Source organism: Ixodes scapularis, unplaced genomic scaffold, assembly GCF_016920785.2.
Source record: "Ixodes scapularis isolate PalLabHiFi unplaced genomic scaffold, ASM1692078v2 PGA_scaffold2__306_contigs__length_199485367, whole genome shotgun sequence".
NCBI classification, from domain to species: Eukaryota; Metazoa; Arthropoda; class Arachnida; order Ixodida; family Ixodidae; genus Ixodes; species Ixodes scapularis.
In genome coordinates this window covers 178,492,586-178,636,764 of record NW_024609857.1, presented here as the reverse complement: position 1 = coordinate 178,636,764, position 144,179 = coordinate 178,492,586, and the positions used below count along the sequence as shown (strand labels likewise).

The following is a 144,179-nucleotide window of genomic DNA, read 5'->3' as shown; positions in this document are numbered from 1 at the left end:
CGAGGTACGCGAGACGCGTTACAACGACGGCGACCATGACAGAAAACAAAATGGCGAAGCGTTTGTTTGTTGTTTTGTTGTAGTATCCGAACGGAAGTTACGATTTTGTAAAACGTTTGTAAGCAATTGCGACAATCATTCGATGGATTGTTTCTTAAACCTAAAAATATGTAATTCAAAAGGCGATCTCAAGAGATCACGAAGATTTTATAACCAACATCTAAGCTGTCACTCATTCTATTGGCCAATGAGAAGCCGATTTGAATGACCATGGTTACCAATGAGAAGCCGAGCTGAATGACCTGGAATTTGCGCGCAAAATTTCAAATAAATCTCTCGCCTTCAATATTGCTCTAAAAAAATTTTTTTTTCGCGTAAAATTCATTTTTTGACACGCGTGTCCCAACCAGACTGTTTAAAAAAAAACTTTTTTTTTTTTTCAGGGGCCCTTTAACGGGCGACTTGTCTCCCAGCTGTAGATTAGAAATTTAGCCAATGAAGTACAACCGCTGGCCTGGGGTCTTTAACATGCACCACGCAGTAGTGATACACGACCGCACGCTGGCACGATGCTCACCCAGATCGAAACGGGCAGGGGTGGGGATTGACCCCAGGATCCCTTGGTTCAGCAGCGCGAGCTTTCTCTCCACGTGCTCCGAGCTGAGGTGCGCAACGTGCAGCCCTTGGGCAGATCATGGCGGCACAGCGCAGCACTGAGCTGGATTTCCGATGCCATGAATTTCCCAGAATTGGCGCGCGGCACGTTACTCGAGCATGTCTACAACAATGAATGGCGCCACTTTTCCCGGGATAGAGGGGCTTTAAGCTTAGAGTTCCTGTATAGGCTGCCTACGGGAACCAGCGTTGCGCGTCTGTTTTGCACGTGCCGCCCCGCCGCTATTCGCCAATATCCGATGACGTGAGGAGCCGGATCAAGTGCCGTGCAGGAAAGTAGACGTTGCACGCGCCCCGCCGTACGTACCCCTGCTTTTGAGCGCGCCGCGCGCCTTGAACGCGCGGCGCCGCTATTCGCCAAATTCAGCCACGTGACGAGCGGGATCAACATGCCGTGCAGGAAAGACAGCGCTACGAAGATGAACGCGCAACTCTGGCTCTCGTAGGGAGCCTATACAGGAACTCTAACCACCGAATTCAGAAACCTCACTCAAACTACACTCAAACTGAAGGGCCCCTCCACTTCCTCGAGGAAGTGGAGGGGCCCTTCAGTTTGAGTGTAGTTTGAGTGAGGTTTCTGAATACGGCGGTAAGCCTACTCGGCCGCTGATCCCCCTGTCGTAGCTTTAAGCACTGTCAGTTCACCTCAACACCACGCTACAGAAGACAATGTGAGATACTGCCGGTGCTTACTTAATTTTACAGTTGAAGTATAAATTGCATGAATGAAAGAACCGGACAGAAACGTTTCATACGGTCGCGTAAATCACGAATATAGCCGCGATCTCACTTTCATGGATTAGGGCTATCTGATTCGTCAGCGAATGAAAAACATTTTAATGAAATAAAGGGTAGAAAACAGTCCCCCTGTCAAGTTTTCTAATCAGAGTGACTGTTTGATGTCGTCCAGTAGTATTTCCTATCCCTTCGAAAGCGCTACCACTTTGTATAGTCACATTTCCAGTGACACCGCGCTGCACACGAACAAAGGTGAACAATCAAGATGGAGGAGTATTTACTGTGTGAGCCCTGCCGTCAGCGCGGTGTGAAAGGATGTTCCCCGACTGTCGGACAACATATTGGCGAACACGGTTGCGGAGCGACAAAAACATTTTCCCCTACATTTGCTGTTGCCTCAATGTGTCAGGGCCGACGAAAACATGCTTCACACGTTTCGTTGGACATAATTGTCCAACTATTTCTTTAATGTGACAGCGCTTTAAAGAAGCGATGAAACGATTTTTTGTTACTTTCGCTAAAATGTTACTTTAAATCATTCCCTATCGGCAATAGCTGAAAAAACTTGCCTTAGTTTATCTTCCTAGAATCTAGACCGTGGCAGTCGCCAAAACGATTTAAGAAATGTGAGCATCGTTCACCATCTCAACTCGGAGCTAGAACAAGCGACCACGTGGCCTGGTGCCTATCCTATTCTGCCAAAGTTACTCCTAGCCACACGCTGGGGTTGGCAAAGGGGAAAACGCGCTATTGTCATCACCGCCTTGTTTGGACACGATGGACTCCCCCAGTGGCCGACGAGGCACTGATTGTTACGAGCCAAAGTCGAATGCTCGCGCCGCTGTCGTGTCCAATACACGAGCCGCGCTCGACTGTCGTCTGTCGGGGGGTTTCGATCCCACAATTGCGTCATCAAGCTTCGCGAAGGTAAGACTGAAAGAAATAGTCCCATTTTATCCTCGCAATTTCACCGCGACAAAGAAGCTTCTGAATCAGTGGTGGTCTTTGCGCGTACGCTTGGGTCAGGCTAGGACCAGTACGCCCCTGCAAAAACATAAACATTTCTTCCCGATATTCCACCCAATTCCACCCAATAAGCGCCGCCACGGCACTTATTGGCCACGAACCAGAATCGAAATATTCTTCGACGGATCGTGCACCTACGTTCGGGTGCCGCAGCGCCCATGTCCAATGCGTGAACTGGGTTTGGCTGACGTGCCTAGGCACAGCGGATGCATCACAGTGAAAAGGTGGAGAGCTTTCAAGGGATAGGAAGTAATAAATAGTCCGCTATACTTTTAGAAATCGGTACCGAAAAGTTGGTATTTAGCTTTCTACCCTCGCTTAGTACTTTCATTTTAACCCACTAAACAGTACGCGATTAGTAAAATCCTGATCAGAAATAATGTATTGTATCCTAAAATTGATTTCATTGTCCCTTTAAAATGAGTCGAAGACTGCCAAAATGAAATGGGCAGCGTGATGTTGCTCCCACAAAATAGTTAAAAAATATGGAGAGCCCTTGATAGTAAAAGGAGGTTCACACTATCCAAACCTCTTTGCGGAGCAGCTTTAAAAGCGACCTCAGACATCGATATTGTGAGTGCTCAGCTTCGTTCTCGCATTGATGATTGACAAAAGAAATATCAAAGGGTGGTGTCTTTTATACCCCGCAGATGTAGGTGTTGCAAATCTGATCATCGGAAGAAGCATGGCACCAAAACGCTACGTATGTGCTAATCCATTCCGAAGATAAAAACTCTAAAATTGAGCAGAAAAACTGGTGATGTTTTCTTGAGACGGCATAAAACTACGCTTGTGTGGGAAAGCGGTGTGCTTTGTTTGCTACAGGGCTGGGCAGAGATACGCCAAAAAGTATTCGGGAATACGAACAGTGAGATACATGTGTTCCAAGGCCCAAAATACAGATACTGATATACATCTGTCTTTTATGCAACTGAGAAACTTCTGCAAAAACGGAAAAAAAAATATTCCGGAATGGTTATACAGATACTTACAGAAATACATTTTTTGTGCTCCTCTTTTTGTGCCATTTTATGCAGCACTCCTTACCTCAAACTCCTTGTTTAATAATATGGCCGCTAAGAAAACATGTCACCCCGTTAAACCACATAATTACAGAACGGTCAAGGCTGCGTACCGTGCTTGACAAAAGGCGTTTGCCCGAAATGTACCTTGTTTTGCTGTGAGGGCGCATTTCAAACTGACGTCTTACATGCTTTTGAGTCACCCGTAATGTGGGGAGATGGTACAACAGAGCTGTACTTTTTCTCCACTCAGCTCCTTTACAGCACTCGCTTTGCTAAATTGGGAAGAGTGCTGACCTTTGTAAGAGGAGCTGATGCTGTGATTCTTGAAATTTATCTTTTTTAAACCACGTTTTTTTTTTTTTTTAATGTTGGTGACTGAGATAGATCATGTTATAGGCTGGGTACATATTATAAACTCCGAATCAACTTGCAACAAACATATGTTTTCATATTTTATACGTATCTTAAAAAAGGCAACAAATGTAACGAGATACCTAACTCTGAGAAAGTATCGCGATACCAGCAATACATTGTAAATGTCTTTTACTACTGAGATACAAATTTATTTCTCAGATGTATCTCGATACAGAGATACGGATAGACGAAAGTATCTTTAAGATATTATCGCAATACATTTCTATCGCGATACTGCCCAGCCCTTGTTTTCTACAATCTACCGGGTCCGATCGATAAAAGAAATTTGGCGTTTCAGCCAGCATAAATAAGCTATACAATGCAGAAAGCCGAAATTCCGTGAGATCGCAGCGCTGGCGGTTGTCATCGGATGCGAAAATTTGGGATCATAAGTTACATGAACCAAAAGATTAGAAACAACAGATTTCTCTATGAGCCGGGAGCCATCTAATATTAACATTCGTCAAACTACACAGTGACGTTGTGAGTGCCTGTAGCATTAATTTCTGTAAAAACACTCGTCAGCTAGAAAGACGATTATCACGATTATCACAGAAAGACGATTATCAGTTGATTGAAAAGGTTTACTCCGACTTAACATAACAAATTAATAACAAAAGGTACAGACGTTTCGCCACCTATGCAGGTGGCATCTTCAGTATACACTGACACAAATGAGGTGAGGTCGACCAGTCTACTTATCACACACGTCCCCGTAAACGTCCGGCAGGGGGCCACGGTTGGTGTTGCACACCGATGAGTCACGGCGAATGCACCAGGACTCGACGAATTTTCTTTGCCCCCACCTTTGTTCTCGGGCCAGCGTCGTCGCATTGTTCAGGTCGAAAGTGTGTCCTGTCGTCCAGCAGTGTTCGACAAGTTCCGTCTTGGACCGCGTGGCATGGGTGGCCTTGGCAACGTCCCTTTTGTGTTCTTTCAATCTCGTTGCCCTCTTTCTGCCCGTTTCGCCGATGTAGGTCGCGTCACAATCCCCGCACTGCACTTTGTATACGACCCCCCTCTGACCGTCTGCAGAGGTGCGGTCCTTCGGTTTCGGGAACACATTCGCTAAGGTATAATGTGGTTTAAAAACAGTTTGTACGCCCAGCGGGCGCAAAGCTCTCCGAACAGCATCTGACACGCCCTGGACATAGGGAATAGATACAATAGACGTTGCCCGCACTCGTGACTCACTCCCCCTTCCCCTCTGCATTCGCCTCTGCGTATCGTTAATAAACGTCCTCGGATAATGGCGCCGCTCTAACGCACCAACCACATTTTCTACCTCTTGCAACCTTAGCTGCTTGTTAGAGCACACTGCATCACAACGTGATAAAAAGGTTCTTACAACGGACCGTTTGTGTTCGGTCGGGTGAACCGACCGAACACAAACGGTCCGTTGTTCACAACGTGATAAAAAGGTTCTTACAACGGACCGTTTGTGTTCGGTCGGGTGAACCGACCGAACACAAACGGTCCGTTGTAAGAACCTTTTTATCACGTTGTGATGCAGTGTGCTCTAACAAGCAGCTAAGGTTGCAAGAGGTAGAAAATGTGGTTGGTGCGTTAGAGCGGCGCCATTATCCGAGGACGTTTATTAACGATACGCAGAGGCGAATGCAGAGGGGAAGGGGGAGTGAGTCACGAGTGCGGGCAACGTCTATTGTATCTATTCCCTATGTCCAGGGCGTGTCAGATGCTGTTCGGAGAGCTTTGCGCCCGCTGGGCGTACAAACTGTTTTTAAACCACATTATACCTTAGCGAATGTGTTCCCGAAACCGAAGGACCGCACCTCTGCAGACGGTCAGAGGGGGGTCGTATACAAAGTGCAGTGCGGGGATTGTGACGCGACCTACATCGGCGAAACGGGCAGAAAGAGGGCAACGAGATTGAAAGAACACAAAAGGGACGTTGCCAAGGCCACCCATGCCACGCGGTCCAAGACGGAACTTGTCGAACACTGCTGGACGACAGGACACACTTTCGACCTGGACAATGCGACGACGCTGGCCCGAGAACAAAGGTGGGGGCAAAGAAAATTCGTCGAGTCCTGGTGCATTCGCCGTGACTCATCGGTGTGCAACACCAACCGTGGCCCCCTGCCGGACGTTTACGGGGACGTGTGTGATAAGTAGACTGGTCGACCTCACCTCATTTGTGTCAGTGTATACTGAAGATGCCACCTGCATAGGTGGCGAAACGTCTGTACCTTTTGTTATTAATTTGTTATGTTAAGTCGGAGTAAACCTTTTCAATCATGAATTCACCCGGCTTTTGGAACATTTTTGCGATTATCAGTTAGTTTACCCGATCAAAAAAAGCCTGGTATTATTTCTCGATCGGACTCGGGCATGAATAGCACACGAGAAGGAAAATGCAACACAAAAACTTACAAATGCAGTCACTGATAGTGAAGTGGACTTGGATGTTTTTGCGCTACAAAAGCTTTCGAAATTATTAAATACAGCGCATCTTGACATTAACTGCACGACGAAATAGAACAGCGTTGCGTTCGCACGCGCCAAAGTCACGGTCGGTTCGTCCACTTCGTCATCCTTTTTGCTCCCATGGTGTTTGGAAATGGCCACGGCACCCGAGATTGCCGAATTGTCCCCGTTAGTGATGGACTCTTGTGACTCACATTGATCTATACCCGTACTTGTACAACGTCCCCCTTTATACTCGAGCAGAGCCTACGCTACTATGAATACAGCAGCGCGAAAAGCGCTCGTCACGGCGCTTATCGTCTCTGTGCGTATGCTATGAACGACTAAACTAATCAAACACAGTTATTCCGCCGCGATACTGATTTTTTTTTCTTTTTCTGCCCATGATTTGTTTATTGGTTGAAAATAAACCCAAAAATGATGCACTTTTGGCGCTCGCTTGATAGGCGGCATCGATTCGTAGCGTCGGTTGCGGCTGAACTTCAAGGGATCAAACAGATTATATAGCAGCTAAAAAGTCGCGACAAGTGCACGCGTCATAAAAAGGGCAGTCGTAAAAGGTTTCAGTATTTGGTAAACGTGAGACTGGGGATAAATTTACATAGACGGAAACGCGGCTGGCACCGCCTGACTTGTGCGTATCAGTTGTGTTTCCCTCCATGTCCTTTCCCCGCCCACTCTCAGGTTTACCAAAATGCTCAATATTGACTGGCTCAACTACTTCAGGAGTGGAGGATCTGGCACATATGATTCGACCGGAAGTGGCACGGCCGCTGCACTGGCGCGCTCGATTCATTCCAGGTCTGAACGACTTGATACCCAGTTCCCGAAAAGCTTTCGCCGGCTCCGAAGTCAGTTCATCGTCCGTACAGAAGCAGACAACAAGAGCAGACGACACTCGCGGTGCAATTTCTTGGAGCTCTTGCTCAAATGTATGCCATCTTTAACAATAACGCTGAAACGAAGGCGACATTTCCTCTAATCCATAAAAATAATGTACTCCTGGCAGACGCGGAAGCGAGATGCTAACGGAGGGTAGGAGATCCCATCTCAAATATGATAGTTTAAAAGTGCCTTACGCGCGTGCTCCAGCAGGTATGGCTCCCTGTCGTAATTTTGATCGATTAACTCACATAAATTGTTTCTTTTAATGCTACGTAGTACTCTGTGGATATTCTTTTTAAACGTCTTGGGAAAAGTATTATACTATTGATAGCCCCCGTCTTCAGCGGCTCTTGGATGCAAACTAACGACTCTGATACATTGCAGGTGGTGGTGGTAATGGTTAGAAAGATATTTCCTCTAAAGTTTACGATACCCAGGAGTCTCGGTCAAAACCCTCAGTTCAGGGCTCAGTTGGCCTCTCCAATCCACCGAGCACTCCAAACCAGCTCGCGTTTGTCCACGAGCACTGTCCTGAACAGGGCCGCCTACCAGGAGGTTGGGGTAGGGGTGTGGGGGGGATACCTTTGCATGGAGGGCTGGGGCATTCTCATGCGAAGTGCTAAACTACGGGGCGGGGGCTCCCACCAACGTTGGCTCTTACAGCGGCAATACATCTCACCACGGGGAAACACAATTGCGTTGGGGTGAACAGGGTTCGCATAGTTCAAACAGCTGGGTCTACCGCAGCATTGAAGTCTTTCAATTTGAATTTGGAGTTGCGGTGAGCGCCTTCTATTGTCCTAGGCTTGCCGGCTCTACAGTCCGGCTAGACTCCGGCTCCAAGCATTTGTCTAGGCGTTCTCTGGTGTCCAGTGGAAGCGTCACGAATCGTTCCGTCTAGTGTCAGAGTACCGCATTCACATTCTTTATTGATCTGCCAACAACGGTCTCACTCAAGCCGAGAGTGTTTTGATGTTTCGCAGCATCATTGGGCAGCAGCAGTCAGGTGCGGCGTGTGCCGTCCATATCATCGTCACTGTTTAGAATCGCTGACCAACGCTCCCTGTACTAAGATGTCTGCCTGTCATAGAAGAGGCGCGCGTCCTGCCGGGCCCTCTCCCCATTTCCTCCTCCCGTTCACCGAAACGACCGCGAGGGGCGCTGCAAACTGACACTACTGCGGCAGCGACAGCGAGGGAGATTTGATGTCTGCTGTGATACAAGTAGGGGTGTGCGAATAGTGGTTCAAAACGAATAGCGCAGTGTCATCCCTAGCATCAACAGCGCAAAAAGAGCCGGTTGCATCGGCTTTCCTCTGCACCGCAAAGGCTATGAACGACGCTGTGCTATACAGAGGGAACAGCGCACCCGCAAAACGGTTATTAAAGTCCACGCACACAAAAGAAAGACACAATTACGCTGCGCTGACTGAAACTCTTTGGTATATTTACGCTTTCATCTTTCTTCTTTTGGTATCATGGACTAGGGCCACGGAAAATAATTTCGTCTTTTTCTTCGATAGGATGCTAAATCGTAAACCTAAAAAAAACTAAGATTAAAATGAGTTTTAAATTAAATAAAATTAGCGTTTATACTTCGTTTCAGCTTAGGTTCGAGCGCGGCCGATGTTATGAGCCGAAGGGCCAATCAAACAGCGAAAGAGGCACAACGTCATGGCGTGCTCTCTGTAGTTGATAGGACCAACCGGTATTCGCCGTCTCCCTGTGCGGGCTCCTCCGCCGGCTAGTCCTATCAAGCGCAGAGAGCACGCCGTGACGTTGCGCTTTTTGAGCCGTTTCATTGGCCCTTCGGCTCATAACATCGGCCGCGCTCGGACCTAAGCTGAAACCAAGTATAGTTGCGAGCGGCCGGCAACGCCAGCCGCGCCGTGAAGGCCGAGCGCGACGGGCGAGTTGTTGATGATGATGATGATAATGTTGTAGCTGCTCCCTTTGAATCGGGCAGTTCTGAGCTATGCTTGCATCTAGCCAAAAAATGTATGTATGTGTATGTATGTATTTATGCGGCGATTCCCTTTAAATCAGGCGTCTACGAAATAAACACGCGAAAAAAAATGTTAGAAAGCGGAGTTTATTCACTAGTTGAGCTTCAACAATGTACTGCCCACCAGGCCTCGAGTCTCCGCTTTGAGCAATGCACATACGTGTTATCCTCAGTAAACCTGAGGGGTTGCTCGATGCGAGCGCCGAGGTCTGCTGCCGGTGCAAGTGCCGGACACTCACGAACCAAGTGGTGTATAGTTTCTTCCACTTCCCCACAAGCACTGCATAGCGTGTCGGTCACGTTGCTGTCGTACTTTCGATGATACAGGCGGGTACGCAAGGCGCCACCTCGGGCCTCAGCGAGGAGCCTGCTGCCCACTGTATTACCCCACCAGAGGATTGGAGCAATGGTGGTCTTGAAAGACGCGCAAAGGTGCATGCTTGAGTGTACTTGCATGTCTGCTCTCCAAATAGTGTCGGAGGCAAGCGCCACCGCGTGGCGTTGGTCTACAGCGCTATGGCAGACCCGCCACAATAGGGTGCCTCCATTTGCCGGCCGCTACGCTGACAGTGTGGAGCCACCCGCCTTTCTGTGGCGAACTTTGCGATGCTCTCACCGGCGTCATATTGCGTCTATCTTTCCAGAACTTCCGCTAAACACAACTTTTTTGCACCACGACTTTGTCACACACACTCTACAGGACCATCGCCCAATGTGCAGCTATTACTGACTTCAGGCGCCATATTGTGGCGCTCCATCGGCTCACTGGTATCTCCACCCGGTCAGCGGAAGTGGCCGGCAGATGGAGGCACCATAGGCCACAATGGGAGAGCGAGCCACCTGACAGGCATCTTAGTACAGGAAACGTTGCGCTGACATGTGCCACTGGGGGATCGGGGGCCGGGTGGTCTAGCGCACACCAGCTTGGAGCACGTGGAGCGAAAGCTCGCGCTGCAGAACCCAGGGATCCTGGTTCGAGCCCCACCCCTGCCCGTTTCAATCTGGATGAGCATCGTACCGGCGTGCGGTCGTGTATCACTACTGCGTGATGCACGTTAAAGACCCCAGGCTAGCGGCTGTACCGCACTGGCTAAATTTCTCATCTACAGCTGGGAGACTCGTCGCCCCTGTGAGGCAGACCAAGTTCTAGGCTGTATAAACACACACAGAACCCAATTATTATTACATGTGCCACTATATTAGTGACCGGTCAGTTCCTGGTGGTTTCTGCTGCAACGCTCCGGGGCATTTCTCAGCCATGTTTTGCCTTGACGCACGCGTTTTCCGTGAATCGCATTCTAACGGTTCGTGTTTTTCGTCTCCTACTTGTCTGCTTGTTGTGCCTTCGAATGCAGAAGCAGGTTAGAGGACGGCAAACTACTCTTCCGCTTCCCGTCAGGTAAGAGCGCTACCGCAAAGGGTGTCAGACAACCAAACAGCCAGTCCGTAGTGACCAAGAATCCCCCGTATATTAGTGCAACCATGAATATACACAAGTGAAATGAGAAGTACAAGCTTTACGCCCAGCTTTACAGTGTGGACGGTGCGTCCATCGCGGTTCTCGACTCAGGAACAAGTGCCCGAGCTCTCGCTGGCACGCGATGATCACGAGGCTCGCGGTATCGACTGCTTAGTCCACCTGCCGGCTGCGCCGGCACATAATACTTCTTCCCCCTCAGATGTAGTTCCCATAGCGTTCTGGAGAATGCCTATTTCTTGGAGGTTGCTCCCTTCTTCCGCTTCCGGCGTCTGTCGTATGTTTCGGTGTCGTCTCGGGATTATCTTGGAATAATGATCTTTCGGTAGGGTGATCCTGTTGAGAGTCCGAAACAGGAGCAGAAACAGACTACTCAGCCGATGAAGTCGATGTCGTAAATCTACGCCTGATTTGATCCACGTGACGGCGGGTTGATCTAGTTATACCCCCGTTACACGGGCACACTTAACCGCGGTTAACTCAGCTTTAACTGCTGTTACGCGGCACCACGTTTACCACACTATACTCTCAGGCAGCTATTTCATAGGTTGTGAAGAGCGCGCGTGCACTGCTTTGATGGGTGCTCAAGAAGCTCAAGCGCACGTTCGCCCATAGCTTTGACTGCATAGCCGCAGAATGTTGTCCGCAAGTATTGTGCGCTAACTGTGACTTAGCGTAACTGCAGTTAAGTGTGCCTGCGTAACAAGGGTATTACTGTCTCCACCAACCAGGAACGACTTCCAAGTCTTTTGGTCAACTTTACTTTGATTCATTTTGGGGTTCCATTGAAGTTTAGGAATCCCTTGGAACACCCTGGACGGCGGTGTCTTTTCTGTAGCTCGCTCCTTGTGACTACTTTTTGGATGAGGGAGGAGTCTACTGATGTTAGTAGAAAGCTCCCTATTGAACATCAAGAATTCTGGCGTTTTTTCTGTCGAGCTGCAAACTGAGTTGTGTTGTTTGTACAGGAGTCTAGCGATTCTCAGTGGCAGCGACCCCGTTCTCTCTCTTATCAAACTTTGCTTTGGTTCGTACACTATGCGCTCAGCTCGGCCATTTGTCGCTGGATGGTATGGAGTGCTGGTCAAAAAGTTCACGCCATTCTTTTCATAAAAGTCCATTATTTCCTTGGATACGAAGACGATTTGGTTGTCAGAAACAATCCTGCAAGGTAGTCCGAAAGTTGCAAACATATCTCGGAGTTCTTTGATGACCACTGCAGATGTAGAATTAGTCATGCTTCGCACTTCCAGCCACTTAGTGTAGGCATCTACAAGAAGGTACAAGCCAGTACCGTAGAGACTAATACAGGAAAGTCCGGGGTAAAATGGCAGACGGAAGTAGAAAGCGATCCTGGCGGTAAGGGGTGGACAACTCGACACTTTCCCGGGGAAGGAATCAGGTGTGTGTGACTCATTAGAAAAATTGATAGTCTATGAAATATCCATTTTAGAGCGCAGCTCTTAGGCGCCCGTTTCCGGCTTGAGCGGCGTCGGCGTCGCCGTCGGCGTAGCCAAGGTCTCCCCAAGGTCACGTGACTCCCAAGGTCCCCCCAAGGTCACGTGACCCCCAGGTCACGTGACCGCTCCTAAGGTCACCTCAAGGGCACGTGACCCCCCAAGGTGACCCCCACGTGACCCCCAAGGTCACCCCAAGGTCACGTGACCCCCGAGGTCACGTGGCCCCCCTCCCTGAGGTCACCTGACCCCCTCCCCCCCAAAGTCACGTGACCCCCCCGCCCCCGAGGTCACGTGACCCCCCTCCCCCCGAGGTCAGGTGACCGCCCCGGAGCTTATTAAAGAATGAGGGGAGGAGGAGGAGAAGGAGGAGGAGGAGGAGGGTTCTACCATCCCCTCAGTACCCTTCCCTCCTCCTCCTCAAGAGCTGTGCTCCAATTCAGCGTTAAAGGGAGTAGTTCTTTGATTATTTATATGTTAGGGCTACTTCAAGTCGTTATTATTAGCTAAAACCGAACTATTTTTTGGATATTCATGTTCTCAAAGGGGAGATCGGCTTCAAGTGGCTTATATTGGCTTTTGGGGACTATTCTTGACCAGATCAGTTTCATTTGGTTATGAATAACTATTAGCAACTATAATTCACACTTCTGAAACATTGGTGTTTCAGGGGTAGGATTAACTTCAAGTGGATATTATTGTCTATTGGAATATGTTCTTGGTCAGATTGGCTTGAAATCGCTATACATTAATATCAGTCGCTCTTATTGACATTTTATGCAATTGGCGTGTTCATAGATTTGATTGGCTTGATTTAGCTATTATTGACTCTATGCATCTGTTACTGACCTGGTTTTCTCGAATTGCCAAAAAATGGCTATTAGTGCTTATTGGTCGCAATATTCTGCTATTTTGAACTTTGAAAATGACTAATAACCTGAAATAGGCATTTAGCTACACAGGGGCATTATGAAAACAAAGTTTACTGATTTGCATACGAACTTTCTGGAACACATCCATTAACACAAAAATGTCATAACCAAGTGTTTCTCAATTTTAATCGGTAGCTTTGTATTCGTTCAGCGATAGTGAAAGGGGGAAAACGGTGGAGCACACGACTGATATCAATTTAATTTTCGGCACCGAGTTGAGCACTCCATGGCGAGAAATGGCACCACTTCTGTGTCTCCCGCCAATCCTATGCATTTTGGGTTGAGTCTCCTGTATTGGTCTCAACGCCTATTTGGTACAGGTTTCCTTGCAGGGGGCCTGCAAAGTCCAAATGTAGCGTGTCCCAAGGAAGTGAGGCGTGACCCCACGTAGGAAGCGGTGCCTTACTTGATATTGTCACGGGTGGTGACCAAAATAAAAGGAAATAAACGAGAAGAAATAAACGTTTAATGTGGCGAACTTGTGCCAAAAAAATAAGTGAGAACAAAGATAATAACAGAGCGTCGCGGGCGTCGAAGTCGGCGTTAGCAGCACAGTCGAACGCTGGAGCGAAACTGACTCGACAAGGTCGCGGACGGCCTCTTATCTAGAGTTAGTCACTATCTCGAAGATTCGGCGGAGAAGGTTCGAGCGTAGCGCGCTCGGGGCGAGAATGAACAAGCACTTTCTAGAACAACAAAAACAAGGATGAACGATAGTTATGTCCGCAGCAAGAATGAACGAGAACGTTCTAGAAGTCCGTGACCCTGCGCGCGGCATTATCCCCCCCTTTAAAAAGGGCATCGTCCCGATGCAGCACAAAACGAAGAACAACAAACAGAAACAAATCCAAAACAAAAAGGCAGCAGAATCGCGAGTCGCGGTTCACAGTTCACAGTTCACCCGTCGACGAGAGTGGAAAGTTCTATCGTTCGTAATACGGCTTCAGCCGGACGACGTGCACCACCTCGGGTCGCGGCTGACGTCTTGCAGATGGGCGCGTTCCGTCGGGTAGAACTTCGTAGTTCAGATCGCCGAGGCGTCGGATGATCTTGTAGGGTCCGAAATAGCGTTTCAGGAGTTTTTCGCTGAGACCGCGACGACGTATTGGTGTCCAAACCCATACCCGGTCTCCGGGTTGAAAGTGGACGTCCCGGCGACGAAGGTTATACCGGCGTGCGTCGACTCGCTGTTGGTCTTGAATCTTGACTCTTGCCAGTTGACGAGCTTCCTCCGCGCGCTGGGAGATGAGTTGAGCGTCGTCGTTGACATCACCGGTTGGCACGTGAGGCAGCATGGCGTCGAGCGTCGTGGTAACCGTTCGGCCGTGTACCAGTTGGAACGGTGTCATTCCCGTGGTTTCTTGAACCGCTGTGTTGTACGCAAACGTGACGTACGGCAGCACCTCGTCCCATGTCTTGTGCTCTACGTCGACGTACATGGAAATCATGTCGGCGATGGTTTTGTTGAGTCTCTCCGTCAGCCCGTTGGTCTGCGGGTGGTACGCCGTGGTGCGACGATGGCTGGTGTGGCTGAGACGAAGGACCTCTTGCGTCAGCTGGGCCATGAAGGATGACCCGCGATCTGTAATCAGTACTTCAGGTGCGCCGTGTCGAAGGAGAATGGACTCGACGAAAAATTTGGCAACTTCCACGGCTGTTCCCGATGGCAGGGCTTTCGTCTCGGCTTATCGTGTAAGATAATCGGTCGCGACGATAATCCACCGATTTCCTTGCGTCGATGTTGGGAACGGCCCAAGCAAATCCATTCCGACTTGCTGGAAAGGCCTAGTCGGAGCAGGTATCGGCTGCAGGAGTCCTGCTGGCTTCGTCGGAGGCCTCTTACGTCGTTGGCACTCATGGCACGACCTTGTGTACAGATGGACTGTTTTCGGGAGTCTCGGCCAGTAGTACTTGTCACGAATCCGGGCGAGCGTCCGGCTGTAGCCAAGGTGTCCAGCCGTCGGGTCGTCGTGGCATGCTTGAAAGATTTCTTCTCGCAGGCTGGCCGGAACAACCAGCAGCCAAGCAGGGTTGCTCGTTCCGAAGTTCTTCTTGAAGAGCACACCTCGCCGCAGAACGAAGCTTGACAAGTCTCGGGCCAAGACTCGCGGAACTGAACTTCCTTGGCCTTCGAGGTGTTCGATCACGGCGCGAAGTTCCGGGTCGTCTCGTTGAAGTGCTCCCATGTCGGCATCTGTCACTGCACCGAGAAAACGGGCGTCGTCGTCGTCGTTAGTGCTTTCGGGAGGAGATTCGACTGGGGCCCTAGACAAACAGTCGGCGTCGTTATGCTTGCGGCCAGACTTATGCACAATGGCCACGTCGAATTCTTGCAGTCGCAGACTCCAGCGAGCGAGGCGTCCTGACGGGTCTTTGAGGTTGGCGAGCCAACAGAGAGCGTGGTGGTCCGTGACAACGCGAAACGGGATCCCGTACAGGTACGGGCGGAACTTGGTTAACGCCCAGATGACAGCGAGACATTCCTTGTCGGTCGTCGAGTAATTTTTCTCTGCCTTAGACAGTGCCCGGCTTGCGTAAGCGATCACCCTCTCTGCTCCGTCTTGTCTTTGGACGAGTACCGCGCCGAGTCCGGCGTTGCTGGCGTCCGTGTGAACCTCCGTTTCCGCTGATGGATCGAAGTGTCCGAGGATAGGGGGCGACTGGAGTCTTTCCCTCAGTTCGTTGAACGCTTGTTCTTGCTCCTCCCCCCACTGGAAGTTCACGTCGTCCTTGGTCAGATGCGTGAGCGGTGCAGAAATCTTGGCAAAATCGCGAACAAAACGCCTGTAGTAAGCGCACAGTCCAAGAAATCTTCTTACGGCTTTCTTGTCTGATGGCTTGGGGAATTCTGCAACAGCAGATGTCTTGGAAGGATCAGGGCTTACACCCTGAGCACTCACGACATGGCCGAGGAATTTGAGCTCGCCGTAAGCGAACCGACATTTTGACGGCTTTAGTGTCAGTCCAGCATTCTGGATAGCCTGTAGTACGGCTCGCAAACGTCTCAGGTGCTCGTCGAAGTCGCTTGCGAATACCACGACGTCGTCGAGATAGACGAGGCAGCTTTGCCATTTCAAGCCGGAAAGAACGGTGTCCATTACGCGCTGGAACGTCGCCGGTGCTGTGCACAGTCCGAACGGCATCACTTTAAATTCGTACAGTCCGTCCGGCGTGACGAAGGCAGTCTTCTCACGATCCCGTTCGTCGACCTCGATCTGCCAGTACCCACTCTTCAGGTCCATCGACGAAAAGTATCGGGCATGGCGCAGCCGGTCCAGAGTGTCGTCGATGCGTGGCAGCGGGTAGACGTCCTTTTTCGTTACGGCGTTTAGTCGGCGATAGTCCACGCAGAACCGAAGAGTCCCGTCTTTCTTTTTCACCAGGACTACCGGTGAAGCCCACGGGCTGCTTGAGGGCTGGACAATGTCGTCATCGAGCATTTCTTGGACCTGCTTCTGGATGACTTCTCTTTCTTTTACGGAAACACGGTACGGCGACCGATGCACAGGAAGCGCGTTGTCTTCAGTGACAATTCGATGTTTCGCAACGGTCGTTCGGCGCACCTTTGACGACGTGGAGAAGCACTCATTGAACTCGGCGAGAAGGTCACTGAGTTGTCGTCGTTGTGGGGTAGGCAGGGTTGGGTCGATGTCAAACTGCGAAGGCGGCGTTGTCTTAGGTGGCCACGAAGAGAGGTCTTCTGATATTCCGGCGATTGCGGCTGCGTCCGGGAGTTCCTCGGCGTGGCCCACGGCGGTGCCCCTCGTAAGGTGCTGGGCCTCCTGTCGGAAGTTCGTTACGAGTGCGACAGTAGTGCGTCCGTCTTGGAGCTCCGTGACGCCTCTTGCGATGCCGATCCCTCTTCCTAGAAGCAACTGGAGGCTTCCTTCGAGCAAAACGTCGCCACAGAGAGTCTCATCGACCCCGACGGGTACGAAAACACTTGACTGCGGCGGTAGGTTCACGTGGTTTGCGAGGACTCGTACCGCGGATGACGTCATTTTGGGGTCCTCCTGTGGTGGAGCAGGTTTTCGAAGCGTCAGCCGGTTTGCTCCGAGGTCGATGACGGCGCCATACTCGCAGAGAAAGTCCATTCCGAGGATAACGTCCCTCGAACAGTCTGGCAGAACGACGAACTTGACAGGGCACGTCTCACCGTGGATCTCGACGCGAGCAGTGCATCTCCCGACCGGTGTGATGAGGTGCCCTCCGGCGGTTCGTATCTGAGGTCCATCCCACGGCGTCGTGACTTTCCGAAGGCGGCGGGAGAGCCTCCCACTCAAGACTGAGTAGTCTGCCCCAGTGTCCACGAGCGCTGATGCGTCGTGGCCGTCGATGACGACGTTTAGGTTATTGGACACCGTTGCAGGGGCGTGGTTTCGATCTCTGGTAGCGTTCGAGTGGGGGCCCTCCGACGTTCGTGGAGGATCTTGGCGTCGGTTGTCCTCGGCAACTCCACCTCCAGGGGTTGCCGCGCCTAGTTTCCCCGGCGAGGAGCGAGGGGCGACAGGCTTTCACGTCGGGGTCGGTGCATCGGCGAAGCTGGACGTCGTGGCGACGGCGACCGGAACTCTCGGCGGGACTTAGGCTCAGGGGACTGAGGTCGTCGCAGGTACTCGTCGATCTCCCGAGGGCGTTCACCATAACGGGGTCGCGGGTCGTTCGGGTGGAACCCGCGAAGCCCGAGTCGTCGGTATGGGCATCGGCGGTAGGTGTGGTCCGCTTCCCCGCAATGGAAGCACAGAGGGCGTCGGTCGGGCGTTCGCCACACGTCGGTCTTGCGGGGTGCGCGAGGCTCCGGGCAGGCGTACTGGATCTGGTCGTCGTGGTGTCGGTCGTGCTGCGGCGCAGGAGACTGACGTCGGGGCGACGCGACATAGGTGCGACGAGGAGGAGGCGGTGGCCGTCGAGCCACTGCGGCGTAAGTCAACGTGGGCTCCTCGGGGGCTGCCACGACGACGGGAGCCTCTTCCTGGAAGGTTCTCTGAACTTCTTCCCGCACAACCTCGGCGATGGAGAGTGAGGCCGGGCGTACTGCAGCGGGCAGGAGCTTCTTGAGTTCCTCCTGGACGACTTCACGGATAATTTCACGGATGCCGGGGAGGGTGGTGCCAAGGTCGGATCCGGATGTCGCCAGAGTGGTTACGCCGGGATGTCGCTGGTAGTGTCTGGCGCGTGCTTGTAGGGCCCGTTCCATATTCGTCGCCTCTGCTACAAACGTTTCGACGGTGGTCGGCGGGTTGCGGACGAGGCCTCCGAAAATGTCATCTCGTACGCCTCGCATCAGGATCCGCAACTTCTTTTCGTCGGTGGCTTGAGGGTCGGCGCGAGTGACCAGGCGCAGGACATCCTCGACGAAACTGGTGATGGTCTCGTTTGCGCCCTGGCTTCTCATTCGAAGAAGGTCCTCGGCCCTCTCCCGTCGATACTCGTTTGTGAAAGTTCGCCTCAACTCATTCTTGCAGGCGGTCCACGAGATCAATGATGTCTCGCGATTCTCGAACCAGTGCCTGGCCGTTCCTTCGAGCGCGAAGTAAAGGTTCTGCAGGCGCTGGTCGTCCGTCCATCGGTTGTGCTGGGCCACCCGCTCGTACTGTTGAAGCCAGTCCTCGACGTCTTCGTGGGCGTCCCCGTGGAATGGCGTCGGAGTCCGGGGTGCGACTGGCAGGTAGACGAAGGCAGGAGCGGCAGGGGTCTGTGACTGCTGGCCGTCCATCGTCGGCTTCGTCGGCTGCTTGGTCCTGGGTGGCAGAAGTCCGTATTCCGGGTGCAGACCTTGGGTGCGGCGACTCGTCCGAGTTTCAGGTTCCGCGTCGAGTGGTGTTCTCACCGGGCTCGGAATCGGGCTTGCACTGCGGGCCCTGGGAGGGGAACGCTGCACGGGCATGCGCTACCCCGCACCTCCACCAAAATGTCACGGGTGGTGACCAAAATAAAAGGAAATAAACGAGAAGAAATAAACGTTTAATGTGGCGAACTTGTGCCAAAAAAATAAGGGAGAACAAAGATAATAACAGAGCGTCGCGGGCGTCGAAGTCGGCGTTAGCAGCACAGTCGAACGCTGGAGCGAAACTGACTCGACAAGGTCGCGGACGGCCTCTTATCTAGAGTTAGTCACTATCTCGAAGATTCGGCGGAGAAGGTTCGAGCGTAGCGCGCTCGGGGCGAGAATGAACAAGCACTTTCTAGAACAACAAAAACAAGGATGAACGATAGTTATGTCCGCAGCAAGAATGAACGAGAACGTTCTAGAAGTCCGTGACCCTGCGCGCGGCAATATCTTCCCGAACTTCCGGCTGATTAAGTCAAGGCAATCAGCTTTCCAAAGACGTTGCCATGCCGACAATTATCGCGTTCATTTAGGCTGAGAAATGGCCAGAATCGAAAGACTATCTAAAAATACGGCGAGGGGATTGCTCATGCTTTGCGATTTAAGTGAGGTAAGGCAAAGCGAAAGCTTCCGGCACCCAAGGGCGTACCAACAAAGGGGGCAAGGGGGGCGCTTGCCTTCTCCCCCCCCCCCCCCCCCCCCCCAGTTCTCAGACTGTGGGGCAAGGCATGTGTTCTGCCCACCCGAAAAAGCCACCACTGGGCACGGCAAACACTAGCCGGCGGTGCCACAGGAATACCAAGGGACCGCACCGTCCATTGGGGTGTGGGGGGAAGGGGGGGTTTTGGTCTGCCCCCCCCCCCCCCCCCCCCCACACACTCAAAAAGAAATTGGTACGCCACTGCCGGCACCATTCGTTGCTGACTAACGCGCCCGATATTGCAGCTACAACGACATATTACTTCCAAAGCGAGCGGCGACCACTCACCGGGGCGCCGCCATGTTTCCCCGGATCCCTTCCGAGCCCAGTCAGGTGATTTAAAAATCCCTCTCCTAGGTACTGCGGCTAACTTTAGCTGCGGTTAGCGCTTTTGAGCAAACGGGCCCTGGCAAATGGGGCAGCTGCCAACAGCTTTCTCTTTGTCGCAGTCAATGCCAGGCCACCGCACATAGCTGCGAGCAGATGACTTCATGGCCACAATTAACAGACCCATTCCGGAAACTCGAAAATTACAAAACACATCGAGGAATGCAACATTTGCACTGCGCACTGGTCAGAAACGGAAGTTCTATATAAAAAGCGCGATAATATAAAGAGGGTCGTTAAAGAAACGATAAGGATTAAATCAACGGGAAACTGCATAAGCCAAGCATCAATGCAACTTGGAAGCAACTCCAAAAAGTTTCTGAGACTATAAACGAACACATCGACTCGCGAGTAAAGGGAAGGGAAAAGAAAATGGGAAAAAGCGGGCTTCGGGGGACAATATGCAGTTAGGGTTCGTCACCGCGGTTTAGACGTCACCAAGATGTGTCTCCCCTAACTCCCCAAAATGGTTCTTCTCTCATTTTTTTTTAATGGCACGTGTGGTTTTGGTCCTACTGTTTAGGATAGTTCGGCACTTTTCAGTGAAGGGCACTGCGATGCCTTGTAGTGGCCTTGTTTTATGTGCGCTGTCGTCGACAATTTTATCGAGGTCACCCATGTCCCGAGGTGTCCCACATTTAAGGGGCTCTTTTGTCTGTGCGTGCGCTTGATCTCTTTGTGTGTCATGTATGTTCTCTCCATTTGGAACTGTTTTCGACAAAGGAGATTTCTGCGTAGAATGTGGTTGGGAAGGGCTTCGTGTGTATATATAGGATGGTCGAGAAACAAACCAGTTAGCTGAGTTCGAGACATCCCTTTCTGCGTCTGTTCCTTCTACTGAAAATTTTCCAATTTCTTCCACCACTGTCTCAGGTGTTATATGACAATATCAACAATTAGAAATATATCAGAATATGACATTCAGAAAATTAGTAAAAAAACATAATTCATAAGAAGGTGTTATTCAGTAGATTTCATTTCGAAATGCTTGAGTGGCTTGGAGCTTCAACTGCGTCAAGTTGACGCACCATGGACAACTTGCCAGTTTGCAGATATATTATTATTTCACGATGTCATTTGAAAACAAAGTGTGGTGCTTGTTTAAGGATGACCGATATTGTTACGCGCACAGCACCATTTAAATCAAGAGCTTTGGCACATAGGAACTGCAAGCAAATATGTACCGGGCGTCTCGGAGAAAAACTGTACTATTAGGCGTTGCTTTGGAAGTTATGCCTCAAGTGTGGCACTTCCTTCGCCACTCCTGTGGCGGACCAGAGAAAAGCCACGTCGTCCCTAGTATCGCCCAACAAGAGCTATAGTTAGGCAACGTACTTTGGCACTGATAAGCGCCATGGAGCAAAACCTAACTGGTCTCAAGTTAGGCCCTTACTTTTGCCACACTTTCGCCCATGTTGGGCGTTTCTCAGGTGGTCTACCTGGGTTTTTTTAGCACAAAAAAACAACAACAAAAGATGTGCGTCGTCAAGTGAAAAGTGTCCACATAAATGCAGCGCTATCGGTTTGAACCAGATGCCAAATTATCAGAGCTTGCCTTTATCTAGTCCAAAACCAAAACCATTCATCTCTTTGCATTTGTATGAAGAAACTGAATGAACCTTTATTGGAAACCTTCACATTTTCAGCATTTATTTGTGATACCCATTATTCACATATTTATTTAATGTGATCTTTTTGCAGGTAAAATCCACTATTGCGAGGAGGAGGTGACTCCACATTTTCATAAATTTGCAAGCGCTAGCGTTCGAAGAGGAGCTGGTTTGGCTGACTCCAAATATAGTAGCTGGGGTTTACGCCAAGATCCCGCCGCAAGGGCAATACAATCGTGCTTCATATACTTCGCGAGGAGACCAATTCAACCACTGGCTCGGAACATGGTATACGAAGCACGAATATCCCAGTAATTTGCGGTCCTCAATCGGCGTAGCTTAGTTTAACGTCACCGTTTTCCTCACATCGGAATATTTTAGGCAAAAACCGTAGACATACACATCAGCACAGCTTGGCCGTGTTCCAAAATTTACTCGATCTTACTCCAGGGTAAAAGTTTTGCACCTTGGCTTTCCAAAACCTACCCGCGTCCAGCGATTTTCAATATGTGTTGTCACGTGACACGACCCGCCGGAGTAACTTGGATCCATTTGGGTAAGATTTGGAACACAGTCCTTGATTACTCAAACGTGAACTAGTTTTTACAGACGCGAGGGGAAATCACTGACTTAAATATGGCGATTGAAAGCACCCAATTCACCAAGCGTAGTACACAGTATTTTAAGTTCCTAGTATTCGTGTGGCAGTTTCGATTCTCGCCCACACGCAAAAAAGAGAAGAAATGTGCATAGATCGGAAGTTCTTATTTTGTAAATATTAATATTTACAGGTTGTAAACTTGCTGGAAAAACATAAAGAAACACTCAAGAACAGATTCTGACTGGTAACCTCCGCAGGCCTGTCCGTTTGTTCGACCGCCATCACTTTTTGTTGATATCGATTGCAGTGGGGTGATGGGGTGTCTTCTCGCCGATTTACAAAATTCATAACCGAAGCTCTGAGAAACGTTAGCCACTTCTAATTGTGTGCATAATCATCCCCTTTTTCTAATGAAACTAGCCCCTCAACAACCCCTCCCCCCCCCCCCCCCCCATGCCCAACGTTCCCGAAAGCATGTCTTATACCCTAAGCCCACCATGACTCCAGTCTATTATTTCAGTAGAGTCTATCCGGGCAAACTTACAAAATCTGTTCTGTTTTCAATCGCAACCACCATCTTATGTTCTTATCTGTAAAAGGTGTAATATTTACCGAGCACATTTCTAAACCCGAAAAAAGATGTAACAAAACCTTTCTCAGACACTCCGCAGGTGTATAAAATCATTGGACCTTCTTTGCATATAAAAATAATTTAAGAGATGTATTTTGCAGGAAAGACCTGCCGAACACCATTATATCTGTTCTGAAGTCTACTGTGCAGTCTCGTATATCCCTTTCGTGGGGCTCATCGGGGAACTCTTTCTCGTTTTACTGTGTGGTAAGGAGCGTTGTCAATAACAATGACGCTGTTTGGGTCGAGACGTTTAAGAGCAGCCGCTCCGTGAGCCGCCTCTGTAATGTCGACCATTGATTTCTTGATGGCAGTTCCCAGTTTGCTTTCTTGCTCGGAAAGCTTTTTCAATACCTTCAACCAAATTTTTGCGTTGATGTAGTGTGTGATAATTAAACACTTACTTTTACACGTCGGATCATTTGGATCTGTAGAAAGGACTGGGCTTTCCGATGGGCTCGTGCTGGTGACCGTCGTATCCACCCATACCTTGAATTTCGCGCACCGGCGTGGAACCAGGTGTCGTAGGTGTAGTAGGCAGATCTTTTCTGTTGAAGGTACATTTTTGATTTCGCGAACATACCCGCGACGTCACTGAATGATTGTGGGCGCTCGATCAAATGGGAATTTCTTGACCGTTTGCTCTACCTTCAACCGAGTTTTTTTATTGTGCGATGCAGCGTGGCTATCGATACTCTGTGTGGTCCTTTTTTTCGGCGAGATTGTCACGAATGACAAACGATGAGGCGATGATAAATGAAGAAACTAAACGTTTAATTGGGCGAACTTGTGCCCAAAAATAAAAAAGGGAACAGAAGAAAACAGAGCGTCGCGGGCGTCGAAGTCGACGTGACAGCAGAGTCGAACGCTAGGGCGAAAACTGACTCCGGCACGCCACGCGGAGCCCCTTTGGTACACGCGAGGGCTTCTGGAACATTCGGCCTAGAACGTTCGGCTCGTAGAACATTCGTAACTGGATCGGACGAGAATGTTCTCGAACTTACGAGAACGCCATGTAGAAAGAATAAATAAAAGAAGATTCCGCTCCCTGGATTCGAACCCGGATCCTTCGCCACACACGCGCTTGCTCTGCTACACACTTGGCAATATACTTCTGCAGCTTCGCGATTGAAGGAATCGCCATTTTTCGTACAAGCTATGCACAATTCTTCTAAGAATGCCACAATTAAAGTATATATTTATAAGGGTTAGTCACCACTCTATCACGGACTTAAAAAGAAGTTAAAATTTGCTACTTTTGAGTGTGTAGGCTCTTAATAGAAATTAGTAATGTACTATATTTTAATTAAAATTGCTGAAGCATTGACGCCAATTTAGTGTTTCGTTCATCCAGATATGAACTTTTCTACATACTCTCTACTTTCTTTCACCTTAAGTGAAGACGCTGCCCAGGCTTCGAGTCGATGGAACCAAGCAGAGAGCTTCAAATGAGCAGCTCTTGAAGCTCTCTGATTTCCAAGTTTTTACATGTTCGATCATCGCTGAACCCCTCATAAACAAACAGGACCTAGTGACTTGCGCTTTTGAGGCTGCTTGATTGGTAGTATTACCACGTAGCTTTGGCTGCGTTTAGTGCTAAGTCGGAACGAAGTATAAACGAAGTGTGGCAAAATCTGAAAGAGTATTTCATTTTGATGGGTCAGGAAGCTTTTTCCCCAGAGATTTACTCTTTTTGGATGAACGTCATTTCTATTAATTATCCCAATAGGACACTGTTGAATATTTGATTGAATGTTTTATATCGAAAGCACTTTGGGGTAGTTGACTGTTAGCCGGAGAATAAAAGCAACATAGGGAACATAGCGTTGTCATCATCTTTATTCAAGTTTGTTTTAATAATCGTCCAGAAATTTAAAAAAAGACACCATTAGACAGGTTGATTATGAACCGACAAACAAAAACACAGTGTGCATGTGACCTTTATCATGAGCTGAGCAGGTCGGAGTGTATGTGAGTGCTGCCTTGTGGAGTGGGTGACAAGTACTAAATCCTCCCCAGTGGAAGGACGCAGATAATGAACGCTCTTTATGTCTTTAACAATTGGTTTATGTTTGCAATATTTACAAACTTAGAAGCTCTAACCTCAAATTTCCATAGAAAATTGGTCTACTTAATAAAAAATAAAACTTCTCCTGTCATTAAGGAATGGGCCATCACAAATATGCGCTTCTATAACAATATACAGTAAACAGGACATTAATAGCATATAATTTTCGAACTGTCATGTGCGGTGTTTATAACCTGACACTGAAGCAGCAGTTCACCAGAAGACGGCCGCTGGTACACCAGCACTGTTCTGTGTGGGCGGAGCTTGAGTTTTGTGGGAGAAGCCTGACCGGCTGATTCTATGATACAAAGAATGATGGCATCGCAAATATTATTGTGTTGTGTTTATGTGTCGCCAAGATGAATAATGGTTCTTTATATACACGATATTTGGGTTTTTCAAGATCCACATTGCTACGTTGCATGGTGAACTCACGTTTTGTCATGAACGATGACATCAAATTCACACTTCAGCTTAGAACACAGGCGGAAACACGCACACGCGCAATGAAAAATGTTACATGATTAGTGAATAGCGAAATTCAAAGCAAGATAAAACATTACGCGTCATGGGAACAAAACGATGTGCGATGAAATTTGAGTCATCGATTAGCTTTTCTACGACTCAGTGCTCACTTACCACAAAAAAAGCAGACAATTTACAGACTCGGGAGGATCTCATCGCCCTGAGAAACAACAGTCCCATCTATATAAATGCAAGGTTGACTAAATGCACCTCAAGTGCCACATCCCATCAAACGAAAATACAAATTCAAAATATACACTGCGTGGTGCGCATGTTAGAAATTGTACATGAGGGTAGGAACGGCTTACATTGAATAAAGTGAGTAGCCATCTCACTTGAGCTTGTCTCAGAGAAAGAATAGTTAGCATAGATAAATCTACCATTTAAGAACAAAATATTGCACGTAGAGACTCAAATCTCAATATATAAGTGCGTCTGCCCTAGCGCTGATTTTGTTGAGACTGGGTTGTTAAATTGAACAGTATTTTATTAGAGCAATATAACGCTAGTCCACATGGGATTTTATTGAAGAACAGGAAAGATCATTCTATTTTATCTACGCGAAATGCTTGTAAAGGAAACTCGTTTTGTGTGTGTAGCCCTTACTTCAAGGAACACACATGATTTGTAAATTTCTATGAGCACATTCCTTGTATGTTTCTTTTGTTTGAGACTAGGAAACCATTCGAGCAAGCACTCGCCTTGTTGAGATAAACTGCACTGTAAATTTAAGGCGAGTTTGACATAGCGAAATACCAGTTTTTTTAAAATTATTATTGCGTTGGGTTTGAGACGCAGCATTCAAACATGCAAGAGCTTAGAAAGCACTCCAAGCAATATCTTATACACGGAATATTTTTATAGAGTATAACGATAACACATAAGCAATGTTTATTAATCTCAGACATCAGGGAACGTATCTGCAATAAAGTGATGTTGAAATATTAAGGTGCCATTAATGGGTACAGTTGTCTTTAAAGAAACTAAGAATATACTTTTAAGCCTCCTCTGCATTCAATCTTTTTGAAAGAGCCGTTGTTTGTTTTTTTGTTGCAATCAAAAATTAGCTTTCACAAAAAAAAGAATGAAATGCGTCAACAAATCTAAATAGCTTTAAACTGGCCAGGAGAAATGATCTGCAAGTATATTTTTCAGGCAGTCCTGCAAGTTTCGCTGAATTTGCGCTTTTCGTCCAAACTCAACATAAATCGCATCTTTAAGGATTAGTTTGAATTGCAGCGGTCTTCACCAAAGGTTGCTTCTTTGTGTCAAAGGATTCAACAAAGATGAATGTCTGTTGTTAGGGCGATAACTGAAAGCATCCAGCAGCCGTACTGACTTCCGTGAAAATAACAACCATGAGCCGTTCCTTTCAGCTGCAGGGGGATCAGTCGATGATGCTCTTTACCCAGGTATGGAATTTGTTCACTTTCGTGTAGAAGCCGTAGCTGCCCTTGTTCCCGCACAGGACGCTGTCGCCCCAGCTCACGATGCCCAGGAGGTAGGAGCGGCCGTCCTTGACGCCCACCAGGGGTCCGCCGCTGTCGCCGTCGCACGCGTCGCGGGACACACCCCCCGTCGTGGCACCGGCGCAGAGCATGTTCTCGGTCACCTGGAAAGCCCCATAAGGCGGATGAAACAAAGTTTGGGAGAAGGTGGGACCTTGCCACCCTTGAGACAATGCCATGCTCTTTCCCCCCAAATAAAAATTAATTATTCCCGAGCAATAACCATTGCACAGATATGCTTGGAATTTTTTTTGTCTTAAGGAATTTACACGTCTTTAAAACGTGAAGTGGGACAAATATATCAATATGATTCAATTGTTTTATATTATGATATTGATTAAAGTCCGCTCTTTTAATTTTTTTTGTTCACAAGATGCAAAAGCCGTTTTAATTTTAAGAAGGTAAGTTCTCCTCTAGGTTATATTGTTTTACAAAATTGACTCAAATCAAAATTATTTATGTGCATTTATGCGTTTCAGAAACACGTCGAATTAATGAAACTAAGGTGTTTTGCTTGTTTACGTACTTCCTCGCAGGCATTTCTCGCTTTTCTAAATTCCTCTAGGCCACAAATATTTCAGTCTAAAAGTTTTTATTCTCTTAGACGTCACGAAATGGTCAATTTTGCTGTGGTTACAACAACAATCGGAGCAATATAATATAGTGTAGACAAAGTTACCTTGGACATGTGTACGCTCCTTATTGCTTGCATTAGTACGAATGCGCCAAGGTCTGTGAAATTCGTGTTCGTGCGATGTTAGGAGAGGACTGTAGCAATGAAAGGAACTTGGCCGGTTAACTGGCGACATTTATTTTACTGACTAATCTGTTAATCAACCTACTGTAGACGATGATTGAAACGCTGAAATCTTGAGAGTTTGAAAATAACACACAGGGTGATTAAGCTAACTTTTGTCGATAGTTAAAAATTCCGGTGCCCGCTAGAGTTGTCGAAGAAACAAAGTAGCTTTCACAGTGTTAAAGTTGCCCTGAGGAGGTTTCTGAGATCTCCTAAATATGGCGATAACTCATTCTGCGGGCTCAAGTATCCTAAAAATCTATTAACCCTAGCCACGCGCGGTCGATTTTTTTTCATTGGTTTCATTGGTCATAGCCAGGACGGGCTATGACCAATGAAAACGCGACATTTCGTTGAGGTTGCAAACAAGGTTAGTACACAATCTGTAGACATCTGTAAACGATAAAAGCAAATAAGAGTAGTCGAAAATGTAATTTTTTTTTCACAGAGAGAGAACACAATACTGCAATAATCGTCTGAAACACAATAAACAATGATTTTGTTTTTTCTTTCGCGGAAGTGATGTGGTTGGTCGTCAGCTCTTGAGCGCTCGAGCGAGTGCTCGCTGAGTTGAATCGTAGTCCGGGCTGTATGGGCAATGAGCCGCGCACATTCGAGATATCACTCCGCGGTTCCACCTGCCGGAGGCGCGAGGATCCTTCCCTTGCTCTCCCCCTTTTCCACAATGACGCAGCCATCTTGAATACCGTCACTTGTGGTATGCGGTAAAACATCGTTTCGAAATGTCCACGCCGCCGGAAGTTGTTTACAAAAAATGTGTGATTGTTACAGATTCTCCTCTTGCCTCACCTATATTTTCTCGCTGATTCCAGGTTAAAATGTTTCATTATTTTTTCGTCCAGAATACCAGACACGGAACCCACGCGCCTGAGACGAACAGGAAACAGAAAATCTCTATTGACTGACGGTACTCCTGGTTTCGGAACGCGCTCCTCCCATCGCCGGAAGGGAAATCGATGTGTTGCGATCAGTGGCGTCACAGCGGGGGGGGGGGGGGGGGGGGGGGGGATGTCCGACCGCCCCGGGTGCAGCGCTCAAGGGAATGTCACGGGGGGGCGGGGGGGGGGGGGGGAGGGGAAATTGCGGCGGGCCACGCGAGAGCGGGGGGGGGGGGGGGGGTCGCGTCGGGCTACCGCCCCGGGTTCCGCTACCCTCGCAACGCCACTGGTTGCGAGCTTTTTTTAATAGAGAAATCAGTCGCGCGTCGTAAAAATTCTAGGATGCTTATAGGCAGCAGAATGAGTTATCGGCCATAGTTAGGCGACATCAGAAACCTCCTTAAGGCACTTAAGGCATGAGAGATAAATGTATATATATATTTTGCGATGGGCTAAACAGGCAAGTTAACATAAACAAGTTAGTTAACTTTACAAATGATCATTGATTCGTGAACGTAAGCCAGTTCAGAAAGATCTCATCGCGCCTTTTCTCCGAAGGTAGCTCTCGTGTGTATAGTTTTTAGCATAGCAAACAGTGTGCGAGATTTAAAAAAAAAGTCCCAAGAGACTAGGGGCACTTACGTCAAAGTTCGGTAGAGTTTAGTCATGTAAAACGTTTTTTTTAAATCACGCGCATAATTTCATACCATTTTTGGAAGCAAGAAAAAAGGAATTAGACACACGAAGACTACTTATATGAAAACTACACGGTGAGCTGTTTCTAAGGAGGCTCTGCAAAATCGTAATGGAGTGTTAACGCACAAATTATCATTCGAAACGTCAGCAAATTAATCTAGCATAGTTAGCCAGTTTGGCCCATTGCAAAAGGTATCTTGGCTTGTTCAGCCGGAATGGGGCCATCTGAGATTTCCCTAGTAATCTCTGGTACCTGCAGAGTCTGTTTGTTCCGGTCCTGTTCCTACTCTTCATAAACGACACAACCAAAGACATATATTCTAACATTCAGCCATTCGAATACAACCGTGCAATTTCCATGAAAATAAACTGATTAGACGGTTATTTAGCTCCTAATAACTCGCGCCAAGTAATAAATGTGTGATGTACCCAGAGGGAGTTGAATCTGAATGATAAGGTATCGTTTTCTTAATGACAATGATAAAAATATTTCTGAATTTACCTACGGTTGTATTGCTACACCTTCACGTGCAAGTCAGTGTCTAGGTATGATAATAACCTCTGACATAAAGTAGAATCTTCATGTAAATTATGTAACATCGAAACCTCTCAGAAGATTAAGGTGCCTAAAACAAACGCAGAATCTAGTACTGGTTAGAGCAAAATAAGTAAGTGGTCTAGTTGGTTGAACAACATAAAAAATAATAGCGCAAAATTCAAAGAAGAATGGAGTGCAGGACAGGACAAGTGCTATCATAAAAAATGATAGCGCGAAACACGAAAAACAAGGGAGTACAGAACAAGACAAGCGCTTGTCCTGTCCTGTCCTCCTTTGTCCTTTGTCTTTCATGCTATTGCCGCGCAAAGTAGGCAGCACGGCCGTAGCTTAACGGTTATCGCGCTTGCCTCCCACGCGAAGGGCCAGGATTCGATTCCTGGCCGCGACTACGCATTTTTTTTTCGATTTCGAACACTTTAATTTGCGGCAATATTTAGAACTAGAAGCAACTGCTTCGAGACATTTTGGCAGGCAATGATTTTCGAGTCGGATTCGTATCTTTTTACAATAATCACAGCTGTAGAGCCCGCTGCAATGCTTGACGACGGTTTGCAGGTCTTGCTTGCTTACAACCTCTGCTACATTGTCAGTTCCATGATTGCATTTACGATGTCATTATTGTTGTTCTTCAATGCTCGTACCGCCTTCGCACGAGAAACGCTTGCTTGGGACATCACCACTTGAATATCTTTGCTTTCCACACCACCCTCGTCGACCTCCTCACGAAGGACAAGTGATGAGGCGGCGAATAACTGCAGGAACTAAACGTTTAATAGGGCGAACTTGTGCCCAAACATAAAAAGGAACCAAACGATAACAGCAGAGCGTCGCGGGCGTCGAAGTCGGCGAAAGAGCAGAGTCGAACGCTGGGGCGAAAACTGACTCCGGCTTGCCACGCGGAGCGGCTTTCGTACACGCGCTGGCTTCTGGAGCATTCGACGAAGAAGGTTCGACGCGTAGATCATTCTAACCTCGAATCAGCCCTAGGCGGTTCTCGAATTCACCAGAACATCACAATACAGTGTCAACAAAAATGCGTAGCCACGGCCAGGAATCGAACCCTGGCCCTTCGCGTGGGAGACAAGCGCGATAACCGTTAGGCTACGGCCGCGCTGTCTACTTGGCGCGCGGCACTATTATTTTTATGACAGCGCGTGTCCTGTCCTGCCCTTCGCTGTCCTTTCTCTTTCGCGCTATTATTTTTTATGGTTGCACACTGGTTGAAGCCACCACTGCTACAATGCTCCTAGCTTGCACCAGTCATGTTAGGCCGACACTTGAATATGCGAACAGCGTTTGGTTTCATGATACAAAGACTAACTTAAGCTTGAAAATAAACAGTCCAAAGCAATACGTTTTACCTTAAATATATAGAGTCGTATCAACTCTCCGTCAGAACTTTTAAATACAATTTCTTTTTTTAGCCCTAGCTACCAGAGCCAAATAATTAAGACTTAAGTTCGTTTATCTAATACAAAATGGTGCCGTTAAAATTTACAAGTATAGGTAAGTTTCTTTTTCTGATACTAGGCCGACTAGGCACAAGCACAGGAAAGTTTTATCTGAATACTCTTTTAGGAGCGAATGTTTACGTATTTCTTTCATGTAGCCATAAATAGTGAAATGAACTTGATTAATAACATTTTCATAAAATCTTATTTCGAACTAAGATGCCTTTTTGCAAACATATTTATAACTTGGGATCATTGGATTGCCATGTATCATTGTCTTTTTTCTCGAAGTTATGTATATATAATATGGGTAGATTGAAACCAAAAATGCGTTTATTTTTATTTTTTCATATACGTTGCACTGCTACTTGCGTTGATTTCATGCATTATTTGGTGATAAAAAAACTGCAATGTATTTGTTTTGTGCATCATAGTTCCCTATACTGTATATATTGCCTATGTATCTGATGTAGTGTTGGTAGCATTTTTTCGTGCATGTTGTAATGATGAGTCGTGTCTATTATGTATGTACTTAGTGCTCTTCCAATATTACCCTTCTACTGTATTGTCAGTATCTTCATATGTAAAAGAAAAAAAAAAGAATAAATGCGTTTAAAAACTTAGATAATTAATCTGTCTTAATTAGCCAGTTTGGCCCATCGCCAAAAGTATATAGGCGTCCTCAACAAGACTGAGAGCAATATTGAATTATTTCAATACGCGTAGCGTGCAGCACCAATATTAAGTCAAGGGACAAGTTAGCCGGGGAACGCTAGCGCTGCGATTCGCATATCCTTAACTATGCAGAAACAGCAGCCTTTAATAAAGCGATTTCGTTGATTGCATTTGTTTCGCACGATTTTAAATGGCATTTGGTAAGCAAAATTGAAACTAGTTAAACAACCTTTGGATGGCCTCTTTAAGTCATCGACCAATCTCGGATAATGTTATTTTTGTGTTTCAAATTTTGAACGTGCTTAATTACCTTAGAGGTTAACGTAAGGCCAATAAAAATAAGCTCCCGAAAGCCTTCACTTCCGCAATGAATGGCCTCACTCAATAAACAACTTTGTTATAATTAGAATTCGGTGTTTTAGAAGTTTATTGCTTGTAAACTTCGGAGGGCGTTTTTCGGAGTTTATTATTTGTAAAATTTGAAGTTTTCATTTTTTTTTTCGGAGTTTTGAAGTTTATTTTATGGTAAATATTCGGGGTCTATTGAAATTTATTTTTGTTAGATTCTAAATTTTCCGCAATTCGGAATTCAATTTTACTCTGTTCTGATCTTTTTAATGAAAGTAAGTAATGTCTGAATGAAAACCAACGCTAAATTTATAAAAAAAAATCACCAGTACCGAATTTCTGCAGACGTTTTGGGCATTGGCGCGCTTGCAACTGGCAGTACTAATTGTCCCACGACAAATCTTGAAAGCAATATTGCTTCAAGAAACGTCGGCATTCTAATATCGCCAAACTCCTGACCCAGAATACCTTCAGCTGCCCTTCCCATCTTAAGATATCTACAGATTCACATCTTTCCCTTCGGTGAGAACACAACCCCTCCTCACATGAAAACACAACCCCTTCTCGGTTTGAGGCACTAATGGTATGCTTCAAACTGGAGTCCGGAATTCCGGCCTTTGTCGTTCGACAGGGGTGCATTGCCACAGTTTGCTGAACAAATTTTTAAGAGGGAAACGTGAAACTCTCTCTTGTCAATAACTAAAAAAAAATCGGAATCGGATTTGTTGTTAAGGTTACTAGCCTTTTTCTCTCACGACAATTTTTCTTAACATACCATTGTTTGGGGGCTTATCGTGACCTCGAAATTCTGAATTTTGCGGATAAATCTAAGTTGTCGAAAATTTATCCGGTGAGTGTTTTTCGGAGTTTAGCGGATTTATCCGAAAACACGAAACCCTAGGTATAATATATGATAATCCTACGAATAAAGTCGGGAAATAGAATTTGTGCCGCGTGTGTTGAGTCGCTCTAAGTGTTCATTGCTGAGCTGTCTGAGCTCGGAAGGCGCTCTAAATGCCGCAAAATTTAGCGAAGTCATGTCCGGCAAAAGTTTGAAGTAACATTTAGCTTGCAAAATGTTTAAAAAAGAATCTGAATTGGCGCATGCAATTATACACCGGTTCAATTTCTCCAGTAGATTTTGAAGGAAAACTCTTGAGAAAATATAACGCGCTTCATTTTTGCATTGCCCTTTTTGTTTATATGTTTTCGGGAAATTTCTTTATGAAAGCCTTGATCTGAACAAACCTCCGTGAAAACAGTGCTATTAGCGGCGAGATGTTTCGGCAACGCTTTCATACGGTTCCTCCTCTGTGACGTCATTACCCTGTGAACAACAAGCTGCATGGTGTTTGAAATGAGCATGGTGGAAGCTTGAAATCATTGTGATCTGAAACTAACTCTGCGAACACCGTCAAAATTAAAGTTGTGGCATCACTCTTATTTCTGTCGATGAGAAGTCCTTTGCTTACGATACAGTCAGCATTCGGCCAATCGTGGAAAGTCGACCACAACGACGCTTTCCATCGCGCATGTTGCCAATAGTCACTGATAAAATGAGAGGCGCAAGGCGTGTCTGTCGAACGCCTGGCCTCCAGCACGCGCTCCGTGGCTTCAGCTGTGCATTGGCTGGGTACACGCGTTCGATGTGCACGAGCTGCCAAAGGCTTGACGAAGGTGGGAAACTTGCGCTGGAGGTGGAACGACTGATTGTCCTCCCTGCAGCTCTCTCAACTTCTGAGTGAATGTAGCGGCTATTTGGCCTGCTTGGCCCCCCTTCCTCTCACCGTGAAGTTTGTGGACCGCTGGCATGTGTCCGGGGCGTGGATGGGCACTTCTACTTCCTGGAGACGACTAGAAGCACTCCTCGAGCTCATGGTGCGTCCCCAGCCAGTGACGACGGCCTTCGTCTTGGGATGAGCAAAGAAGGTTCGCTCCACGTGTTCGGACTGTCCCAGACAAACTGGGGAAATCAGTTTGTTGAAGCTGATGTGATCCGCCAGCTCCACCTGAGGCACAGCGAGTAGAAGCATTACTTTTGGCAGCGATCAAAATACACGCTCACAAGGTCGCGGCGATATGGGCTAGGGATGTCGTGATCGAGCTAAATTTTGTGTGGTTACCATGTTAGAACGGACGATGATCTACGGATTCTACGCCATTCAAAAATTGACGTCTATGCTCCGAATCTGTATAGCTCGCCTCATCACGAGTCCTAAATAAATTATAGTTTTGGAAATACCTATTGTAATTATAGTGCAATATGTGTGCTATAGTTTGAAATTGGCTTTGTGAGAGGTTTCCGCCGAAGACGTGGCAAGATGACAAAGGTTAGGCCATAGTTCTAAGTAGTTTTTACTTTAAATTCATGTTTTCAATTTATTTCCTGACTACATATATTTCATATAATAGAAGTGTGCGGAATTCGCCTTTGGCGCATTGGAACGCAAGGAGGGGCAAGCCTATCAATGATAACATAGAGAAATGGCAGGATACGCGCGATGACAAAACAGCCAAGCGCGCTTCGTCACTGATTAACGTTGGGGGCAAACAAGAGCACATGGCCGCATCTGGAGCGGTAACAAACGCACGATGTGCGGAAGAAACAGACCAACTGCACGCCGTATCAGACAATGGTTGGGTATCGTTGGTTCATATCAGTTAAAAGGTTAAGAGCGCGAACTGAAAAACGGGCGAAAAAAGAAACACGAACGACAAGGAAGGCGCTACTTACAAGTGATATTTTTCAAGAAACATTCACTCAGTCGTACACCAACCGATAACAGGTCATACACCGATAACATATAGGCAGTCTTAAATAAAGCCATGTAAAAAAAAAAAAAACACACATTTCCGTCTTTAGCTGCTGAATAAGCTGCTGAATGAGGAAATGAAAGCTTTTCTAGTGAGAAGGACATTTCTTTTTTAGATCGCTTCTTACAAAACAACCGGTATGTTATCAGTTATCGGCTTGTTATCGGTATGGTGAACGACAGGCTGGCAGAGTGACTTTTTCTTCAATAAAACCAGTTATAAGTTGTGTATGTCGTAGTCGTACGTGTTTTTTTATTTAGCCCGTGTTTCAGTTCAAACTTTTAACCTTTTAAATTATAATTCGCATATTCTTAATAAAACGTCAGGATTGAGCTTTAAGTATATAAAACATAAATCGACAGATAGGGGGGTTTCATGACCATAGTTAATGTGAGTCAAGGAACGGGAAGCTGGTATAAACAAGAAAACTAACAAAAGCAAGACCTAGTCTTGTTTATTAGATGAAGTGAAAGGAAACAACTTAAAAAAAACGAACAAACTGTTTCGAACGAGGTAAGAATTTGAGCACAGACTGATCAGTATATCTACAAGATGATATAGATTAATCAATTACTTTTTTAGCGACATTAAACCCCTCCAACCACTTACTGCGTCCATTTATGTGTAGATTTCGTTTGAAGATGGTAAAAAAAAAAAAAAAAAACGCTTTTCCAGTTTAGTGGCAGGAAACGGTATTTAATCTCCAAGGACACACCATTGACTGTGTAATGGTATTATTGCTTCCCTACCGTGTACGCATGCCTATTCTGGCTTCTGTCCTTTAGCTCAACGTCAATGGTCAATTAGTTAAAGATGCTGGTGTCTCCTGAACTGCTTTACTTAGAATAATTTAGAATAACTCTAAACGTATTAAAAATAACTTGGAAGAAAGGAAAAGTTAACACAATTTTAGTTGCAAGTCAGTTAATTTAGACAGCACTGAATCCTGTGCTCACCCGTTTGCTTTCTGATTCGTACTGACTACATGGTTAGTATTTACATTGCATCAGCGGCAAGTAATTTGGTCTTGTTTCTGAGCTCGTACCTCTTTCGACATACATGTCGCACCGAAAAATATGTTTATCGTTTCCGGAACAAGCATATTTGATCAATGTGATAACGTCGGGTGAAAGCCTAGCATAAAAGATTTGTAGGTTTCTATCAATTTTTCTTGAAGCAACTAATAAAGAGAAAAACAAAGCACGTAATATGAAGTTCGGAATAGACATAAAATATGTGAACATTGGGGGCCTTTACGCAACTGAGCGCTGCGTCAGGACCATACGTGTGTTCATCAATTCTTTTGAAACCAGTATAACCGTCATCCGTCACCGTCACCACTATTAGCAGAGTGGGCGACTGAGCACGCCTACCGGTGCAAAGCTCACTTCACGCGGATGGTCACGGAGAATGTTAAAGGGAGACGGACACCCCCCAAAATGTTTCGATTCGCTATGGTGTCAGAAGAGTACCCTATCAATATTTAGCTTCAGCGTCACGTATATTTTGAATAAAGAAAAAAAAACAAAAAACGTAGCTGCTCGAAATCGAAACCGAAACTGGACTGCAACTGGACTGCAAAGGAAGAAGAAATAAAGAGGGGGAGAGAGTTGGTTGAAGTCACGTGGCTGTGCAACTTTTTTTCTTCAATCAACGTATTCGCGGATTTTAAGAAGCCACAAATGGGTATCATACTTCTTTTATGTTTTTAATATTGAGTGTGCGCCTTCCGTGACCCACGGCTTCGAATGTATTTGGTGGTTGTGTCTAAACCATAGAAAACGGTACGTGACCACGGAAAAGAGAGTGAGTGCAACTCAAACAGAACAGTTCTCGATCAACGGTTTTCGGGCGGATAGAAAACAAATTTCGAGCCGCGAATCGTGTTTTGGACAGCTGGGCTCTCATATTTGATGTACAGATAAAAACCTTGGCTGCCATAAATACTCTGTCTGTGTCCCTTTAAAGGGATACTACAACGAAAGTCGTGTTCAAGGCAGCAGTATCCCATCAGGCACACCAATCTTTTCTCGAGAAAGATATGAAAAGGAATTTTAAAACAAATTAAACGATTACCAAGGTGCCCTTGGTGGATGTCGCTAGTGTCTGGTCGTCAATGCTCGTCTAGGAACCTTGACAGGTAGTGACAATAACTGTCTCGCCTCCGGCCTTTACGAGAAAAGATGGAAAGGAAGAATTCCCATCTTCTCTCTTACAAAATTTATGAGAATGGGATTGTTATACTGCGTTCCACTGAAAGTCCGACCGCATCCGAAGCTAGGATCCGATGAAGCCAATTGAGTGGTGCCAAAAGTGCTTGGTCACGGCACTCATCGTCTTTGTGCGTTCGCTACCAGCGACCATCCCACACCGTGATTGCGCCGGGGCGCTTCCTCCTACGCCCGATTGCTTCAGCCAGTGATAGCAAATCGACCAAGAAAACAGACGAGGCACTTTTTGGCGATGCTTGGTTGGCTACCCTCGGATCCTGGCGAAGGCTGCTGTCGAACTTGGAGCGTAGTGTAGTCCGGTAAACGAGAACATCAGAGATCCCAGAAGACGGGCCCAAGTAACTAGCAGAGTCCTCTGCAAGCGTGACCGTCCATCTCGTTACGCACCAGCGCTATGTCGCTGTCCACGGTGACCAGCCTGTAGTTGGGGTGAATCCGAATGTCCCGCACGTCAGTGACGATCTCTTCGGGCTCTTCCTTGTCGATGAAAAGCTTCCCCAGTGCCACTTCAATGGCCGCTGTGCGCGTGCGGAGGTTCTCCACGCAGTGGGCCGCCGTCAGCACGTAGCGTTCGGACACCAGGCTACCGCTGCAGAAAGGGTCGCCGTTTCGGTAACGAAGCAAAGCCTGGGCGGAGAACGGAAAAAGGAAATGTAACGCGTGGCAATTTTGGCATAAACATGGCTGGCCAAGTGTACAAAACTCAGCGAGGTGCGCCGATTATTGTAGCGTTGATACATGTCGTGATTTTTGTATTTCGAATAAAAGTGGGAAACTTGTAGAGTCTACTGCCATCGAGAGATGCAGAAGCCACTCTAAAAAAATCATCCTCACCAGTTCCACCATGTTGGTGTTGATTTCAGTGCTCGCAATGCGAACAAACGCAACGATGTTTTTTCAGGGGGGGGGGGGGGGGGGGGGGGCGAGGGGGATTTTATTAGTAGTCCTTTTATTCCTACTGTGTGTTTGTGTGTGCTTTTGGGCGTGCGTGCGTGTGTTTGCGTGAGCGTGCGTGTGAGTGGTGCTTTATCGCGCTAAGGTTTATAAAAGGAAGTCTTTTCTTAATTTCTCCACAGTCAGCAGGAATAGTGCTGGGTGTGGAAAGGGTGTTTTTGTGCGATTGCTTCTAGTTGCCGAAAACCGTAGCTGTCCGTGTCCCTAAAAAGACGTTTTGGGGCCATCTCTTTAGAAGTATGTGCTGTATTCACTATTCACCTTGTGCCATACGGTTTTTGACGAAGGGAGTTAAGTAGCGTGAGAACCTCACTGGACGGTTTTAAATTTCAAACACATCGCCCCCTAAGGAAGTAGGGTCAATGGTTATTCACACAGATTTTATCAAGTGCCAATGTCAAGCTAGTGACACGGTGTCAACACGAAATAGGTATTGATAACAAGGAAAATCGCAAGGTGAATTAGGATGAAGGAAGGTTGGTCACTATTTATTGGGAAAATAAAGCAAGCCACATTGAAGGTTAGCTGTTCCCCATAAGGTCGGTCCCTCATAGCATGGCGACTCTCATTCACGTTGTAGATGGGAAATATAGTCAATGCACTACGACTGCCAATCGGAGGTCTTTAAGATGTATCACGTAGTAATGATACACATTTATACAGAACGAAGTTTCCTCTGTGAACTATGAAATCTCACCAGTTTTTTGTTCAGCAGCTAACCTTGGACACGGAGGGTGGATATCTAATGTTGCAACGGTGTTAATTTCTCATAGACCCTGGGTCGGCAGCAGAGGCAGTACTTATATGACCGCCATATCTGGATATAGGTCAAATCATCATTGTGTAACTATTCTCTACCCTCAAAGGTACACAAATTTGGTATGTTATCCCGCTACTAACTGTTTCAGAATGATTTGTAAAATCATATGTTATTACATACGGGTCTAGCTCCGTTATCTTTCGTCCACGCGGGACATACATCTTTTCGCACATTCTACATAATCGACACGCCAGCTTCACTCGATGGCCAAAACAAACATCTTGAAACCGATGCTACGCGCAGCTATTGCATAAGATAAAGCAGGCTTACCTGCCAGGGATGCGCCCCTTTCCTGGCATCCTGACCGCCGGAAATGCGCTCTGCCGGTTGTTCGCTGTTGCTCACCGAAGTGCGTCCACATACTGCAAAATGAGTGAATAAGAGGGAGTAAGGGCGAAGGAGTAAAATGGTAAGCTAATTATTTGTCGTGCAAAGCTGCGTGTGAGGCATACCGTTGGTATGTTTATTAATAACGCTGCATCTGGTTCTTCAGGGCATGCTTGGACAATCGCGTAAAGGTTTACCTGGAGTGCTCACTGGTTATCGCGTCATTCGTGCTCTTTTGGCGATCGGGTGCTTGCCACGTTCATCGCTGTACCTAAATGTGGTAGCCAAATCAAAACACTCGCTGGAGCCGTCAACACTGACTGAGGCTGTCCCTATACTAAATGCCGAATCGCCCAGCCAGTTCGATTTTAAGTCAGATTGAACCTCAGTAGCAAATGCGCTCTACTGTGTGTGTGTCTTCTTTTACTGGTCCACGTTTTTTATGGCTTTTAATCCTGATATAGAGTTTTGTCCCTCTTAGGGAACAGTCGACGAGCTCTTCTAGAAATGGCACAAATATCCATCTTGTAATATTTATGTCGTTTCTGGGAACCAAAGAAATGTGTTTTTCTATTAGAAAAAGTTGCCTCTTCATATCGCATAAACGGGTTATTGAAAGTTTACGCCAAGTTTTAAACCTATTATAGCTAACGTGCACCGGCGAATCTACGTTTGGTATGCCAACATAAGTTAGGCATATCTTGACCGCATTGAAATTGGTCAGACAAAGAGCTTTGAAATAACACTATTCGATAATCATTTAGGCACTATTGGTAAACTACTGTCTCCCCTTTTACGCAGTCTTGTTAAAAATCGGTACACCTGACAAATAGTGATCAACCCGATCGACTACAGGACCGTTTTCTATATATTTTAAGAACTTTGTTTCACAACATCGAAAAAAAAACAGCAAGATATTGTCATTAAATTAATTACATAAGCCAGCTTTGCTGCATAAACTGTCAGGCCATAGTGAGTTGTATTAGGCTAAAGACCAGATGCTACGATTTTTTAGCATCAGACTGACTCCAAAGTCGTCGACTCCGACGGCCTCCAGTCGAACAGAAGAACCCAGAGAGACTGGTTGGCTACTGCCTTTTTTTATTTTTGGCGAGCCAACTACAGTCTTTCACGGTGTCTCGATCGCGGAACGGGTCTAGGGGACTGTGGCTGTCGCGGGGGTTGAGCAGCAATGGGTTCCAGGCGCGTCAGGACCTGACCTTCTTGGACCTTGGACTTGGGCATGACCACGACGGCGGCGCTGAAGGAGCGCGAACAGTTCTTGGCCACGTCCGTGGTGACGCAGGCGTACACCCCACTGTCCTCGGGCCGCGAGTCGTTGATGGTGAGGAAGCCGATGGGCAGGATGGTGACCCTCGAAGCACCCGTGCGGAGCTGCAGCTGGTTGCGGGTCCAGTGAGTGGCCACGTGGGCGCCGTTGGCCTCGCACGGGAGGATGATGGTCTCACCCCGGGTGAAGCTCAGGTCGCCCGGGATCTTCCGAAGAACTGCGAAGCGAGGGACTGGCTGAGTGAAGTTCGATCGCAGACTCTAGCGGCAGAATATTCAGTGCATGACACGGCTGAACCTAATGTCTTTTATAGATGGTTTTATTGCTGTTTTCATTTAACAAATACTCGAGACGTTTATTCACCCCCCAGCAGGAGAGGCTTTCATCGCGTTTCAATGGGAAATTCAAAACAGTCAATACTTCGGACATGCTAAACAGTCGGAGGAAACGTAATGCATTCGTTGATCGTTCTCACAAAAAAAGGGAAATTAGAAGCTTCAATGTAGGAGCAGATTACTTGACTTTTTTTCTAGCTATTCTGTCTTGCTGAAGTCAATCTAGCGGGGAGGATAAATGTATAGTCATTTGTCTAAATCATTTCTAAATTGAAATGTTTATATAAGAAACTTAGCTCTTCACGAGATTCGAGAGCATGCTCATGAGCAGCATCAGTTGCTTAAGACACAAAAAAATGAAACGGGCAATTATTCGCGGGATCTCCTCAAATGTTTCAGTAATTTTGTGTACGCGCCCCACACGATTAAAATTCACTTGTTTTTTTTTTCATTTCTCGTATTTTATTACTTGGTGAATTAAACTTTTGTACTGTGAAAGATTCACCTGCCTGCCATATGCTTTCAAACTCCTTCTTTAAAAACACAAATTTGTGTAAGCCTTCGCAGATATATCGTCTAAGAAAATGTCCTAGGTAAACGTTGAATTATTAGCAGGACCTAGATATTTTGCGCCATTCACAGATTCCAGGAATTTGTCTCGCACCTGGTACGCAAAGCTAGGAGACGATGTTATATGTGTTATCGTGAGTGTAGAAGGCGTAGAGTAATTAACAGGTATTTGTCACCTTTGGCGTCATCAATCGATATTAAAAACTGTTGAGTCCGTCGAGTAGCTAATAGATTTGAAAATAGTGTATTGTTCAGCAAACGTCTTCAGAGTTACTCCTGCAAGGTTACCAGATATAATATTGACATAGACTAAAACACAAGAGCTCTTTCAAGGTCGGTCTCAGGGGAACGCCTGATCGCACATTCAAACGTAATAGAAAACCGTCAGTCATCCCAAACCGTAGAAACACGCTTTGACGTTTTGGTAGTCAGAAATGCGGTATTTAATAAAATGTCTTAAACAGGTCCAAAATTATTGCGTCAACTTGCTCCCTGTTTTTAGTCGCGAAGGCGAAGTCATGAATGGCTGAATTTAGTTGAATCATAGTAGACAGTTGCTTTTTATATTGAAGTTGTAAGCTGGCTACTATTTTATCTAATTCCAAAAACAAAGCTATGTGCCGTCTACTGACATATTAAAAAAATTAAAAACGCTTGTAATTTTCAGCAAGCAGTTTGTTTCCGTCTTTGAGCACCGGTATGACTTTCCCGTAGTGTGATGCCTTTATAGTTTATTTCATGCAAAGTGTCATTGCGGGTGCCATTAGTATTTATTTAACAAAAACAAAGTTTCATCAAGAAAGAGAACGACATTATCTTTTCGCTGCCTAGTGTTTTTCACGGATACAAATGCCGCATGCGTCCACAATGTTGATTCATGTGTTTATAATATTAGGCTTGCGTGGACGTAGGCTCATGGAGAAATTTGTACTCTCTCTTTTCTTTTTAGATATAGGTAGTGCATTGTTCTCAAACTTTCACGTGCAACCCCAACCACTAGCCGCACATTCTCAGGGAGGTTCAGCTCCCTGGGATGCGTGGTTTATTTACGTAGACTGGAAAACACGTTTCATTCCATATAAAACACCCGCTATCTTGCCCAGCTGAATGTTCAGAAAATTTCTAAGCTAATCCCATCTACACCAGCCGTTGGGCGATGCTTGACAAAACCAATCAAACAGAGGGCAAGCATTATGCATTTTGTGCGGTTCCGCAGACCCTGGGTCCCCTTCTTTTGGTCTGTCGAGTACAAGTTGGAAACTTGGAGTTCCTAGTAAACAGCAGGTCTTACCTATGTCGCATGCTGGCTTGACAATGGAGGGGCCTCCGTAAGTGATCTTGAAGTGAATGTCTCTTATCGATCGACCGGCAGAAAGCCGGCACGTGTAGTTTCCTCGTAGCGAGACGTCCATTTCCTTCACCCAAAGCGTGTTGTTGCCGGCCAGCAGCAGTCCCTCTAGATTTGGGTCCTGACTGAATATCCGGAGTTGCTCATCCTCCTTGAACCTACGTGATTAATTCATCCTATAGAATTTGAGGACAGCAACACCCTTAGCAACATACAGGACTACGCTCTATCCTATAGCGCGGAAGCAAAATGCATAAATATTTAATAAAAAATGAAAAAAATTGCAAGCCACTTTTGGTGTTTAATATCCGATGCATAATCCTTGCAGGTTTTTGTTGGCAATATTTGTTTATTTTTTACTTGCGTCTGATGCTTGCAGGTCTCTTTTCACGCCTCAGATTCAATCACTTTCTGTTTTTGTATAATTTTATTAGTCTGAGGTTCTGTATGATAATGAAGGGATTAGCAAATATCCATACGCCGTTATCTGACCGAAATTAAGAACACGAGGGAATGTCAACACCAAAAATTTTCACACAGCCCTCACCCCCTTCAAAAGAAAGCAAGGAAATAAATAATGTTTAACATATTTATACTCACTTACACTAATCTAGAAGGACTATTGACAACGTCCGCTGCTATGCCTACTTTCTTAGTGCTTCTAACGGCAGTTCTCCAACCCCGTCACTCAACTGCATGTGGCGCTAAGTGGGTGATAATGCATTTAGTCACATGCAGCCATCAAGCGTTTGACAGCGTGCACTTTTTCCTATTGCCAACCAATTTCTAGCTCTCCTCTTCTTTTTTTTTTTGATATGAAGCAGGTGGAATTCTGTGACGCAGGTCAAGTTTGTAACCTCGGCCAGTATTTCCCATCCTTTCAGGTAACACAATCTTTCTGTATAATTAATCGTATCTTGTGTCGTCGAAAAACGTGCTACAAAGGTTGACATCACACAAACAGCAATGCTAGATGCCCTGGAGGAGCATAAAGTGCGCGTATTATATTACCTCAGCAGTTGGAACCAAGGAGGAGATGGGTAGCGTGCCAGGCGTATATATTTCTTACAATGTGAAATGTTACAGGATGCACATATTTACAAGACGAAGTTAAAGATAAAGCGCATTACCCGGGACTTTTGAAACGAAAATCGCTCAAGGGCTTTTCTAATCTCACTCACTCTAAGCCCGAGCCCAGAGGATGCTACGTACTAAGTAGCCAATCACGAAGTGCCAAAATGCATTGTTACGGCGTTCGTCTTTGTGGGTTTTCGATCACCGGCTAAACCAAACTTGCACACATACAAAAAAAAAAAAAAAAGACTGGACCTCGCCGCATTTTTCTACTGGTTTAGCCAGTAATAGCGAACATGCAAACTCGACGAGCGCCGTTAAAATGCCCTTTCCGAGTCGCTCTGTTGTATCAATTGAATCATAGCGTTGGCTACGCTCGAACTTGCTTTCAAACATATAATAGGGGCTCCTAGCTGTGAGACCCTCCAAGCTGGACAGAGGGGCCCAACCTTCCCAGGGTGCTTGAGACCACGCTGTGTCCCATTTTTCTCCGACATGTTCTGCTCGACGTAAAGTGGTAGACCACCACAACTAAGCTCCGTACACGGGAATTGCAAATAACCTCTTTCTCTGTCTCTGTCTTGTACAGCTGCCACATTGCAGAGCAAACAGAAAAAATACTTCAAGCATTTCGGACTCCTAAGACTAATGTAACCCACACTTTTCAAATACTTTTTTTTTTAAATAAATTTGTTTGATACCTTTAATTGGGGCTTTCAACATTCAACTAAAAAACATTTTCAAGACATTTGCGATATCAGTGATTTCCCGTTGTCATAAGGTGGAAACGAAGAGTGCACAGCAGCAGGGGGTGGAAAATGTCAAAAACTATTCTGCTATATAATATAATTCTGATCTCTGAATTTCCATTGTTCTTTTTACATTTTAAAACAAATATAAAGGACCTTGAGAGCGTTGCTCCGCACAAGAGGATACCTGTTTACGGAGTGTGATTACATGCTCGACCGTAAGGTTCCTTCCGCCATCTCCTAATGTAAAGAAAGCAGACGAGAGTGGTTTTTATATTGATAACCCTCCCCTCCTCCGTGTAACGGTCGTCCTTTTTTTACTTCCTAGAAACTGCCGTTATCGAGATGCCGATATTCGAGTAAGTCCTTGCGTATCCATGGATACCTCTCAAAAAGGGAACCTCTCGCCCTTCCCTCTCGTCAGTAAACAGCGTCACATACTAGATTGCGACTGCCCGTGCCGAAGTTGGACTATTGTCAAACATTCCATGTTCGGCTCTCCTGTCTACGTTCTTAAAAAGGAGACGAAAAGGCGATAATCGGGAGAGGGGGGCTCATATCACAGACATAAGATATTGAGAAGATTATTGTGCAGGACTCTCAATGTAAAAGAGGCTATGCCTTAAAAACACTATTCAGCTCAAAAGACTAAGCGAAAATTGAGGATTGAATTGTGGGAAGGTTGGATAATCATGATGCACGTTTTGAGGAAACGTATACCGGCCTTTAAAATACATAGACACGCAGAAGGTGGGGTACTCACCACGTGACTGCGGCCTTGTCGCTGGCTGGCAGGCAGCGAAATATATGCGACTCCTTGTAGCGCAGAGAAACGTCTTTAGGGGATTCCCTGATGTCAAGGACCTCTTCGTCATCATCGAAACCCCTGCTCTTGCCTGTTTGGTCCTTGGGGCCTGGATAAAAAAATTAAAAATTATTCTATTACTTTTGTCACAGATCTCTGAAGATTAGAACTTTTTTGTCTGTCAGATCACTTAGCAGTGCAATCCAATAGAATTCAACTTAAAAGTGGCTCTTCCACACTTCATGTCAGTTCTGTGAAGTGATATTGGAGACCCCGACGCGAGCGCGTGATTTCAGATGTGACTTCTATATACTTAGAGCTTGTAAAATAAGGCTTCCGCAGCGCCAAGGTTTCGTTGTTGTTTATTTTATAATAAATAAATTAAAAATGAACGGAATGTGCAGGGCGAAATGTTACCCTCTCATATGGCGGCACCTGTTTTTTTTGTGCCAGATATAGCTGATATCGAATCTTTGATAGGACAGCACACAACTTGTGAGATGAAGTACAGAGAGCTTAGGATAGCCACGATGGACAAGTGAGATATTCTCGATATCAATATTCAGTTCAGTCAAAGTCGATATATTTCAGAATTAATGGAAACTCGGGATCATCCATACTCGCTTATTATGCATCGCGCCTTCTTTTGCTGGCAACAAGAGAGGCGCAGATTTCTAGCGCGAATATGGGGCAAATACACAGCGTCGCTCAAGGCAAAGAGGCCGCAACTTAACTTATTTGAAATGCAGTGGAAGAGGTTTTGTGCCGTACGACATTTGTCAAATCCTAAATACTACCTTTATTTTAATGAAAGAATATACACTACCAAGAATTTGCTGAAGGACCACGTTTCAGCTCTCCTATCCTAAATCTTGCTTACAACGCGTTCAGGTTTCTCACAGTATTGTGTTTTCTTCAGTTCACTACCGTGCTCTACATTGAACTGATAATTTGATGGTCATGGCTCTTTCGCAATATTGTGCATTTGGTTAGCGCTAAAAAATTGAAATAAGCGAATGCACTTTTACGAACAAGTCACACAAATGATTGCCTTGAGCACGCGCAGCAACTGACCCAAGTAGCTATAGCTCGTTTTCAAACAATACGCTTTTTTATGATAATATATATACCCAGGGATGAGCAGTATTTCAAATACAAGTATTTGAAATACGTATTTCAAATACTTTGTGTATTTTTCATTTGTATTTAATTACAAGTTGGGTAATGTATTTGACGTGCGTATTTAAATACTAAAACGTGGGTATTTCAAATACAATTATAATTAAATACAATTTTGTGGGCGAAAATACATCCCTCAAATTTATTGTCACTGTCCAGAGCAGGAAGAAAACTATGTTCCGCTCCGAATGCAGTGTCTCTCAATCAAGCACAAGCGTTTAGTGACTTTGTGACTGCGGTGCTAGTCCAGGGCAAGAATAGTGACGAAATCGACGTTCACAGGCAGACTGGCTATATAAGTGCCTGTGACAACTTGTGATGCTTTCCAGCCTGATTTCCATTCATATTTTTCCCTGGAACATTCTAAATGCGCGGGTCGTCCAGATTTTCGTAACTGGTGCGAGTTGCAACAATAAAAAATTCTCTAGCTAGTGCTGCGCGTCTTGGTCGTCTCGGTTCTTTGTTGGTCTATACCAAAATGTAATCGACAAAAAAAGCTGCTTGAAGCTCTGTACTTTTTTCATTTATTACGTCCAAGCTGATTACATTTTTTGTGATTATATTTCTATTACGTTACTAGAGCCTCGCACACTAACTCCCGAGTGTGCAATGCCAAATTAAGATGAGATACTTAGAAACCCGTTGCAGGTGCCCTGAAGTCGCTGACGCAAATTTTGAGGAATGTATTTGGAAAAGTGTTTAGAGGAGACCAAATACATTTGGGTATATTTGTATATTGTACTTAAATGCTTCCTTGGAAATGTAATTAGATTTGTAATTAAATACATTTTTGACGAAGTATTTTGTATTTGTATTTTGATACATATTTTCATGTATTTTGCCCATCCCTGTATCTACTTTACGAAACTTTCAAGCACCATACAAAGTATTGAACGTCATAGAATTTATTGCTTATATTATTTCTCCTGCTTTTTGGGCTCCTGGTTCTCATTTCTTTCCGTTTTTACCCTACTAATAATTGGTCTAAACTCTTATTTATCTAGTTAAAAAAACACGTCTTTTTGTCAGAACGCGGACAGCATTAGGCTTTCTTACCGTTAGGCTTCTTGTGAACCAAGAATTCTGCCTTGAAACCTCGTCCGCTCAGATAAGAATCGCTGTTGAAGAAGAAGAACATTTCTCGTCCTGTCGAAGTGACCGCCTCGGCTTCTCCTTGAGCTCCGCAGAAGCGGCCGAGTAGGTAAGCGTCTGAAAGAAACACCAATATCATAATGCATTGCCTGAACTTTTTCAGTCGTATAAGGTGCCGATTGTTATGTACACGATACCCGAATCATTTCATGCTTTCTCACTGCCTTATACACAAGACACATAGACCGATTTGCCCGCCACTAGATGTGCTGCATCTTATTCTGAAACTGTCTGAAAGTAAGCAAAAGCTACCTCTTTACAGCGAAAACGGCGTAGTATATGACGATTTTGTCCGATGCGCTCACTGGCCTAAGCATTTATGCTGTTTTTATTTCATATATTACCGAGGACAAAATGATCCTATTTACTGTGTGCCGACGCAGAAGTTTAATGTCTATTTTAGTAGAAATGCATTGCTGTAGAAATTACCGTCTCTGCTGGATTTAAATAGCTTGAGAAGAGTTGTATTCCATTATGGTTATCCAGGGTGTCAATTAGTTTTTTCGTTATATACAATTAAGTTCTGACTCTGGGTGAACACTTGTATGCATCTAAAGCCCACGTTCTGAAGGCATTCAAGGTTTCGAATGCACACTGAATCTTTGGTACTACAAACGAGACGATGATACTGGACGTCGCAATGAAGGCTGTTTTTTATCCCATAGAGCTTTTTGAGATATTAAGATGTTCCGGACGTAATCTGAAAACCCTGATCCAGCGCGACCTCCATAAGGTTGAGATTAGGCGCGACGACGTACCTTCGGTGGCGCCGTCCCTGACTTCGATCTTGTCGTACGGGCAGTCCTTGTACGGGTCCAGCTGGATGTCGATGAAGTAGAGTGTGATGACGTTATTCGGCCCGGCGTCTAGGGGCACTCGGCAAGACGAGTTGGCAGGATACGGTTCGGGGTAGTTGGGGCTGCTGATGAAGCCCCGGGAGTCCTCCGTCCACACGCGACAGTTGCCTGCGTCAAGCAGGGAATGGGCGGAACTAAAACTGCATGCTCACTCTCATAGCGCAGAGTGAAAAGGCTGCAGGTTACGAATTCTGTTGGACAGACTCGAGCCTTCCTTTCCTTCTACAGCTGTGAAAGCAGTAGCTCTAATGAACCTTTTTCTCATAAGGAAGATACCAAGCCACGAAAGCTCGAATGACGCCTGGCATCTGGCACTGTAGTTGCGCTACCTGTCCTGTCGCCTCCACGACTCAGACGAGGAAATAGAACAAGCGTAATTCCCCTTCCGGACGCCAACCGTAGTTCGAGTGTTCGTCGCAGTGTGAAGAGGGCCTGCGCAGGTGTTGAACTATTATTGAAAAAAGTCGATTCGATGAAGTCCGACCTTGAGCTGAAGATACATCTGCCAGCAAAATGTCGCGCTCCAGCCGCCATGGAGTTCTTCATAAGGGTTATTCATTGATTAGTGTAGATTAGTGTAGATAATCAGCGATCGTTCGAAGTGACAAAGACTGCGACTCTAATCAACACAAGAATACAACAACTATTGGTCGCCAAACTGCGCGGCATCACTGTACAATATCATTCTATAAATTCATGTTGTAGAGTGATCCTGTACATAATAAAACATGAAACTGGGGGTTAAGAGGAGGTATACCTTCCTTTAAACCACAGTTTTAGCACGGTGTAGTAAAGCTATTGGTACTTGCATACTGGCCTTGCTAGAGCACTTCAACAAATTTGTGTCATTACAAAGGCTATTTTAGTGCTATTATAGAACATCTACTGATTCACGAAGTTCACGTGAGAAAGCACTAAACTCGGGCAAGGCCACAGTTTCCTCCGGCGTGCTTTAGTTATTCTTCATCGCGTCATGTTCCCGTCATGCTCCAGCCATGCACTATCGCCAGGCTTCCCTCCAGTCGTGTTGGAGTCATCGAGATTAAGTGATACAAATTAGGCTATTCGCACCCGCGGTATCTCTAAATCGCCATTACACGTTTTAGCCCGTTTTGACAGTGCTGAAGATAAAACTGTGCTTTTAAATTTGAGCATTTGAAATAAAAAGATTTAGAGCGCAGCTCTTAGGCGTCCGTTTCCGGCTTGAGCGGCGTCGCCGTCACCGTCGCCGTCGACATAATCGTGAGGTCACGTGACCCCCGTGAGGTCACGTGACCCCGGTGACATCACGTGACATCGGTGACGCCACTTGACCCCAGTGACGTCACGTGACCCCGTTGACGTCACGTGACCCCGGTGACATCACGTGACCCCCGTGAGGTCGTGAGGGTCCCGTGACGTCACGAGGGTTGCGTGACCTCACGGTTACGCCGACGGCGACGCAGACGCCCCTCGGAGGGAGAAGTTGCAGGCAGGATGAGGAGGCGAGGAGGAGGGAGGAGGGGGTATACGCTCCCCTCAGTACCCTTCCCTCCTCCTCCTCAAAAGCTGCGCTCTAATTCGGTGTTGCAGGGAGTTGTAAACGGCTTTCATTTTTCCGTCTGATAACGTTGTCGGCCGTGGTGGCGATGATCTGGTGAAAAGTGATGGTGGAGGATTAAAAATGACACAATTTGCGCTGGCTTACGTTGAACCAATTCAGCGTGGAAAACATTCACGAACATTGAATATCGCCATTCATTTGGCTCATTGCAAGTTTATTCCCAAACCCAAATTTGGTTCTTCAGAAATATTTCTATAGAGCGCCTCAGTGAAATCGTAAAGGTCAATACAGGTAGGATTATGCACATTAGCTTTGTTTTTGTTTATATTCTATATGTCTATATGTTACTCCCCAATGAGTAAAGGCGTGAACATATTAATAGGCATTTTTGATGAAAAATAATTATTTCAAGAAGGCAAGTAATATATACGTAACGGCAATACCGTTTTCGTGATGCCTGTTTAATGTTTGTTGGCTGATAAAACACAGACTGCAGGGACCAGAGTACTGAAATATTTTATACAAGTAGCTACTTACTACAATTATTTATAAAAATTTATCCATATAAAATAAATTACGCGAATAAAGAATTATTAAACATAATTGCATTGAAGTTTTCACCCTGGATTTGTGAGCCGTTATCTCTTAAAACTTTGAAGTTACAACAATCTAACTTTCCTATCATCTGCCTAAAAGTTATATCTGTTGGTATATAATGCATTTATCTTCTATGTAAACACACAGAGAGCTCCGTTGTTTCAAGCATGCCTCAAAAAGGGATGTTTATGAAATTCAAGGTGCAGTTAAAAGAAAATGTCACCTTGAATTTTGTTTAATTGAGAGAAAATATTTTTAAATTGTGCATGTATAGACGCATTAAAATGTATTGCATTATTTTTGTTATGCGCTTTTAGGTTTATAGATACCAAGTGAATTTGGGGCGTCTATATATACAAGGCAGCACACGATTGAATCACACTAAAAAAGGCAAAACCATTTTTGCCCCTCCAACCTTGTCTATCACGTTCTGCAATTTCCAGCCCTATGATTATGCCACACTCACTGCCATTCAGTTTATACCGCATCGCGTTGAGATTTTCCACAGACTTGATCAAGAATGATACATTTTTCGCATAAATGTTAAGAATGAACTTAACTCAGCAAATCGCAAAAAATAAAGACCCTGATTTCGCTACAGCGGCTTCTTTACGTTTTTGAATCAAATGTGGCTTGGGCTTTTTTGCGTGATGCATGATTGTATTATTTGAGCTAATGTGTGTGTTCTCTTAAGGGGCGTCATGCCGAATCTTTAATTTAAAATTCATTTTCATATAGGGTAGTAAAACGCCTTCATACAACGGAACGGACCTTACTTTTGAGAGGTATTACCTTGTTTTTGTCCACCAAAATCGTGTTAGATAGGATGTGGAACACGATTTTTTCCAATTACACGTAGACGCCAGTTTGAGGACCACGGGGATAAAGAATAAACATTTTTGCAACGTAAATAATTTATTTGTAAAGCACACTAACGTGTATGCTTGAATTAGTTATATTTATTTGAAGTAAAATAAAGTCACAAACTGGCCACTTGCGCAACTCCTTCATATTTAACGTTGTTTCGCAATTGTTTAACACATATTATAATTGTGTTTTTAAGCTCATCTTTTTAGAGTTATTGATGATTTGTTTACTTTTAACAAACTGTTAACGCTCAGATACTGTAAGCTTCTTTTGCATTGCGTCCGGAAATCATCTAAATATTGAAAAAGTCAGAATATTTCCATATTTGAACGGCAGCTAAAAAACAATCATCCTCAATGTTTTCAAAATTTTTCTCGATAAGTCCTGGAAAAACGGTAATTCAAAGACTGCAAAAACATTTAAAATAAGAAAAAGAAAAGCTTAGCCGGGTTTACGCTGCAGTCAATTACCGTTGGAAAGTTTCTGTCTCATCGACCAGCGGTGCTCGAGTACGGTGGCCGTTCTTGGACACATTATCGCGCATACACAATGGTTTATTACATATAAAAAAAAAATTTGAGTGATTTGGTGATTTTGCTGATTTTTCCTATAAAACTGAGGAAAGAACCTGGGAGTGATGAGGGATCTGTAGACGGGTGGTGAGCGGAACTAGTTGGTAAGCATTAAAGCTGGTTAAAAGTAGCGAAAAAAGGGAGGACACTGTAGGATAATCCAGGAGACAGGACAAACGCTGAACTTACAATTCAGTATTTTCCCCAGAAAAAAAAGAACAAAACAATTACGTATATCAGACAGGCATGCGCTCTGGCGCAAGAATTAAAGGGCGCGAGGCGATGACCTCAGTTCATCGAAGTGTTTAAACAACAAGACTTCATTTTCAGATAGTGCGACTGAAGGCTCGCTTACACAGCGCTTCCCCAAACCGCGTTTAATAAGCGCATCGTGACTTTCTCCGGAGAGTTTTTCCTTACGTCGACAGATTTTAGTGGTACTAGCCAGAGTTGGATTACAAGAACAAGCTTGACAGTGCAGGGGTAGAAGACCCCCCCCCCCTCCCCCCCCGTTGATTTAAGATACAGGTTATGCTCTCGCAGTCTGTCATTGATACACCTTCCAGTCGGTCATACATACGTTCTTCCACATGTGAAGGGGATGCTGTACCTCGTGCGCAGTGCACGAGGTACACGGCACAAAAGGGTAGTATGTTTCCTTTTACATTTCTGTCAGAACTTCTTACCAATTTATGTGTCTCTTGCAAAACATTTGTGCCATGTTTTGATGTGCTGAGGATGCCACTGGACGCCCATATATAGTTGGACTACTTAAGTTATGCGATACCCTGTGCAAGTAAGGAACCACTACCACTTTTTTTTTTCTTAACAATGTGCTTTCTACTTTTTGCTCATTTTACTTTTTAACCTAGGATGGGGCGACCTAATTTAAAATTTGCCACGGGAACCCGGATGACCGGAGTCTTTCAATCTGAGCCTCATTAATGTGAGGTAAATATAACTTTTTTAATGGTGATCTCACACATTAGAGAGCTATACCCCTCTTAACAGTTTTAGAGTGTACTGACGAGTATGTAAAATACCGTCCTTAAATTACAATTGGCATACCTTTTACAAAGTTTTCGAAGCATAAAAAACTCTTACAAAAAAGGTGAGGCTTTAAGTCTCTAAATTTAAAAATATAATCTAATATTTGTTGAAAAGTCGCTAAAAGGTTCTAAATTTGAGAGTTTCGGAAGAAACCGTGTTGGCCTATTTACATCACTTAAAATATAGGCCTACATTAAATAAATATACTAATTCAATTCGACCAGTATAGGTCTGCTCTATGCATTCAAAACTTTACGCTGCAGAAAGTCGTGTTCCTTATTCTGAAATAAGAGTTAATGCGTAGTCGAAACCCTGCACGATCATAGTGAAAAAGAAACAACCTTGAGTCAAGGAAAAAAGAAAAGGGGACAAACACAACACCGTCCTTATTACTGTGGCCCTTAAGTTTGCGTCTACGCGATATCGAGAAAATAGTATTCCCCCTCCTCACAGAAGCGATTTTGTTTTACGAGCAAAAAAGAAAAAAATCTTGCTAAAGTAAAGGCAATTTTTTTGGGTGGACAAGTTTCGCAACCTTATGTCAACAAAATTCAATTGAAACAAAAATAGGAATGACACCCTTATGACCGCCCTCATCTGAACACACCCTAATATGGCATAGAGAGTAAACACAAAACCAATAAGGAAGTCTTTTTGTCGAGCTATTTTGGTTGGGAGCCTTCAAGCAACGTATATTTAATGCTGGTGTTGGGATGTCTACTAGTACGTGCCGCCCGCCTAAGCTCCCTGCTGAATAGTGCAGTTACCAACACCTGTTGCCATGGTTACAAGCCGCCATTCTGATTGTCGAAATATGGCCTGCATTATAGCAAAGGAGTACCCCTAGCAATGACAGCAACGCATTCCGCTGCGCGCTGTGCTCAAGTGACGACGGACGGCGGCGCATCTGTTTTCGCGTCTCAACGATGGACGGGGCACGAGAGAGTGCAAATAGAATCGACTACGCGGTGGATGTGCTTTGGTTGTGAATCAAATTGGGGATCCGCCAAGCCTGGGCGGCACTGGCGACGTAGTGCGATAGGTCCTCCAAATCTGACGGCCGCTAGCGGTGGCGTTGACAGAGACGTGACCACGAGGGTGGAAAGAAAAAAGATGATTTAAGTCGTGATTAAAATCATTATATAAGTCGCACGATTTCGCGAGGATAATTTAAATCAAACACTTTCCCCCAAAGCAATACGAAAAAAATAAGGGTTTATCTACCGTTTTTCTATTAGTGTCAGCTTCCCATTAGCATCTATTTTGTATTGTATAAAGCAAAAAATAATCAAGCAGGAAACATATATTTTGAGTAGCCATTAATACAGAAATAATTATTCAAAAATATATTTTCTAGCTGAAGCAGCTTAAATCACGTAAGTTTGACTTAATTAAAATAAATAAATCTGATTTATTGATTTTTTTTTATTTATGATTTCTTTCCCATTTGGGTTAAACGCTAAAACAAAGTGCCTGATTATGTCGCTGTAAGTAGCAAAATGGTGCTCTTGATTATTGAAGCGTTTTACACCTTTAATCTTTAAAGTCTTATAAAACTTTTTTAAAATTTTTTTACACTTTTATACACAAAAATGAAAAACCATTTATTTGACTCACGCAATGGTTGAGGATCTTATTGTTTGCGACATAATAGCTACGCTCATCACGGATGTACTTATTACTCAAATTTCAGTAACTATGACAAGACGCGCCTTTTACTGTTCAGTTACAGGATCAAATTCCGAACTCTGCTTTCCTAAACTTTTCAGCCAAAGTGTGAGTATGACCAGGGTGTCGAACCGGAACCGAACCGAACCGAAAACCGGAACCGAACCGTTATTTTTAGCCGAACCGGAACTGAACCGAACCGCAATTTTTGCCGCCATCTTGGAACTGAACCGGAACTGAACCGAAAAAAAATATAACGGTAACCGGTTCAAAACGGTTCACGGATTTTTTTTTTTTTTGTTAGTATCACAAAATAAACATTCGAGAATAAGAAATTGGCAGCTGAATTTCTATATATATTGATCAAATCGTCATATTCAGAACTGCTATGTGTGAGAAATTATGGGTTCTCGTAGCGCTTTTGTTTTTGGCAGTAGGATTAATCATGTGTCACGTGGTCACTTGACGTGCATAGTGTCATGTAAACTTATTGGAACGCGTCTCCGACTGGTGTGTTTACCGCGCCAAAAAAGTGGTCCCTCAATGTCCGCTTGATGACATCATAGAAATGTCGTGCTGTCGCCGGTCGCGATATTGGCGGTGTCCCAGCAGCGGTGGTTGATGTGGCAGACGCCTATTCTGCTGCAGGTCGCTCTCCAGTGCGGCAGTTCACGGTAGCTTCGGCAGCCAGAAGTTGGGACGCCATGACGACCGCGACACTCGCGTTCGCTCGTGCTTTTCGCCAGCATTCCTACGACGAACCGCGAGAATCGCGTCATCCGACAGCAGAATACTCCAGCTTTTATGACGTCATTTGGTAACACTTTGGGACTACTGTTAAGAGAGACGGGACACTAAACACACTAGTCAAAAACGCGCTCCAGGCACTCTAGTGTCAAGACACGCTGTCAAGTAATGTCACGTCACTTGGCCCAGTGACGTCATGTGACTCACTTCGCCAAATCGATTTAAATTTAGAACGTCATGAGATTTATTGGCGTTGTTGACATCGTGACGTCACACGACATCACGACTTCGCACCGCAAGTCATGTTGCACCCTAGCGTACTCGCTTGTCATGAGCCGGAGTCGAGTGCTCGGGTTTATGACAGTCAGCATCACCAAACTCTCGCGTAATGAGTCGTGGTCAATTAAAGAGAAGAATAGTAGAACCTTAACAATGTCTGAAGCTCACACCTTACTCTAATTAGCATCTGTTCACGCGACCGCTTGTTCTAATTGCGAGGTGAGTGGGGGGGGATCGTTTCTTTCCTTCATTTTTTTCTGCGTCTCATTGGTATTACTATTTTTTCAAGTTAGCAAAGTCAGGGATTAGCTTTTTACGGTATTTACTGAAAGTACAAAAACTGTTGCACGACCTATTTTACACCGATACATCATTGAGGCACCCAACATATTTTCGTTGTTCCTGAACTGCCTCAGATAGTTGTCCCCGTGAAGCATTTACGAAATGTATTATTAATTAATCCTATGTTGCATAGAACTACAACTGTGTACGAGAGGGATATCGGAAAAGAAAGATTCTAGTGGCCTCGGAGGGACATTTTCCCCCAAGCTTCGACCATCTCCGTACCGTAGTTAGTTTATTTTTGGGTGCAAAATAAAAGCGATGGGAAATTACCCTAATAAGCCGATTTAACACCCACAAACGGAGTAGGGAGTCCCTCAGTAAGAAAAAGTAGTCTCTAAAGAAGCAACGAAAAAATTAAGAAAAAAAAATAAGAAGGGGGGAGGGTACTTTTAAGGGCGTACTGTGTTGTAACGGTTTCTCTGCTCCGCATTTTCGGCATAGACAAGAAAGCCCCGGAAACAAGCATCTTTGTTAAAGATACTCTAACCAGAAAGCGCGATTTCGTGGTGCCAGGTTCTCGCGCCGTTCCTCACGGCGCTGCTCCAAGCAAGAATAATTTGTGTCTCTCAAATACATGGCTTACACTCAAAGTAAACCTTCTGCAGCGTGTATTTTGCATTACCTGTTTTTATTTTCTGACTAAGAGCAATTGCAATAGAGCCTTACGGAAAATCCCAAAAGATTTTGCTGCAGTGGGAATTGTGGGGCTGTTCCGATATACGCTCGTGCCGGCTCGAACGCTTCGTATATTTTAGTAGCGACGCGGTTCATTCTTTTATAATTAGGAGCTTAGAACGCCCAAAAAATAATGGGAACACAAAAAGAGCTCATCGCATTCTCCGTTTTGCTTTCCTTCTGCCTTCTCTGTGTTATTAAACCACAGAACATCAAACCAACGTCAACTTTGTCCCGACCTCCTGATGAATTTCACGTGCCGTACATCGGAACGTCACAATGCGTCAAGCATACAATGGGGACGCCCCATATTTTCGGAAAGGTCTATTACCGCCAGCATAGTGCGATGACGTCACGTGCAAACCATGTTAAACAGTTCAGTTTCCTTATGAAATGCGATGTTCGCAAAACTAGCAAAAGCAGATAATCGAATTGTATATTTGTGCAGTATAGATAGCAGTCTCGCGATGATATATAGTAGGCAAACAAAATGTTAGAGCGCATGACTGAAAGCACAAAGTTGTAAAGTGAGTGCCAAAAACAAGAGCACGTCAAGGCCGAATGTAACATTAACCTCCCGAGGACGTATTTCCCGAAGTTTAAAGTTTATGCAAACTGAAAGCCAAATGTAATTTAAGTTAGTGATATAAGAATCTTCGTCTGTCCTTTGGGCTATTTATGTGTAATGGGTATATCATTACGTCTCTACAATTTTTTTTGCGTTAATGCGTCGTGCATCAGATTCTTTTTAAGATTACCATTTATTTTCGTTCTCTTTCTGCCAATTTCGCATATTTCACTTCAGATCTATTATATTAGCACAAAGTCCTATTATGCATATCCGGCGACCCGGTGTTTCACACTTCCAAACGGCGAAATGAAAAAAATAAAAAATGTTGCCACAGCCCTCAACCGCTGGTGTATTCGAGTATTGTCCTTCCGTATCGGTCTCAAGCTGTTATGTGACATGGAAAAAGAGTACCGCATAAAAGACGGGACAGAGAAGAAGTAAAACTCAGGACCAGCGCTAACTTGCAACTAAAAGGTTTATTTCGGCTTCTATGCACTACTCTTTGATTACGTCTGTCAACAACTAACGAGCCCGTCAACCCATTATGTTCAGTTATGTGACCTTAATACAGTCACATTTATTGATGATAATAAAACTAAATTGAATTACTGACTGAAGGTTTCACAACATAAATGAAAGGTCGATCACCTTGAAGATATACATCATTAGTAAATTCACCCGCAAATTGTCTCAAAGATGCTCTGCAAATCTTTTTTGGCATTTTTATCCTCGATAGACCCGAAGCGATTTGCAATAGCGTTACTGTGTTCCTCACGCATATCTAACTTGCCAAACATATAGAAATCTGTTATCGCCTCCTTTATGTCATGAACAGCAATTTTATGTGTCTTTGGGCAGGACAAAAACAAAGTCAACAGGGAAGCGTGACGGAACTATGACGATTACGCACGCAGAACGTCAGGGCTGTTATGTGGAGTAGAGCATAAAATACTATTTTGTTCTAGGAACCACCACGAGTTTTCTCTCCAGCTTATGTTTGCTCAAACTAACATTTTCAAGTTGTAATTTTTTCCACGCACTCTATCTAATTTGAACACACTGCCCTATAATGTTTTTATCTGCCTGACTTCAATAAAGCACTAAATCATACAAACTTGGAAACAGCGCAAAACAAAACACACAAAAAAACAAGGGACAAGAACGAGAAGTGACCGAACACAACGCTGACTGGCAACTGAAGTTTATATTTATATCTTCTGTCACAGTTTTGAATTCGAGTGTTGATTGCATATTATCACACTCTTTGCTATTCTCCTTACTGCGAGTTATGTAAAACGACGATTGAAATTTTCAAATGCGCTTTATATATATATATATGCATCTTCTAGATCGGTACGTTGATGGTTTCTTCCGACAGTCATTGCTATTCTTTTTACCGTTAGTTATGTAAAACGATACTTTAAATATTGAAATGTGTCCTTTTTTATTAAATACATCTTTTGGAAATGTACCCCACACCTGCACGGTCCTAATCAAGGCCTGTAGTATATAATAAATAAATAAATAAGTAAAATATCAATTAGCAAGTGCGATTCTTATTTTCAAATGGAATTAACTGGCATCTTCTCAAGAAAAAACCTAAAAACCCCGGCTATGCCACTTTATACTACATAAGAAAAATGTTCACTTGAGTACGCGCTATTTTAGGCCAGATTCGACCTGAGTGCGAAGCTGCGTCTAAATGATAGTGCACCATTTCGGATCCCTTTTATCGGCATGATTCTTCGCCTGCATCACGGCGCTAAGTGTAAAGGGTACGTGTTAGTTACGAAAACGAGTTTTGTGATTGTCACCGTTTTTATAAAAGGTATGTCACTGATCCAGAGTGACTACAAATGCATGCGTTTGTCATAAATATTTCAACTGCTTTTAGCTCAGTCGCGTCGTCATCATATACAGGGTGCGGCCATATGGACTAACACATTTGGCACGCCTTGCGAAATTCGAATTCAAAACGTACATACGCATGCGAACCTAATCTCGCGAAAAGTTTTGATTTTTTTTTTAGAGCTAAGGCCATAGTAAAGTATTAAAAATATAGCAAAAATGGCGATCGTACATTTCCTATGCCCTGTACCGGATGTTCATCGTCTTCACACTGGTTTGTGAGATTGCTCCCAAGTAGGCATTGTTTATATATTTCTTTAAAAGTATTAGTTATCGCGATTATCTTGCTCATCGCCAGCTTCTGCTATTGAGTTTCGGCGTTGTTGCGTTCAGCAAGCAACCTGGGAGTGACCTCAGAAACAAGTGTGCAGACGACAAACAGGCTGGTATAGGACACAGGAAATGCACGGTCTCCGATTTTGCTTTATTTTTAATACTTCACGACCTTAAAATTGTGTTCTAAAGAAACAAATTGGAGGTACAACTTCTTAAAAACTACGTCCGCGCGCCCAATTTCAGATATGTACAGTCTCCGGCGATATGAAAGACCCACTGGGAGCGCGTGGCCGAGGCAGTGGCTGGCGGGGGCGCTGCGAGCGCTCCGGGCAATTCCATTCTGCTTCGAGGGGAGGACGCTCACTCGGGGCTCAGCACAAACTGATAAGCGCGCGCTTTAGCTGAGCCCCGAGTGAGCGTCCTCCCCTCGAAGCAGAACGGAACTGCCCGGAGCGCTCGCAGCGCCCCCGCCAGCCACCGCCTCGGCCACGCGCTCCCAGTGGGTCTTTCATATCGCCGGAGACTGTACGCTTGGAATTCGAATGTTGCAAGGCGTGCAAAATGTGTTGCTCCTTACGGCCGCTCCTGGTATATTGTAAAACGTATTTTGTAAAGTATATTTTATGATATTTACGGAGACGAGATACCCATTCTATGATTTTAGGCACTGCAATTAATTTCCTAGTTCAAGAACACAATAACGATTCAGCTTTTAATCCTGCGATGCAAAGCTGTACCAATCACGGGTATTTTAGGTGGCCTACTGTACTTCGTGACTACCTTTCGATCAAGGTAAAATATATATAACTGAGGTAAACAGATGAATGCTCAGTCGTATAAACACGACGTTTCTTTATGTTAATCTAGATTTTATTTTACTGCTGTGTCAGAATAAATAACGCAATTTCTTATTTTTGGTACCTGAAAATAAAAGTAGATTGTACGAACGATAAACAACTATAGAGTTACTCGTTTCACGGCGGAAATAGTGCATATTGCAAAAAACCGCGGAAAACAAATTCTCAATTTATCGGTTCAAACCGGTTTGAACCGGTTCGAACCGGTTTGAACCGTTATTTTTTACTCCCCGGAGCTGAACCGGAACTGAACCGAAAGCCATGAACCCGAACCCGAACCGAACCGATAAAAATTTCGGTTCGACACTCTGAGTATGACACCATTCCATGTGCCTTCCCTCTTTCCCAACACAGCCCCCCCGCCCCCCACACACACACACATACCCCGAAGCTATGAAAATAAGATACCCCGGCAGTTTACCACAGAAGGTCTTTGGGGCCAGGCAACGTACCTAAAGTGCAAGTTTTAAACAAGAACAAGGAGGAGTGGACACACATAGAAAAAAGTACAGGGCTGCGTTTGTCTTTCTATGCGTCCTCTCCTTTGTTTCCCTTTTATAACACGCTGTTGCTACTAATATGACGTCAAAAAAGTAGCGACTTAGTTCTGTAACTAACGTGCTCACGTATTCTCATTGAAGTTTAAATTACTAACATGTAGCGTACTTCCATTCTTATTTAGGATACCGCCAGTAAGAGTATATTACTTACCAGATACTACTGAATGACTGGTTGTCACGTGTTTGCTTAAAAAGAAGGTAAACGCAACCTCTCAACTACTTAGACAAGATAATAATTCCACAATAACGACGACATACACCACAGCGTTAAAAATCCTTCAGTCAAAAAGTTAAGGCGTTTTTTTTTTTTGCTTTATGCTTGAGGAAAGTCGTTGTAAGGGAAAGTGGACTAGCACACACCAGCTCGGAGCACGTAGAGCGAGAGCTCGCGCTGCAGAACCCAGGGATCCTCGGTTCAATACCCACCCCTGCCGGTTTTCAATGTGGATGAGCATCGTATCGGCGTGCGGTCGTTTGCTGCTACTGCGTGATGGACGTTAAGGACACCAGGATGGATACTGCATTGGGTAAATTTCTCATGTACAGCTAAGACACCAAACGCCCACTGATGCTGACTGATTTCGGGGTGTATGAACGTACACATGCCAATACTATTGCTGGAGAGAGCCTGCAACCGGCCTTGATGTACGTTTTTGCAACCTCTATAACATTTTTTTGGTAAATGGTCAGCTAGAACGAGAGGGACAAACACAGACGGGGAGAAACAGAGACATACACACCGCTGACTATCAACTAAGACTTTATACTTCTTCTTCATCACTGTGACCCACAAATTCACACCTAAAGTAATGCCAATGAATGACCCTAAATCCTTACATTACACTACTAAATCAAAATACCGATTAAATAATATTAAATTAAAATTGAAACTAAATAATTACATTAAATTATTAATTATTAATTTTGGTCCAACCCACAGACCACCGCCGAAACATAACCCTCCTAGTCCCTTTCACGGCGCCGTGCCATTGTCTCCGAGAGGAAAACCTGGCAAGCTCACGTGTCAACGTATCTTGCAAAGCACCTGTCCCAGGTGCATTGCGATGACCCGTACAGAATTTCCAACTCAGAAGAGCTTATTGCCTATCTTCAAGTACATGGACCCCAGGTAGTATCTGGATTTTCCATCGACATCCAGGATATGTACTATTCTATTCCTCACACTAGCCTCATGCCAATTCTACGAGAGACCATCGAGGAACACGGCGTAACGCCTTTTCAAACCGCAGCAGGGATTAGCATAGACGCCTTCTTGGAACTGCTCGGGGTATATTTAACGGCGACCGTGATCTCGTATGAAGGTCTAGACTACGTCCAAAGAAGTGGGATATGCATTGGGTCTAGAGTTGCACCACATCTATGCGATTTGTTCTTGGCGGCGTCTGGTAGGCACATCCAATCCACACTGAACGATGCTAGAGTAAAAGCCATCTTCAGGTACGTGGACGACTTTTTGATCCTGTGCAGCACAGACGTCGAAAGTGAAGAAAACGGATGCAGGAGCACGATCATGAAAACACTCCACGAATGTTGCCCCGACCTGCTCTTCACTCATGAACTACCCGTGGACAAGTCTATTAAGTTCCTGGACCTCGCACTTGAGTTTAAGGATGGACATGTATGCTGGAGGTACGAACCTCGTTCCAGTAAAGGTTTTCTTCCGTTTGCATCCTGCCATTCGGAAACCGTAAAACGGAGTGTTGCCAACACGGCACTCGTGTCAGCGCTGCGCAAGTCATGCAACCATCAAGCTGACGCCAGCTTTCAGAAGCAGATGGCCCGGCTTCGTGACTCCGGGTACCCAGGTGTCCTCCTTGGAGCCGTATGTGAGGCAATTTACAGGAAATTTTCAAGAGGATCACCCAGTACCGAGCGAGACAGACAGACTTCACGAGCGAACTTCGCAGTAGTCCCCTACATCCGCGGTGTCACCCACCGGCTCAAAAAGATCGCTGCACGACAAAACGTCAGCGTGGTGTGCTCGGCACCGAACAGAGGGAATTCTATGTGCCGCCAAGTAAATCGGGCCACGAACCACCAGCCAACCTGCAATACTGCACACAGGAATAAGTACACCATGTGCCAGACCGGTGTGGTATACAAGAATCCTATGTCATGTGGGAGCTGCTACATTGGGCAGACGGGACGCTGCGTTAACGACAGAGTCAGGCAGCACGCGGCGTCGGTGCAAGGCACGGGAGCTGGGCACCTTGCTGCCCATTGCCGCACGTGCGGGTGCAGGCCACGGTTTAGTAGCGTCTCCATTATTAACAGACACAGGAATGCTTTCGCGCGCGAGATCCTCGAGGCCCTGGCCATTGAGCAAACCGGCGACGACTGCGTGAGCATGCCCTCCATCGCGGTCAGCAAGAAAGAAAGACAGTATTTGCAGTGTGGCACGGCGCCGTGAAAGGGACTAGGAGGGTTATGTTTCGGCGGTGGTCTGTGGGTTGGACCAAAATTAATAATTAATAATTTAATGTAATTATTTAGTTTCAATTTTAATTTAATATTATTTAATCAGTATTTTGATTTAGTAGTGTACTGTAAGGATTTAGGGTCATTCATTGGCATTACTTTAGGTGTGAATTTGTGGGTCACAGTGATGAAGAAGAAGTATAAAGTCTTAGTTGATAGTCAGCGGTGTGTATGTCTCTGTTTCTCCCTGTCTGTGTTTGTCCCTCTCGTTCTAGCTGACCATTTACCTAAATTATGTACCAACTAGCTCAACTTCAGCCTGTTATTCAGTTCCTTTCTAGTTATTTGAGCTCCCCTTTTGTATGTTTTGATTCACTTGACCCACGGACTCTGGGCCTTTTGATCGCCACCACAACCTGCCGGACGAGGATGCTTTCACGCAGCGTCGCGAAGAAGATAATTCTCGACGATGTTCGGCAGTTTTTCGGGGCTGTTGCACCGTCGCAAGGACACGCCATGCGGGTAACAAAGATACTCCGGTCAGAAACGTGGCGCCAACAACGCCTTCTCACTGACTTCCTGCGTGCTAAGTGCCCTACTCACCAAGTCTTCAGAAACCAACTGGCGATGGCACGATATTCTACAGAGAGCCTGTGGAAATCCTGGTTTCTTCCTGCCCTGAAGCAACATCTCGCACTGAGGAAAGAACACCACGCCAAAAGATGGCCACTCCAGACCTTTGGTCACGTCCATCTCTCACAAGCGACAACATCCATTCTCGAACAAGGACCGAAGTATGCTGCACCACCGCAGCTAGAGGCGGTAGACAAGGTTGCCCTTGTTCGCACCATTGCGTCCCGAGCTCACGAAGAGCAGAAATCACAAATCATCACGGAAGGCATTGAGTGCTTCGCAAGCCAAAGGTGCTCGGCACGTCCAGGCTTGGGCTTTGGCAGCGCGGTACAAGAACTACGAAGCAAAGATCTTCGGCTTTGTGTCTCAGATAAGGAAGGAGGTTTCGTAGTCCTTGATGCTGGGACCTACGGAGAGAAGGCCAATGCTGCGGTAGCAAAGAACTTCATCCAGGTTGATGGGAAACGAAGCCAAAAAGCGAAGCTTGCCGTTAAGCGGCTGCTTGAAGATCACAATCTACCCAGCCTAGGCACCAAAGTGAAGGCTACGAAGGGCGGTCACCTTGACGTTTTCTTCTCGGCCAAAACACATAAGGTGGGGGTACCGTTTCGTGCCATTGTCTCCGAGAGGAAAACCTGGCAAGCTCATGTGTCAACGTATCTTGCAAAGCACCTGTCCCAGGTGCATTGCGATGACCCGTACAGAATTTCCAACTCAGAAGAGCTCATTGCCTATCTTCAAGTACATGGACCCCAGGTAGTATCTGGATTTTCCATCGACATCCAGGATATGTACTATTCTATTCCTCACACTAGCCTCATGCCAATTCTACGAGAGACCATCGAGGAACACGGCGTAACGCCTTTTCAAACCGCAGCAGGGATTAGCATAGACGCCTTCTTCGAACTGCTCGGGGTATATTTAACGGCGACCGTGATCTCGTATGAAGGTCTAGACTACGTCCAAAGAAGTGGGATATGCATTGGGTCTAGAGTTGCACCACATCTATGCGATCTGTTCTTGGCGGCGTGTGGTAGGCACATCCAATCCACACTGAACGATGCTAGAGTAAAAGCCATCTTCAGGTGCGTGGACGACTTCTTGATCCTGTGCAGCACAGACGTCGAAAGTGAAGAAAACGGATGCAGGAGCACGATCATGAAAACATTCCACGAATGTTGCCCCGACCTGCTCTTCACTCATGAACTACCCGTGGACAAGTCTATTAAGTTCCTGGACCTCGCACTTGAGTTTAAGGATGGACATGTATGCTGGAGGTACGAACCTCGTTCCAGTAAAGGTTTTCTTCCGTTTGCATCCTGCCATTCGAAAACCGTAAAACGGAGTGTTGCCAACACGGCACTCGTGTCAGCGCTGCGCAAGTCATGCAACCATCAAGCTGACGCCAGCTTTCAGAAGCAGATGGCCCGGCTTCGTGACTCCGGGTACCCAGGTGTCCTCCTTGGAGCCGTATGTGAGGCAATTTGCAGGAAATTTTCAAGAGGATCACCCAGTACCGAGCGAGACAGACAGACTTCACGAGCGAACTTCGCAGTAGTCCCCTACATCCACGGTGTCACCCACCGGCTCAAAAATATCGCTGCACGACAAAACGTCAGCCTGGTTTGCTCGGCACCGAACAGAGGGAATTCTATGTGCCGCAAAGTAAATCGGGCCACGAACCACCAGCCAACCTGCAATACTGCACACAGGAATAAGTACACCATGTGCCAGACCGGTGTGGTATACAAGATTCCTATGTCATGTGGGAGCTGCTACATTGGACAGACGGGACGCCGCGTTAACGACAGTCAGGGAGCACGCGGCGTCGGTGCAAGGCACGGGAGCTGGGCACCTTGCTGCCCATTGCCGCACGTGCGGGTGCAGGCCACGGTTTAGTAGCGTCTCCATTATTAACAGACACAGGAATGCTTTCGCGCGCGAGATCCTCGAGGCCCTGGCCGTTGAGCAAACCGGCGACGACTGCGTGAGCATGCCCTCCATCACGGTCAGCAAGAAAGAAAGACAGTTTTTGCAGTGTGGCACGGCGCCGTGAAAGGGACTAGGAGGGTTATGTTTCGGCGGTGGTCTGTGGGTTGGACCAAAATTAATAATTAATAATTTAATGTAATTATTTAGTTTCAATTTTAATTTATATTATTTAATCAGTATTTTGATTTAGTAGTGTACTGTAAGGATTTAGGGTCATTCATTGGCATTACTTTAGGTGTGAATTTGTGGGTCAGTGATGAAGAAGTATAAAGTCTTAGCTGATAGTCAGCGGTGTGTATGTCTCTGTTTCTCCCTGTCTGTGTTTGTCCCTCTCGTTCTAGCTGGCCATTTACCTAAATTATGTACCAACTAGCTCAACTTCAGCCTGTTACTCTATAACAAAAGTGCCCTCGAGTGACAGAGCCGCCATCTTATAAAGAATCCGAAGAGATGTGATAGCTGCGCCGCTTGCGCCAAACTGCGCAAAAGCTGCGACACCCTGCTACATTTTGCCGAAATGCGTTGAGTTTGCAACAACCTTGAACCAAAACCTAATTGCACTTTATTAATAGTTGAGCTATAATAACTCGAACCCGGCTACGCGAACGGATCGTTATGGTAGACTTGGTGCGGATTTTTAAAACTCTCTATTACCGCCTGTAATGATGTGCTACTTGATTTTATCTCTGTATAAAACGCTGACAGTTATCGGGAGTTTCACCGTATTTCTCATGTTTGCGGTTTGTTCTGACGGGTAATCTTGCTCTGTTGAGTTCCCTTCCACATTGCGCGGTGCACTCTAGTGAATTGACAACCGGGAAGTAGGGAACACGATTGGCGCATCTTAGATCGCCACTACGCATCATTGTCCTAAGGAGAAAGCACCCCTCCAACGCGGGAAGCCACGCACGGAATCGTCAAATATATTACATAATAAAAAGCATCTTGGTGTGTAATGAGGGAACAACTGTACCTTGCAGTAATGTTTTAATAATAAAATTACAGCTGGCAATAATAGACTACAATATTATGCTGACATCTGATTTACCGAATCCAATATTTCGGAGATATATTCGGCTATTGCGAGAAGTTAATAGGTTAATTTGTTTATGTAAACTCTTTGTTTATGTTTTATTTTTATATAGGTTTCTTCTGTTCGTTGTGGCACTCAGTATAAGTAAATCAAAATTAAATTACCTGTAGCAGTGGATGGGAGCTGGGAATAACCTTAACGAGTTCGGCTGGATATTTTGAAACCATCATTGATGTTTATGATCAAATGACAAACGCTCTGTTTTTATCTGAATTAGGAATAGCAGTTTTATTAGAACTTTAACGAAACATGAGTTTCGTTTGTTCAGCCCTTTTTTATAGCAACATTATTTCAGTGGAATTCACAATTGGGGTTACCTTTCATTTCCTACCTAAAATAACTATTCACAGCAGAGCATACTGTACTTCCTCAATCAGCGTGGCTTGTGCCTGTACAAGGGACTAAAAAGCTAAACATCTAGTGCGTTCGTGGAACTCAAGACTGCCATGCAATTGAAGCTAACAAAAGATTGCACACGAGTCCGAAGGCAGACAGAGATTGCTTTATATTTAGACAGGCCAGCACGTGAATCTTAAATTCATTTTCTAGTGGTATGGATGACAATAAAATGAGTTCTTATGATCCAAAATGCACGTTTGGCTGCTTCTAGAGCTGCACCAAAATGTCTTAGGCCAATCACATCGCAGCAGTTGTCTTTTAGGCAAGAGACATTTGTACAATTGAGGAGTTTGCCGTCGCTCAAGCATTTTACCTATTTGTTCGTGGCGAAAAAATCTACCAGTGGACCATTCCTTTTTCTGCCCTGGTGCCTCCCTGGCACAGAAAAGTTATTAGGCTGCCATTGCATCCCTGGACTTAGATTTCTTTCGTCAATTCTTGCGAACCGAAAGACTGTCACTAAATCTTCCTCTGGGAAGTCTTGCCAACATATTGTCCTCATCTTCATTTATTTTTCTTCACGACCAGCGGAGGGTATACACATGCTAAGGTGAAATGCAACCTCCCCATTCAGCGTACCATTACGGTACGCTGGCAGGAACGTAACTGAAGACACTAACAGTTTAAATTAGGCACAAGCTACGGAGTAAAGTTTTATTACTACTGATCTCTTATGATGCGTAATAAAGATGTAGAGTTGCTTCTGTATAAGAGCACACGCACACTATAGAAAGAAATCGGAGCATGAACCCATATCGATGAATCTCATCGATCTTATTTTAAAGGGTTTGCTACCGAAGCTGCTTCTGAGATTGCGGTACGATCTTGTAATCGTCCACTTTCCCTGGCAGGAGAACCTCAGCAAACGGACCTTTAGAACGGCTGAGATACAAAGGCTGCACTTACTCGGTTCAGCCTGGGAGCTCCGGACCTCGTTGTGTGCCCGGTACCTCGCCCGGAAGCCCTGCAGGTTCACGATGTCATCCGAGTGGAAGTGGACCATCATGGTATTCCCGGTCGACATGAGCTCCAGGGAGCTCTTTTGGCTCTCCCGGCAGAAGCGACCGAGAGATTTGCTTTCTGCAAATAGACGAAAAGATACACAAACCAGTTTGTTCTGGCCGTTAGCGTCACTCGGTAATACGCCATAATGTACAAGGTGTCTGAAAAAAATTTATAAGGTTTTTTTTCACAGCAAAAATTAACTAGGCAGCGCCGAACGCTCATTCCCGCCCAAAGTTAGCGTTAGAGGTCACAACCAGACGCCACAATTTCCGCCCGATCCGATACCTTACTCAAAAGTTATGAGTGATTTTCTGAAAATTGTAATTAGAAAATGGAGCCAATTTTTGCCCGCTTTCGGTTTCTCGTGCCATAGAGCCCCATGTATTCGAAAACTCCGTCGGGCGCCATTTTCCCGTTGAAATTTTCAAAAAATCACATAACTTTTGATTAACGTAGCGGATCGGGTTGAAACTTTGCCATCTGGTTATGACCTCTAGTGCTACCTTTGAGCAGAGAATGAGCGTTCGGCGATACCTAGTTTAATTTTTTAGTAAAAAAATCCTGAAAATTTTTTTTTGTGACACAATCCACATTGTAGTCAAGGCCACAATATCACGAAGAAGCCTCTGCTCCTTGACGGGGTTAAACTCGAAGAACGACACTTGCACATGTCTTTAGTTTTATGCCAGCGTTTATACAAATAGAATGTTCTAAAAAAAGGACCGGGCCCTATTACAACCTGCATTACCTTAATACCAGAAGAATTGTATATATATAGAACTGCTAAAACACTGCAAATAATGAAACCAGAAAATAAGGAAGAATCCCTCCATTCAACAATAGAATATTGTCAGGAAAATTCTATATACGTCTTGAAAGTCAACTTTTGCGACCTTCCGCACGTCTCATCAAGATTGCACGTGACAGAGACTAGTCATAAAAAGATATCACCACGCCTACGTTGGTGACAAAGATACCTGATGTCTTAGAAAGATAATAAACTTCTTTGATCAATGGGGCAAAGTGAAGTGTAGTAATGAACAGAAATCAAAATGTCGATATTACGTATGAGCGCGTACATTCACAGATGCATTGAGGTATAGTGTCTGGCTGCGTTTAATGTACATCAACCTGTTGTTTTTGCAAATTTCACATATTCGGATATTCAGCATTACTAAAACATTAAAGTGGGCTAGCTGAATAAGCATGATAAACAATAAATAGCGCAAAGGACAGACACGGAAAGAACACGAAGGCGAGACTATTGAGTTGTATGTATATTTAGAAAGCCGAAAGTTAGTCTGCCTCAATGCGCGACTCGTCTCTCAGCTGTAGATGAGAAATTTAGCCAGTGCAGCACAGCCGTTAGAGCGGAGTATTTAACGTGCACGACACAGTAGTGATACGCGACCGCACACCAGTCGCGTATCGAAGATCGAAAGGGGGACGAGAGGGGACTGAACCCAGGATTCCTGGGTTCTGTAGAGCAAGTTTTCAGTACACGCGCTACGATCGGCGGTGCGTTAATACACTCGGCCACCGATTCCTCCGACAGCGAGACTTGCGCGAACTGACAACTGTCGCTTTAGTAACTTTACAAAGGAAGAGAAGGATGTCGTGAAAATAGTGATCAGAAGTAAGAATAACGAAAGAAAGTAAAGGAAAACTTTGTTGTTCAATAAAATTTAAAGGTATTTTTCTAATTTTTTTCCCTTTAGTTTGTTGGATTATATTTTTTATTCAATGGAATTTACTGCTGAAATTTAATAATGATATATTTATTTTGAATTGCATTTGAAGACTCCTATATAGTTATCTGACTATATTTCCCTTTTTTCTCGTTTGATCACTATTTTAACTTTCATATCTTCTGCATTAAAACAACTGTTGTGAGTTAGCGCTAGTCCGATGTTCATGTTCTTGTCCGTGTGTTTGCTTCGCGCTATTTATTGTTATTACGAAAAAGGAACGGGTGTCTAGGTAAAAAACAAAGCACAATGTCGTTTTGCATCGCAAAAATAAGCTCCGGATTACCGAAATCACAAATCTCGAAGAGTGGTAGTGCTAGTGGATGGGAACAAATTTTCAAGTTTTGAAACTTTACCTTATGCAAGCAGCAAGAAATAAGCGAAGTTTGCGAAATTTTTAATAAGTGTATAGAATAAGTTTCCAACAGCAGATATTAATCTTCATTATTATCAGGCCCCGAAGGTCGCCGTTTTACAACAATGCTGTACGAAAATTACATATAAATTTTAATTCATATGACAGTATGTTTTGAGACTTTTACATCCAATCCCAAACTGTTCGGCGATACGTAATTTAGGTTCGCAATGCAATGAGCACGGCAAAATAATTGTCATTAGACTTAAAAAAAACTTCGTCATCAAGGAACAAAAAAAAACTAGATTTTTTTTTGGATGCATAACTCAACTCTGAAGAGCTAAGGCGTTAGATTTCTTATACCTGTTATATTCCACTAGGAAGGTGATAGGCATGAAATTAGAAGATCCGAAATGGCGTACCCCGGCCTTGCATGAAAACATCATAGGCTCTGTTCAACCTAATGCGCCCTTCACTATTCGTTTCATGGTGATAGTTACGCTGATTTGAAGAGTGGAGATATTACAACGTTTTACTGAAAACGTCCGGGCTCAAATATTTTTACACCCCCAAGAAATAGCCCAGTGAAATAAAAGTAGGTATATCACGAAACAAAACGACTAACGCGAGTTTTTTTTGGAACATACCCATATTCACGGTGTAAGTTGAGCCCACTTTGGAGTACTCTTTCCAAATCAACTTTGACAGAAATACGTGCGGGGTACTTTGGATCGAAAAGCTCGAACTCGCCATATGGGGAGTGCATTGCTTTAAGGTATACGTGAACCAAAATATGCACTGGTCTCAAGGAGGTAACTCAAATATAATTTAAGAAACTATCTTGTTTATTTATTTTGCGGACTCGGGTGTCTTCTAGAAGCCCGGAATGGCTACCCAACATCGTAAAGACGCGCGCTGCTTCTATTCTTTACTTGATGTCAATCAAGACCTAAATACTCAAAAGCGCGTTCAAGGTTGCGGTGAAAAATCTTCTTTAAAGCTTGTTTTCATAAGCTCAATTGTATAGCCACGGTCAACAAAATTATGAACAAGTCAGCTGTGACACAGTTATACCTAACCTGTCTCATAGTTTGGGCACGACCAATATTGATTGAGACACAGGATACGATCATTTTTATTTTTTCACGTCTCATGTGTTTCGCTATGATAGGGCGGTACGCAAACAATAGACGTAGTATGCATTGCAGAAAAAAAAAGTCTAGTAACTGATTGAAGGCCTTGAATATTTTCCAAGAAAATAACAATACACAACGCATAAAAATCCCGTTACCCATAGGATTGCTCCGGATGCCATTTTTATAAGGGCACCAATGAAAGGAAATCGCTCAACCAATGAGATGGCAATGGTTTACATTAAAATGGCGGTGACAAAGTCTCCACATGAAACACCAACGGCATACCTGATGTCGTACCACCGAAGCTTCCTAAAGGCTTCCGTTAGACGTAAACTCCGTTGCTCGTATTTCTTCTAGCCGTGACTACTCGACACCCTAACGTTTAGCACAGCATGAGCTGCGTGAGAGCTTCCCCTTTCGCGATCTAGGACTCTACTATATTGACCGTGAAACGAGCTCCTGAAATACTCTAAACGGCAGGCGATATTTCTTGAGCTTCTTATTATCGTCGAGGCTAAGGCTTTTAGACAAACATCGGCCGCCATTTCACACTTCAAAAAGGTTCTCTCTATCTTACCAGCTTCGATTTTTTCTGGCTTTGCACGTGCTGTACTGAGGTTTGTGCAACAAGTCAATTGACACACGAAGTACCGGATGCTTGCAGCTTGCTCTGAGGTAGACATCAAAATATGACAGGATCTAAAAACGCAAATCTACCATGCCTACCTATCGAAGGTCCGTCGAAGACTTCGACGAAGTCCGAGGAGCACTTGGGGTTCCTTTCCATGAAGAGCGTCTCGAACTTGAGGGCAACCTGCTCGCCTTCCTTGACGCGGATGACGGAGTAGCAGTCCGAGTTGGAGGGGTACGTGTCCGGGAAGTTGGGGCTCTCCACCACGCCTTGCCGGTTGCCGCTCTGCTCGCCCGGGCACGGAGTCATTACGTCCGATCGTCCCGCTGTGCAAACCGTCAAACACACACAGTAAATGAACAAGTAGAAACTAACAATGATTCCTTTACACAGTAGCGTTTGACTACGTTTCTCAAGGATTACGTCGAGTAAAGGCTAAGTCATCATGTAGCATTTGAATACATTTAACTACATTAGAAGGACTTACGTCGACTGCGAGTCACCGGAACATTCGTGCTCTATATGATGTGTGGTAACAAAAGGGTCGTGTCCCACACGACATGAATAGCGGGGATCACCCGGTGACCTGAGGTCATATAACAACGGAACGTAAGAAGACCTACTGAAACGCTACTCAGTGATTTGGTTCTTAAACAACACACTTCGCAAGTCACAAATTATTAAAGAAAAAAAAACACTTCAATAAATTTCAGCAGTATCATTTCCAGTGCTAGTAATTTGTATTATAAATGTCTGTTGATATACAAAGGGACAGACGAGTGCACTGAGATCGAGATAACGCTTTGTTAGTATGAGAACTCCAGCTTAAACGGTACTTTTTTAAAATCATGCTCTCCTGTCTGTGCCTTTGTCAGAATAATAGATTTTTATGAGATTGGGTGTCATATTGGGAATGAATGGCATGCGGCTTATGCGAGTTACATCTGCTACCTCTCTTGACAATTCCTACTCTACGGAAATGCTGAAAACATAATTTATTTCAAATTCTTGGTTACAATTTCACATATTACTGGCGTTTTAAATGAACGCATTATCTGGGCTGGTTCTCTGTCTGGAGCATCACGAAATGTCGCAGCTACAATTAATTACAAGGCCACTTTTGATTTCAATGGACCGTGTTCCTCGACGGTGATGAAACCACACACCTCTCCCTGAATAATCCGATACCCTAAATTTGCACAAGCGTAGCGGCTTTGAATATTTTGGTTGTTGGTGCTATATCCTCATCTGGCCGCATACCTGGTCACGTGGCGTCGTTTTACGTGGTTACATGGCTCATTGTCAGAACGAAACGCCACTCTAGGGGGACCAGCCATGTGATCATGTCGTCCTGTACGCGTCGACACGCACCACCAATAACGTAGGAGATTACACTACCTAACGCAGGTCAGTCAGAAAACTTTTGCGTTACATCGATACTTCGCATAACGCTAAAAACGCCGTCCCCTCGACAGCAGAATAAATGTGGGTGTATCTTAATCGGACGGATAGAATCGAGATACACATCATGTGTAGCGTGCATTCTGAACTCCGAAATGCTCCTCAAAGAACATCCTCTGAAACACTAAACACGCTGCACATTCTGTAGCCGGGCGTCATCCGTAGGCTTAACATATATTTAAACATTTTCATTATGTACAACAAAAGCACTTAACCATTCTCAATTTAATTTCCCGGTAGGTTTCTATAAACGCATAAACCCAGCCATTCTACGGATGTATGAGAGCGTCGAGGCCTAGTGACGTACGTATATCCGCCGATGTGTTTTTGTTCCTGCGTCATAATTTGGCATACCCGGTAGCCGGTGCCTTTGTAGGATTCCGGTTATTCCACAGTGCAAATAATAAAATGAAACATTTATTTTCACATTGCGGCTTCTCGTGTGGCCGTTCATCTTCTCAAATTCAGGAATTGCTGTAACCTCAAATACAATGAATCCAAAATGAAATATGCCTAAGCCCTGTCTAATCGATCAATTGACAAATGATAATATGCTTTTAGTTAGTTTATATCTCATTTAAGTGAATTTTCGTGCAGGTTCAGATCGCGATTTAATGGCTGCTATCATTGATATAAAGTATTAAAGCATAAAATGCTTTAAAACGCTATTCTCCCAAAGGCAAACATAAACTGTCGGTCCGTCTGTATGTCCGTTCGTGCATTTCCAGCTAAAGTTAGCGGGGAAATTGATTTCACGTGACCAATACACAAATTCAGCTTCTCCCCTAAATTTAGCGGGAATTTTATGTCACGTGACATGGCGTCACGGGACCTACAGACCAATTCAGTTTTCCCGCTAAGTTTAGCGGAAAATTTGACGTTTCATAACCTATACACCAATTCACTTTGGCCGCTAAATTTTGCGTGAAAATTGATGTGACATTAGCCGTATACCAATTCAATTTCCCCACTAAATTTTCGGAAAAATATATGTCACGCGACCTAAAGAGCTATTCATTTTTTCGCTAAATTTGGCATGAAAACTGATGTCACGTGAGTTGTACACATTCAGTTCCCCCCTTAATTTGGCTGGAAAATTGATATCACATTACCTTATACACCGTTCAGTTTCCCCGCTAAATTTGGCGACAACATTGGTGTCACATGATCTATACACCAATTCAGCTTCCCCGCTAAATGTGGCGGGAGAATTGATATTATGCGATCTATACACCGAATCAGTTTTGTGGAGAAATTTTGTTAGGAAATGGATGTCACGTGACCTCACGTCATATGAGCTATACGCTAATATAGTTGTCCCGCTAAATTTAGCGGTCAAATTGAAAATGAAAGTCCTATATTGCATTTCGTGCAGTATTGGACTTTAAACGGCCCCTGAAAAGAAAAAAAAAAACATTGAGACACGCGTGTCCAAAAATTATTTTTACGCGAAAAAAAATTTGTTAGAGCAGTATTGACGGCGCAAGACGCGGTTTATTCGGTAGTCGCCTCCTTTCACTTGTTTTTTCTCTTTGCATTTAGGCCGCGTGGAGGAGAAATGCTTCGGCTTCGCTTTCAGGACCGAGATGGTCATTACAGAATGACCCATGACGTCATGGACATTGCGCGCAGAATCTCAAATAAATGTCTGGCCGTCAATAGTACTGTATTTTTTTTTCGCGTAAATTTTTCTTTTTTGACACGCGTGTCCCAATCAATCTGTTTAAAAACATTTTTTTTTTCTTTTCAGAGGCCCTTTAAAGGTAAAGTTCGCTGTCATTTGTTTTTGTTTACTTGTAAAATATAGGTGAGACTAGACTGCCATTCTTGTATACTATAATTATCACGTTCGTAAGATTTTGGAGAAGACAAATTGCTCAAACAGTAAATACCTCAACCAACTGTAGTTGTGTTATGTGTATACTTATACAGCCGGAAGTTGATCAGCCCCGATAGACGTCTGCTATCTCGGCTATGCGGAGTGCAAGTTCGACTGCCTCTTGCACAGGGAATGCGATGATGTCAGAACGCCGAGCTCTTATTGTCTGATTATAAAAAAAATACCTCAAGACATCTATCCTTGAGGTATACTCACTATATTTTTTTAATCAATGCCAATTAGAGCTAGGCGTCGTTCTAACGTCACCACAACTCCTGCGCAAGAAGCAGGCGACTTGGTCTCCGCATATAGATTAGCAATTTTTCCAGTGCAGTAGAACCGCTAGCCCGGGTCTTTACCGTGCATCACGCAGTAGTGATACACCGCCGCACGCCGGTACGATGCTCATCCAGATCGACATGGGCAGATGTGGGTATTGAACCCAGGATCCCTGGGTTCTGCAGTGCGAGCTTTTCAAATAATCAGCAAATCTATAGGTTGCAGTATATAGTAGAAAATTTGAAAGAATATATTTTCTTAGACAAACGTTTTACTATTAATTATTCCGAGTTTGTAATATATTATGTAGCATTCCGAACCTGGACGGAAAAGTGTGCTAAAAAATTTTACAATCTTAATTCTAAAAGAAACATTAAGATATGTTATATTTATTTTTAAGTGTCCTTTGGACAACAAACGCCTAGCTTGAAATCTTAAATGATGGCAGACATCTAACTACGCCATCAAGGTTGACGAAAAGCATTCTTAATCACGGTGTTTATTTCTCTCGCCAAAGAAGACCCCCAAGCAATTTGAAGCTTAAAAAAAAACAGAATACAGTTGAGCTGGTGGATGTTCACCATGTTGCAACCGAAGCCAAGATTGGTATATGAACTAGAAACTTAAACATGGAAGGCATAAAACACATGGAAGAAGAGAACGTCTCATACGCAGCTAAAATACTTATTCATTCAGTGTGACCTCCTTATATACAGTCAGTCCGACCTCCTTATATAGTCAAACCCGTTTATAACGAACAGCAGGAAACGCTACGATGAGTTCGATGTAGCAAGTAGTTCGATATATCAAAAACCATTTACAAAGAACTTCCAATATCTGTTCGTTTTAAGTCAAGAGCTTCTCTTTCTTTTTCATCTCTTCACCTCCACCTTGTAACACCGCACTGTAAAGTTTTTTTCTGTTTTTTTTCTGCATGCGTGCAGAGTTTTTTTGTTTAGCTTATCTCCCCGTTTGAATCGCTTCCCTTCGTGAGCAGACGCTTTGAGATTAAAAGTTTTTTTTTCTGTGCGTGCATGCAGAGTTTTTTTTAGCTTTCTCACCTTCTGAATCGCTACTCTTCCCTCAATTTTGTTCTCAACTTGAGCTTTTGGAATTTTCTTTATTTCCTACATCTTTCTCGGGGAAGATACAGGCTAGAAGAGGTTTGTTTGCGCGTTTTTGGAAGCTTTCCTGGGAGGAAAAAGTTCAATATAGCCAATTTGTTGTTCGTTATAAAAAGTGCTTTTTACATGCATTTTTATTTAAATTTTTCGCGAGTAAGATATCGACAATAATTCGCTGTACGTGGGTTCGTTCTGAACGGGTTTCACTGTACTCACAACCACAAGGTCGCGAACTACACAAATTTCCCTTTGCTAAGATAGAATACACCAGGATACACAAAAGAACAACCAGATCAGGGCAACGGGATGCCCCCTCAACGAAGAAAAGGGTAACAGCTACGACAGCTTGAGCTAAACCAACTTGGGCTTAACCTCCACTTTTACAAAAAGAACATGTTCATCCTTTCTGGAACATCTGACACTACACCGCGAACAACATTGACCCTGAACATAAGTACAAAGTTCGTTGAGGTTGTTGGTCTTTGTACTCAAGTTAAGGGTCAATGTTGTTCGCGGATGTAGTGTGAAATGTTCCACGGAAAACCTTGTTTTATGAGGAAGTGGAAAGTTCGCCAAAGTTGGAAATGTTTGTCCTAGCTGTTATATTTTTCTTCGTAGAGGGGGCACCCTGTTGTTCTGTTCTGTTTGTTCCTTTGTGTGCCTTGGTGTATTGTATCCTATCAAAGGGCAAGTTCTGTGGTTGGCGACCTTTTGGCAGTACGTATATAAGTAGGTTGGACTGAGTAATTCTCTTAGCTACGTTTGAGACGGTCTCTTCTTCCCTGTGCTCTGTCCGTTCTACGTTTAAATTTATAATTCTATCCTAGACTCGGAGTAACTTACAACATTGAGGCAACTATACCTTTCAGACTAATAAGGGCAACTGAACCAAACATGCATGGGTTTGGCGGGAAACACAGACGTGGTGCCATCTCTTGGCGAGGAATGGTCAACTTGGTGCCGAAAGTTAAATTGGTATTAGTCATGTGCTCCACGCTTTTCCCCATTTCACTATTGTTAAGAAATACATTGTTACCCATTAGATCTGAGAAAAACTTGGTTATGGCACTTTTGTATAAATTGATGTGTTGCAGAAAGTTCATGTGCAAATCAGCAAACTTGTTTGCATGTTCACCCTGTGTAGTTAAATGCCTATTTCAGGCTCTTAATCATTATTTCTATTTATTTGACTATTTATCTGTTAGGTCACCTTCAACTCGTTATTATTAGGTAAAATTTGACTATATTGTGTTATTCGTGTTCTTATGGTTGAGATTGACTTCAAGTGGCTCATATTGGTTTTTGGGAACTATTGTTGACCAAATCAGTTCCACTTGGCTATGAATAACTATTAGCAACTATTATTCCAAGTTCTGAGGCATTGGTGTTTCATGGGTGGGATTAACTTAAAGTGGATGTTATTGACTACTGGAGTTTGTTCTTGCTCACATTTGCTTGAAATGGCTATACATGATTCTTGGTTGCTATTATTGGCATTTTATGCAGTAGCCTGTTAATAGATTTGAGTGACTTCAACTGGTTAGTATTGGCTCTAGGGATCTATTATTGACCTGGTATTTGAATTGGTTAATATAGTCTGTAAGCATTCATTCCTAACCTGGCTGGCTTGAATGGCCGGAAAAACAGCTATTAGTTGTTATTAGTCGCAATATTATGCCATTTCCATACATATGAATGAAAATGGCTTCAAGTGGCCATTGTTGGCAATCGGCATCTTTTCTTAGCAGAATACCTTTAAATCGCTTCAGAATGAAGATAATGGCGACTATTGACATGGTATTCATGACATTTCGAAAACCAATGGATTCAGGTGGCTACCATTGGCCACTTGAATCCAATGCACAGAAGACAAATTGTTGAAACAGTAAATGTTTCAACCAACTGTAATTGCGTTATATGTATGCTTAAGTGCAGATTATCAATTTCTTTACTGAGTCAGACCCACTTGCTGCGTTTCCGGTGAAAATAGCTAGTTGTCCACTCCCAAACACCAAGATCGCTTTTGGCTTTCGTCTCCTATTTTACTTCGGAGTTTATTGCATTAGTCTCCAAAGTATTCGATTGAAGCTTCAATCCGATTTTCATTTTGATATCAAGTAAAATTCGACTTTTTTCATCATAAATCTTATAATCTTAAACACCATGATCGCGTATCATGATACAAACTCGTATTTTTAAGTATAAAAAGATCACATTCAAGCCGTTCAGTTGATACTGCGGTAATCAAATTTCGTTCGGGCCAGAAACCAGGTTGTTTAATAACCTTCGGACGATCACAAGCTGACGCGAAAGGATGAACATGCTTTTTCCGTGGAGTGAGTGATCCTTCCTTGACTCCATGAAGTGGGGCATAATGGGGCGAGATTCCTTACTTGGTCTTCGCTGTTCCACCTCGTACTTCCTTCCCCCTGTGTTGCGAGCCGTGCCATGATTCTGGGTGCCACTAAACTGGCGACTTCTCCTGCGCACACAACAAAGCAAACCAACGTCAGGAAACACCATTCGCAACTTCATGCTACGCGACGTTGCATCAAAAGATGTCTCTCACACCATTTTTTGCGTGTTTCTGAACTCCGTTGCCCTTCGTCTTTCGCTGGAACCCTACAGCTTGTTTTCTAATGGTCTCTATACACCAACTCAACTCTCCTACGTCACGCCGCGGTGGTGGCGCGCCGGACGCACTTCCGGTCTGGGGCGGTGGGCAGAAGTCGCCGTGCCAGACATGCATTCCTGTGTTCCTTTGGAAGAAACGGGACAAAAGACGTGCCTTCTCGTCAAAATTCTGCGACGGGGGCTGTACCAAGAGAGTCTAGAAAGTTTTTGAACATCAGTTTTCATGTGTTTTTGCCCCCTCCGTTCGTCCGAGGACGTGGATAGTAGCCGTGAAAAGGGCAAACAAGACGCTGTCGAACTACGATTGCGTGTGCGGGCCACAATTTGTGGTCGCCAGATGTATTTGCTTTGTTCCAACATGAACGAGAGAAAACCCCCAAATTAACCGGACCCCTCACGGGTTCAGTGCGTCTTCAAATTCACACGGCCGCCTGATCGTTCGAAGTTTCGTCTGCTCTTTCAAAGTTGTCTGCTTTTTGTCGTCTGCTCGTTCAAACAAAAGCGGCCCGTAGACCTAACTTCGACCCGGTGATTGCAATAAGAAGTAATTGCAGGCCTCAAAAGGCTTAAGTAGGCTTGGTGTAAACAGTAGATACAAGATGTTAATTATTGGTACCGGTGGCCATCATCTACTTATTACGCTTGGTCTGTTCCCGCTTCCGATTTTCAGTATCGACGTCGATCATCGCCGCTACCTTTTACACTTTTGCAGCACGAGCGACGTCGCGACCGAAAATAGCTACAAGAACCTCATCATGGTTTTGGCGTCCATTCTGCAGCGTTCATGCGAATGAATCGCTGCACGTCAAATTATTTACGGAAAGTTTAGCGGCGTAACGAGCCTTGATAATTTCGCTCAGACGATTCAAGTGGTAAGACATTGCGATGACGACGTAGAATCGACAACTCCAACGCGAAAAAGAGTATCCATACTCACACAGACGCCGACAACGTGACATTCGAATGGTTTGTTGACGCGGGACGCGGTGCTTCTTGCCCGTACTTCATTGCGCGTGCGTTCGAACTGTCGTCTGCTCTTTCAAACTTGGCTGCTTTTTGTCTTCAGCTCGTTCAAACGACAGCGGCCCGTAAACCAAACGTTGACCCGGTAATTGCGATAAGAACTAAGTGCAGGCATCAAAACACTGTTGAAGGTTGGTTGGGGTAAGTCGGCTAAGTGTAAACAGACACAAGAATTAAGTTGTTGATCATTGTTACCAGTGGCCAGCACCGACTTGTAATGCCCGATTTTACTTGCGTTTTTTAGTATCGATGTCCACCATCTCAGCTACGGTCCACGCTTTTGCAGTCCGAGCGACGTCGCGACTGAAAATAGCGAGCAGAATCTCATCGTGGGAGTCAGGCTTTAGCGCCCATTCTGCGGCGTCCACGTGAAATGAATCGCCGCACGTCACATTATTCACGCAAAGTTTTGCCTCGATAGTTTTGCTGAAGCCGCTCAAGTAGTCAGACATTGTTAGGAGGACGTAGAATCAACAATTCCAACGCGAAAAAGAGCACGGGGACTCCCACCGGTGCCGACAACAACGCAATTCAATGGTTTGTTTATGGGCGACGGCGGGCTACTTGCCCACCATCCACCGCGCATGCGCGGCGCCGGTGGCGTCCGCTAGGGGCGCTCCGGTTTGTTTGTAAACATGAGTTGGTGTATAGCATTTTGTTTTCTCTAAACAATAGTGGCATCCCAGAACATTATGTATAGATAAGATTCCCCGTCGCACATGCCTTCCAGGAATTTGCGTAGATTTATATACAAAAGTATAAATGGAATAAAATATATTTCTACTCTAGCAGCACTGCGGTAGTGAATTACGTCCATGAATGAAACTCATTCACGGACGTAATGAAACCCAAAAACTTTTTAATAAACTTACATTTAAACGCTTCAAAACTGAAACAAGATCTACGCCTTATGAAAAACCAGTGTTGTGGGCGTTACCGAAAAAAGTAAAGAAATACGTTACTCGGTATTTGCAAAAAAGAAAAAAAGAAACGCGATACCGACCTACATTAAGTCAAAATAAAAGGAACGCATAAACCGTTATGCGTTCCTTTTATTTTGACTTAATGTAGGTCGGTATCGCGTTTCTTTTTTCTTCTTTTGCAAATACCGAGTAACGTATTTCTTTACTTTACTTTACGCGATAATTCATAATTAAGCAAAACATAACACAAAGGTGACGTCCGCAACTTTTTAACGGTAACCGTACCGTTAAAAAGTTGCGGACGTCACCTTTGTGTTATGTTTTGCTTAAATAGGAATTATCGCGCTTTACTCTTTTGACGGTACAGGTATGTGTAAGCGCCATATTTCAAGAAACATTATGGGCATCCCTAAACTGAACGTGATGATCTTATCTTTTTTGCTGTTTCACCTAAATACTCACGAGAAAAAGCGCCTACGCAAAGAGCTTGGCGCTTAGAAACAGGAAAAGAATTTAAGTGTATTTTTTTAAGACTTGGGAAGAATATGTAACCAGTAACGTAACTACGTTACACGTTTCCCAAAATAAGTAACGTAAGTGCGCTACCCGTTACTGTTTTGAAAATGTAACGAGTATGTTACAACGTCACCGGAAGATGTTACACTTTACCGGTGCCGCCGTTGCTTGTAACATATTGCCGCCAACACTGTGAAAAAACACCAGCAGGCAATCCAAAGCCAAATATATAAAGTTTGAAAAACTCATAAAAAAATTACTAGTTAAAAATCCTTGGTGCTAGTTATGGATATACGTATACAGTGCGAAATATAAACAAATATAAACACTATATGTGTATCTAAGTGAGTGGGCCGCGTACGTGGCTCAGGTGCTGTTTACCAATTTTAGCGCTTCTGGAAAGTTCATGTTAGTTCTCGGCGGTCCTGTCATGTGTTGAGACAAAAACATTCCTGAACATGACGCTTGCATAATAGCAGCCGTAACGCGCAGCTTCGAGGCACTCGCCCTTCTGGCGCGGGATTTGCCGATGCCCTTTTTGTTTTAGTTGCATGCACAGCTTCTCATTTTTAAACGCTGATTTCCACGTTTACAATTGTCTGCTATGTTTATTTGTGACAATACTTAACCCGCGAAACAGGACAAACAAATTAGCACGAAACAATTGACCTCCTTTTGAAATGTTCAAATTTTTTTTTATAATTTGTTAAGGCGCTATGTATAGTTATTTGCACAGTTGAACGGTAGGTATCGGGATGCCTCGTATAATGCGAGGAAGCGGTGCGCTGGAACAATCGTATATGGACTCCGACGCCATCGTTCATTAGCATGACCTGAACCATTTGAGAGTTACAACAGCAACATTTCAACATGTTGCGACCTTTTCTTAATGGCACGTCTAATACACTAAAGTAGAAACGGGCTTTATTTATACCTCATGTCGCCTATTTGAATGCCTAAAATACATTGATTTACAAACAGCACCGATACCTTCTACACATCTGGAGAAAGATGCACTAACAAGACTCGGATATTCGAGATAATATCACTATGAAAACAACCATGGTTTTCGGCCAAGTAATTAAAAGGTGCTACGAAATAATGGCGCATGGATGCTCTTTAAAGATCGAACACGCGACATAAACGAGTGGGAACGAGCAACGATTAAAACGGGAACGAAGATTTGCTTTACATAATTAGCACCATTGAAAAAACCCAAGCAATACTTCCGAATGCATACATCCGTAGGGAAAACTGTTGGGTAGAATGACCATGATATTTCGGAACGAACCAATAAGTAAGCTACCTAAAGTCGACGTTATTTCGCAGCAAATGCCGCATCTGTGTTTCTTCTACATCTAGTTTAGTATTGGTTTCACAAGAGCGCCTTTTCTCTTAAAGCGTTTCAAGAAGCAAAAAAAAAAAAAAGCTGTTTGGAGTGGACGTCATAGTTTGCGTCGCTGACCTCTGAGCCTACGATAACTTGGCGCGGTAGGTGACAGCGGGCTGTTCGGAATGCCGACGGGAGCTGCATGCTGATGAGCCGAACTCCCGAAGAAGCGACGTTGCGGACGGACGGCCGACCTTCCCGAAGTGTTCGCTGCCCAGTTCCGTCCCCGAGAATCGGTGAGACCGTAAACAACTTGCGCTCTTCGCGCGCTTTCTGGGTATCTATCACGCAACTTATTTTCGCGTTAAGCGCTGAAGCATCTAGACCGAAAACACGCAAGAAATGCCATGCGTATCACTCGAGGGACATTCAAACGCGCGAAGCGTTTGCACTCGACCAAAGAAAAGTGCGCAATTTAATTCATGAATCAACTGCAGCGCAGAAGTTTGAAAATACGTCACGCTTGGTCGTTTGCAATAAGTAACGTTAAAAGACTAGTTAATATATAAGGAATAAATCTTGCATAACCCTCAAATGTGGCTCCCGTTTGATAGGCACTGTTAGTGTTTTATTTCTTTTTGAGTTCCGTCGTGAGAAGCGCGCATTATCCACATCGCGATACTCAACTCGATGTTGGGGCGAAAGGTTTGCATCACTAAATTATTCTATTTCCACTCACTGTTTAAGAAAGGCACAGCTTGGCTTATTTTATGTTGTGCGCACTTATGTATTGTGCTAATGTCTCAGTCTGATCGTCTGCGGAGCGGTCATAAGGCACCTGGAAGTCGCCACTGCCTGTCTTACCTAGGCTGGCAGTGAGTATGCGCAGATGTGTTTTGAATGGAACAGCGGTTACCGGGTCACCAACGCAGAAATCGTGCACGTTCGACCGTAGTACAAGATTGAAAGAAACAACTATGCAAAAAGCTAATCTTTGTAAATAATAAAATTCGAACGTCCTTCTACAAGAATCGAACTCAGGACACCAAGATTGTGATGTAGACGCTTCACTAATGTGGAAAAAAACAGCTTTATTTTTTTTTGTTGCGAAACTGCCAACATGGCACTTGAAAACTTAGAGACCACCGTACTTTTCAATGCCAGGGTCGGGAAGCGTATGGGAGTGATGATAGGAAGTAACCACACGCTCTATGAAATGAGCGCGTGACTACCTGGGCCGCCATCGATGTGTTCTAGGAGCGTGCGCGGAAATATACAAAGGCGAATTTCTACAGGCCTTCCTCGCAGTATGCCTTGTGGTGTTCTGACGCTTGGTTTGTGGTTGTAGAGTTACCGTGGTTCTGTGCATATAGCAGATGAACACTGTGCATGTTCTAACGTCCATGCGATGCACCAAGCGAGGTTGAGAGTGAACGGCTCCCTGAAGACACATACCCTCGAAAAACGTCCTAGTTTGCCTGAGTATCTATAGCGACGTTTGACTCGCTTGCAGCGAGCTAAGCTTGCAGTGAGGTGATGCATCAAAGACAGAGTAAACTAGAATCAACAAATACCTTATTAATGACAAGTACCTACGCATCGGCAGCCGTTCCCGTTTGCAATAATTAAATGTAAAAAACAAACGCTAAGTGCCGATTATATTTGCACGGTGACGCAGATCAATATTTTTTTTTTAAACTCAAATGTTCATTCATTTTGAATTTGGGTATCTTCCGTCGAAAAAGGTAGGAGCGGCAAGAGTAGGAAAAGAATGTGAACCCCGGAATATTATGATCCGGCTGTAAGAACTGCGCTTCGATTTCAAAGGCGTGTACATCGCGAAATATCAGAGCCGTCCTCGTTGTTTGAATACTAAATTCGCGAATAAATAACGTAGAAGGCCATCCATACAAATAATGAAAAGACTGAGCATAAAAGATACGTCGAGTGGAAACAGCGAGTGTTTCGGGTTGGTCTATGTCATTCGGGCGGATGCGACAATTCAAAATTTGTTTTTAATATTTTTTCTTCCACTGAACTGATATGTATACTTATGTACACAAATTATCACCCTCATTGGTTTGTTTTCTAGACCCCTAAGAGAATCTGGCACTGCCCATAGACAGTGCTATCATCTCTATAAAAAACGATCACTAATCAAACCAAAAATAGCGAACATAGCTTAGCTAACCACACTGAACACCTTTAATAATTCCCCGTTTCGACCACACCAAAAATGGTTCAAAAGGCGATTTTTCTTTCCATTGTGCCTTGCCTCGAACTAAGTAAATAAGCACATATTATGATCATATCAGGCGATTTGGCGACACGAGAAAACTGTAGAACGAGCTGTGGGAGAGCTTAGAAGAGTCTACGCTTTTTTTAGGCTATGCTGTATGATTCTGCAGATAATTTGATGTCGCAAAAAAAGAACACAATTAATATTCCAATAAGGAAAGGAAAAGGAAAGAAACAAGTGCAAAAGTCTACCTCAAATTCCAAAGAATGCAACGAACGTATATATTCTAGGCATACCGACTACATCCGTATGATCGAGCTAAATCAAGGAAATCAAGTTGTCACGAGGTAAATCAAGTTGTAATCAAGCTAAATCGACTGCAATCAATAAAACAAGTGTAATCAAGGCAAATCAAGTTCCAGCAAAGTAGTGATCCTATGCCGTCGCCGTGGGAATGCATCTGAGTGGGTCCCCTTTTCAACTTGTTAGGGGACATCTGCGCGGCCAAGGTGCGCGCGGAGAGATCAGGCTCTGTGGCGTGATCTAGAGGACGTGACGGGAGCACATGACGGCTGCGCGTTGCAGGGGTGCGCAGTAGGGTGAGGTACGAGTATACGGGTTCTGTTAGCAGCAGGCAGGTGTAAACAATGGCTATTTCACAATATGTTTATCGGGAGCAGGCCCAAGATAAAGCATTTGTTTTGTCGTTTTTTTTCTTTTCTGTTTTTTTTTTTTTGGGGGGGGGGGATCTTTTATTTCTAATGTACTCACCAGAGACCTTCATGTAGTACTATGTGCAGTCACATCAACATAGGGAATAAAACGTTTATTTTGTGTTGTTCATCAGTTGTTCACCATGCGCTCGAGAGTATAACTGGCAAAGACAGCGAACTGGAGGGTCTGTGCTGCGCCTCTGCGCGTTACGCCATTGAGATCAACATTGGGGGGTCTGTTTTATTCTGCTTGCCATGCGCAGTTGTCGCGCATAACGCTTTGGTGCGCCTCCGAACACCTGCACGACGTCATCGAACGCCAGAACCAGTGCAAATATCAGAACATTTTCAAAGCACCGGTTCATAGTCCGACGCTACTTGCGCTCACGCTTGGCACAGCGACGTCACCGGATGAATGAAGCCGTCGGCTACTTCCGTCCCGCCACTGATATCAATGACATAATTCAGGTTCAGCGAACTGCTTCCGATTGCCTTTCTCCAAGCGGGCGTGGTAAGACCTTACGGTATTTGAAACAAATATGATTCCAATAATTCATAGCGTTAAATAAAGATAAAGTGGTTTCGAAGCAATGATTAGCATTGACTGTTGCAAAGAGCGCACCCAAACGTCTTTCGCTCTCTTAAAGGGCTCTGCAACGATTCTAATGTTGAAAGAATTGGCATCTTCTATTTTCGACAGCGTTCATATTTTCACGAAGGACAGAAAACACATCTCCTTTCTTCTAAATGTTGCGACTCCACCGCGTAATCGCGAAGCAAAAATTAGAATATGCCCCGACCTGCAGCCGCGAGCGGCGGCCATGAGAGCCACGCGGCATCACGTCAATGGGGGTCTTGTAGAAAGATAGCAAGTTGTGCGAATACCTGCTCGATAAAAAATAACGTTTCTATAAATCTTGTCGTTTCAACATAAATATAAAGGCGTCAAAAACCTGGCATCATCGACAAAACTTTTATTATATGGAGTTTTAGTGGCGCCATCTATCCTTGGTCCCCACAAACGTCAGCTCTATCTGCTACCGCGAACAGCCGCCAGAAGTCGGAGGGGGAGGGGGACAGAGCCGGACGGGTATGGCCGGACCCGGATGACACTTTCCTCCTTTTACCGTATTGTTTGCGCTGCGCCCGCCAGCACGTGGTCACGCGGTCGCGAGCAGGTGAGTTCTCGCTTCTCACTGATGGCTCTAGAGAGAGACCTTCACGGCAGAGTCGTGTATAGAGAGAGTTTGGTCAATGGGAGGCGCGGGCAGAGCCAGGGTGTGCGCCTGACTCGGAAAGAGGGCTTGGCATGCTCTCTTGACCAACCAGAAACCGAAATGAATCCCTTAGCGGTGGTAGCGAGAAACAGTTCTGATCAAAGGTAGATGTTCGTATATGGTTTTAATAAGCGCGTAACAGTGAAGTGTAGTAACTCTTTGTGGTTGAAAATAGGGTGTACGTGTTGTTTTGATCATGATCATGCAGAAAGATGCAAGAAAGAATGCGCCGCTCAACTCTGTTTTGCTCGGACAGGGGGTGACCGCTCAGACGGCAGATTCCCGGCCCTCCGCCCTTGGCGTAAGGATTACGTCGATCCTTCTGCTAGTCGCACACTTCCACCATCATTTTGGATGAGCGTGATTGAAACATCACGTGTACCATATTTTTAGTCACCGAGAGTCACTCCGATGCAGTTATCAGGTTTGTTTCTCGCGACAACCGCCAGGGTATTATTTCCGGTTTCTGGTTGGTCACATTCAAATTTCTGAAGACGCCCTGGAACACGCCCAGCCCGCTTTCGGCCAATGGCGCCTCCTCATTTGTCTCCTATACTTCCCCACGAATGGCCAAACTCTCTACATTTAGGGCTCTGCTTCACCGTAACCCGCGCGACACCCATTGACGCCGCAGCGCACGTGACTCGGGAGATAGTGAAGGAGTTGAGAGGTGCCGAAAACCTCAATCTTTTCCAATGTTTAAAATAAAAACTAGGACATGCAGGGAAAGGCGTTTTTTTTGTTGTTGTCCTTTACTCCAAATAGGTCGAGAGACAAATTCCCAAATTATTTAAGCAAAGCACTGAAACTGTTGCACAGGTCCTTTAAGAAAGTGGGTGCACTCTCGCTCTCGCGGAGCATCCAGAATCGCTCGTCGCTGGCGCCGGGAAGTCGGTGCACTGTTACAACGGGCGTCTAACGCGAGCGGTTTTTGAAAGGACCTCGCATCGGAAGATTTATTTTTCGCGAAAACTTGAGTATTTGGAATGTGTTTAAATATGGATCATCGTCATCACCACACCACCTGCTGTGCCAACTGGTGAAACAATTACGCCGAATGCTTGGATTTAAATGCTTTCGAGTGTCGACGGACAAAAGGTGCGCTGCTTTGATTTCCTGTGGCTTTAGTTTCTGAGAAAATGCCTGTAACAGCAAAGCCCAAATCTGGCAGTGGTAGTGAATATTAATTATTTTATTCTAGCAATATCGGCAATAGTTTTAATTTAAAAAAATTTAACAACGTTTAGGACTATCCTGGTTCAAATCACTCGCGGCGAAAAATACGTGTCAGCGTAAAATAAATTGATAATTTTATCTAATATAGAGAGCGAGCACAGGTTCACTTCAAGAAAGCGTAAATGTGTAGCAGTGAGCTGTTTATTTGGAATAGCCGTCTGCGATTCCCGGATCCGTTCAACAGAATTTAAACAAGCAACCTTTTTCTCTTTTTTTTTCGACGATCTGGAGGTAAGCGAGGATATATTCGTACTAGTTTCTCGTTTCATTTAGCATCCATGCATTCCTAAGTTTAGGTAATCAGATTATAAACAAATACAGGTTCATGATAAAGACCCAATGTCAAGAAACGCTGGGCTTCTGTTTTGAAGCCTCATTGCTCAGTTTCCTTTAATTGCAAGGCACCGTTTTGCGTCTTCATTCATTCTTATAATAATAAATGCATACCACGATAGTGTCTCACATGTGTAATCAAATTCGAAATGATTTGAAATGACGAGCAATTTTCCATTTAAGCATTTAATATCAAGAGGAGAAAGAACAGATGGAAAATACATCAGTATTTAATGTCGCAGTGCTGAGCTAGCGTTTTTTGTAAAGAAAGAGATCATTATATGCTCATTGTTTTCATACGAATATGCTCGGGCATCATATGAAAATAGTTTAATAAAGATTAATTTAAAAAAATTAAGCTCCACACCTGTGACTGCACGGCGGAAGGATTGTGAGTAAACACAAAGGACCTTGAAGAGAATCACAGGTGCACAAATATGTCCCGTTAAGTATCTGAAGGAACTGCCTAGCATGGAATAACCTAACACGTTTTTGAAGATCCGAAATAATCCGTGCTCATAAAATTGAAATTTTTTAAAATTTCTCTCTGGTACACAGGTTAACATGCCGGTTTAAAATCATCAACAAATGAAGTAGGTGCTCACAGGAGTAGCGACCGTTCACAAGTAACTTGTAAACTGCTATAATCCGAAAACCTACATACTTTTTTTATTATAGAGTAAAACACCGAAGCTCGCCCCCCCCCCCCCCCCCCACGACAAATAACAAAACACACAACTCTTAAACACAGCTGAGCTGTGTTTGAGGCTTCCGTGTTCTGTGGCCCCTCACTCTCCCTTGTCCTGGGGGTCTTATTCACTTATGTTCGACCATCACCAGCGCGTTTGCTCTTTAACTTTATGTTCATAGGTCTTTCAGGGATATTTTATTTGCCAACTGTGAAGTTCTGAAGACCCGGGTGGGGAATGTCAAGGTAATGCCTGATATTATTCCTCACTATCTTGACGCCTCAAAAATACAGTTGAAGATTGGCCACTATCAGTTTGTGCCTGTACTCTGTCTTTGACGACGTTTTATTTCCGGACTTCGCATTATATTGCTAAACGTTATAATATTACTGAATACTCGGACGACGCTCAGGAAAGGACGTCCACCGCAGCAACTACAGCAACCCTGATCCTCATATCGATCCTTCAAAAAAAAAAAAAAAAACTGGGCACAATCTCTTGTTGTCACCGTAGCCAGAACCAAAACATCCGGAAACACTATTTATCATTTGATAAAAAAAAATAATCAAACAGCTACAGTAAGCCAAGCTATTTCTTAAAATGTCTTTGTGACCAAGGGGCGAGGATCGTCACTTCGGCAAATCGGCTAGGTGTTACCACAGCTGAGCCTTCATCTTTGATCGATGGACGCAATATTTCCTTATTGCCTCCCTAGGGCTCAAAAAATAATCTTCGTGCGCCCCACAAGATCACACCAACTAAAGCTCAAATTTGAAAAAGAAATTTACCCCGATTACTTACCCCGGTTACATTTGAAAGATCTTATCGTGGTCATTGCAACCATCCTTAGTGACTGCTAGACAAAACAAGAGTTCCTGACCGATGACTGTAAGCAAATATTTACCAAGCTGATTACAAAGACACGCGTCATGTGGTACACTCGTTTCGTTGATAGGATTTCTTGCAAATAGAAAATCTGCTCCTGTAATGAAAATTAGAAAATGTTATCTTACTAAACTTCAAGCTTTACTGCTTTGTCCATTTCATTTGACTTAAAATAGGACCTCCATGTAATTATTTTGTGCCGGGCGGAACACTTTTTCCTAATGTCATTATCGCTATTCCTACTCACGCTTCCCATTCCTCCTCGCGCGTAAAAGGTCGTTCTGGAGGAAAAGGATGTTGATACGGTGTTTAATTTTAATTCCAACATACTAAAAAAAAGGGTGTGGGGGTGAGGTTTAGACGAGTGCCGTCTTCACAATGTCTTTACCAGGCTCGAAGGCTAATCAGATAAGGGAATAATCGTCCAGCTAAGTTGACTAAATAACTACTATTTGCTCTTTAACTTTTTAATTATTTGTTTTAGGGACCCTTTTTGCAATTGAAGTATTGACCACACTCACTATCACAGGCCAGACAAATTAAAAGATTCTTCGAAAATGTAATGTTTTTCGTTTCTTTTTTGTCAGATATTAATCGATCAATATTTAGGTCCTTTAGACCGATTGAAAAATTTGCGCGCAAAAAGAGAGCATTAAGCCCTTCCCAAAATTATGTTTGGGAGAGTGACGTGGTTCTTTAAGTCACTTGGTCACTTGAGTTGTCGGCGCACACGCTGCCGAAATAGTGACAAGAAAATTGCTATTTTTATATTTGATAAAATAACGCAAAATTTATCGTTCAATGTCTAAAAAACCATTACCGTTTCGCCAATTATTTAAATGTCTCTTAACTTTTATTGTACTTACCGTCGATACTGAAATTGCAACATGACCCCTAAAACCAATGATCAAAGAGATAATTAAGGAACTTTAGTTAGTTATTCAACTTACTGTGATAATTATCCTCTCATCTATTGTCCGCCAAGCCGATAAATACTTGGTAAAGACAGTGCTCGTCTAATTCTAGTTACATACTTTTTTATTTGTTCGAATAAGACATTAATCACTGTATACCGCTAAAGTATTTGGGAGTAGTGTGAATTCTGCGAGCTATTAATAAATAACGTTCGTGCTACAAAATAAAATGCAAAATGTGCATATACTGTAAAATACTGGTTGAGCGTAAAATCTTTATAACTTTCTTTTGTAGATCCGACAGCCCGTTGAATAAAAAATAACGCTAAAAAAGAAATATTGCATATTTTTTTTAGTCTAACATTCTTGTGGGCGCTGAAACGGACACAAGCGAGCACTGAAACGCAGGAACCAGCAGCAAAGCAGCAGAAGCATAGCAAAGCGGACGACAATAGAAAAAATAAAAACCGGAGCGATCCCAAACACGATTTACTGCACTACGGTTTTAGTTTGCTTTCGCTTTACCGCCATGTCTTTTTTTTTTTTCAGTACAGAGTCTGGTTTTTATAAGATGCAAATGGCGATGTGGACTCCCAGGGTTTACCAGATCGCGCCCTATGAGCGGCATAGGCAGTTTTACTCCTCTGACGTCACAACGGCCGAGAACCGGCCTCCGATTACGGCGTCTCGGTGCTCTAAAAGTGTGGTCAGTTGCAGACGCGCTCCGGAAGTAACGCCGCAGGGATAGAGCGGGTTCTGTCCCCACGTCGGTGGGAACTTCGGGCCGTCAGACCAGAATGCACCGCGCGGCCGCTGACCAGACGGGTTTTGAAAGTAGCGCGGTTGGTGGTCTGAACTTTCGTGAGGGTGTAGAATGCGACTGTATACAAGTGACCAACCAAACAGACGAAGGGCGTTCAGCACAAAGAACGCGTCAGGGTAAGAAACAAAACACAGGGTTTTCATTGCCTGTTTAGTTACTCCAGTACTCAGTGGAATGTGCCTACACGAGGTTACGGCGAATGTTGGGGCAAAATATGACATAAGCCGAAGCGTTGAATGAGCTCTGTGTATCTATATATAAATTGTTTTAGAGGCAAAGCTCCGTAGGGTCTAGCCTTGTCCGGCGTCCGTGCTCACATCAATTGCCATCCCATCTCTCTTCTTAAAAAAAAAATAATAATGTTTCCGCAGTCGACAGGATTCAAACCTGTGCGGGAAGACACCAGTGGATTTCTAGTCCATCGCCTTAATCACTCGCCTACGACTGCGGGACGAGTAGGGGGCTCTGAGATGTGGTAGGGACTCTGGAGCTGGGGTTTCTGTCATGGATGAAACGTTGCATGTAGCTGCTCAACGTCTATACAGGAGAAGGCGCTGCGGTCAAATGCGTTTACAATCGCGTTAAACTTTGCATGCATTGGCTCAACGTTTATAGGCGAGAGGGCGCTGCGGTCAAATACTGAAATGCGTATATAACCACGTTCCATACCACGCATTCTCTTTCTTACATGGAAGAAAACGAACGAAAAGCTCGTCATGCTGCGGCTCAGCATATCAGCACCACCAGAGTTTCGCCCAAATCAACATCATTCACCACGTAGAAATGCGGTCTTTTTTTTTTTTTTTTTCTTTGCGGATAATTATTTTGTTCTGCACTGTCTAAAAATATTGAGGAAACCCCCTAATATCATTCCTTCAGAAGCACTCGCTGTGATATCAGTTCAGACTATACCAAAGACGCGTGATATGAAGGAGGATTTCAATTGCTAGGTATTAAATGATAGTGCAACACCATAAGAAAAATCCCCATCACCCTTACTATGCTCGCGAAAATCCATATATAAAGTGTGCTGCCAATCTAAACAGGTTCCTAGAATTATTTTTACGCGCAGCTTACAAGCCACCCGTGCCAGGTACCTACACAGAAACCATAAACAAACACACAATGAAGCAAGCTCGAAATATGAAATATGAACGTGTACTGCTCCACCACCCTTTATACACGACAACTGAAAGATAGTTATTCGCTGGTGAGCGCGTCCGCAGCAAAAATGCTGCATGCATGTTGCATTGTTCGCACCTATAGTTTGCATAAAACATTATAGATCGAAGGTTATAAAATGTATCTCAAAGCCAAAATCATGGGTACAGAAAATGATTATTTCTTGTAGTCGCTGTCAGAACCTCATCTACAGCTGTTCCACGAAGCGGCCTTAATTCAGTTTTCCAAATACCTTTTCACACCCTTCAATATAAAAGAATATTTCATGCCACACTACCATATGTTACGATTAGAAAAGGTGCATTAGAAAATATACGGGCTCTGAAAAGCATCTAGCCATGGTTAAATCTTTGAAACACCCTTTTACACCCTAAAAGGCGTAAAAGCTCTTATTGTGTACGGAGAGTAGGAATAGCTATATAAAATTACAATTCACAAAAAAACAAAATATGTAGGGTGCGCTAATCGTTAAATAAACGTTTACGACCACAAGCTTTTGATGTCGACTTTAATACCACTATTTTTAAAATGTTTGTTTTTTGTCAGTACCCCCTTAATAAATATCTCCAGCTAAGGCCACCAACAATCCCTCTAGCAGCTGTTCCTGGTACGCGTGGGCCCACGCAGAAGGATACCATTCAAAGACGATAAAATTTTGTTGGCATTCCATTGCTTCTTACCTAACGACCTCTCTTATAATAGCTCCGGCGACATGCACACGATAGCTACCTTTGAGGAAATTGTGGGCAACCGCAAGCGTATTCGCGTTGATTTTAATGAAGCGGCACCTCGCTTAAGTTGTAACGCGAGTGACGAAAGACATTTACGAAGCGGGCATGGCTGCCGGTATTCTACCCTAGTGCCAGCGATAAAAAATTCCCCAGCATATTTTTCTTCTCACGCGTCAGCTGTGACGTATGCGACAAGGTAGAATTATAGTTAAAACTCTGATAGGCGGCTGACACAAGTGTCAAAATGTGGCAAGTATTATGTCTACCATCTGCACCACAATTAAAAATTTCGACGTTTAAAAGCATGAGCGAAAGGATGGCTCAGAGACGTGGCGTACTTCTTGCGGGTCACGTATACGAAATACTTGCAAATGTAGTGCCTATTAGACCCTGAAACGTTTTTCTTGTAAGCTAATATTTCTGAAACCAAACTGAAATTATGGAGAAGTTACAGAACTAGGTTTATAAAACTAACAGAATAATGGCATCTTTGATCCGCTGCAACGTCCCTCGAAGTTGTCTCCTTTGAAAGTAATACAACGATTTCATCCAGTCTGCGATTGTTGGAACGCTTTTTGGAAACCCTCCTTCCGGCTCTTAAGGACAATTCTCGTTCCTTTTTGAAACTTGCATTCTGCCGAATCTACGTTTCTGAATGTTCTTCATTTGAGGGAAGATGAAAAAATGAAAGACGTTCACAAATCTCTGCTGTGCGAAATTAGAGCGCTACTCTTGAAGTATTTTATTTTGCGATATACCATGCGAAACAATTTCAGAAAATGTACGAATAAAGATCACTCCCCTCACATGCTGGTTCTGCAATGTCCTCTTCCGTGTCCTCTTCCACCTTTGCACCCTCCTCTTCCTTACCCTCCCCTCTTCCTCCTCGGTACCCTTCCCTCCTCCTCCTCCGTACCCTCCCCTCCTTCTCCTCAATACTCTCCCCTCCTGCCACAGTTTCCCTGCTACATTTAGCTGGAAATATGATGCCGCGTGACCTCAACAATAATCAAGTTTCCTCTCTACATTAAGCGCGGAAAATGGCGCCAGATGACTTCGTGTCACGTCACCTACGATCAAATTGAGATTTTCTTCTAGATTTAGCGGGAAAATTGACGTAACGTGACCTTAACAACCTTTCAATACCCCGCTGAATTTAGTGGGGAAACTGAACTGGTCTAGAGGTCATGTGACGTCAGTTTTACCGCCAAATTAAACGGGGAAACTGAATGTGCAGCATTTCAATTCGGGATGCCAAAGACCTACACACTACTTCAGTTTTTTTCGATTAATTTAGCGGGGATTGTAATAGTGTATAGTTCTGTCACGTCCCATAATGCAACGCGCGCGGTTACGCCGACGGCGACGGTGCACTCTAAGAAAAAAGGGAGGAGAAAGGTAGCAAAAGCGACTGTTCCTCCTTGTTGCGGACAAGTTGCCCAGAGAAGGGAGGAACGGCAGTTCAGATGAAAGGAGGAGGGCGAGTTCCTCCTTGTTCAGTTGGCGCAGGGGTAGAACATCGCGCTACTGACCAAGTGGTCAACGGTTCGATCCCCAGGAAAGTGTTTTTTTTTTTTTTTTTTTTTGTAACGTTTTTTTTTATTTTTGTTTACCAAAACACACATAAACAAACCCAGACCGATGAAAGGAAAATTAAAGTCCTTATTATTCTCCGAGACGTTTTCCTCCTCCAGGCAGACCGGAGAAAGCTTTCGCCCTCCCGACCCATCTTCTTTCGGTTTCGTTTTTCGAGCACATCGCGCACGTTGTTTAATAAATTAATGTTGAGTTGATTGAGCTTCAGCGGCAGCGAAGGCCGCCTGTAATTCCGTCTTCTAGTCCAAACGTGCAGAACATTTCGGTTAAATTGACGTTTTTACCACTAATTTTATCAAATGAGCTAACGAAGCCGCTAGAAACAGCGAAGTTCCGGAGCAGTGCCAGCAGTGCTACATACACTGGGTAAGACGGCCGTCTCCAATTTGCGGGACACACGCGGAACTACAGCAGCGAAACCACGAGGAACTGTGTCGACGTTTTCGACGTTATGGAAATCGCGGGAACTGCGTCCAAGGAAGGCAGGTTTTCCTGCCGGCTGCCTGGGTGCCTTCCGTGCTGAGTTCGGTTCCGTTGTCCCGTGCCGAGTGCCAACCGGCGTTCAACGTGATTCTTCTGCGTGTCAGCAACATCGTCAACGTGGTTCTGTATTTCTTCGTGTCAGCGACATCGTGATGGCAGTGTTGTGGGTTGTGAACAGAAGACTGGAATTATCGCCGATGTGACCGTGTGTTCGCGTATCAGTGGTGTAACAACAAGATGAGATGACGTAAACTGTCGGGCATTGATGCCGCTGGTCGGGCCGTTATCGGAGGGGCCGGAGTGTCGCAGGATGACATTCCGCTTTACATTAAAGAGTTTAAAACCACTTGAGGGATTAGGTGCAGTCGATCGACGTGTGGATAGTCATGTTGGAACGCTGGTCTGAACGGTAAGCTCCTATCGTACAGTGGCCAATGTGACTGTCGGTCCCCGAGAGCGATTGCGCTCTGGGGAAAAGACAACACTACGAAAGTATGACGGAAAGTACGTATATTTATAATGGAAGTTTAGCATAAAAAAAAAAGACAGGCAAAATCGAAAAAAAAAACAACAACGCTATCCTTTGTTTTACTGTTTAAATATATTACGGTTCCTGTAGAAACTGCCCTCTAAGTGGCGCGCTGGGATGAGCGCTAGAAGTTTTCGAGCTCGCAACGGCGCAGCTCCGTACACTTAACAGTTGTCGGAGGTCGCGGCTTTGACTGCATTCAAGTTGATCGAAAAGCGATTTCTGTGCCCGTGAAGCATCACTTCCAGCTGAGGGGATATCCGCTCTACAGAGATTAATTCAAGACGGCAATTGCAGCTTTGCGCGAACAGCACAAATAGAAAAACGAACACTACAATATAAATACTGGCTACGAAGGGCCATGCGGGAAAACAAACTCATGGCTTGGAACCACATTGGAGCGGCTCGATTTATTGGCTTTCAAATAATTATGGCATGATTGAGCGTCTTCTTTTTAATAAGAGATTCATCCCCTGAGCCATTAAAAATAGCCTCAGATGTATGACATTGCTGGAAAAAAATGAACATGTTCGGAATATTTTTTTTTGCTTAGGGAGTCACCGAAAAATTCCGCACGTTCAAAACGACCACTATAAAAGGCGGAAACGCAGGGCTCGCTAGTAGTGATCGGGGTAGTGTGCTGTTGTATTGATGTTTGTAAGTGCGATGCCTGTGTATGCGTTCAATATATGTTGACCTGATGTTTGCAGTGTGCGCAACGTGTCTACATGTGTTAGAGATTCCGAAGAAAAGGAAACGCAATTGTGGCGTAAGAGAATAAAAATATTTTTTTGTAAAACATGAATTGGGCGGTACCTAGCGCCACCTAGCCTAGCTACGCGCGATTACTCTGCTTGACCCTGCCATCTGGTGGCAAGCGATTTAACATCCTTTTACGCTACGCGGCTACGCCATAATTTCGTGTTACCGTGCTGAGATAAGCCAAGAGGTTGCTTCGGATTTGCTTTTTTTTGAGAGCGGCTTTTGGTTTTGCGGGCGAATGATTTTCACTCCTCCGTGATGTGCGGTTGGCGCTACGGTTGACGAAGGAATTGTGGCTCGAGGAATAGCAAAGGTAGGACATAAAGTGCGCGAACTGAGTGCCGGTTGTCTCCGTTGAACATCGCAGTGCTGACGATGAGAAGACTGAGTGACTGCATGCTTTCGAAACGTAAGTTTCTTTACCTGCAGGGGTAAAGAAACTTCGGAAATAAATACAGTTCGCGGAAAGCTCGTGTTACGTTTTTATTTCCTGCTCCTCTCGCTTCGTGCAATAGACTTAGTGTTCTCGTTAAGCCTTACCGAGCTCGATTTGCTCGATTCGTGGCCGCCATAATGAGATGCAGTCGACGGAGGAACTTTTCCTCCCCTGCTTAAGGGACGAAAGTTTCTCCCTTTCTGAAGGAACATATGTGTCAAGAGCGTTCCTCCCTTTAGGGAGGACTATACTGACCCTTTTTTCTAAGAGTGTGGCGCCGACGCCCCAAAACATGGGAGCAAGCGCCTAAGGGCTGCTCTCTTAGTGTGATAAATGGCCAAATGAGGAAAATATGAATGGTGTTGGACGGACACCAGATTGCTCCAGACCAGAAACTGCGACCTTTATGATCCTGAGATCAGGAAGCGTGGCATGAAGCTGGCGGCAATTTATTTAATATATAGTACGTCTGATTCGAAATAGCCCGAGCTGAACAATAACTGTTATCGAGTGGCTCAGATGTCTGAACTGTTCCACCGGCGGGATTTATAGATTTATGTGATCAGTTTTTGGTGTACTTCTTAGAGATACTACGTTTCGAAGGGCATGCTTTTCGTTCACTCTCTGCAACTCACTCTTGACATCGCTTAAGATGTGCATGCCACTACCCAATACGTTCTTTCATAGTTCGCGTTTCTTTATAAAGCAGTTTCTTTTCTCCTCCACGTTCTTGTAAATTTTTACACAGCTTCTGACTCACGCATGCAGTTCAAGTTTTTTTTTTAATACTCAACCTCGAGAAGAAAGTTACGAAATATATTCTAAACTGAAAATTGCTACTCAAAAATACTTTACTACTCACAATCAATTTTTAGTGTACGGACTGACATGCCGGCCAGGAAGCTCCACATGACATCGCACTTGGGTACTCCGTATGGTTCTTCTTTCCAGCTTCCAGTTCGGAAACGCATTCATACCACGTCCCATTTATATTTTTTTCAATTTCATGCCAACCGGAAGGTGGCTGCCCCATAGTGTTAAGCCAAAGGTTTAATGTGCGAACTCGTATCTTCACCTAAAAGATGGAAAGACAACGGCTATGGAAAGACAACTGCCCCGATGCCATCATCGCGGCTTCATATATGCGAGTCACGGCCGCTTGATCTCTGTCGCCTCGCTACAGCCCACAGCTTCGCGGGGAGAAGCAGTAGAAACAGTGTTCCAGGGCGATCGGTGGCTGAGTGGGCTAGCGCATAACAGCTCGGAGCATGTGGAGCGAAAATTCGCGCTGCAGAACCCAGGATCCTGGGTTCAATCCCCGCCCCTGCCCGTTTCGATCTGGATGAGCATCGTACCGGCGTGCGTTCGTGTATCACTACTGCGTGGTGCACGTTAAAGACACCAGCCTAGCGGTTGTACTACACTGACTAAATTTCTCACCTACAGCTGGGAGACAAGTCGCCCGTTGAGGCGGACAAAGTTCGAGGCTGTATAAACATACACACAAACCATTTTTTTTTAAACAGTGTTCTAGCAGAGGCGCGGCATAGCGGCTAGCGACGCGGCGCTTTTGCGCCTGGTGGCGCTCCCGCTCTTTCTCCGCCAGCTACTATAACTAAAGCCATAGCCTCCTTTATACTCACAAAGTCTGGCATGAGTGCCCGGTGGGAGATTTGGAGTGCGAGGATCTGGTAGCACAGAGCATTGCTACACTCTAAGAAAAAAGGGAGGAGAAAGGTAGCAAAAGCGACTGTTCCTCCTTGTTGCGGACAAGTTGCCCAGAGAAGGGAGGAACGGCAGTTCAGATGAAAGGAGGAGGGCGAGTTCCTCCTTGTTCAGTTGGCGCAGGGGTAAAACATCGCGCTACTGACCAAGTGGTGAACGGTTTGATCCCCTAAAAAGTGAATTCTTTTTTTTTTTTTTTTGTAAAGTTTTTTTTTTTTTTTTATTTTTGTTTACCAAAACACACATAAACAAACCCAGACCGATGAAAGGAAAATTAAAGTCCTTATTATTCTTCGAGACGCTTTCCTCCTCCAGGCAGACCGGAGAAAGCTTTCGCCCTCCCGACCCATCTTCTTTCGGTTTCGTTTTTCGAGCACATCGCGCACGTTGTTTAATAAATTAATGTTGAGTTGATTGAGCTTCAGCGGCAGCGAAGGTCGCCTGTAATTCCGTCTTCTAGTCCAAACGTGCAGAACATTTCGGTTGCATTGACGCTTTTACCACTAATTTTATCAAACGAGCCAACGAAGCCGCTAGAAACAGCGAAGTTCCGGAGCAGTGCCAGCAGCGCTACATACACTGGGTAAGACGGCCGTCTCCAATTTGCGGGACACACGCGGAGCTACAGCAGCGAAACCACGAGGAACTGTTTCGACGTTTTCGACGTTATGGAAATCGCGGGAACTGCGTTCAAGGAAGGCAGGTTTTCCTGCCGGCTGCCTGTGTGCCTTCCGTGCTGAGTTCGGTTCCGTTGTCCCGTGCCGAGTGCCAACCGGCGTTCAACGTGATTCTTCTGCGTGTCAGCAACATCGTCAACGTGGTTCTGTATTTCTTCGTGTCAGCGACATCGTGATGGCAGTGTTGTGGGTTGTGAACAGAAGACTGGAATTATCGCCGATGTGACCGTGTGTTCGCGTATCAGTGGTGTAACCACAAGATGAGATGACGTAAACTGTCGGGCATTGATGCCGCTGGTCGGGCCGTTATCGGAGGGGCCGGGGTGTCGCAGGATGACATTCCGCTTTACATTAAAGAGTTTAAAACCACTTGAGGGATTAGGTGCAGTCGATCTACGTGTGGATAGTCATGTTGGAACGCTGGTCTGAACGGTAAGCTCCTATCGTACAGTGGCCAATGTGACTGTCGGTCCCCGAGAGCGATTGCGCTCTGGGGAAAAGACAACACTACGAAAGTATGACGGAAAGTACGTATGTTTATAATGGAAGTTTAGCATAAAAAAAAAAGACAGACAAAATCGAAAAAAAACGAAAAACGCTATCCTTTATTTTACTGTTTAAATATATTACGGTTCCTGTAGAAACTGCCCTCTAAGTGGCGCGCTGGGATGAGCGCTAGAAGTTTTCGAGCTCGCAACGGCGCAGCTCCGTACACTTAACAGTTGTCGCAAGTCGCGGCTTTGACTGCATTCAAGTTGATCTAAAAGCGATTTCTGTGCCCGTGAAGCATCACTTCCAGCTGAGTGGATATCCGCTCTACAGAGATTAATTCAAGACGGCAATTGCAGCTTTGCGCGAACAGCACAAATAGAAAAACGAACACTACAATATAAATACTGGCTACGAAGGGCCATACGGGAAAACAAACTCATGGCTTGGAACCACATTGGAGCGGCTCGATTTATTGGCTTTCAAATAATTATGGCATGATCGAGCGTCTTCTTTTTAATAAGAGATTCATCCCCTGAGCCTTTAAAAATAGCCTCAGATGTATGACATTGCTGGAAAAAATGAACATGTTCGGAATATTTTTTTTTTGCTTAGGGAGTCACCGAAAAATTCCGTACGTTCAAAACGACCACTATAAAAGACGGAAACGCAGGGCTCGGTAGTAGTGATCGGGGTAGTGTGCTGGTGTATTGATGTTTGTATGTGCGATGCCTGTGTATGCGTTCAATATATGTTGACCTGATGTTTGTAGTGTGCGCAACGTGTCTACATGTGTTAGAGATTCCGAAGAAAAGGAAACGCAATTGTGGCATAAGGAAATTAAAATATTTTTTTGTAAAACATGAATTGCGCGGTACCTAGCGCCACCTAGCCTAGCTACGTGCGATTACTCTGCTTGACCCTGCCATCTGGTGGCAAGCGATTTAACATCCTTTACGCTACGCGGCTACGCCATAATTTCGTGTTACCGTGCTGAGATAAGCCAAGAGGTTGCTTCGGATTTGCTTTTTTTGAGAGCGGCTTTTGGTTTTGCGGGCGAATGATTTTCACTCCTCTGTGATGTGCGGTTGACGCAACGGTTGACGAAGGAATTGTGGCTCGAGGAATAGCAAAGGTAGGACATAAAGTGCGCGAACTGAGTGCCGGTTGTCTCCGTTGAACATCGCAGTGCTGACGATGAGAAGACTGAGTGACTGCATGCTTTCGAAACGTAAGTTTCTTTACCTGCAGGGGTAAAGAAACTTCGGAAATAAATACAGTTCGCGGAAAGCTCGTGTTACGTTTTTATTTCCTGCTCCTCTCGCTTCGTGCAATAGACTTAGTGTTCTCGTTAAGCCTTACCGAGCTCGATTTGCTCGATTCGTGGCCGCCATAATGAGATGCAGTCGACGGAGGAACTTTTCCTCCCCTGCTTAAGGGACGAAAGTTTCTCCCTTTCTGAAGGAACATATGTGTCAAGAGCGTTCCTCCCTTTAGGGAGGACTATACTGACCCTTTTTTCTAAGAGTGTAGTATTCAGCACACAGCTCCTTCAGCGTCGAGGGCCCGAATAATGGTTTTCGAACCCAACTAGAAAAGAAGCACTAGCGCGAAGAACGCGAGGAGCACGAGCAGACATCCCATCGCTCGGGACAAGTGTGCTTCGGCGACTCGCCGCAGCGCGGCGCTCGTTACATGCTTCTCCTCTCATCCGTTGTCTGCCGCACTATTTTTTCACTTTCGGCGGCCGCGTCTTGTGGCGATCTGCCAGGCTTTGTTAGTATAGAGGAGGCGATGCTAAAGCCCATTGTCTATCTTGGGAAAAGTGGCATCATTCATTGTTGTGGAAATGCTCGACACACGTGCCGCGCGCCACTTCTGGAAAAAACATGGCGTCTGAAATCTAGCTCAAAGCTGCGCCGTGCGCTATGATCTTCACAAGGGCTACACGTTGCACTTGCCTCGTACATCGACACACCTTGCGCTACTTTTGAAAGATGAAGTGGCTTTAACCATCACTAGGGTGCCTACATATCTCTCTCGGGGGAAGACATCCATTTCTGTCCTAAATGTGCCAGCGCGTGACGCTCTGGCGCACTCGGTGAGTGACTTATGTGGTAAGATGGCGTATATGCATTAGCCAAAACTACGCGCTCGAGCTGAGTGACACCGGGTTGCGCGCACTTGAAAATGCATAAAAACAACGATTCGGCGGAAAAATGGCTGAGATGTCATTACTCAGGAAAAAGCGCGCGTATGTATGAAGGCACTCTAACCTTCACCGCTGGACAGCGCCACCAGGCTAAATACCACTGACTGCGGCCGCTCTAAGACATCATTTTTCACCGTCAAAAACTTTCACTCGGCAGGCCGTTTTGAGCGGAGTGGGAAGAGTTATAGAGAGGCTGTGTGCAGGTTGCCCTTTTGAGAAATTTCTTAACAAAACAAGGGGTAAGTTCCCAGAATAATCCAGTGGCTGTGTGCAGGTTGCTCTGTTGCAAACATTCTTGAGAAAACAAACGATACATTTTGAGATGAATCCAGTGGCCGTGTGCAGGTTGCGCTGTTGAGAACATACTTGGCAAAACAAGCGATAAGTTCCGAGAAGAGTCCGGTGGACGTGTGCAGGTTGCCCTGTCGAGAGAATTCCTGACACAAACTAGAGATAAGTTCCGACAAGAGTCCAGTGGCCTTGTGCAGGTTGCCATGTCGAGAACATTCTTGGCAAAACAAGCGGTGATTTGCGACACTCTATTGGAATGTTCGAAAATATGGAACAGGGCAGAATATAAAGAAAGGCATCCCCGTGCCTTCGCGTAGCAGACGTGTGCACTCGACTCGGCTACGCATGCGGTGCTATCGTTACTGAGCGGCGGTCGACATTTAGTGCCAGTCTCATTGACATAAAGAGAACATACAAGTGCAGCTCGTCGTTTAAATAAGTTGAAAGAGGTAGAGATATGGCGTATAAGAAAAATATACATGACACAGGTTAACAGAAAGGGAAAAGAACCGGTTTTCAGTATCCCCCTTACCTCGGACGAGTCCTGTCTTTCTCATGCCCTCGCAATATCACTGTCACACGGTAAGTTACTGGAGTGGACTATGTTTTACTAAATACTAAACTTGGAAAGGATAGAGCGACGAAATGCGGGGTCGAAGTTGTGGCTGTATTTAACATTCTATTAAGACTAGGTTAGCCTCGAATATTTACTTTTTATTTTTGAACTTGTATAAACAGAGTTGAATCGCTGGCTTCAAGGCTATGTAATGCTTCATTCTGTTTACGGCCTCGCGCGTTCGCCCGGTAGAGAGGTTAGGACAGCCCTTGAGCGAACCGTTCCATGTTTCCCACGTGATGAGATTAGTTCCCGCGAATGACATCTGTCTAGCGCTCGCCGGAGACGGCCACGCGCTCCTCCCTTATAGGCAAGAGTGATTATCACTGTACATTCTTTAGGTAGTAAATTTGTGACGGAATATAGTGCAAACAGGTAGTGAAGTAAACAAATATGCACTACCGAGAAGTCTAACTTTAGTGAATTTTATATTTGATGTACCAATACAGTTTATTTAAAAAATCGTAATTGAAAAGTTTCTGCGGTCTTCAATATTTAGTTTGGTAATAAAAAATGCGGTACATCGGCGTTTGAAATTCCCACTCGACAAGTGTATCAAAGAGATTACAAATTCGTTCAAAAGTTTGTCGAGACTTGGTTGTTCGTTGAACATTGGCTCTGTAAAATCCAGCACTTAGACGAACTGAAAATGGAAGTCGCCCCATTTAAAGAGTTCTGCGAAAAGGTTAAAGTTGGAATATAATTGAAGATTGGGTTAAACTAGTATACACTAGCCACAATTCGAGGTAAAATAAGGCGAGTGGGAGGGGGGGGTTGGCGCCGCCCCCCCCCCCCCCCCCCCCCTTTGCGTTCTACAGCGCAGCTCTTAGGCGCCCGTTTCCGGCTTGAGCGGCGTCGGCGTCACCGCGCGGCGCATTATGGGTAAATTTCCCCGCTAAATTTAGTGGAAAACTTTCCCCGCTAAATCTAGCGGAAAAGTTTCCCCGCTAAATCTAGCGGAAAAATTTCCCCGCTAAATCTCGCGGAAAGGTTTCCCCGCTAAATCTAGCTGAAATGTTTCCCCGCTAGATCTAGCGGAAAAGTTTCCCGGTAAATTTAGCGGAAAACTTTCCCCGCTAAATCTGTCGGAAAAATGTACCCCCTTCTCCGAGGTCACGCGACCTGAGGTCACGTGACCTCGGGGGGAGGGGGGTCACGCGACCCCTCACGTGGACCCCCCCTCGCTTGAGGTCACGTGACCCACCCTTCCGAGTACACGTGAACCTCAGTACCCTTCCCTCCTCCTCCTCAAGAGCTGCGCTCTAATTCGGCGTTAAGCGCGAGACACATGCGCGAAAAATCCATCCGATCCGACGTCCGATCCGGCAGTACGACTGCCGGATCCGAAAAATTGTGTCGCTTCAGACGTCGGATCGGCGATCCGGCGTGCGTCCAACGTGCCAGAAAGTTTCGCATGGCGGACGGATTGTCGGATGCGTCCAGCCAATGACAGCGCAGCTAGCGCGAACGTCATGATGACGTACTGGGTCTGGCGGGACGAACAAGAAAACGGGACGGGCGACGGGAAGGCGGACGCGTGGATCCCGCTGACCCATTCGAGAACGATGGCCCCAGCAAAGAAGGCACGGGCTAACGAGAACGAGCTTCTAACTTCGCTCTTGTAAGCTATACCGTCAATCTGGGACCAGAGATCTGTGTACGCGGACCTCCGCTGGGGCGCTTGGATCTCATGGGCGGAGCCGAACGGATCGTCGTGTCGTATGCAAGGTCGGAAGCGTGTGTCTCAAACTGTTGCGTGCGGCGATTCGGAGCGGCGTTCGGACTGTCGGATCGGACGTCGGATCGGACGAATCTGCCGTCCATGTGTCTCGCGCTTTACAGGGAGTTGTAAACGGCTTTCACTTTTTTTACTCTTTTTTAAATGTGCCCCTATAAATAACTAAAAAAAAGTTAGCAAGATACCGGAAGGATTAGTACATGAACAGGATCAGCGACGTTCTGACTGTCCAGTTGTCGAGAGTGCCTCGTTTCCTGTGTACGAGTTGTTACGATCCGGGTTCGCCACGCCATAGGCGATCTAGCCACGACAAAGACCCCCCCCCTTCTTTCTTTTCTTCTCGCAAAAGTGACAAAAAGAAACAAAATATAACCCTTTCTGAACATGGTATGTATTTCGGATTCTACATTATATTAAAAAAAAAAACAAATACACTGAAAAGTAATGAAGTACTTTCTCTCCTTTTTTCAATTACTTTTCGATGCAGTAATTTATCATTGTATTCACCTAGATTTTTAAAAAAAAGTAATAGTAATTGTAATCGGTTACCTTTTTTGCTGCCTGAGCTACGGACTTAGTACGCAGGAACGGGTGGAAAGACGCAGGTGGAGTGAGAAAGCGCGCGGAGGCCAGCATCACCTTGAGGGAAGGCCGCATCGTTTGGAGGCGACAATCTAGGAAGTTAAGCTTCTCGTTGGGCTTCGCCTTCGGCTTCTTTTCTTTTTTGCTCTTCTGTCTTTCCGGAAAGTCGGCTACTCAAACATCGTTGTCGCCGTCGTGTAATATTCAACATGTTGCTAAATATAAATTTAGACTCTCCCGTTTGTATAAGTTAGCGTTTTTATAATACAAAAAAATGCTATATTTTGCATTTAATTTTAAGGTTCGGATTGCAAGTTTGTCTATTATCTACAAGTAATCTACAACGAGAAAAACGAAACTAGAGCGTTAAGCCAGAGGCCGACTATCGTCGCGTTGCCGCCGCCATGGCTCGGTAGGTAAAACCGCATAAGAGTCGACTCGGGCTATTCAACCGTTTCCTTTTGGGCGTCGATTCGTGTGTATTTGAGATTCAAATGTCCAGAAAGAGCGTCAAGATGCCGGAGACGAGGAGCACATGCATTCAACTCACCGGCGAGCTCAAGCACGACGCCGACGTGTCCGGTTATGTAACAGGCTGCCGTTCTCAAAGAGAGCTTTCCGTTGAGTAACGTCTCGGCTTGCTTTTTTTGTTAATATAATGTGTCGCCTACGTTCGTTTTTTTTTTTTTTTTTTAGGCTACAGCTTTTGTGTTTTGTTAGGAGTGTGGCTACAGCGGCTTCATAAGGTCCTTCGAGCAATGTTGAGAGACATCAATCGGCCATTGTCTGAGGTGGTAGTACCCAATCTTAATGGCGGCGGCTTCACTGCACGGATACCTTTAAGAGGTAACTAACTTTTATACAATTTGCTTGTCGTATGGGAGGCTGCGGGATAGAACCACGCACCCGTACCTCTGTCTTGATCAAGACCGTGCTGTGTCTCGTCGGGAAGGGTTTTGTCTGCTGTTGATGTATGTGTTGCAGTGCAATATAGCGATTTTAAACAAACGCATGTTGTTGGTCAATAAGTAATAAATATAATACGCGTTTATGGGTGTCTGGGTAGTGAATGCGCGACGAATTGAATTGATTGAAATGAGATTGATTAATTAAAAAAATAATAAAATATTGATATAGGGATCAACTTTTCCTACTTTTATTTCTCGTCATTTTTATTGCCTTCAATAAAGTAACTCTTATGCTGTTCTATCTGGAGAGTAAGAAATAATTCCTGAACAGTACGTTATTGCTTTTGTATGCAACACTCTCCGTGAGCGCTTGGTTCTAAGCTTTACATTGCTAATGTAAACTCTTTTGTCATGTCGCATCATTCGGTGCTATACCATTTTACGAGAATTATTGTTTATAAAACATCTGCCTTTCCGAGCGATATTTGAATCACTAAGAGAGTTTCCTTAAAAGTAAACCTATCTTTCCCGACGAATTGTGTTATACGTATTGTTCTTAGACTGCAACTCAATTTATATGTTCCCTGCCACTTTGTTTGCTTACACCTCTCTAGCTTAACCATTGTTTATAGCTGTCATTCTAGGTAATTCACTATTATTGCGTTAATAAAAAAAATTTAGTACCTACAAATGTATAATCCACTTGCAACGCTTAATCACCCTCGTGAAACAAAACTTGTTAAAAAAAAAAGTGTTATTTCTAGATTACTTTCTAGAGAACAAAAACATTTTTGTATCAATAAAACCTTGTTTTTACCAAGGTGTCTTCACGCAAGATGTGTTAACATCAGCGCTATCCCGAGGCGCCCGGCTCGACCCGATCGCCTCCTGCAGTGAGGTCACGGGAGGATCGCTCCAGCTTTGAATCTAGGAGGTGTTGGCGAAGTGCAGAGGGTGGAAAGCGCAAGAAACAGAGGGGCAGAAAGAAACCATTTCGTCGTTTACCCTGAGACTGGGTTTTTTTTTGAGGAGCAGAAGTAACAGAAAAAACAGACAGGTCTCAAGGACCTGTCTGTTTTTTCTGTTACTTCTGCTCTTCAAAAAAAAAACCCAGTCTCAGGGTAAACGACGAAATGGTTGACTTCCACCAGCTAGCCTGTACTTTGACTCTTTTCTTGGGCAGAAAGAGTTGGTGGACAAAGAGCGCGTGGAACGAGGAGGAGTAAAAAGGGCAGGAAAGCGCGCTTTCCCTACCTTCAGCATCCAGAAAATTCTGCGAGATTCGCGAGTGTCAAAGAGGCCTCACGCACCTTGGCAAGCAATCAGAGGGGTAGGTTGTTGCCAGTGCCAGGACCACCGCTGCCAACGTTAACAGCTACCGCGATTGCGGCGCCATCTGCGCCATCTGGCCGACGAGTTTCGGCGTGCGCACGCCCTTCACCACCGTCCATATGTCGCCAAGCAGAACCAAAGTGAACTTGAAACGCTTCTTCTCGGTGAACTTCGTAAGTTATACTTAGGATTCCATGTTTGCGAGTTTATGTTTTGCAATAACTTCAGAGTTTAATTTCGCAGCGTTTTCTAATACATATAGGTAAATAAATAAATAAATAAATAAATAAATAAACAAATAATATATGGGTGTAAACGTGTGCTAGATACAAATAAAATGAATTTCGCTTCTATCGGTTAATATTTATTCAGCCGAACCTGGCGTTGATGCTATTGCCGTTGGCAATACTAATTTGTTTCCCGACAAACGTTTGACATAAGTGTTGCTTCGGTGAACGTCGATAACTTAAAATCAATAAACCCCTGGAGGCAGTCGGTGGGGAACTCGTATTCATACCATCCAGTTCCCTCAATCTACCACTCGGCCGCGCTAGGTTAAGCGGTGAAGGATGTAATAGAGATGTTTTAACTATTTTACTTTATTTTCTATTTTATGCAATCCAATGGTTCATAGAATTCGCTGTTACGAAAACACGACCTCTCCTTTATGGGCGATACAAATAGTATCGCCCATAATCGAAACCAGAATAGTGGCTCTGGTCGGGACCCGGAAGTGCAGTTACCTGTTGTCGTGAATCAGCCTTGACGAGATAAGCGGAAAGACCCCTTTTGAAAACGGTCTGATATTTTAAAGATAAATGTGGTGGCATTTAGCCAGGACTATTGAACCTATGCGCTGATCAAACCTAAGTGTGAAATGCGGCCTTTAAATTTCTTTATTTTCTTTAGGGAGGGGGGGCGGGGGGCTCTGGCACATAAAAATTGGAGTTCATCTCTTAAATACGAATTGACAAAAGTTTTACCGGCAGGTGTTCTTCGGATTTATCCGAAAAACGGAACGCTTGTTATACTCCACAGATGAAAGCGTTTGAACGCACAGCGAGGCCAACTGCGACACTGCACTCCTGACCGCCGCCGGAAGTTTTAACTTGAACTCGAAACGCGATCCTAGGTTTATCGAGTTCGTGCGCGAATCGTTCAGGTCACAGCTTATGAGCAGCGCCGCAATCCTGACCACCAGCAATGGCAGCACCATCAATTGCGTCTTTGAGCGAGGCGCTATCGGACTACATTGCATGGACTTTTTAACGTACTTCCAGGTATGTAAACCGTTGTTCTGGATACCGCTCAAATCAGAAGACAGCGGCCAGACAGTCAAGAGCAAGAACAGTAGCCTCAATTACGAGAGCAAATGTAGTGCAACAAACAATCATCACACTGTGGTTGCGTTTCGTGCAATTGTGTGCTTACCACAGTAAGAATCCTAAGGTTGAAAGACTTGTAAAACATTAAAAGTTTTTCACCTAAATTTTATTTTATTTCAAAACACTTTTCGGTAAGAATGGCCCTATAAAGCTAGCGGATTTCTGGCAATTTATGCTCGCTACGTTTAGGTGACAGGATTCAGGAATATTCTAAAAAAGTAACAATTTAAAATGTATTTTAACAGGTCTTTATTATACTTTGAAACCTTTCAAGGCAAATACCAAACAAGCAATTTGGATATTAGCGTTCTAGTATTTCGGGGGTACATTTAGAACGAGTTTGTGTCATAAAAAGCATCGTATTAACGGCATGTTGTTCCAAATTGATATGTTGTTGCTTAAAGTATCATTAGAGTAAATGCTGAATTATTCTTTTTATGACCATAATTCAATCCACGCTTTATAAGATAGTTAGCGAACAAAAATACTTTTTTTTGCCTTTTATTGAATATGAAAGGAAACACAGTATCGTCACACAGCCGTCTTATCAAATTTGGTGATGGGTCATCTTAAACCTACAGAAACAAACGTACGAAGGACTTTTGTTTCTGTATTTTCTTATATGCGCCCTGACACTAATGAACAATCAAGTGTTGCCAGCACAGCTCTTGTCACTGCTATGAACAAAAACATTGCGAACCTTTACGTAGCCCAAGCTTTAAAAAGACAGATTTCCAGACTCGCGATGTAGGATACCCGACAATTCTCCTATGCCCAAGTGTGTGAGAACAATTGCAATGAGACAACGGCAAACTCCAAAGAAAAAGATATACTCGAAGAAAGATTGCCGCTATACCATACATTCACAAAATCTCTGAGAAGATAAATAAGGTCACCGGAAGACAGAACATTCAAGTTAGCTCAGCGCCAAACAAGGAATACTCCATGTCCGGAAGAGCAAACCAGCCAGAAAACCAAACAAGAATATGTAACACTTTCCACAGAACAAGATATGCCAAGAACCAAACAGGAGTTGTTTATTACTTACGCCTTTCGTGGGGAAAGTGTTACATTGGCCAAACGGGACGATGCATAAACGACACAATTAGTGAACGTGCAGCGTATGTGAAGGTCAGAGCACAAAGTCATCTACCAGGTCATTTTAAGACATTCAAATGCAGTGCAGCATTCAGCAACTTCACAGTTCTTATGACCAACAAGAATCATTTTGCGCGTGAGATGCTCGAGGCACTGTCCATCGAAGAAAACGCAGAGGAATGTGTTAGCACCTCGTTCATCACTATACATACAAAACAAAAAAGAGTATTCGCAGTGTACCACCTACAGATAACTCGTATGATGACTTTTAGTGGGTGGCAGTAACTTTAATAGTTTTCTTTTGCAAACATTCAATACAACTAAAGTTTATTTTGTGTACATATGAACAGCATCTAAAGAAGACGATTACGCATATAAAGGAGACGTACTAAGACTTAGTTGTTAGTCAGCTGTCTTGTCCCGCGTTCTTTCAACATTAGTTTCTGCAATTTCAAGCTGACAAATCACCAATATGTACAACTAACTCAACTAAAGCATGCTACTTTTATTTGGTATCGTAAAGAAATGGGACGTGTCACAATATTTGAATGCGTATTTAAGAAGAAAATGCCCCACATGAAAAAAAATTGACATTTCTAGGACACTTAAGGCGCATTATTTATGTTAACTCCATGAAATGACAAATACAAGATTTATTTTAGTGTCCCTTGAACTGGATCTAGAAGTTTTACTGAATGTTTGGTTTTATGTTGGTACTGAACTTGCAAACCGATAACGCATTAGATTTTTCTGGTTATTTTCAATCTATCTTATACCAAATCCACTTTATTTATAAAGTTTTAATTTGCTAAAATACTCCATTGTTGTAATATTTAGCATAAACTGCTTACAGTTGATCCCGGGTATTTCACCCTGAAATAAATTTAAGTTGCGGATATGTAACTACATGAAACAATATTTTAGAAATGTACTTGAATATCATCAAAACCTTCCTTGTTTTGTACCTTGTACTAAAATACTTTCATTAAAATTAATCGGAATGCAACCAAGTTTATTTTTGTTTAGTATTTTCGCCTTTTGCGTTGTAATATATTTTTCTAAGCAATTTCTTTTTCTGTGCGGGATATCCGGGTATTAATAAGAAAAGCAAGCAAACAGTTAAATCATGCTTAAAGTCACATTTTTAATATGATATTATGCATGTGTAATCCTAAATGATTCTGTTTTTCTTTAAGTCAGCATTTTGCAAATTATCTGAGAAAAAATAACAAGAAAGAAATTTCGAAATGAAACTTCAAGCAAAGTGAATAAATTACTCTGATTAGCAATGCCCATGTCCGCGCGTAAAAAGCTCTAGACTATTCTGAATGTCTATTCGTCCTCTAAATCCATGGCACCCGGTCTTATTCAGTCGTAAAAAAAGCCAGCATTTAGATTATTATACAGTCAATCACAAACTTAAGTGCCCTAAACCAAATCCGACCCCTTCGTCGTTTGGAAGCTCACGGCTGACCATGCCATGGAAGTCGGTGCTTATCAGTGTTTGGGATGTGTAAGCAAAGCACTCTATAACTTCATTTTTATCGCCCCTTCTGGAACATATCGCTAGGACAGGTAAAAAAAGCGAGTTACCTTAGGAGCAGCAAGTTTTGGTAGCTTAGAAGCTCTGACAGATTAGAGTGCACAAAACAGGCTGAGTATATTCTAAGAAAAGAAGAAGAAAAAAAAAATTAACAACGGTGTGTTTTCGGCCCCTCCACTGACCCACCCCATAACGGACACGAGATGGAGGGACGAAGCGTTTTTCATCTCCTCCAGGCAGACTGGAGAAAAGTTTCGCCCTCCCACCCCATCTCCTTTCTGTTTCGTCGTTCGAGCACGTCGCGCGCGTCGTTTAATAAACGTGGTCGATTTGATTGAGCTTCTGCGGCAGCGCAGCCGTCTGTCATTCCGTCTTCCAGTCTAAACGTGCAAAGAATCTCAGTTCCATTGACGTCTTTATTACTAATTTTGTCAAACGAGCAAACGAAGCAGTTGGAACCAGTGCAGTTCCGGAGCAGTGCCAGTAGCGCTACGCACACTGGAGAAAGATGGGCGTCTCTGGATGGCGGAACCACGCGGAACGACATGTCAACGTTGATGACGTTATGAATATCACAAAAAATGCGTCGAAGACTGGAAGGATTTGCTGCTGGGTGATTGCGTATAGTTTGTGCTGCGAGCGGCTCTATTTACTGACGCTGATTGTTAGCCGACCATCAACATAGTTTTATATTTCCGCGTGTCAGCAACATAGCAACTACATCACGATGGCAGTGTTTTGCGTTGTGAATCATGACTGGAATTGCCGCCTATGTGACCGTGTTACGGTTTTCCCAGGTGATCACCGAGAAATCTGTACCTTCAAAATGGCAAGTATAAATGGCGGAAAAGCAGAGCTCCGAAGTAGTAATCGGGTTAGTGTGCTGTTGCATTCATGTTTGTATGTGCCGTGTATCTGCATGCGACCGTTCAATATGTTCAGCTGATATTTGTGGTACGTATGTGCCTAGCTGTGTGATAAAAAGCAATAAAAATGCCCGAAGCGCGATGGGGGTGTGATCAAATAAAAATATTCTTGTAGCACATAAATTGGGTGGTATTTACTATTTAGTGCCACCTAGCCTAGCTACTTGCATCTACTCTGCTTGACCCTGCCATCTCGTAGCGAGCGAACTTTTTTTTTTCATGCTTCACTGTTCAGTACGAAAATGAGCGAAGTAAGGCTGCTTCGAATATTCTCTTTTGAGAGCGGCTTTGGTTTCGCGAATGATTTACTACTCTGCCGTGATGTGCGGTGCTGACGTAACAATTGTAGATCGAGGAATAGTAAAGGTAAGATGCAAAGTGCGCGAAGTAACTGAGGATCGGTTGCCTCCGTTTAACATCGCAGTGCTGACAACGAGAACATTGAGTGACTGCTTTAAAAATGCAAGTTTATTTACCTGCGGGGGAAGCTGGCTTCGGAAAAAAAGTAAATTTCACAGAAAGCTCGTGTTACGCTTTTATTTACTGCGCCTCTCGCAGTGTACACTGGACGTAACGTCCTCATTAAGCCTCATTGACCTCGATTGAGCTCAATCCCAGGCCGTCATAAGAAGACGCAGACGACGGAGCAACTTTTGTACTCTGCTTTCCGGGACGAAAGTTTCTCCAATTTCTGAAGAAAAATAGGTTCTAAGTGCGTTGTTCCCTTGAGGGAGGACTATTTAGACCCTTTTTTAAGAGGGGTCTAAAGAGCACAATGACCTGAACCATCTCATACTTGCGTAAGATCCACTAAATGAGGTTACATTAAGTGAGAGCGACATTTTCAGTGCATAGTAGCACATGGATACCAAGATCAATAACAGGCTTGTCCGCGTACTTGCTCTTGTGAATGGCTCATCGTGTTTATCCTTACTCGTCCACCTGATGCGCAATGTGGTATGTTGCATTACAACATCCAGTATCCTTGTTAGTTATCTACAGCATCCTCACCGCAGTATGATCGTGTTACGTGGATTCAAAAAGAAAGGGGGGCCCTCAATCTTTGAGTGCAATGAAGGCGTCTAGACGTAGGCTACTGTTGAACTTGGTGACTTCGCAGAAGTTTAACATAATAAAAAAAAGAACAGAAAAGAAAACAGGACTACACAATCAACATTTGCAAGAGAAGAACAGTTTTGTTAGGAAGAGCCCGATGCAGAAAACAATGAGCAGGATGAGGGTATTGAACTAGGCGAAACTCTGAAAAAAGCCCGTGTGTCTACTCTCCCGCACAATGCTGGGAGGGCCAATCATCGCAACTTACGGAGGCAGCTCAGCGAATGATGATGCCGAAACATATGTTGAGACCAATAAAACACAGTCTGAGTTGCGACATTAAGCAATGTAAAACGTCACGCTTGCATTGCTAAATGTGACAACTCAGACTGTGTTTTTTGGTCTAAACGTACGTTTCGGCATCGTCATTCGCTGAGCTGTCTCGGTAAGTTGGGGTGATTGGCTCTCCGAGTGTTGTGCGGGAAGTTACACGCATGGGCCTTTTTATAGTGGAATTGGGAATAGTTCAGCAGAATAGGAATAATAGGTAATAAATGACCAAAAAAGGAACACTCTTGACAGGACACAGCTGTTTTCTTGTTGTAGCAGGTGCACCTTCCGTGGTCGTCGTTTTTTGCAGCTGTTACTCCTGTCATGGTAAGCGTCTATACGCGTTTTATGTGTTGACAGAATACATCATACTACTGTTATGATTCAGTTAAGTGTTTGATTTGCAGACCGAATTTCGTGGACATATGAATTACTCTTACTTTTGCCTCAATTACGTCATATAAACTCCTGTAACATTGTTGTGGCTCCAGACTGGAACGCGAGTGTTTTGCTTAGAAATGCATTCCTATCTTAGTAATGAGAGCTTATAATTACGCGGGTAAAATTCCTGGTTATTTTATTAATTTAAGCGTAGTGGTAAAGAGAGTTCGCTCACGACAATTATTGTTCAGATAAAAAAAAAAAAAGTTAAGCAGACAAAAGCCGACCAGATGTAAAAAAAAAGGCGAGTAATAATACGAGAAGTATATAATAAAAAATGTTCAAGTAACATGCGTTGCGTGTGGAAGAAATGAGCCATTAGCCCTTATGACTTGAAACACGCGTTTCAAGTCGTCTGTGCTAACCTGCTCTGTATTCTTGTTAGCCCTTATGATTATGAAAAATTTTGAGGGCTCGAAACATTGGCAGACAATCAAAACGCATCCATGATTTCATTACTCAGCGAAAATTCTGACGCTCAGACATCAATATTTTTAACGAAAAAATAGTCAGAGTGCAGGCGAGCTGGTGTAATTTGAACATGATTGTAAACCTGAGACTGGGACAGAAAAGAGAGCACAACAGAAAGCTCCTCTTTTTCTACCTTCTCTTGTTTTCTCTTTTCTGCCCCAGCCTCAGGTTTACAGTCATGTTCATCAATATTTTGCATTTTCACTGATGAACTCGCGGGAACTATGGCGTATCCAGTAGACTGCCCGAAGAGAGTTTACTGGGAATGTTTGTAATATATTAAAATATCATAACATGTGCCGATCCAGAATTAGTATACAGAATTTATTTTATATTCCGTTAGTAGATTGCATACTTCACGTTTTCGCTCTTCTAGCATACGAATAAAATTCAATGATCTGCACGCTGTTGTATATTTGTGCATTTTCATCTTGATCTTTTTTGCGTTAATTTTTGTTTACACCCATTCAATTATGTCGCAATATATGAAATTGCAATGCTATATCATGTATGTGTTCTTTTTCCTGCTCTTGTGTGCGCGCTTTCCACAGTGAATTTTTGTGCGTATTATTCTAATATGTAAATAGCATATACGCGAAAATACTGTTTTGAAGTTCTAATTGTATATTATGAATTTCCCCCCTCATTTAATGCGCTCGCAAGTCGAGTGCCTTTGACGTAATAAAATGAAATATGTATCATTGAACTTAATTATATTTACGTTTTTATTTCACGCCATCAGGTACCACTGGTTTCCCCGTCAACGTTACCAACTCTGGTGATCGACGAGAGCATTTTGTTCGCTGTCAGGAGCAGTTCTAAACACAGGAGAGTGGTTAAAGTAGACTCCTTTGCCCCTACTTTATCCCGGTCATGCAATGTTTGGCGCAAGGCCTTGAGACCCCGGCATGACGTACATGTGTCGAGTTCGCGAGACCGAGAGACATCATGACGCGGTTTCCTTGCAGAAATATCGGTTCGTTCCCAGTTATTTCTGGTATCTTTCCAGGCGGAAATCGGCCGCGAAAGCGGCGGCTCTCACACATTTCCTCGGCATTGCGAAATTCTGACCGGCGCAAGCTGGACGCCTCCAGCTTCTCCTGGAAAACTGCGTCTTCTTCTGATCGGAAAGCTTCGCTTAGTCGCACCTTCTATCTGTGCCGGCACCGCTTCATCGGTGATAACTTCTAGGTAATAATTGCGAACACGAGTTAAATTAAAATTAGCGGGGCGCTTCAATATACCTTAATTATTTACACGACCAAAGCGTAAAAGAGTGACACGGAAGGGGGATTGCATCAAAATGATTTTAAGCACATTTCTGTGGGGAGTATGTGCATACATATGTTTCACACAAAAACGTCAAACAGATTTAAACTTTGCGCACGTTTTTCGGTCATCCTTTTTAGAATTGAGGGTACTAGAAACTAAATGGGTTTTAATGCTTCTTTAGTCCATACAGGCAGACGACCAGATTTAAGATTTCTCAAAAAGTTTGTTTAGAAAAACTGACGAAATTACTCGCCAGCCAAAGTAGTTGTACTGAATCAAGGGTGTTAATAGATATTTCTACTTCATCATTATGCCTTCCCCGTCCATCAAGTGCGCCGCACACTCGCGACATAATGGATTTACCCACTGAATTCGATTGCGTTCTTGCAGCACAACATTCTAAACTGTTGCCTAAAGCCACAGGCCTAATTGTTTTTTTTTGAGAATAAAAGAAAACGTTTTATGAGCAATCCGCCTGAGACTGAAGAACAGAAGAGGTGAAACCAAAAGAAGAAGGTTTAGTATACATGGTAATAGAACCCCGAGACTCAGGAACAGAGAAGGGGACGAACACAACACAACACGCCCCCTTCTGTGTTCCTGAGTCTCGGGTTTCTATTACCATGAATCACCACCAGCTCGCTTGTTTGTTTTTTTAAGTATTGTTTCACTATACACCAGCTCACTTGGGCCCTTTTTGATCTGTCCTGAAAAAAGGAATTTGTGCTGAATTAGTCATACTCAGTAAAAATCGGAAACGTTAGGTTTCGGAATCAGAGACATTGTAGCGTATGTTTAGACGGCGCAAATCCCCAGCGTCGTCTGGATTATCTGCCGCAGGTGAGCAATTTAGATTCTGCACTACCACTGATGGCCTGGGGTCTTACACGTGCTTCACACGCCGGTAAAATGCTCAACCATATTTAAACAGACAAAGGTTGGGATTGAAGCCTGTATGACTGGTTTCTGCGGTGCACGCTCGACGGGATCCGTCTCCAACCAAAGTTTTCAATAAATTATTAGCACATCTATCGAAAGAACTCATTGAAAACTAAAAAAAAAGACACACTCAACAGTGAATTATCTATTTACGCGCCATTTTTAAATGTAATTCAATCCTTTTGAAATCACCGGTTGATGTTGCAGGCTATGTCCTCCGCCTTGAGCGCTAAACTTGTAACTTCGAATCAAAATACAAATGGTGGTGAGAAAACGAAGGTGCACCAAAACGAACTTCGTTTTGTGTTTAGCCGTCTTCCAGTACAGCTGCAAATTGGTTGTAATGACGGATGCAGCAGGGCGTAGATTATGTTCCTAATCAGCGGATGCACTTCTGGCATCCTGGAGGTCACTCGTCACAAAAGGAGCTTATGGTGTTACGTTAAATTCAGCACGACGTAATTCCGTTAAATTTAGCGGACGACCCAAGATTTGGTCGTCACACTGGAGGGGCGGGGTGGAGCGGGGGAGGGTGAGGCGATTCCGAGTGAAAGTTAAAATGGGGTACCCCGTGTGCCCCGACCAACAGGGTGCACAAACTTTTTTTCCCTAGTTGGCGAGACTGAGAAAAGCGTCGTAAACAGTCTCAAAAAAAAAGGAAAAGAAATCAATGCATACTAACAACTAGGTGTAGAACTTTTTAACGCGATAGCGTTAAGAAGCTTGTGTCACAGAAAAGCCTGCGTCGACGTCGGTGGCGTCGTGACGACAAAATTCTCATTAGTCGATAAGGTCATCACGTCAGAGCCACATGACCTCGCGCGGAAATTTCAACAATCACGTCAAACGTGACGTAACGCGTGAAATGAAAATGACTTGAAAGCATGACATGTAAAGCGAATTAAAAGTCACCGCATGTATCGGATGGTTTCACTTTAAAGTGCTTTATCTAGCCTACAGAAAGATTTGAAGAATATTTTGGCGGGATTGGAACTCATACCTTTCGGTGCGAGCCTGAGAAGCTACTGACTATACCATGTCCGCCGCACTTATTGCTCACTTGCAGGAGGAGCGAACGAGAAGGCGATAGGAACGGGGCGCAATAACGCTATCGCGCTCTACTCTTAAAGGCAAATCTGAAGCATCCTCCGAGTTTTTTTTTCCCCTTCTTTGGCGATATTCAGTAATCGACGTGACTGGCCTCAAGTAAAATACGAAGCGATATAAAGAGATATAGAGAGAGATGCAGTGAGCATAAAGCTAAGTTGTTAAAACTGCCGCATACCTCCCAAGTGGTTTGACATGTGTTCAACTAAAAACCTGTATTTTCTGAAAGAAAAAAAATACTCAGCTTTTGCGTCACGGGGGTAGAAACTAACAAGGCTGGGGAAAGCGGAAGAATTAAGAATCTGAAGGCCGTCAAGCTTTTTGTTCGAACAGGTCTTAAGATAATTTTCTCGTCTAATGCAGCCGAGAACCTTGCATTGGCTGATAAATTAGAAGGCTCTCGTTAAACTTCGAGCAGGAATCTAAACAATTTAAATATTAATTTCACAGTATTTGTAACAAAAATGTAACGTAAAATATCTAAAGTTTTTTTTTTTTTAACATTCTAATTGACACCGAGAGCACATATTCTGTCGTACGTGTGCTGCTCGTGCGTTATGACTTGTTAAACTTATTTACGGTGGCATTTCGGTGGTTTTGAATGCTTTTCACATGGGACATACGTTGCGCTTTTGAGTTTTTCAGAATGACCGAGACAAGTTTAGATTTATTCAGGAGTGGAGTGTCTGAGGAATAGGATGTAATGATAAATGTTAATCGGTCCTTTGAGGGTGCGTGTGTAACGCCGTCAGTTCTTTGTGCTCATGAATTGCCAATAGTCTCGTGCGCTAACTGAAGTAATTTACACTAGTTGCGACGTCCATGTGATCTACGTATTTAGTTTTCTGGAAAGGTTAGACGCCAACGTTGAAAACGCCGCAAATATCTTTGGGCATCTCCCGGTTTTCGGACCTTAGGCACGAGTGGTCCGAGCTCGTGATGCGAACCCGTCGTGACATAAGTGCAGAACCAGAAGCGGATGTTGTAGATACATTATCTTCACGAGTTCGCACGACGCGTCTCCTGATGCCAGAGCTATGTCACGTGATATTTTATTTCGAGGGGAGTAGGATTACAGCCGGAGGCTCGCGGTTTAGAGAAGCTCGTTTTAGCGAACGCCGTTTTAACGACCCCTGTTTATCGAATGCCTTTATAAAAAAAAACAGTTTAGAGGAAATGGCGATGAGCCGCCTTATAGCGAGTTCAGCCGCCGCAAGGTAAATCAGGTGAGTTAACCTTTTTGTAATGAGCCGCCGCAGACTGCCGCCGCGAAGCGGCGGGAGCGCAGCGGGGGGCATGGCTTAACACGCGCAACAGTGATACACGCGAAAAGTGGGAAAGCCTTTTTTTAAAAAGCGTCCCCTTTTCGATAAACGGCGTTTCTCTAAACTAAGGCTCCGTTTTTTTCTAAACCGTGTTCCGATAAAACGTGCCCATTCCCTAAAGCGTGCTTCGATGAAATGGCATTCGATCAACCGTAGTAAACCCGATTACAGCACCGGCTGCGCTATTTCTTGGATGCTCCGCAAAGTCGCGACGTCGTGCGCCGCTGTCCACTTTATCTGGCCTTATAACCTGCCCCGTGACGTTGTGAGATCACCTAGGGATCTACGTTTTTGTCATGGGAGAGCCAGCCATGCCCGCCCACATCGTCTGCTACCGTAGGCTTCCGAGAGTCGTGCATCGTCGAAATGTTTGCGTTCTGTTCCGCTTTGACCTGGCGACAACAAGCTAATCGAATCGCGAATCGCATGGTCCGTTGTTTGTTTCCCGCTGAACCACTGTTGTCAACACGGCTAATTTAAATGGATTGCGATTAATTACGCCTAATATAATAATTTACGCCATCTATAAGCCGGCAATGCCGCCATAGAGTAGATTGCTGGTTATGTATGGTTTATGTTGTCTTGGCCTGCGGCTTACGGTTTGCCACTACGCCCGAGCTTAACGCTTCTTGCGTAAACTCCAGCTCTTAAACATAGTCATCAGTATTCAACAGACGTGACTAGAGCCTGTTGAACCTCTGACTAACTGTGACATCAACTAAAACGTTCATGTGGCAGATAGTAATCACTGCTAAGTACGCACTTGGTATTCACCGACTTTGGTCTGGGCTAGTCGCCCCGAGTGACGTAGAAGGCGACTAACAGATCTTAGTCAAGTGCTAGGGCTAGTTTACCTGGTGTTTAGAGGATGACTAGCGGCTCAACGCCACGGTCACTACCGCTGACAGCCGCGCCAACGAAGCGCTTAGTGTCTGGGAGCGCCGGGGGACACATAAAACAAAATCTTAGCAGCAAGTATGATGGGAACAGACATGTTTAAAGATCAAAGGTTCAGCTAAGACGATATCAGCAGGTCACTGCACGACGAGAAAATTTGCATTTGAAGGCGCATTCATATTTCCTCATATCGCGAGCAAGGCTGCTACTATGATGTTTCCCTACCGTGATTTTATTTTTCTTTATAGAACTCCATCCTGAAAAATCAGGTTTTCAATATAATATTTTCTTTTTTTTTGTAATAAATATGTACATAATATTTGTACATAAAAAAACATTCACAAAATTTCGTTTGATTACGTGCATACGTGACCAATCCTTTTACGCCACTTCCGCCTGCTACTCCCGACCAGATAAGAGTTTGCTTGCGTCGTGGTCATGAATGTTACCGGGCCTACTTGCTCCTTTATCACTCATTCTAAGTTCCGCTCACTACTACATAGATGAGCTACTAACTTTAAGACAGTGCTAGTTCGTCCAATCAGGTGGATACCACTGATTTTTTTGTTAAAGGGCCCAGTGGTACCGTGTGTTTAACCAGAGAAATAATGAGCAATACTTTCAGAAACGTCTTATTTGACATATTTGAATGCCTGTAGCTTGTATCCCGGCAAAGCTAAGGTGTGTTCAAACAGACATGTTATTTGAGCCCTTCTAATATTTCCGCACGACCTCTTTTTTTTTTATTAAATATTCCGAAGTATTGTGCGGTTAAGAGAACCTCGTTTTGATTCTCGTAATCTCAACTTCGATGAAAATCGCAAAGATGTAAGGACCATTCAAATTCCGCTTTGAATACATCCTCACCGAATCACACGGTGTCCCTCCCCAATGCGTACCGTAACGCGCTCTTCATACCTAGCACGCGAGAACTAATTGTGAAGCTCCAACTTGACGCGCCTTCCCTCAGCGCCTTTGACAGGCCTCGCCCATAAAGGCTCTCGGCTGCTCTCCTCCTTCTTGTGTTGTGACAGCTCGTAACCAGGAATGTCGAAACGCTTGAAGTCGAAGAACTTTCAAGGGTTTTCCAGATCGGAGCACGTGGGGCGAAAGCTCTCGCTGCAGAACGCAGGGATCCTGGGTTTAACCCCCACCCCTGCCCGTTTCGATCTGGATGAGCATCGTACCGGCGTGCGGTCGTGTATCACTACTGCGTGGTGCACGTTAAAGACCCCAGGCTAGCGGTTGTACTGCACTGGCTAAATTGCTCATCTACAGCTGGGAGACTCGTCGCCCGTTGAGGCAGACCAAGTTTTAGGTTGTATAAAAATAAACACAAACCATTTTTTTAAGCGTTTTGGCAAAGTTAAAGAAAGATTGACATCCTAAACAGCGCCGGCCGACTCTAGAGTTTTAGGTTAAGAATACTTATATGCGTCCTTAATTAAAAAAAGGAATTTCAATATTGACATAATATAAACGCAAATATATAAACGTTTAATATTATGGTTAATTTGTTAATATGCTTCTCTCTTCATTCGCCAGGAGATGCCAACTCGTTCTTAATTTAAGCGCATTAGCATATCGCTGAACGTTCTGTCGAACGTTTGTCGGATCTTGGAATGGAAAGATCGGAAAAGCCGAACCTTGTCGAACTCTCACCTCAGAAGAATTGCAACATCTCTAGTCATCATCGGGACGATTATGATCACCTTTGCAATCGAAGGAGGATCATGCTATGTCTGTCTGTTTCCCGTCGAATGGTAACATCGACGTTAATCAAAACAATTTACGCACAGAAGCAAACACAATTATGCTAGCTTCAATTGATTAATCCTAAGCCGGCTAACATAATGTTTTTCGTGTAAATGCACATATGAAGACCTCACAGAAGCATATCAAATAGTGTTTGATGTCGTCGACCGAAAGCATGGCGCTCAAATCTTCGAAACGGCCTGATTATTCCTCTGTTAGGTAGAGTCAGCCAGTGCTAGCGTTTCTTTTTGTTTGCATTCACACTCGGGCGCAAGATCCTGGAACTTCACCTGTCGCCTTTTAACTCACTGTTGTATTGCTTGTTTTTCTAATAAAGTGTGTCAAACACGCCTAGTACTGTTGCGTTGAAAAAAAATCTCACATTTTATTAACATATTAATAAACATATGGGCTGCCTCTTTTTTACTCATCTTGTTTTGTGGCTTATTGTTTGGCTTCTTTGTACAGCAAACAAATTAAAGAACAATAGTGTTTTCTCAGACATAGGTCACATTTCCACCTGACCAACAAAAACGTTTAGGCCACAAGGCACACATTGTCGGTCAACATTCATTTTAAGATCGAACGACTTTAACAATGAAGCTGGCAATCATACCGGCTTCCTTGAGACGTTTATTACTGCCTGCGGCTTTACTCCTACGTTCACTTTAAGTGTACACGCCCCAAGAACTATATCCATCACCAAAACAACAAGTACGAATGCCACGAAACATGCGCGGGTCCGGTATAACGACCTTGCTGACTTCTCTGCCGACTTCTATGCTCAACAATTGCAAAGTACTCAATCGGAGGCAACCGCTGCAGTTAGTAATAGGGTTACACGTTTTTTTTTATAAATATTACTTTATAGTATTTCTGGAAAAAGATATGTTTCTTAATATAGAAGTTACAGAGAATATACAAGCTAGCTTTTTAATTATCAGCATAGCGTGCCGTTCGCCTTCGTGCTTCTGGCAGTCGGGTGTCCAGAATGTTGAAAGTTTTTTGGAGGTTCAATGAATATATATCCCAGTATAAAGTATCAGTACTGGAAATAATTATTTAATATAGTGGCTAAACTTTCCAACACTAAAACTGTCTAAACCAAAGTTTATTGTCACTTTGGTGCTCTGCGCCGCAGCCTCCTTTCCTCGCAATTTTTACATCCCTAAAATATTTATTTCACATGCAACAACACGATTTTAGAGCTGATAAGGGTTTATTATTCCGCCTAAGGGTGCTCAAAATGTGCATAAATCACTTTTAAGTCTCTCATACGCTCTTTGCACACAACTAAGGGTGTAAAGCATATCAGTCTGCATAGATGTTTTTATTGCGCGGCAGGTTAAAGCCACCACAGCTGACCTCTTTTCGTTTCACCAAAACTCCAAGCCACTGAAACGGTCGATGAATAACCTAAACAGCCTGAGTTTATGACATCAACTCTGCGGTGTATATGTAGTCGACAGCCTGTCCTTTGACTTCATTTACAAAGTGAAGTGAAAATAATAAGAGAAAACAACTGACCCCCCCCCCCCCAAAAAAAAAAACAAAAAAAAAACTTGGGATAAATTTGAATTAATCATATAAAAATAGTATGAACTTCAGAAAAATATTGCTGTCAGTGGTCTGTCCTTTGTGTGTAACCTTTTTGTAAAAAAATGTTACCAAAGAGCTTCATCAACTAGTTTGGGTTTTTATAAGATATATAACTGCAGCATATTTTTCATTTCTTTGTCTTGGTAGTACAATTTTGAGCTAGCTTCGTCTGTCCTAAACACCTATGACTTCTAACGACGGAGACGAAGAACAAAACATCAACTCCATCGCCCATCTGAGTTTCATATGTTATCGCTAGGCTTTTCAATATGTACATTTCCAGTAAACGTCCTGGGTATTTACAGTGTTTTAAAGTAGAGTGCCGCACAATTACAACGAAGGTAGCACTGCCTTTTCATTTATAACTCAGACACTATTATTACAGCCTCTAACGGGGTTGGAATATTACGCTCGTGACGAAACTAATGCGATATATTTTGGAGCTGACGAACAATCTGTGTGAGTAATATAATATTTTAAGCCCGCTAAATCAACGCCATTGAGTCTTCGTCTTCGAGAAACACGCTCCCTTTGGGTGTTTCTCGACTGAATTAATCTCTAAAACATTGAAACTTAATACGATTCTACGAAAAGATTTAGGCAGCTTATTCGAAGCATTACATGATTTTGTACTCAAGTTTATAACATCTTTCGCTTTCACGCTGCAACCGTGATCCTGCTGCTTTAGAGTGATGAAAAGCTAATATTTTCGGAAGTATTTTAGTGTTTTACATTATAAATGTAGTTGGATGGAATAAAGGGTAGCAAACTGGTAATCCTGAAACTTGTTTTTTTTTTTTTTGTTTTCCGAAGCAAGTCTAGATTATTTTATTATTTAAATCATCCAAGTGTGGAATTCGTTTTATCGCAATTCAAACGATGTCGTAAATCCGCGAAATCGTACTCCACTGCTCTTTTAATAGGCACTCAGACTTACCCCAGATAATGCCTACAAACGTAGCTATTATAAAAGGTTTTTGAAGTCATCGTAAAGCTCATGCGAACCCAAAACTTGTGTTTACTATATACAAGAAATATTTCTCTCAATTTCGCTTCGCACTTGCATCGCACAATACGGCTTTTCCTCGAAAATAGCTTAGTGAAGATCTGACAGAAGATAACTATTCACTTAGGGGCCCCTGCCATCCTTGGGCAGGCTACCATATCAAACCTCCCTCGCTCCAGTTTAAAGTTTGATGGCAACCCGAAGCTCAATGATACGAAGAAAAAAAAAATACTCCAAAGCTTACCTGAGCGCGGGGTAATCCGTTCTCACTTCGCTGACAAAGCAGCACACCACAAACGTCATTAGGAGCAGCGGTGTCGACGGTTGCATGATGAGCGCGGAACACAGTCGATCGAACAGACGGACAAAACTTGACGAAGCGTGTTGTTCACTCGGCGGTCCTTTCACTCTGGAACGAGCCGAAACATCTCGATCGGTTGGACGCCGCAGCTCGCCGCGCGCCTCGCCTCCTCGCCCTGGGATAACCCGGCTGGCCAAACGCCACCCCTCCGCCTCCCGCCTCCTTCACCTTTCCCTGCTGCCGCCGCTGACGACATAAACATCGCGTGAAATAAGAACCAGTTTCCTCCAAAGCAGCCGGCAGTGAACGCGACCAGGCAAGGGCGAGCGACGTGAGGGGGAGTGAGACGTCGATAGACCAGAAAGATCGGGGCAAATGCGCACAAGGGTAGCCGAGGCAGCGCGGGCCGTCTTCTCCTGCCCGGCGCCTTTTTTGCTTGTTTTCCCTCGGATTGTGGTGTGTATGGTGCGCGTCGGCATCCGGATATCGACCTTCGGCAAACGAGGCGCCGGTGGGCATGGCTTCTACATGAACGGCCAGAGGGAGTTTGATTGGAGTGTTTACGTTTCATCGGTTATTGCTTTCTATTTGTAGCCCACACTATTAAGAGATAATGCGTATCCCTGCGGGAATCCTGACGCAAATTGTGACGTGACGCCACCAAAAACCACAAAACTTCGGAAAAAGAAACATGCCAAAAATTGTCGGACTATTGCTAAGGTTAACACACTTTATTCTTTCTGAATTTCGAGGACGGTGTTCACATGACGTCACCAGCGTGATTGTACGTCATGGCGTAACACCGTGACGTCACGCTGACGACCTCACGCATGGAAACGTTGCGTCGTGAAAAATTCCTGCTCGTCTCTTTCTCCTCGGATACCTAGCCATTTACTGCGACTTATATAAAAAAAAATCCAGACAATAATAACCTACGAAAAAATAAATATCTTGACCTTTGAATTCCGTCCACGCTGCAGGAGCTAACGGTGCGTTTTGTATGAACCATGTTGCAAGGCAAACCAGAGTGTCAATGGTCTTCGGAAGTTAAAAGACCTCGGAAGCGAAAATGGGGTCGTCTATTTTGTAGATAGCATGCATCTTTAAAATTTTCCCCCATTAGAATTGCTAACTTTGGCATTTATCGCGAGATTTTTATGTAAAAAAGCGAAATTGGCTAGGATATCCAGCGTTAAAATATCATATTCGTCGACGAGGTGCAGATCGCAATAAACCGCTTTGATCTTGTTTAAGCAGCGTCCTGCACCAGCATCTACGCATCAATCGTGAAGGTCAGTAGTCAAGGTGTCGACCGGTACGACATGTTCTTCTCTGCAAGCCAGGATTTTCTTAGCATTTTTCGAATGTCTCACGAATCATACCCAACAACCAGAAAATATACAGATCAACTGAAACATACATTTGCCTCCATTTTTTGTGGCGATACACTGTGAAATTTTTTTTTCCTTTTTCACAAACAGAGCTCAATGTAACTGAATATTAACGACACCCTGGAATGTTTTTGCCACCGATTAACTCGTCGATTCCGTCACTTCAGGAACTTTCCATCCGCGTCATCATCCAGGCACGTAGCCAGGATTTTGTTTCGGGGTGCGGGGGGGGGGGGGGGGGGGGGAGGGGGGGGGGGACGCCCATGACAAAATGCTGTATGAAAGGGAGAGGGGAAAGGAGGGTCCCAGCAAAATGGAAGATTTCGGGGGGGGGGGGCGGAACACATGCCCCCCCCCCCCCTCTGCCTACGTGCCTGTCATCGTCGTTCCAAAACGCGTTTCTCAAGCGGCGTCAGAGCTATTGCCGATACCAGCAGCACACCCCTCGACAAACAACACTCGGATATCCCTCCCGTGGCGTTCGCGCTCAAGAAGAGTTTCGTTCACGGTCCTGTGGGTCCTCATCACAAGCATAATTATTTGCAGCGCTCATGAACTTAAGGTTGACCTGTGACACGTACATCATTTACATTTTGTTGAATACGAATGATATCAGTTTTATAGTATAATCTTCGAGCCGTGAAGGCGTAAGGAAGCATCTTTATTATAATGTTTATTACTACAAAATAACGGAGCGCGATTATTATACAGCTTTACCATATCGCTGAAGGTTTCGAATATTCTGTGATAGCGGGAGAGCTCAATGCGAATGTTCTTAAAGGGATAATGTAATCTATTAAAATTAAAATAACAATCTTTATAAATGATTGCGACTACTGGAGCTGCTTGGAAATTCGGTGCTAAAATGTGTGTGCGGTCGTGTGTAATAATTCACAACCTTATAAGCTAGAAGCATTAATCTGGGCAATTATCTATGTTTCATGCTATTGTCATACAATTTGTACTAGAACTGATGTCCTTATACTTCGAACTCGGATAGATCCACGAGGCTTTATATTATATTTATATGATTTAATATGGCTTGAACCTATGAAGACGCCAAACTCTTGTACGTCTTGTACGAAACGGTAATGAATAACAAATTCAGGTACCCCTCACATTCTGTGTTATATGTTAAATCATTTGATTCGATATCATTTAGTATATCATTCTCTTCGAATATTTTATGCACAAAACCAAATATAAGGGTGGCTAGATATTGATGAAAAGATTCGTTGTTTCTTGTGAAATGTAGAAGCGAGGTTGCTTAGAAATGAATGGGCTGTTTCAAAGTCATGAAATATGCATATTTAATTATTTATTGATCAACATAGCTGGAATCAATATTAAAATTATGCTCACCTTGTTCGTTGATTACAGTACGAATGTTAGTACATGTTTGTAAGTCAGAACAAGCGATTACTTTTTCAAGAGACTCTAGAGCACATTCCTTTTAGTGACGTCAGCCTGGCGAGTGAGGGATAAACTGCGCAGCTTTGTTTTCAACAAATATTCCAGTTTGTCGATAATATATTTTTGACTTGGATTCTAGATGGCGCTGGCGTATTTTAGTTTTAGAAATATGAGGCATTTGTAGGAAAATAATCTATGCGGAGCTCAAGTTCGTCTGCTTCTTGCAGAGGGGTTGCGATGATGTCAGAACGCCTAACTCTTATTGAATGATTGAAAAAAAAAATAGACGGCATAACTCAAAGTACCTACTCAAACTCAAACTCTTTATTTCTCTCCATTTGAAGAGGGGAAACAGAGAAAAAAAAACTTAGTTGTTGCTTGACGAGTCTCTGCCTCCCCACAGCAGCGAAAAGAGGTATACCCACTATCCATTCAATCAAAGCCAATCATAGCTCCGTGTCGTTTTGACGTTATCACCAATCCAGCGCAAGAAGCAGGCGACTTCCTGTCCGCATTAGGCGGAGGGGTGAGGTTAATGTTTCTTTTTAAAAAGCTAAGACGATTATGGACACCTGAAATAAAGGAAGATCCATTGGTTGACCTCAACGGAACCGTTAGCAAGATCCTGGTGAAACGCCACAAACGTTCCACTTTGGAAAACGCTGACGCAAACCCCTTCACTTTATTGTTTTGGCTTTCTGTTTTGCTTCCTCTATTTTTCTGGCTGCCTTTTTCTGGCTTTGCTATTGGGTCAGTGTTAGCGCTTTCTAAAGGGGGACGTGTGTGGCATTTCCCACAGGTCATGCTAACGTATTCCCCAAGGATCCACCACTAGATGTAACTTTAGAAAGAGTTTTATAGATAAAGACAAGGGACAGGACAACACATCTTTCAACTTTCAACACACAAATGATTTATTTCTAAAGTTCCATGATTACCGACGCGCTCACCAACAAGATACCAATGGATCTTTCTATAATTTTTTGCCGCCTACTTCAACCAGCGCCAGGTTTGTAACACAAACCAAGGCTTACTCGCTCCGCACACCTGGACGTTCGGACTAGCCTCAGTATCCGCGCGCGCAGTGGCTACCGCCCCGTGGTGTCGCCTTCCTCTTGCTTTTTTCCTACACTACATTCCTGCTCTCTACGCGGCGCGCTTCCCTTTCCACTGTTTTGTCCAAAGACGAATGCCGTGAGCTTTTCCCTGTCGTGTGGGTAGTAATGCTAACGCATTAATAACGTTATCTATCTGATGAGACCGTATCAAATTTTTTTTTAAATAAACATAAAGTACTTTTAATTAATTATACTGTCAATGATGCGGATCTACAGGAAAGTATTACAGCTAGGCCCTACATGGATTTGTTAGTAAAGTTTACATTTGGGCTAGTTCGTAGTCTAACATATTGAAAGTATATAGCGCACGAGGTAGAGAGAAAAAGAAGAGGACAGAAAAGAGCGCTCTTTTCTGTCCTGTTCTTCTCTCTACCTGGTGCGCTAAATAGCTTCAATATGGATTTGTTACAATATTTATGTGTTTGCATGCTTTGTAAAATACTCATACTCATGAGCCAATTCGTGCACTGACTTTAAATTTTGCTAAGGTAAGATTGCAATAATCAAAGGTCATGTGTATAGAAAATATTTCTATATGTAACGCAATCATCATCAGAGTCTGAATGTTGACATTAATGAAGGATGAGTGTCATTTATATATATCGTACAGAGAGGGAACTGCGCGATTTGACAAAGGTCAAAAGAACCAAGTGGAGAGAAAGAGCTTTGTCTGCGCACTTCTTGTTTCATGTACTTTGTCAAATTGCGCTATTCCCACCAGCTTAGCTGGTCAACCGACACGATCAACTTTGTGACTCGCTGAGCTTCATGAATATAAATAAGAAATAAAAGAGTCCCAAGGACATTTCCTTGCGGAACCCCCGACGACATTGTACATTGTTAACAAAAACAGTTGTTTATTTTATCGACTAAGTTCTATTGTCAAAAAATAAAGCTATCCAGTCAAGAATGCGTGACACAGTGCGAATGTTTAGGAAAATACAACTATATCAGACAAAAAAGCACAATCTTTGAAAAAATCGATGAAAATAAAGCCGATTTTTTAATTGTTAATCTTAGTGTGAAGATCAGTAAGGAACTCGAATAGTTTGGAAATACACGACTGATCCTTTCTAAAACAACGTTGGTTAGAAAATGCACCGCTGAATAGATCGAGATGGGCTAGAGTATGCGTGTATATGATGTCTTTGATAAGTTTACATTGCCCGCTAGTAAACAGATTGGTCCATAAATAGAAATTGTTCACACTTTCCCGGCTTTAGAAATACGTGTCACTTGAGTATGACACCTGTCGTAGGGGACAATAGAAGTGTCAAACCTTCGCTGTAAAAGGACAGGCGATATGAACTCCCTCGTTATTTTAAGAAGTATGAGAGAGATTTGGTCATCCCGTCTATCTATTAGCAAGTCCGCCCTTGAATGAAACGAAACATTACAATAACCACTGCGTGCATAAAAAACAAGTGTTAAGGATGCTGGATAATATCCGGTAGTGCAATGCGCAATTTTTCGACGAAGAAGCACTCTAAGAGCAATGGTGAACGAGAAAAGTTGTCAAATTTGGTAAGCCCTGTAATTAAAAAGAAGTTACAAGGAAAATGTAAAAAAAAAGAATATTTTGCTGGACAGGTTAGGGGCATATTAAGAAGAAAGCACCATACAATTATTATAACAAAAGGAACACCAATTGTGTAAAAAGTGTCTTGAAGTGAATCGCTCTCTATCTGCCAAAGTAAAAGCAACCCTGTGTTTTGCCACTTGATTACAAGAATAAACGAATTTAGCGCCTCCAATATAACGATGTAAATCACTTTGGGAGAATTTACCTCTTTGTAGGGTTCCTTTTATTTACATGATCACGAACCCCGCACACCATATCTTTGCACGCAAATACCAAGGTATCCCCAAATACCATTCATATATTAAGTCTATTTTTTCGCTGCCTGCAAACTTATTTGCCTTTTGGAAATCAAAGCAAGGAGATAACGGGAGCTATTTGTTAGTAACGATGCTTTTTATTTTTTCCTCGTAGCATACGAACCCATCCTCAACGCCGGAAAAAAAAAAAAAAACAATTACAAGGCCGATCACAAAATTGTTTGTGCCAGTCAGAAAATAAAGATATGGCCACACACTGACTTAAGAGGCTTTATTTCAAGCGTGACTATGCTGCACAAGCAGCGATAAAATATATTTGTTCTTGCTCGCTATTTTTCTTCCTCCAGTTTTGGCCTTTCCTTTTTTCTTCTGCCATGCATTCATGCAATTTTGGCACACGTTTTGCCACGCGTATCGCCGAGCAAGCGCGTGCCGAGAGAATACACAGATTATTTGCAGTTTTTAATTGGGGTTCAGTTTAGAAGCGTTCTTCCCGCCCGAATTTGTTCCGTGTAGTGCGATACGGAGGATTAGGACTGTCCCACTTTTTTACCCGTCATACTTTGCCTCGGTTAATTTTTCTTCTTGACCAAAATAAAGGAGATTTGGCGCACAGTTATTAAGATGAGACTGCGAAATATGCTACTAAAGTTTGTGTTGTCGTAGAGTAACGAAGCTAGCGGGCAGTGTCCGTGGTTACATGAGTAAAGAGCTACTCTCTTTTAAGTTGTTGAAGGTGTCTGTTCTTTAGAATACGTCAGCAATGTTACGCGGAAAAGATCGCATAAGGATTTAGTTGATGTCTTATTGCCGTACTACTCTACATATCGCTGTATTCGGAGGGAACGGGCCAGGATGCACAAAAAAGAGCTAAAAGAATGCCGATAAAACCAGTGGTATAATCATTTTTCCTTGGACTGCATAGCGGATCACTCCGTGGGAAGTCTTGGCTCAAGAGAAAGAGTAAAGAAAAGAGGCGCTCTTTTCTGTCCTGTTCTTCTTCTCCCTACCTTGTGCGCTAAATACCTTCATTAAGAGTAAGGGTATGTTTGTTCTGTTTTGCAATTAACTGTCGGCTGTGTAAAAAACTAGAGACCATACAACACGTCTTCATCGAATGCTGCGACGCGGTTTTCAATTGGGACATTCTCCAACGCACGTTAATAAAGGGCCTTCCTTTAACTTCGTATGGTATTCGGTTTTTATTCATAGAAAATGAAGATAGGGTTCCGTACGGGCATAATTATGGCACTCGGTTTTCACAGTATCTGTAAAACGTGAATGGCTGTGTGCTATGCGGACGTAGATGTGCGGTCAGTGCGGTATAAAGTTATTGAGAGTGTGGCGAACATTCGAACAGTTCTTGTGGCACAGGCCGAACCCCCGGTCTGGGCGCCACTTTAAAAAAACTGGTGTGCCTTAAACTATTTTAAATGTGACTACACTAGCCTTGCTGAGTTCAGCGGTTTTTTCTTAACATTCTCATGTGTGCAATTAGTGCAATTGTAAAAACAGGCAATAAAAAAAGCTTGCGTGGCAGAGTGGTTATTGTGCTTGACTTTTGTGCGGAGGCCCCAGGTTCGATTCCTGGGAGCGGCGTGTTGTTCATACATTCTTTCAAATCAGCGCTCTCGTAAGTTCAACATCAGTGTCGTCTGATTGAGGTACAAATGTTCTACGTGCCGAACCTTCTATGCAGATTGTTCCAGACGCAGTCGCGTGCAGAGGGGATCCCTGTGAGAAGTCGGAGTCAGTCTCGGCCCAGCGCTTGATTTTGCTGTAACGGCGCCATCGACGCCTGCCACGCTAGCCTTTTTCAGTTCGGTTTTGGACACAAGTTCGCCCAATTAATCGTTTAGTTTATTTACGTTTTCGTCGCATCATCAATTGTCAATCATGACTATAGAACATTTGTATTATACAGTAGTTCTCCACAGATCGTTTCAAGAATGTAAGCCAAGTTTCTCAATTAAATACTATTTCTCGCTTTTTTAACAACTCGATGCGTTGTGAAGGCTACAAACGTTTCACTAAAGTTTTGAAGAAGTTGTTCAGGTGTAAAAATTTCTTCTGCTTCGGGCCAGCGTTCTTATGCCCGAATCCCACTAGAGCGACAAAAAGAAACAACCTACAGCGATAAGCCTCAAACCAGAGTCTTTCGCGATTTGATAGACTTTGTAGAACAAGGGAGGCTATGCTCAAACACGAGCATCATGTACGCGCGGGTATCTATGGCAGGCTTGCATTCACTCGTGCTTACATTGCCAAAGGTACCAGCCCGAGCATGCTGCATGTGTTTGAGGCTTATCGTTGTTGTTTGTTTCTGTTTGGGGATCTAGTGGGACTCGGGGATTACAGGGTCGCCCCAGTCAAAAGTCGAACCACAACATATGACTTCTATGAAGTTACGGAGACTGAATACCAGCACTTCCAAAATATCACAGTAAAAGCAAACCATGATTCACCCTCAAACTGATATTAGGAATGCTACTACCACCATTTCAGCGGGCATTCAGCGGCTTAGCTGTTTGTTAAGTAACTTTGTTCCCATTATCATACTTGTACTCACGGAGGTAACTTGCTCGTACGGCCACTTCTTTCGCCGTGTTTTTGGCTGCGTTTTCAGCCGTCGCAGCGGACGATTACTGCTTTTTATGTTGTCTTAGCGCCTATAGTTTGTAAGCGCCCCTTACCGATTGCGAACGAATATTATTTTCTTCCTGCTTGCTCAAGCGTGTCCTGGTGCCGAAGTTGGCATTCACGGGTGTCCAAACTATAGTCTATTTCTGCTCAGAGCGAGCTTAAGATTAGCTTCCACGGCGCTTCTGCAATGTGCATGGCACATGACCAAGATTGTAGTTATTTTCAGAAGGAAAGTGCGAGCACGTTTTGAGCTTGCTGACCCTGCGTTTATCGTGGCAGACTCGCTTTTCGGCCGGCAACTTTACACATGTGTAAAATTAGAAGCTATACTCGGCGACAACCTTTCTTGGCACTGCAGTGGAGGGTACAGGCACGCGTTCCTTCTCCTACTTTGAGCGCTGAATAAAGCTGTTCGCGGGCTCTACTCTCTTCTCCACTGCATCGCCAAGACAACTTGTCGCCATGTTTATACGTGTATGTTATATAGGAAATAAAGCAGTCAAACAGCCGCAGCAGCTTACCTGAGTGAAGAAGACTGCACTGGCTACAAAGCCGGCCGTATATTTTGCATGGTTATGCAGCGTATCACTAAAGTTTCCATCACCCTGGAGCCGGTTGTTTCGGTTTCGCCGTAGGCCCTCGAAACAAAACTTTGAGATAAGATATCTGCAGAGCCACACAACGCATCGAAAAAAATGACACCACGTAATTCGGGGACACGTACCTCCCGAAAGGCAGTCGTAATCCTGAAATTGAGAAATCGGACCGGAGCTTCCTTAACAGAAATGCTCTCCATCTTTCGCGTTCGGTCACTTTCCCATTGATAAGCAACCTAGAAAAACCTTGAAGATGCGGAACGGGGCAAAACGTTTATTTTGAAATTTAAAATAATCTGCATTTGAGCAGTTTTTGAACAAAGATTGCTATCCAGGAAAGCTACAGTATACCACACTTTCGTTAATCATTAAGCGGCGTAAATCGATAATGTAGGGATCGCTTGAGGATTTGATCGTTTTCTAGAAACTGAGGTAATCGACCTTCAACTGTTCGGATGGGGGCACCCCGACGGCTCGCCCCGAGCATAAAGGGATGAGCGGCTTGAGCCTCTTTTGATCTTTGGCCCGGGAAGGAGACAAACATTCTTGCCTGTCGTCGAGAGGTAGTGGCACCCTCCCCGGCTTTGTCGTCGCGGCGCGTTCCCAGTGACGGCTTGTCTAGTCGGGAGACTGCTACAGCAAGATTTTAGCGATGAGGGGCGCCGCTCTGGGTCCACTTGGACTCCATTCCGCTTTACCCGCTAACTTCGAAGGACACGGCGCCAATTTGTTTTGACGCGGCGAAGTGGAGGGTGTTTTCCCCGTAAAGTAGTAAAGTATCGCCTCGTTTGAAGAGTTCCCCAAGGGGTTTTTGTTTGTCTTTTTAGAAAAGGGAAATAACGAGTTCCGTGGCCTCTCTTTGATTGCTTGAAGACCCGCTGGCACTGGGGCCAATAGAATTGTATAATCGTCCTGATCGGACAGGCCCTGTGTCAGCGCGGAGTTTTCTCGACCGCGCTGGCGAGAAAACGTTGAGTTTGAACAAGCCCGTGCGCGGAGCAAGTTATCTCCCGCGGTCCGCCGGTCCGTGTAGCTTTGTCGCGAGCGACGACCAGTTTTTTTTTAGCCTCACCGCGCGCGGTGGGCACTTTGCGCCGAGGCGCGTTTTTCGTTTTTCTACTGTCGTGAGTGGACAGTAGAGTCCTGTAACCAAGTTTGCTGTTGTCGTTTTAATATATTTTATTTTTATCAACCGTTGCTCTCGACTTTAAGCGTCTTTTCTCGAGGCTCCGCCACCACCAACAAGCACCGAGGCGACCATCCAGCGCGGCAGTCCACGATCGCCCGGCCCTTACCTACGACTTCTAAGAAGGACCGGGACAAAACAACCTGTGACCCTAAGGGGGGGGGGGGGTGCATTCTTTATTGATAATGCTCTTCAATATCTTATCCAGGAGGAACGAGTAGCAAGCATTCTTCTCGCACGTCCAACAAGAAGGCACATGCACAGTATTTCGCGCCTTAATCCATATATGGTTATCCAGCGTCGTAGCGAAACGTATCTTGACTGACGTACCCCAAAACAGCTGTCCCGTGTGCAAGTTAACATAATTTAAACTGCTGCCTTTATTTAGGTTTAACGAAAGATCCACGTCCAGCTTAGCTGGACGACTTTACTCGAGACTCATTGATTTGAAGTCATAATGCTCTGCTTGTTACACTTATTGGTTTAAGATTTTTTACTTGATATTTATTACCTTTCGTATATGTAGTGTATTTTTCGTAATTATACACACCGTCTCTCAGCATTTATAATGCGCAGGTCTATTTGCTTGCTTCGTTCCTTAAGTATTGAACTACATTCAAACTCTCCTTTGACGATAAATAAGCTGACCTGCTCTTAGCTGCTTCCCTATGTCCTGCTAAGGTATCGCACTTTATAATGTTTCTTTGTGAGAAAACTGAATCTCTTCAGTTGAATACTCATGGTCATATTTGTATAGTTCTGATTGCTAAGCACAAATGTAGATAATTATCTGACGTTCTTCTTAGGATAAATGAATATTACATTTGCTCACTTTTTAAACTGAGTGGTACACGCTAAATACGTCAGGTAAGCAGCAGTACTAAATTAACTCAACTTATACACAAGCGTGAAGCACTGTCGCCAGATCTAAAGAGCAGGCTACCCTTTCCTTGCCCATTCGGCGTCTGTTACGCTGTTTTGATTTTTTTATGCCTAGGCACGTGAAGACACTAACAATCTTTAATGATCTATATTGGTGCCTGTCCGTGTTCGCGACAGCGAGTACCTATCATTTGTAATATATTAATCGACATCTCCTAAGTCTAGGCTATGTCATTAACGTGGTTCGGTAAAACCACTTTTCTTACTAGATATTGAGGCAAGATTTGTTTACCTTGCTTGAACTCCAGGTTTGCTTCTTGCATTACAATATACATGATACTTCTTTTTTAAATAGATTTCGAAGAATCGATACTGTTCCGGCCGGTGTGGTCAGAGTATGACTTAAAGTGGGACCGGACGCTCTCATTTTTAAAATCCCTTTATCAAAGCACGATGTGCTAAAAGTGTTTATTGGCAATCACATTGATGTTGCGGAACCGGTTGCCAAGACTTTAGGATTGAATGGTTGCGAAATATACGATTTTGCTGTAATTTCGAAGAGTGGGTTTGACACTTGGTTTCTATATTTTGTTTCAAGAGTACTTTACCCTATTGTAGAAGATACGGACACAAGCCTGCTGCGCTCTCAGTTCTTGAATCATAGCTGTCGCCGGACTCAGTTCTTTTATCGTTTACGTCACTGCCTGATCGATATGGATGCGCATTTTACATACGAGCGCTCATGTATTTCCAAATCTGTGATGCACGTTAGAGACCACAGGTTAGGACGTAGAAGCTGAATTCCACTATAAAATTGCTATTGCAAGCGAAACCAGAAGACACCATTTTATTGTACTTTCAGAGCAAACAGCATCTACATGCTACAGAGTTCCTGCAGTGTTTTCAGCTCTTCAGATTTTATTCCTTCAAGTGTGTGTGCCGAAAGCACCTGAACTTTCCTTTAGAAAAAAATGTTTATACAGTCATACAAACAATTTTACGCACCCATATACTCAAAGTAGTGCGTGCAGTGCTTATAAATATGACCTGCGCGTTTACTTTTTCGCATAGCACATATACGGTCAATCATTGCGCTCTAGCTAGAAGCGTAGCAAATATCGAGTTGTTACAACGTTCTTATCACAAATTCTCTCATCGTATCGCGCATTCTTCCGCTATGCATTACAGCGGCCCATAAAGTTCCCTCATTGCGTTTGTAGTAATGTGGGATCATCTTAGGCTGAGCGTCTCCGGAGCGACGTATGTTGCCTGGGTCATCGTAGACGAAATCTGCAAGGTTTGCCCACAAGAGGACAAGGAACTCTTTGGTTTGCTTGATGGGTGGAACATCCTAACCGCGTACGCCGTCGGACGCATATCAACTTAGAGTTTTGCAGCGATAGCTATTATGAGATCGGCCCCGTTCCTTAACCCCCCGCCCCCCTTCCCGAAAGATGATGTAGGGCGTTCTAGGATGTCCCTTGTCGACGTGGCGAAATACTCGAAGAGGGCCATCCCGAAGCTCTCCTGGGTTTTGTCAGAATACAATTCCGACTCCGCTATTTGCGACGCGAGCATGCTACCACAAAGCCGAAAAGCTGGTTCGACATGCCGACTAATAAGCCGCATGCGCTGAAAACAAATAGACAGATTACGCTAACAAAAAGCAATCCGTGTTTTCGTTTTTGTTGGAAGTTTGTTGGAAAAAGTAAGCCTATCATTTAAAATGTCACCAGCTTTTCATTAGACTTTTTTTTTGTTGACATTCTTCCATCTGTTTATAGATATAACAAAAACATTTTTTTTTTTTTGGGGGGGGGGGGGGGGGCAATTGGAACATTGCACCATGAAACATCACCGGAGGTCAAGCGGGAGCAAGAGTTGAAGGTGATTTACTTGCTCATTCTCTTCTAGGTTTTAAGTCGCTCGTCTCTTCTCGCGTTCGGCTTCATGAAAATTCACTCATGGTAATGCTCTCGACTTAACGAATTCACGCACCGGGTGCCCCACAGGAAGGCGAACAGACCGGTGTCGGTGTCAGTCGTAGGAACCTGTCGACGCATCAGCAGCGAGGCGTCAGTGACCAGGCACTCGATGCCATGTGACACCGGGAAAAATCTGCGTCACTTCGATACATCGTCGTTCGGAGACGCCTCTAGGCGTTCCTGCGAGTGTTGTTCTGGTGACGCGGCTCGCGGAGTTGGCGAATAAATGAATGTTTGTCAAGCAAAGAGCAACCCTTCATGGGAAATTCCCTCTCCTCCTCGGGACTGGATATTCGTGTGAGGAAAAATAACGCATACAAGCTCGCGTCTCGAGTGAAAACGCAGCTTCCGTCGGCTCGATATCCACCCCGAAGAATGCTCGAATGCTGATTATGGAAAATCCGGCGAATGTCATCCTGTTCTGCGTTTGAAGTGGTGTTTGCAGAATGCTGCGGAGGCGTCGGGTGTCTCCGTTAGCGCAATCCCGAAGCCGCCACCCTGAAAGCACGAAAGGCGCTTCTCGCGCGCCTTCTTTTATTAATGGGTGCCAGAATTCCCCGTTTTCGCAGGTTACTCATGTTGACTCTTCGACGTGCCCTTGATCCCTGACGTTGCGCGTAACAGCTTAAGGAATTCCCCTGCTCATGGAATAATCTGTTTCAAGAAGGGGCTGCCACCCATCGTCGAATCTTATCCAGTGGTGACGCACACCCATGCAATTCGAGAGAAATGTTTAAAGGGAACCAGCTTGTATTCTAGTAGACCCCTGCCAAAAATTAGTCTTGCCACACTATCGCGGGTAGAGCCACCGCCCAAATGGAAACGTTCTGAGGCTGCTGAGAAATGTCCAAACATAAAAAAAAACTATAACAAAAATGTGAAAAGCTATTCGGAAAATGACTGCGTTTCACCGGTTGAGGTGAATTCGGGTAAGCGTTGCTCCGTTTCCGACCTAGTCGAGGCTATTTCTGTTGTCCGATCATTTCGGACAAGAACATACAATCCGTGGTTTCTCGGCGCAAGAGCTTGACTAGCCGAATGCTTCGATGCAATTGTATCGCCCAAGATGCATTTAATAAAAGAAGCTGCAGATCCTCTAACCAACAGTGTTTAAAGAACCCCATTTTTCGCGGTCTGCTCGGCTGCTCGTTAAAAGGTAACTTATTTGGCTGGGTGTTCGTCCTTCTCTCCTTCTTCGTGTCGCTGCCGTTCAAATCGTCCTGTTCTCTTTTGACACCGGAAAGCCCATGAAAAAGTCACCCGTGAACAAGCGCCCAAGCAGGCCGCGAAACGTCGGGTTATTTAAACACAATATGTTAGAGTACCTGCAGCTTCTTTTATTAATACTCGCCTAACGAGGCAGATTTTTGCCGAAATGTTTTCTTTTGAAGATGCATTTATTCTGTTCGCATCCGCATGTATGGACGACTTTTTGCAATAACTGTTATCCTCACCCTGTGGCGGACATCAAGGAATACTAAACAATGTTTTGGTGTCTCAGCGCATCGAGCTCTCTGGAGGGACACTGGAAATAAGCCTGCTTAAAGGGTCGTGCAAAGATATTGCATGGGAATATTTATAACTTTACACAATCTTACAAACAATAATGGCAGCCAGGTATAGTTGCACACAACGCCACTGACCAAGAAGCTTATACCTTTCGCCGTAAAATTTAAATATAAGGGCAAACGTTTTGTTTTAGTATTTCCTTGACCAAAACTTTATGACAAAGTTCTGAGGTTTTCGACATCCAGCTTAGCGAATCCCGCGGTGAACACAAGCTCTGCGTGCGCATTCGATTCTTGACAATCAATGCCTCGACATGCATTCGGATTGTGGTTCCTTTTCTATCACTGGGACGACGGCAAAAACCGATCCTTAACGCTGTCTGGATTACATTTTGTGCCCTGTGTTTTTCCAAACCGATCACGTAGCTTGAGAAAAACATTTGCGGCACTAATGGGCTCCACAACACGTGGGCACTTGTTCTGGGTACGAGTTCAAGGAGCGAATGCTTCTCGTATTTCTCGCATTTTTTTAACTTCTATTCCGTGAAAGAAAAGAAATAACGCGTGTTTCAGAAGTTACGAATGTAAAAGAATAATTCTGATACGTATTTAATACAAGAAAAGAATGTTGCATTTTCTTTTAAGCCAAATATGCGCGCGGGGATATTATATTAATGGCAAGAACGTTCATTCCTGATAGCTTAAATTTACATAAGTCTTACGGGAATGGCCCTTATCGGTGAGCATTCTACACAAAGAGAACGAAGTCGGCAGACGAGGACGTAAAAAGGCCGTCTTTGTGTGTTCGTCTGTCCACAGAGCTTCATAGATGTAGCGAAGTAGAATGGTTAAACAATTAGCCCACTTGACTCTAGGTATTGAAAGCCTTCGCAGTGGAACGATGTGCTGTGTGGCCAACCATGTTTAGCGGGCCGCATCATAAATTTAATGTTATAACCCTAGCTGAAAACTTCCGGTGTTACATGACGTCATGTCTCGTGCGTTTCGCCGTTAAGATTTTTGTGAATTAATTGGGACGTGACCCGACGTCCTATAACACAGCTACATTTAGCAGGTTATCAATGTAATGTGGCGTTACGATTTCTCAGCTAAATCTAGCGGTCAAGATACACTGAGGAAAATGATCCCTGGAGAACGGGAACAACAAGGACCAAGGACAAACATAAATCTCCAAATACAGCTAGGTGACTGGTGCGCGACAGTAAAATCCGCCTGGTACGGGTATCGAACCCGAGACCTTTCCATTTCCAGCGGAGCGCTGTACTCACTGAGCTAACCATGGGTTAGATGTCAGTAAAGCAAACGGGTTTTATCAGCGGCCACCAGTCTAACACCAACAAGGTTGAAATCTTGCATTTAAAGGTTATGGTTATAATGCAATTAATTGCAAAGGTTAAAACCAGCTGAGCAAGAATGACGAAAATAATCCCTGGAGAAGGGAATCAAGAGGGACAAAGGAAAAACATAAATCTCCAAATATATCTTTATGTTGGTCCTTTGTCCCTTTTGTTCTCCTTCTCCAGGGATCATTTTCGTCATTCTTGTACAACTCGATTGCACCTTTGCAATTAACTGCATTATAAAGGTATACTAGATGCATTTAGTAGGAATTTAATGTAACCTGACGTCATGGTCTCACGTGACCACGAAATGTGGCGTCAAAATTTTCACGTGATGCTATCAATCAATCAATCAATCGAGTTTATTGTCATTAGTTGCAGCATACAAATTATTGAGAACCATCTGGGCCCATAGCCTTTTGGCTAGTTTGGACCCATTTTAATAGTACCATATTAGGAAGGAAGCACTCTTATCACTGGAAATACAATAAAACGAAAAGAAAAAAAAAAGAAAGAAAGACAATAGAAAATTTACGTAGAAAGTGACTTGTTTAACTACACCAGGTAATTTTATACATTGTATAATAACGACACGCATAAGAAGAACGAGTGTATTCAAAGTGAAACAAATTAATATGAATTTTTCATAATAAATAAATTATTATGAAAAAAGAGTGGGCATGGAAGCACGCCAAGGATGCACATTGTCAACTACTTTCTTCTTACCCTGCAGTTTTTGAGCGGAACGTGCCTTGGTCTCGACCCTGGGTTCTTGGACGCCAACTTGACTGGAGCAAGGAATTCGATTAGCCTGGATGGAGTCCCGCTCGTCAACGGTTCCACTGCTTTCAAGGACAAAAACGACAAACCACCCGACGAAATCCCCGCGACCGTCACCAATCAGCTTCACATCTGCCATTCCGGGACAGCAACATCGTCACCGGCATTATCGCTATCGCCAAGACCGCCCTCGCCGCCGTGGATCTTCAATGGGCACAGAAGCACGCCAAGGATGCACATTGTCAACTACTTTCTTCTTACCCTGCAGTTTTCGAGCGGAACGTGCCTTGGTCTCGACCCTGGGTTCTTGGACGCCAACTTGACTGGAGCAAGGAATTCCATTAACCTGGATGGAGTCCCGCTCGTCAATGGTTCCACTGCTTTCAAGGACAAAAACGACAAACCACCCGCCGAAATCCCTGCGACCGTCACCAATCAGCTTCACATCTGCCATTCCGGGACAGCAACATCGTCACCGGCATTATCGCTATCACAAAGACCGCCCTCGCCCCCGTGGATCTTCAGTGGGCATGGAAGCACGCCAAGGATGCACATCGTCAACTACTTTCTTCTTACCCTGCAGTTTTCGAGTGGAACGGGCCTTGGTCTCGATCCTGGGTTTTTGGACGCCAACTTGAC

At 44.3% G+C, this 144,179-nt stretch overlaps 1 protein-coding gene across 1 annotated transcript; it reads right to left on the bottom strand.

Moving 5' to 3' along the window:
* Nucleotides 1–24,661: 24,661 nt before the first annotated feature.
* Nucleotides 24,662–127,027, bottom strand: LOC8050772 (mannan-binding lectin serine protease 1). The gene is made up of 13 exons (XM_029987920.3): nt 126,782–127,027; nt 79,957–80,045; nt 72,916–73,146; nt 68,852–69,025; nt 48,776–48,982; nt 47,922–48,074; nt 45,645–45,795; nt 43,002–43,216; nt 40,735–41,022; nt 39,458–39,549; nt 37,801–38,040; nt 34,156–34,377; nt 24,662–27,045 (listed from the first exon to the last, which is right to left on the bottom strand). Exons 1-13 carry the CDS (start codon nt 126,865–126,867, stop codon nt 26,821–26,823), a joined length of 2,373 nt encoding a protein of 790 aa, XP_029843780.2. The 5' UTR covers nt 126,868–127,027; the 3' UTR covers nt 24,662–26,820.
* Between the last annotated feature and the right edge of the window lie 17,152 nt (nt 127,028–144,179).

Bases quoted from the DNA above. Each gene is read 5' to 3' on its own strand.
- LOC8050772 (XM_029987920.3), bottom strand. From the start codon at position 126,867: ATGCAACCGTCGACACCGCTGCTCCTAATGACGTTTGTGGTGTGCTGC. The intron at 80,046-126,781 runs GTAAGCTTTGGA...TTGTGTGCGCAG, and splicing joins ACGGATTACCCCGCGCTCAG to GAGAAGTCGCCAGTTTAGTG. The intron at 41,023-43,001 runs GTAAGACCTGCT...CTCGCTTCGCAG, and splicing joins CAAGCCAGCATGCGACATAG to TTCTTCGGAAGATCCCGGGC.